At 43.0% G+C, this 138353-nt stretch overlaps 14 protein-coding genes across 37 annotated transcripts in view; 7 read left to right on the forward strand and 7 right to left on the reverse strand.

Moving 5' to 3' along the window:
- Positions 1-11854: 11854 nt before the first annotated feature.
- On the forward strand, positions 11855-14961 carry LOC119209485 (cilia- and flagella-associated protein 251). Of its 5 annotated transcripts, XM_062557715.1 has the most exons (7): positions 11855-11909; positions 12400-12501; positions 12946-13048; positions 13531-13559; positions 13652-13727; positions 13803-14116; positions 14249-14961. In XM_062557715.1, exons 2-6 carry the CDS (start codon positions 12490-12492, stop codon positions 13973-13975), a joined length of 393 nt encoding a protein of 130 aa, XP_062413699.1. In that variant the 5' UTR covers positions 11855-11909; positions 12400-12489; the 3' UTR covers positions 13976-14116; positions 14249-14961. The 5 variants fall into 5 exon arrangements, 4 of the variants coding, with proteins under 4 accessions (XP_062413699.1, XP_062413700.1, XP_062413697.1 ...); XM_062557716.1 differs by lacking the exon at positions 11855-11909 and having other exon boundaries at positions 12179-12501; positions 13806-14116; XR_009942462.1 differs by lacking the exon at positions 11855-11909 and having other exon boundaries at positions 12185-12501; positions 12953-13048.
- A 221-nt stretch (positions 14962-15182) lies between these two features.
- On the reverse strand, positions 15183-18302 carry sf3a2 (splicing factor 3a, subunit 2). Its single transcript, XM_037458878.2, has 8 exons — positions 18150-18302; positions 17107-17399; positions 16954-17000; positions 16624-16733; positions 16479-16528; positions 15898-16038; positions 15751-15819; positions 15183-15639 (listed from the first exon to the last, which is right to left on the reverse strand). The coding sequence occupies exons 2-8, from the start codon at positions 17302-17304 to the stop codon at positions 15382-15384; spliced, it is 873 nt and encodes a 290-aa protein (XP_037314775.1). The 5' UTR covers positions 17305-17399; positions 18150-18302; the 3' UTR covers positions 15183-15381.
- A 510-nt stretch (positions 18303-18812) lies between these two features.
- On the forward strand, positions 18813-22047 carry plekhj1 (pleckstrin homology domain containing, family J member 1). The gene is made up of 6 exons (XM_037458886.2): positions 18813-19208; positions 19374-19441; positions 19559-19625; positions 19808-19898; positions 20777-20840; positions 20989-22047. Exons 1-6 carry the CDS (start codon positions 19115-19117, stop codon positions 21079-21081), a joined length of 477 nt encoding a protein of 158 aa, XP_037314783.1. The 5' UTR covers positions 18813-19114; the 3' UTR covers positions 21082-22047.
- Positions 22048-22386: 339 nt separating this feature from the next.
- On the forward strand, positions 22387-28793 carry LOC119209643 (fizzy-related protein homolog). 2 transcript variants are annotated; one of them, XM_037459089.2, is made up of 14 exons: positions 22387-22574; positions 23615-23687; positions 24163-24291; positions 24460-24523; positions 24938-25068; positions 25154-25239; positions 25321-25504; positions 25673-25738; positions 26011-26113; positions 26250-26434; positions 26537-26770; positions 26885-26989; positions 27221-27313; positions 27451-28793. In XM_037459089.2, the coding sequence occupies exons 2-14, from the start codon at positions 23619-23621 to the stop codon at positions 27490-27492; spliced, it is 1491 nt and encodes a 496-aa protein (XP_037314986.1). In that variant the 5' UTR covers positions 22387-22574; positions 23615-23618; the 3' UTR covers positions 27493-28793. The 2 variants fall into 2 exon arrangements, with proteins under 2 accessions (XP_037314986.1, XP_037314987.1); XM_037459090.2 differs by lacking the exon at positions 22387-22574 and adding an exon at positions 22581-22964.
- Positions 28794-37998: 9205 nt separating this feature from the next.
- LOC119209602 (spindlin-Z-like) lies at positions 37999-42449 on the reverse strand. 2 transcript variants are annotated; one of them, XM_037459026.2, is made up of 5 exons: positions 42325-42449; positions 41668-41709; positions 40906-41165; positions 40377-40610; positions 37999-39668 (listed from the first exon to the last, which is right to left on the reverse strand). In XM_037459026.2, exons 2-5 carry the CDS (start codon positions 41685-41687, stop codon positions 39463-39465), a joined length of 720 nt encoding a protein of 239 aa, XP_037314923.2. In that variant the 5' UTR covers positions 41688-41709; positions 42325-42449; the 3' UTR covers positions 37999-39462. The 2 variants fall into 2 exon arrangements, with proteins under 2 accessions (XP_037314923.2, XP_037314924.2); XM_037459027.2 differs by lacking the exon at positions 42325-42449 and adding an exon at positions 41996-42258.
- A 15241-nt stretch (positions 42450-57690) lies between these two features.
- On the reverse strand, positions 57691-80258 carry LOC119209220 (potassium/sodium hyperpolarization-activated cyclic nucleotide-gated channel 2-like). Its single transcript, XM_037458366.2, has 8 exons — positions 78257-80258; positions 75845-76268; positions 73727-73888; positions 67614-67832; positions 61586-61732; positions 61179-61419; positions 60901-61065; positions 57691-60430 (listed from the first exon to the last, which is right to left on the reverse strand). Exons 1-8 carry the CDS (start codon positions 79447-79449, stop codon positions 59481-59483), a joined length of 3501 nt encoding a protein of 1166 aa, XP_037314263.2. The 5' UTR covers positions 79450-80258; the 3' UTR covers positions 57691-59480.
- A 1316-nt stretch (positions 80259-81574) lies between these two features.
- On the reverse strand, positions 81575-86862 carry LOC119209222 (E3 ubiquitin-protein ligase RNF126-like). The gene is made up of 9 exons (XM_037458367.2): positions 86714-86862; positions 85748-85806; positions 85568-85628; positions 85248-85486; positions 85005-85073; positions 84846-84915; positions 84427-84520; positions 83370-83485; positions 81575-82543 (listed from the first exon to the last, which is right to left on the reverse strand). Exons 1-9 carry the CDS (start codon positions 86786-86788, stop codon positions 82409-82411), a joined length of 918 nt encoding a protein of 305 aa, XP_037314264.2. The 5' UTR covers positions 86789-86862; the 3' UTR covers positions 81575-82408.
- A 1431-nt stretch (positions 86863-88293) lies between these two features.
- On the forward strand, positions 88294-94392 carry sugp1 (SURP and G patch domain containing 1). The gene is made up of 14 exons (XM_037459093.2): positions 88294-88442; positions 89109-89277; positions 89455-89546; positions 89791-90039; positions 90183-90306; positions 90401-90495; positions 91081-91204; positions 91317-91678; positions 91839-91945; positions 92071-92248; positions 92375-92481; positions 93240-93385; positions 93614-93743; positions 93879-94392. Exons 1-14 carry the CDS (start codon positions 88424-88426, stop codon positions 93903-93905), a joined length of 1929 nt encoding a protein of 642 aa, XP_037314990.2. The 5' UTR covers positions 88294-88423; the 3' UTR covers positions 93906-94392.
- A 766-nt stretch (positions 94393-95158) lies between these two features.
- stk11 (serine/threonine kinase 11) lies at positions 95159-105853 on the forward strand. 3 transcript variants are annotated; one of them, XM_037458157.2, is made up of 11 exons: positions 95159-95359; positions 96095-96976; positions 99455-99538; positions 99710-99799; positions 99957-100089; positions 100359-100495; positions 101073-101200; positions 102257-102314; positions 102524-102717; positions 103640-103904; positions 104391-105853. In XM_037458157.2, the coding sequence occupies exons 2-10, from the start codon at positions 96693-96695 to the stop codon at positions 103846-103848; spliced, it is 1317 nt and encodes a 438-aa protein (XP_037314054.2). In that variant the 5' UTR covers positions 95159-95359; positions 96095-96692; the 3' UTR covers positions 103849-103904; positions 104391-105853. The 3 variants fall into 3 exon arrangements, with proteins under 3 accessions (XP_037314054.2, XP_037314056.2, XP_037314055.2); XM_037458159.2 differs by lacking the exon at positions 95159-95359 and adding an exon at positions 95383-95541; XM_037458158.2 differs by lacking the exon at positions 95159-95359 and adding an exon at positions 95567-95812.
- Positions 105853-115437, reverse strand: LOC119209120 (voltage-dependent calcium channel beta subunit-associated regulatory protein). Of its 2 annotated transcripts, none has more exons than XM_037458156.2 (10): positions 115304-115437; positions 113421-113492; positions 110859-110980; positions 110637-110698; positions 110386-110548; positions 110121-110301; positions 109891-110034; positions 109182-109380; positions 108890-109091; positions 105853-108817 (listed from the first exon to the last, which is right to left on the reverse strand). In XM_037458156.2, exons 2-10 carry the CDS (start codon positions 113466-113468, stop codon positions 107080-107082), a joined length of 2859 nt encoding a protein of 952 aa, XP_037314053.2. In that variant the 5' UTR covers positions 113469-113492; positions 115304-115437; the 3' UTR covers positions 105853-107079. The 2 variants fall into 2 exon arrangements, with proteins under 2 accessions (XP_037314053.2, XP_037314052.2); XM_037458155.2 differs by having other exon boundaries at positions 110859-111004.
- A 3757-nt stretch (positions 115438-119194) lies between these two features.
- Positions 119195-123845, forward strand: LOC119209895 (midnolin-like). Its single transcript, XM_037459513.2, has 7 exons — positions 119195-120081; positions 120164-120251; positions 120925-120987; positions 121333-121809; positions 121947-122052; positions 122444-122698; positions 123096-123845. Exons 1-7 carry the CDS (start codon positions 119867-119869, stop codon positions 123257-123259), a joined length of 1368 nt encoding a protein of 455 aa, XP_037315410.2. The 5' UTR covers positions 119195-119866; the 3' UTR covers positions 123260-123845.
- Positions 123846-124293: 448 nt separating this feature from the next.
- On the forward strand, positions 124294-128955 carry cirbpa (cold inducible RNA binding protein a). Of its 6 annotated transcripts, XR_005119579.2 has the most exons (8): positions 124659-124744; positions 125025-125131; positions 125262-125368; positions 125540-125678; positions 125774-125927; positions 126019-126077; positions 128506-128588; positions 128671-128955. XR_005119579.2 is itself a non-coding variant. In XM_037459346.2 (7 exons), the coding sequence occupies exons 1-7, from the start codon at positions 124674-124676 to the stop codon at positions 127232-127234; spliced, it is 645 nt and encodes a 214-aa protein (XP_037315243.2). In that variant the 5' UTR covers positions 124659-124673; the 3' UTR covers positions 127235-127508. The 6 variants fall into 6 exon arrangements, 5 of the variants coding, with proteins under 5 accessions (XP_037315245.1, XP_037315243.2, XP_037315242.2 ...); XM_037459346.2 differs by lacking the exons at positions 128506-128588; positions 128671-128955 and adding an exon at positions 127227-127508; XM_037459345.2 differs by lacking the exons at positions 128506-128588; positions 128671-128955 and adding an exon at positions 126587-127181.
- Positions 128956-129707: 752 nt separating this feature from the next.
- On the reverse strand, positions 129708-132051 carry ndufa13 (NADH:ubiquinone oxidoreductase subunit A13). The gene is made up of 5 exons (XM_037459349.2): positions 131886-132051; positions 130674-130752; positions 130492-130563; positions 130348-130417; positions 129708-129933 (listed from the first exon to the last, which is right to left on the reverse strand). The coding sequence occupies exons 1-5, from the start codon at positions 131977-131979 to the stop codon at positions 129814-129816; spliced, it is 435 nt and encodes a 144-aa protein (XP_037315246.1). The 5' UTR covers positions 131980-132051; the 3' UTR covers positions 129708-129813.
- Positions 132052-133527: 1476 nt separating this feature from the next.
- Positions 133528-138353, reverse strand: part of LOC119209778 (transcriptional repressor p66 alpha-like) — a 13616-nt gene continuing 8790 nt past the window's right edge. For 5 of the 10 annotated variants that reach the window (XM_037459334.2, XM_037459339.2, XM_037459336.2 and 2 more), the window contains 6 exons: positions 138305-138353; positions 137823-138014; positions 136311-136572; positions 135419-135831; positions 135087-135345; positions 133528-134667 (listed from right to left, as the gene is read on the reverse strand). The exon at positions 138305-138353 is cut by the window's right edge and continues 71 nt beyond it. In XM_037459334.2, coding sequence (XP_037315231.2) covers positions 134528-134667; positions 135087-135345; positions 135419-135831; positions 136311-136572; positions 137823-138014; positions 138305-138353 — 1315 coding nt within the window. In that variant the 3' untranslated portion in view covers positions 133528-134527. The remainder of the gene's footprint in view (positions 134668-135086; positions 135346-135418; positions 135832-136310; positions 136573-137822; positions 138015-138304) is intronic. The other 5 variants (XM_062557576.1, XM_037459337.2, XM_037459340.2 and 2 more) reach the window with 4 other exon arrangements.

Genomic DNA, 138353 nt, shown 5'->3' on the forward strand with positions numbered 1-138353 from the left:
TTCAAAACCGCTGCCTGGAGGCAGTGAGTGGAGGTTCTGGGCACTATCCAGGTTTAAAGATTAAGCAGATGCCATATCAAAGCCTGGTAAGCCTTTCCATGTGTGCCAACACACACGTACTGATGGTCGTTGATATAACTACATCCAGCAGGCTGTTGGTGAAGGACAAGCCAATTATTAACCTTACACCCTCGCCATTCTGCTCCCTCTATCAGTCTCTCTCCCTACTCTAACCTTTTATTCTCTGCCCTCCTCCAAGTTTTGCAGCTCTCAACCCTGTAGTCACGAGCGGTGTGTGGTTATGCATGAAAAGAGAAGGGGAGGAGAGGGAGAATCTAAATGAATTTCCATGTCTATATCTCCCTCCATCCACCTGCTCTATAGTCCTAGCAAGCAGAATGTAACCTGGAGTCAAGCACAAGCCTCTATGACAGGAGAATTGCAATTATTTCTTCAACGCCCGTGTCACACCTCATAATCACTTTCATCCACCCACGTTCTGTCTTTAAAAGCCTTCCTTCTTAAATTGGGGGCAGAGTATAGATGCCCTTTTCCTTAAGCCCTTAAACTTACACAAGTAAACGCCAAAACGTCAACCAGTACTTTACAATTCTCTATTTACTACCACAAACAGTAGTGACAAATACAAACACCATACATGTTTTGGGTTTACTACTAAGGGTTATGACTTTTTTTCTCTGTCTGTATTATACAATTCTGCACATCACGATTTAGAGAACTCATCCGCAGACCCTGAATGAATACATTTTCTTACATATTGCATGAATGAGTGGAACCAGCAGTTGTTTGGAAGGAAGTATGTGAAGTTTGCACTTAGCAGACTAAACACATGCAAAATAACTGGTAATGACACTCAAGGACCTTGCTGAAGGACACTTTTGTAGAAATTGCAGCAAGTTTTATTTATTCAACTCCATCGCCCACTCGCTCCAGACAGTGGGAGGATTTTTTTTACCCTTACTCACCTTTACACCTCCACTATTGCCATGAATTAAATCCAAGAAGGAGAACCATTACTTTTACAAAAAAAGCTTATGAGTTTGTGTTTGTTCTCCACTGAAATACACTATAAACTATTTCACCGTCAATTAAGAGTAACTTACAGGCAGCAGGGACGCCAGTAGCTTAGTATGTTACCGTAGGATTTTTAGTGTGGCATTTTTACAGTACATGCCAGAATGTTGCCGTTTATTTACAAAAGTGTAATACAACCCAATACTTTTGTATTGAATTACCCACAAATAAAAGAAAGACAACTAAATTAATGTCTGACAATTAGCACCCACCCCACAAACTTACTATATTAACTCACATGAATAAATAGAGTACGAGAGAACGAAAACACCTTGAAACAACTTGGAGTTGCTAACAGGCGTTAGCTTGTGATTAGCATTAGCATTTGGCTGGTGGACTTTATGCCAATTCAGACAATACAGCACCCAAAGCGCATAACTATGTATCACCAGCACACACTTACTGGACGAACACATGTAAGTTATTGGCCTTGTCCTGCCTACCGACTCTCATGCACCTATTGCAGCAGCAACGCCAGGTTACAAGCATGCCCACAACAAGTTCAGTCCCAATAACAATATAATGAGCAATAATAAAGTCTTTCAATGCATTGCTGTTCATTTATATGCAAGGGATGAACATTTAACTGTATGTTGCAGTTACGATGAAATAATGTAAAATACCGTAAAATATACACTGTAAATTGACACCAATTTGTCACAATGTAAATAGAAACAATTTATTTAATTAACTTCCTCTTTTCTCGCATCCTGTCCTTGTGCTGTCTTTCCCTTCCTTGGATGTCCGATCTGCATGAGGGGAGATAAGACAGGGCATTAATCACCACTGGTACTACTCCCAACTCCCCAGACAATATCTGACTGACACACACACACACCACACACACACACACACACACACACACACACACACACACACACACACACACACACACACACACACACACACACACACACACACACACACACACACACACACACACACACACACACACACACACACACACACACACACACACACACACACACACACACACACACTCTCTAAAGATGATAAACCTTGCATTCTCAGGCTCTTTGAACCTTCACAAAACCGTTGTTTGAGCACTTGGGGCCTCTCAAAGGGTTTAGAGAAGCAAGGCTTAGAGCCAGGTTGGAGGAGAGAAGGACACAGAGGGATGGAGTTGAAAGACCCAGGAAAGGAGGAAAGTGAAAAATGTAGATTTGAGCAGCATGGTAAGAAATTAACCGACCTGAAAGAGGTTCTAAATAGAAATATATGAAGCGTGAATAAGAAGAGGATTGACAAGTGAGGGGGTAGAATTGAAGAGAAAATAGAGTCTTTGACAGAAAAACTGTACGAAATTGTTTGCAGAGATAGAGTGCATTTGGAGACATGCTGCCGGAGAGACCAGAAAGTGGGAGGATTGTGCAAAGAGGATAAGGGAGAAGGAAAGTGGGAGACTCTTGAAGCCTCTGGGGGTTACTTGTATTCACCTCAGACTGAAAATAAATATCTTCTGCTATAGGCAAAATGACACCCACATGTATGGGCTCACTCTCTCTTTCTCACTTAAATGCACACAAGATAGGATGCTGATCCTTGGACTCATGAGTCCACCGTTGATGTCGTGCCACCAAGCTTTTTCTCTGTCTTAATCTCTCAGTCCCTCCATGGCCATGGCTGAAATCGGCCCTGAAATAAATCAAGATTATTCCAGCACACTGCCGTTAATTACACCAGACCTAGGCTCTGCTGCAGATGCATTTGTTAATTCACAGTAACTCTAAATTGCTCACAGGTGTGTGAATGGTTGTTTGACTCTAAGTTAGTCCTGTGACTGCGTACTGTGACTCTAGGGATTGACTCCAGCAATGCTGTATGAAGGATATTATTTTGAGATGGATGGGTATACAGTGTCAATAAAAATCTTTAACTCAATTTTACTCAAAAGAGAGTTGATTTGTTATCACAGAAGAGTAAAATTACAACACTAATGAGAGTTATATTTACACTCTCCAGAGTTATTTAACCTATATTGTTAAATTTGATTACCACTATATTGTTAAATTTGATTACCACTATACAGTGTTAAGTAGTGTTACATTTTTACAGTGTTACATTACACTTGGGCAAGAGTTAATTTAACACCAATTCTGATTGGGACCAAATACACGTGGCAATAGTGTTAAATTCAACTATTTAAGTGTTACTTTAACATGCAAAATTTACTGTGCACATTAACATAAGGCCAGCAAACAGAGACCAGGCAGTGACTTTCCATGGCTGGCACACTGGCACATTGTAATGTTATCCAGTGTGATGCACTGCGGCATTATAGTTGTTATGTACTTAAAATAGCCGCTGCAGGCTTGCAATGCACAGGACTATGGCTCCATAAGAACATGCATGGAGATATTTATCCCTCAAAGCAATGAATAGGCAGCGCTCAGTGTTGCATGTGCATACTACTTGGGCCTCATGAGACACAAACTAAACAGTAGAAAAAAGCACAAACTTCTCCTTCCCCACAATGCAACTCAACATAATCTGTTGATGAGGTGTTTTGTAATGCAGGATTCCTGTTATAAACCTCTTAGTCGAAGCCGAGGAAAGCCCAATGACGTCACCATGACTTCCTCAGGGTTATGACAAAAGCTGCTCCCAGACCCACAGAGGCTCACTTCTACCAAGCGCTACTAAGAAACTGAATATGACATTTAAAATGGTGGAGTCCCTCTAACATAATATTTACCATCGACACAGCTTCTGTAACTATGACTACGAGCGCGTGTGCACAAGCGTGTAGTCACGTTTAAGTGTTTGCTTAATACCTGTGTCGCATCAGTAGATCGCCACTGACAGAGATCAAAAGAAAATCCTGTTATCCTTTTAGATTCCTTGATGTGTGCATTGGCGATGCCACTGTGTGTTTTCATTCGTTTTGATGTGTGCAGTAGTGCGCAGCCACTCTTCGCCTGTGCAGGACATTTGATAATAAGCCAATCAACCGGGCTGATGGCGAGGGCTGAGAGATGCGAGACCTATCTCCCAGCGGAGAAGGAGACTGAGGGAAATGCACGATGTGTTCTGATGCAGTCTGGGCTGCTTTCGATCTTTCATGACCACCTAACACCTGAGACCAGTGCCATGGCAACACAGTAAGCCACATCTGACACAGCTCTCTGTCATTGTTATAGAGAGCACACACGCAGCCAATTATTGTCTCAGCAGAAGCACTGCCAAAGTAACGACAGAAAAACACTGTTTTTTTCATAATGCATTGAATCTTCAGAGGGCATTGATTCTAGTCTCAGCTCTGTTTACTTTCACACTGGTCCTTACATTGTGATATATTAACAAGCATCACGCATACAGAAGAAAATAAATTGATAAATGAGGCTAAAGTATGCATTCATCACTGCACTCTACTGCCCTAAGAAAGTAAATGGTAATCTTACTTCATTTTGCCACTTTGCGCGGGACTGTGCACACATGCAATTGACTGTTACTACCAGGTATACATTGATCACCTTCTTATCACCAGCTGCAGAGCCACAGAAAAAGAAATGCACAATCAAGCCGGCTTTTCATTTTCCATACTAATCTACCAGCAGTCTGTTACACAACTTTCTCCTGAATAGATCACATATTGATTGTTATTTTTCGCTGCAGCTCCATGATAAACTAGGATGTATACAACTGGCTACCTGGATTACTTTAAATGCCAAATAGGTATCTATAGGAGCAAAGAAAGACCATCAACATTAATAGCTGATCTGTGCAAAGGTAAGGGGCAGCAAAATCCCTCTCATACATGCAAGAATATATTTACGGGGCATCCTTTTTGTCCAAATATTCATAAATGATTACTTCACCTTGTGTTTTCACCAGGACACATAAATAAGCACAGGCATGTACAGTGTGGTCAACAGACAGGCAATAACACATCTACCGCCAGGTGCCAGATGACACTCAGTGGAAATAACAATCGCATATGTGAGCTTGCAGGGTAAATCAGAGGGCCTGCAGAGGCAAGATAAACAGAAAAGCAAGGCCAGCCCCTTTCATTCTGTGTATGTGTGTGTGTGTGTGTGTGTGTGTGTGTGTGTGTGTGTGCGTCTCGGCTCTACCTTTCTGGACAATATAAGCCCTAAAAGAGACCAGTAGGACAGCTAACTTCAATTATCGTGTACTTACTGCCATTTTTCTAGGTATTCTGCCTCACTTCCCAGCCCATGAGCACAAACAGAAAACAGAAAAGAAGCTGCTTATGAGCAGCCACAAAACAACGCAAAAATGTGGCTCAGCTTTCGATTTGTTTTAGGATGGCCTAAAGCAGAAATCCTCAACCTTTTGTAAGCTGGGACCAACTTCATACCATTTTTGTGGACAAACTTTCCCAATAAATATTTCAAGAATTGAGTGACACAAAAGCAGAAAAGAGACTAAACGGGCAGTAAATATGTATTAAACCAGTTGTTTATAATGCCCAAAAATATATATTCTGCTTACCCTCAGGTATCACTGCCTGGAATCATGAATCATTTAAATGAGCTTCATGTGACATTAGGAACCTTTCTGTTACCTCTACATGTTGACAGCTAAGCAAGTTAACAGTGCTAATAGTGCAAACACATGATTAATAGGAACTACGCTTCTGTGATATTCCGTTGGTCGGGGTCATCAGTTTACACCAACATACGACAGCAGAGCCGCATCTGAGAGCTAACAGCAACTCATTTCCAATTTTGGTCACCCTGCATCTCCTTTCATCATGAGTAATGTACTCATGAAACATGAAAAAAGGTAATGCTTTGAACTTTTGGGTCCCTTTTGAAAGTAATTGTCCTCATGCATGTCAAGTGAGAGTCAAAGAGAAGGAGTGAGGGATGCACAAAGATGAACATAGAGAAATTTATTTCTGCTTTGATCTCACTTGCTATATACAGTTTGGCCTGTGGTCGAGTGTGCAGCTGTCATGGCTCCCCATGAAACCAGGAGGCAGACAGAAAGGGGCGTCCCTGCTGAGTGATGGCTGTGATGGGTCCTCAAGTCTCCGCTGTCACCGCACACCACGCAGCTTATGTAAGCAGGTGGCAACGGAGGGAGGAAAAGACGCAGTAGACAATGAGGGAAGGCAGAACAGCGTCAGGCGAGCAGCAAGCGAAAGAGAAGAAGATAAAGGAGAGGAGGGCTGTCATCATAAAGAGTCTGACTCATTCCTACTGTTCTGGATATAGCACTGAGCTGAGAGGCATGTACGACAGCTCCAGAACAATTACATTCCTTCTAATCAGGATTAGCTTCATAATATATGAGAGAACAGACCAGTCTCTGCAAAACCACACAGAAAAAGAACTCAATTTTCCACTGAGGCCGCCACCAAATAATGACAGCTGACATTTATTCAGTGTGCAGATATTAAAAAAGTGCTTGACAAAAGGGAATTATCTTTCTATGGAACTAAGTTGCAGCCCATACTGTCAGGGGGGGACGCGGTCGAGGGCAAGGAGGGAGGACTCAAACGCAGAGTTGATGAGAAATAAAAGGACTTTAATAGTCATAAACTCAAAATCGCTCCAACCAAAAAGGGGAGGAAGGAGGAGAAAACAAAACCGACAAAAAACAAGGACCTGGACTTGGAAACACAAGAGACTTACTTTGACACATGGACGATCGACATGTAATGACGCCACACCAGACAAGGGACTCACAGGGCTTAAATACACAAGGGAGGTGCAGGTGATTGAACACAGGTGGAAACGATCAGGCACGGCAGACAATCACAAGGGAAGACAGGACAAGGCAGGAAGTGAAGTTACCCAGGAACACAAGAGACATGAAAACTACAAAATAAGACAGAGCAGACCCAAACCGTGACACATACTGTTTTGGAAAATATATTAAGATTGCATCCTTGCTAATGCAAGCTTGAGTTAGTGATTGAGGTTTTACAGATAGCAGCATGGTTAGATCTAGGATTTAGATTCTGACCCATTGTGTCTGTAGTTATCTGCCGAGGCAGTGAAGGGGCCTGCTTGGCATGCTCTCACTCTGTAAGTGCCTCCAGAAAGGACTGGCTGTGAAAGCTGCAGTCAAATAGCTGTAATTATCTGCAATCAGTGGACTACCATGGGCTGGCTGAAAGGCTGCGAGCACACAAACACAACGGAGGAAAAGAGGCATTGAGGGGGCAGAGGCTATAATATTTCTAGGAAATTAAAGAAAATGGTAGCAATGTTAGTTTCAAAATCATTCTAGAACTGATTCTTGTCTCCAAAGACTTCTGTCGTTGAAAAAAAAACCTTATGGTTCTCTATATGAATCAAATCTTCATCAGAGGATAATGTTTTGAAGGACACCTATTTTACAGAAACCTACTTGTCACATGTACATAATTTTACACCCACTTAATTAACAATTTAAACTCACAAGACCGCCCCTAGTGCAGGATGTTTTGGGGCACTTTCACTCCTTCAATGTCAACTTCTAGCATTGCCCATAAGGCCTGGGAGTATAACCTTCCTACGGCACAGTTTACAACTGATAGCTCAGCCGGTCAAAGAGAAACTAAGTGCATGTAGGCAGAGAATGAGTTATTGGCTCTGCAGTCCTACGTGCTAACAACCAATATGAAAGAGGGACTGAAGACCTCAATGAAGACACAAAGCATTTCATAATCTGTGACATCATGTGATGAAAAGCTTTCCAGACAATCGTGGTCACTGTCAAACATCCATAAGACAGCAGTGACTCGTCTCCCACAGACACATGCGCATCTGCCGGAGCATTAAGGGCTGCAGCAGAAGCCGTGAAGCTTTGGCCTGTATCCGCTGAAAGGCTGAACAGCGGCAGATGAATAGAGGGTAATTAATACACATAGCACACAGGGGACCGCAATACAGTCTCAGGGCAAATTACCCTATCAATAAAATGGCCTGTAGACACAATGAGAGATAGAGAGTGGAGGAGGCAGAGGGTGAAAGCCACATATAAGGGCCAAGCAGCTCTCAGGTGTAAAAGGGAAGTGGTTCAGTTCTTAATAAAGAGACACTCAATCATGCCTCCCTGGAGAAATAGTCACAAAATACATGTTAAATGAGTTTTAAAGGGGAAATGGAAGGTAAGACAATGAGTGGTAGGCGAACAAGACGAAGAATCATAACACCCTAAATATACAAAAGGCTTTATAAAGTTGGACTTAATATTGACAAGGAAAGACTATAATTTGGATTCCCCCTGTATTTTAAGTGAGACAATGTCTCTTAACTTTTCTTCTTTAACACTTTTCCTTTTCTTCTCATATTCCCTCTATTGCCTGCATGATAATCCCATGATGAAAATCCTTCTTTTTCTCAGATCATCACTCTGCAAGAGTCTCCCCCGATGATTCCTCTCTCAGGACGTTACGACGGGCCGGCAAATCCCCTCCGGCTCCGTGGCTGTCTGAACCGGTGCGTGCTGAGAAAGCCACTATGCGAGCATCAGAAAGGAAATGGCGTAAATATGAACTGCTTCTCTCCTCTTTTGCTGCTTCTATCTCTGCTGCCAAAAGCTCTTTCTACCAATCTAGAATTGGGTCCTCATTTCCTAACCCCCAAAACTATTTTCTATCTTCTCCAACCTCCTTGAACCTCCCCCGGTCCTTCTCCCCCCCTCCAACCGCTGCTTCCGCTCTGACGATGGGGTAATGAGGGGCAGTTTATCACATTGTTTGCACATTTGAACATTCATCTGCCTGAGAACACAGTGCGGGCAGCAGCAGAGCGCTCCCCTCGGTGAACTCAGCAAGGCTCACACTCATGGTCAGTTACATGTTGGTCTCCCAAAGATCAAAAGGATGACCAAGCTGCCTGAGGAGATACAGAGAAGCACACGGGTCCCTGAGTGACACCCGGACAGCATGAAGACGTTCGTTTGAGATTCCGAGTGAAAGGCAAAGTGCAGTGAGACATACAAGGGAATCTTTGTGGATCCAGTGTCGGTCCTCTTCAAAGAGAGGTTTTACACTATCTGAGATGGAGGGTGTTCAACACGGGCAGATATCTGGAAGGCAGGTTGTGAGGCTGTCTGGTAGCTAAGTGCTGCTCCTTAATGCTTGCTACTGCTAACAGTGCTGCTTGGACAGTTCAAGCAATACAACTGCCAAAATAGAATATAATACCAATTGAAATAAGAGAAACCTAAAGTCATGTGAGAAATCAAAATTACAGATGGGTTATGTTACATTATGAAGTTGATATAAATATTTACCTCTGTATTGGCAACCTTTGCCGCTCCAAAAAGGTTGATTTGCTGAAGCGAACCGTTATCTGATTCTGTTAGCAGCCTCGTCTTCATCCCAAAGGTGTCTTTATCCACATCGCCAATCCAATTAGAATTTATCCCCACTTCATCTCTACCGTTAATGATCACATAGCGTTTTATTAAATCCAAGTCAAGAAGTGTCAGAACTCAAATAGGACAAGTTCAAGTTAGTAAGTCTCTTTCAAATAGAAAGACAAGATGTGTCTGAATGCTGAAATATTAACGATAATATAATGTCAAAATACTTATATATACATATCAAAAATGAAATATTAACTAACAACGATCTGTTGATGTGGCCATGGGCATCTGAAAAAGGCTTTGTAGACCTTACATCTTGATTTTATGCAACCTTGCAAGTTCAAGACAGTGCATATCTTTATTACTTAGTTATGTAGTTCAAAAAAGTTTATTTTGTTATTTTGTGACCTGGGGTGTGAACTAAGAACACGCTTTCATGGTCTTGAACTCGCCGTACACATTAAAAAAGGCAGAATATTTGAGTGAAGAATACAAAAAGTGAGTTTGAGAGGGAAGCGTAGATACCTGTCCCACTAACAATGGAAAGGTGTACGGTGAGGTTTGGTTCCTTTGCTTATACTGTTATGGGGTTTGAACCCTACCGAGGCATTAAGTCTGTTTACACCTCTAGAAACATCATCTGTAAGGGCTTTACGTTTATAAAGACGTCAGCTCTTCCCTCACAATGACTTCAAAACACAAAGGAGCCATGTGTGAAGCACAGAGCATCAACAGAGGAGCAAACACCTGCTCTATGGAACGATAAAGTGGAGTAATGTCTACCTGAACACAGACCAAGCTGCTCATCCTCAGTGTGTCGAGAGACGCTCAGAGGCACACAGAATGCACCCAATCTGATATAAAGTGCATTTCAATCCAACGGACGTCCTCCACGAGTTTGAAACAGGCTACACAGTTAATGTTGTTTCACGCTCCACTGTACTCCTCAGTGTGCGAGGACATGGGGCAGCTCCCACTGAGTGTTGGATGGTCAATGTGTCCTTGGAGGACACAAAGGGAGCCAAAAGCTGTACCCAGTTGTGTCTCTCCTCTGACATAATTGGGAATGTCGATGTCCGCAAGCAATGTTTGCTCTCATTATCGCGCAGGGCTTATGTTGCCCTCGAAACCTTCTTCAATGCTTCCTTGGTCTAGACTTGGAAGTTTCACTTTTTTTCAACACATGCTGAGACTCAGAGAGAAGGAACCTTAGATCACTTATTGACATTACATGTCATTGACATTAAGGAGGAAATCCGTAGGCTCCGTATACTGTTGGAAGACCTAATTATTTCATACGAATCAAATGCAGAACTGTTCCCTCAGATGATGCACTATGACTAGTAATGACGCTGTGTCCTTGGAATTTCAATGTAAGCAGCGACAAATCAGTGGGGTGAGAGTGTGCATTTGGTCAATTAAGTCGGCAGACAAGCTCATTATAGGCGAGAATAACACTAAATGAATCCATCACGCCGCTAACATTTTCAGTGTGTGTTTCTGTATGCTGTAATTTAGGAGCCCACAACATATTGTACTTTTTGTTTTAAACAAACAAAATTACCAGATTAAATTCAGCTGATGGTTGCACAGCACATTTTTTGCTGCCTACAAATAGGAATCTACAGGAAAAATATGAATTTAAAGGTGGCACATTTCAAAATTCACAGTTTAGGGATTGCCTACACAGCTTTCTGCTATTGGTCTTGACAGCGCTGTCAGCGATAAACAAGTTACACGTAAAATTACGTTAAAAAGTCTATCTTTGGGAGCTGGTTGTATAATGGGAATTTATCCATGTTTATCCATTCACAGTAAATATCAAACAACACAAAGGATCTACAGCTTCGCCAGCTGCTGTCAGAATAAACGCCTACACGTCACAGCACTGTTTGGACTAAATGCTCACTCTGCGTACACGCTGATTACCTCCACCTTCGCCATTTTAGGTTGTTTTGTTAGCAAGCTAATCAGCACTGAACACAAAGCACAGCTTTTGCTCGTCACTGGAACATAAACCGAAGCATTTGACAAATTAAAATCTTTACTTGATTGATCAATATTGAGAGAATCACCAGTTGTCACCATTAGTTATCAATCAATACATGTTTCAGGGGAACTCGGCCTGAACAAAACCTCATGGCAATGTATTTAATAGTTGCTGAGATATTGAGCCGCCCAATTTAGATTTATTTAAAAGCACCACAACTGAGAGAGATTGGTTGTGTCAGTTTTGGGACATAACATCCTGAGATGCTGCTCTGGGTACAATTTGAGACTATTTTCTTGGACAGTCTACCCACGGCGAAAGGTTACACAGCTTAAATCCACTTCAAAGTGATTACTGATGGGTAGATCACTGCGTGATTCAGCTGGAATGTATCCCAGCGAAGGTATGAGTCATCAACGTTAACACAAGTGTGTTTATCAACACTTCCTCTCTCCTCCTACATGAAACTGGCCTGTAACCACCTCACCCTGATAGAACCTCGTCATCTCTACATCTGTTTGCTGCGTGTCCTGTGAGTGGCCTCCATCTCTTTCTCTCTCTCTCACACACACACACACACACACGATGAGAATAATGCACTTCTGCACTACTCTCCAAAGGAAACATAGAAATTATAATGAGATTAAAATTTGACTGACAGATGGCCACATGTTTGGTGAGCTCATTAGAAGCGTGTCAGTCGTGCTGCTAATCTGAGTGTCCCTCTGACGTTCCACAGACTTCATTTGAGGAGCAAAGCCGCTTGAAACCAAAGTACAGGGCCGCCATCTGCTGGCGATTTCATGAGAAAAGGTCTCTCTTATTGGTTGTTGCTATAAATCTTAAAACCGTGTAGGATTTACATAGGAGTCTTCCCAAATTTGGGGCACGGTTTGGCTTTTCTCTGCATTTCTCGGCCCTCTTTTGGGATTCGAAAGCCGCATGCCGCACGTTAATGTCGACCGACTGACCGACAATTCTTTTTGTTTTTTCATTCTCCCACACCTGTTCTTGGTTGTCAGACAGTACAGAGCCTGACTGCTGCCACCTCTACTGAGAAACAACAGGCTCTGTGACAAAGGTTGGACGACGCCGCTCGGGGGGGACCCCAAATGTCGAGACAGGTAGGTGCTTATTTCAATCAGGGCCAAAGGTTAGACTTCATCAGAGGGTCATGCTAACCACTAGAATAATAGTAACATCAGCCCGTGTGTTCTTTTTGAATCACGTTGTCCCTCCAGCGGCCTGTCTTCATCTATTTACAGGCCTGCTAGGACTTTAGCTCAATGTCCGGGTACAAATGTCTTTGAGCCGATTCTAAACGCTGATGAGAAAACAGAAAATCTTCAAAGTGAAGAATATACATCTCCATCTAGTTTTTGGGATGTAAGAGCAGGCACAAATAGAGCATTTATAAAAAATAACAGAAATCGGTAGGATGAGCTGACCTCTGACTCATTAGCATATAACACGAGCTTTGAGTAAAGTGCACATGTCTTAATCTTCAGAGTCATTTCTAAAAAAACTCCGTTTTGAGCCACATCCATCTTCTTCCCTCTTTTTCTCAGAGGGAAGGGATGGAAGAGAGCTATGAGACATTTGAAGAGGAGTTAAGGCCACCAAGAGCAGTACCTCCTCCACAGAAGCCTGTTCGACAGATCGTCAGAACAGGTGCCGACGAACACACAAACACACACACAAACACACACACACAGACACACACATATATACACAGTATCTGTAATGCCTGCAGATAAAAGCCTTGGTGCATATATTGTACGACTCTATAAATACTTGGAAACAGCAGCGCAGGCAGCCACTGAAATTGGACCCCTTGTCAGAGGCAACACAGGGATAATTCTGTATGGGGGGGGGGGGGGGTGTAAGCCTCGCTCTCTGCAAATAAAGACAAAGTCCTGCTTGTGAGGCTCCTAAAAGTCTAAAAACACCATTTGGTCTGTTTTTTTGCTTTGGCCCAGACTGAAATGAGTTTGTATAGTCTCTCAAGGTCTCCAGGCGAGGAATACTACACCGCTATTTCAGCTGACAGTAAACAATGATAAGAATTTAAATTAATATGCATGAATAAATGTGAAGGAATGGTAGTTTGTTGTTGTTTATCCCCTCCGTAAATCTCCATCTGTCTGTTTCAGAAATGAACACTACAAGAAAATTCAAAGAGGTTAGTTGGAACAAACCAAACCGGACTTTTCTTCTAAATGTTTGCATCCCAAATACATATTTTGTCTGAGAGAAATGTGTTGTTTTCAACAGGAAATTCTTACATTTTCACAGCCAGCTAGAGCAGAACCCAAGATTTTACCCAGGGAGCCCAGCTTCCCCAGAACAAGTAGGTAATCCCCCCCCCCCCGGTGTACTTTACTGGATCACAATGACAGCGTCTCCTCCTCTCTCCTTCCTTCAGCAGCCTTACGTAAAGCTTCGTCCTTCCAAAACTTGACCCAGATTGAAACGCCTTGGGAGAACGTCACCCTCAACCGCTGTCTGTTTGTGGCCATTACCATCCTAGTGCTGACCTCAGGCTTCCAGAAGCTTCATGGGAAGTCAAATAAAAGGAGAACCACAGTTATAAAATGACATGCCTACTTTGACTAAATGGACTCTTTTCAAAATCAAAAAACAGAAAGCCTGCGTGGTCAGAAGGCAGCGGAGGAGGAAGACGTTGGACTGACAGTGAGACGGACAGGCAGACTACGACACAGCAGACCACCACCTGAGGTAAAGACCGTAGCAAATGACCTGCATTCACCTATTTGACACATTAATTTACTGACATGAAGACAAACTGGTGTACAGTACATGTACCACCGATTCTATCGTGTCAGCCACGTCATGTGTTCTCCCCCTCAGCCAGAGACCACACTGTGGGAGGTCATGTTACAGTGGCTACCAGACCTTGATGATGAAGAGGACGAGGAGGATGAGGAGGACGATGACGCCAATGAAAATGATTTGGGAAGAGTCCAAATAAAAAAGTCAAAGAGAGGAGCGGCAGCACGAGCATCAAGAGGTCTCAGAAATAAGCCGCCCCCGGACCGAAAATCCATCAAACGAAGAGAAGGACGGTTTAAGGAAGGGAGAGCCAAAAAAGCCAAAGACAAGACGGACAGAAACAAGAAGGAGGAACCTGAAGCAGGGCCAGATGAGGAAGATGAGCATGACGGAGAGCAGGAGGAAGAGTCGGAGAGTCAAAAGCTGGAGGAAAAGAAAGAAGAAAAAGACTCAAAAGGCATGAGCTGATTCTTCGTACTCTGCAATGTTGCAATACATTGTCGAAACCACTTTCACAGAATTGATTTGATAACATTTATGAAGGTGGTAATATTCAATTTAATAATAAATAACCACCAGTGAGACTCAAAATAATGTTGCTGCTTAACAGATGTGCTTCCATGTAATGAAACACCTGTAAAGACATTTGCATTTTCATTTAACCTGCCGGCGGCTTCCTCTCAACTCTGAAATCGCTCGGTTCTCGTTAGCTTTGAAGAACCCAAATCGGTCTGTAGTTTGTAATTAGAAGGTATTGTATACGGCAAATAAAAGAACGTTTGTTTTGGTTATGACTAGTTTAACCCTGCCTGCTCAAGTTAAATGTTAAGCGTCTTCTCCGTTTATTCTATTCCAATCCTAACAGATATTTGCGCAACCTCTGCAATGCTGCTCTTCTTATGCTACAACACATTCACAAAGACAGGATCTATTCAGGTTTCTGTGTGTGACGTCTTGTAAAAAAAATACAGAATAAAAGAGGCAAATACTTTTTTCAACAGAATTTTATTACAAAAAGAGAATCCTAAATGATTAGCCATTTTCAAATCATAGCTCCAATCCAGAAACAAAGCATTCATATAAACAGTGTGGTCGTACAGGCTGCCCTACACACTCACATAAACCAAAATGAATGTATAAAAATTCTACTAGACTTTAGACATCATTAAAAACACTGGGACAGAAAGCAATCATTGTTCACTGGGAGGGGATCAATTATTAGACATAAGGCCCTCAGGAGGAGGGGGCCTCATTGGCATGGGAGGCATGGCCATCTGAGGAGGCATATGGGGGGTTCCCGGAGCGCCAGGTGGGAGAGGGGGCATCCCTCCTGGCGGGGGAGGGGGCATTGACTCATTTGGCCGATGTCCACTCATGAGAGGAGGGGGGCGCTTCACACCTACAGGAGGTGGGGGTCCACTGGACTGGGGAACAGCTTTCTCCATTTTGAAGTGGAACTGCAGGAAAAACTGGGGGGGAAACAACATAGAAGATTAACACGGTTAAACCACAGGTTTTCACATTTCTCACATGAAATGCCCGGGTGGGCTTGGTGGTGACAAATAGGAATCGGCTTGTACCTGTTTGGTTTCCCTGTTCCAGTGGGTCCAGAAGCGGTTTTCTGCTTTATCAATTTCTCTACTCGGGACCTAAAAAAGTAAAGACGTTATGTCACGGCAGGAATAACAATGTTATTGGAGAACAGTACAAGTGTGGCTTCCGCTCACCTTAAAGGCAATAGTCTCATAAGGTTCAGCAGCCAGAAGCAGGTACTGCCAGCGGCGATCAGGGGGCTCAATGCGCTGTTCGTAAGCGGACATGAAGCGGTGCCGGGGTCCTATTCCTTCAGCGATCTCTGGATAGTCGATCTGAGGAAAGGAGAAGGTGAGTTTTGGATGCTCGATCAAATAGAGCCAACAGATTAAAACATTTAAAAATGAAATGTCGCAAGATGTTTGTCCTCTAATAAACCATAAAAAGATTCTCACAACAACGGATAACTGAATGGATAACTCGAGGCAGTTTCAACTTTATACTTTACATTCACAACTTATTAATGTCAGTACTGCCATGCGTAGAAAGATAACAGAATTATTTTTAGAACATTTAGAAGCTGGAGAATATATATTTACAGTTGCTTAAGAAATCAGTGGTGAAAAAACACTACACTGAAGCCCGAAAAGATTGACTACTATATTTGACCAAGTTAAGCATGCATCTTAAAAAACAGTTTTAATGTCGATATACTCGGTTTAGGATTTTAGAAGAAAATCACAGGATAACAACAAGATTTTACAAACACACTAACCTGGAAAAGTAAGGACTGCTGCCCCGTCTCTGGATCCCTCTGTTTAGTTACTGTTAGGAAGAAAAAGACAAGGACCATGTGTTAAAATGCAATACATTTGGAGTGAAACCTCAATCAGCATGAAGTAAATAAAGAGTGCACGTACCTTTGTATCCAGGTCGGCCAATTTTAACAAACTTCTTGACTTCAACTTTCACTTTTGCTGGAGCCGGCTGGGCAGGTGCTTCTTTTGCCTCTTTGGCTGCTCTCCGCGCTCTGAAAAAAACAAAACATTTATATTTTATTAGGTGATCAATTCACTGCATAAAATGTGTGTTGCATTGTCAATTCCCAGCAACCGTGAAAACGCTAATGACCCTATACAAGCCCACAATGTGATTGGCACCTGGGATGTGAGAAGTTTATCAGTCTTGGTAAGCTGAAGTGGAAAGAATCAGTCCAAGAGGACAACATATAAAAATAACATTTCACTTACAAGTTGGTCTGATGTTTCTTTCCTTGTGTGTGAGCCAAGTAGCTGCCCTGTAATGCAGAGGAGAGAAGTTTGTCAAACAGGATACTCAATTCAAGAATTAACACCAGGTTCAGATATCATAAGATGGGCAGGTATCAGTGTGTGCCTCCAAACCTCATTATTATGAAGTGTCAAGCAAAGTTTGCACTCGTATGATCCTAAATGATTTTTCATAAAGTAGGGGTCTTTGTTGATGTCAATTGTCTCCAGCGCCAGCTGACGTAACCGCTCTCGCCGATCACGGTTACTCTCAGAGGCGGAAGCCACTCCACCGCTCCCCGTCTTTCCTCCAGCTCGATGCTGGAAATCCATCTTTGCAAAAGGTTGAGCTCAATCACCCAGACACACACACGGGTGTTGCCCAGTCAGTACTGGACAGGTGTCCCAAGAAAATCCTTCCTTTTTATCTGAAAAAATAAAGCACACATTGTTGCCAAGAATGTAACTAGATAATAACATTTAAAGCTACTATCGTACAAAATTGTTGCCAAACAGTACCATATGTGGAGTTACAACACCTCTTAGGGGTAAACTTAATGCGGCTGCTGACATAACTCTTTGCCCCTATTGGTAATCTACTTTACTGCTCAACAATGACAATACTATGATTTGTATGCAAGTTTATATTGTATGTGTCCGCACACCGTTTGAGAAGCCACATAAATACATTAAGTGCACCATTCATGCAGACAACCGGTCACATTTTTCACGTTTTACAATTCAATGACTCTTCAGATCCGTCTTGACTGCGTTTATTTAATTTAACCGTACATAAACTTCCCCTTTAATGGATCCGTCTAACACCTGGGAATTAAATAGATAAGTTAACATCATAGTCGTGTAGAAAGCGATTTCATTTTCAATTAGATAGAATGTATTTACACGAGGTAAGGGGGAGGGGGTTATCTTTACAAACCTTAGTGAGCTATACAGTATGTTTAAGTACGCTGGCTCCTCAATACAACCCGACACGGCTTAGGCTAAGCTAACGGTGTTAGCTGCTAATTGTGGATGTTTAAAAAGAAATTTGAATTGCCAAACAACAAAATAAAGATATATAGCAACGTGCATATTCTAATACAAGTGTCATTTACATGACTGAACGATAACTATAAATGAAAGAATGAAGAAAAGTTAAATTAGATGAAAACACTCACCGACACAACAACGTTAGGATCGTGCCACCGTAGGTTTGTACTGCGCATGTCCAAGAAGTTTCTTCTCAGCCACTTGGCGGTTGGAAAAACACTTCCGGTGCGTCACCGCCACCTTCTGGACCGGAGCGAGGACCGCCTGGACTCACTAACAGCTCCTCATTCATATGAGGCCGCATAAAGGCTCTTGATGCATTTAAGAAATTTGTTTAACCAATACATACTTTTTTTTAAATCCATGGTTCTCAGATAAACTATTAAAGTACTAAAATAATCTACAAATTAAATAGTAAGGAGTTCTGATTAGCCTCATATGTTCTACTCTTCACTAATTCTTATTCGCTCTCCATTCTTATCTTTTTCTCATAATTGTCTCTCCAACTTTCACTTTTGTAAACCACATACATAAATATCGTGCATAAGAAGCTTTTCCTAACACAATTCTGTCTTTTATATCTGACGTTTTTATTTCTCTGTTGCTTAAATTCACAGCTAAGATTCTACAGTCAGTCCACACTCAATTAATAATACATACAAACATATATACATTGTCATGACAGCAAGCATGACATTTAATTATTATTTTATATTATGGCAACCAGTGGCTTCGTGCATGCGCGCTGCTGTTTGTGAAGGCGCAGTTCGCATAGTTTGACCCTCTCTGCCTGCCGTAAGTTAGCATTATAGAGGAGTGCCACTATCACCCGTGAGGAGGGCGTGTGTGTCCGGTGTGTGGCATGAAGTCCGTCACCGCTGTTTTCGCTTGACACGTAAATGACTAAACTCATCCAGTCAAATTTCGCGGACATGGAAAGCGAAACAGTGACGTTCAACCGACGTAACTGACACGTTGTCACCGCTCGCCGTTGTTATCGCACTCCATTGTCGTGCTGTCGGTGGGAATGGCTTCGCCGTAAAGAATACCCTTCAACACTCTCCGTGTTTCAACGCGTCCAGCGGCCCGCGGGATGCGTTTCAACGAGAAGGAGCTGGCGTCCCTGAGCCGCCAGCCCTCGGAGATGGCAGCCGAGCTCGGGATGCGAGGACCCAAGAAAGGAGACGGTAACGCGCTTTAACCCTGAACCATTACGACCCGGCTGTCTTCGCATCCACTTCCGTCTCGTGCGGAGTCAACAGCAGACCGCTGACCTGCTGGTGCCATCAGCGAGCATCACGCATGCCACGAGTTCCTCTTAACTTAATTCATTCCCCTGTGTTATTGTACAGTTATAAAGAGGAGGCTGGTGAAACTCGTCGTTAACTTCCTATTCTATTTCAGAACTGATGAGGAAGAGGTCAGTTGTATTCATTCTACCATATTTAATTAAAAACCACATCATATATTGCCTTACCTGAAAGTGATACCATGTCTTGTTATGGTCAATTACGTCAAGTCACTTTTTATTCTTCAGCCAATTGGAGCGTTGCTGCTGGAGCAGTGTCGGGTGGAGAGGGAGGACAGTCAGTCCTTCTCCATTGGTGAGTGAACTTACATTCACAGGACTCACCTTCACTTTCTCCCTTGTTGACTGGATTTAAATTCTCTAGGTTATTGTAAATGACTGGATTCACGTTTGAGCTGATGCTATTTAAAATGCATTGTTGATATGTCCCTGAACAGCATTGTCTGCTGTTGTATTTCTGTGTGTTATTTTTTGTAGCATTTCTGGATGAAGCAGAGAGGAAGTATCTATTTGAATGTGACTCAGAAGAGCAGTGTGGGGAGTGGGTGGACTCCATTATCAAGGCCAGGTAGGACTGACACCGGACACCACAATCATGTGCACATGTTTTGGTCAAATCTAGAAATTAAATATTAATTTTATTTCCTGATTCCCTTTAAAATGTTGACGCTAAAAGTTATTGATGTGGCATATGGCTCATTGAGTAATCTAGTATACTGTCATTTGTATACTGTCATTTGTTTAGTTTTGTAGATGGATAAATACAGACATATATGGATAAATACAGACATATATGTCTGTATTTATCCATCTACAAAACTATGGTTATTTGGAGGAACTTCAGTGTTACCCCCTACCACTATATAGATAGGCAGTTATGTGATATCAGTACTATTATCATTACTGTGTGATACTAGAACTATCATCAATATTGTGTAACACCAGCACTATCATCATTTATAACAACTGGTCACATATCTGCATACAACCAGCCAAGCAGCATGAAATGTGTGTTTACACTAGTGTCGAGTGATTATCACTTGACACTAGTGTAAAATCATGAAACAGGGAGTTTGTCAAGTAATGTTTGCTAACAGGAGACAGAATTGACACATAAAAGACATGCATCAAGACTATTCAAAGGTCTTCTGCTGACTAGGACATGATATTATTGCATTTTTTCCAACAAAGATATTTGAAACATGGGGTAGAACACCTTAAACCAAATTGTGTTTTAGCCTCCATTAATAAACTCATATGGGGGAAACCGACAAAAGGAAAATTATGTAGAAGTTTCCACAGACTTATTGTCCAAAATCAGACAACCTGAACAGTTTTCAAAGGATACATCAACACTTTACAATTTATTTATTTTTTGTTTCACTCTGAAGGTGATAGGGATAGTTTCCCCCCCACCAAACTAATTTGTCTTCTCATCTCTTGCAGTTACGAGTTTATGAGGAAGAACCTGATATTTTATCGCACTGAAATCCACAGGCTCACTGGCAAGGTACGGTTCATCAAAGAGTGTTGTACTAGAAAGGCGTTAGGCGTGGAAAGGTTTTTTGTGCCGTAATTAACAATATCCTCCGCACAAACATAAGATCAATGGATCGGTCAACAGATCAAACTTGACTCATCTTCATCTTTCCTCTCAGGACCCCTTGGAGCAGTACGGTATATCAGATGAAACTCGTTTCCAGGTCAACAACGGCCTGCAACTTCTGTCTAGGGATACGTCCTCCCTGTAGACCAGCAACCTGTGTTCAGATTTTCTTTCATTTTTGTTTGCCCTGGCATTCCAACCCTCTCTTCTCACTGGTTTTAAAAACCATGGCATTACTATTAGCACACAATATTTCTTCATTGGTCTGAATGTATTTTGTGTCGAAAATGTTATTGAACAGTATCTGCAGCCATGCAAAGTACTAAGGTGATGATTGTCAGTCATTACAGGGAACACGGGACCGTTGAACTTGACACTTTTATTATTTTTGGTTTTAGAGGATTCTTTTCTTGCCATTTACTGTTTTCTGACCTTGTCTTGGTTACTTACTTTACACTGTAGTCTCAGACAATGTGATTTGTGAGCGTTTGATTGTAAATATGCTGTAGAGATGCAGCTGTGACTTTCTTTTAGGACTCTTTGTAATATAAGCACGACTGAGTTTAAAAGAATCATTTCAGGAAATGTTAATAATATTCATCAAGCATGTATTTGCTGTTCAAAGAAGCTTATCGTTATTGCCCAATTCATAAAAACCTTAAGCAGTATTTGAACTGCATGGGCTATTGAGCCATACATCTAACTCCAGTTTTACTTATGAAAGAGTTAATTTTTTGGTTATCCCAATGTATATTCATCATCTAGCCCATTTTCAGCTATTTAGTTTTCAAAACTTTACTTTTGCACATAATCCTGGGTGGCGGTCAAAAATGTACTTGAACGTACTGCGTCTTTTCTTTGGCACTTTGAATCAGTTTTCTTTAGGCAAGCTATTGCACCATGCTCTCACTAACTGTCTTTTCAGGATAGCAGCATGTAGTGTTGATGAAATTGTGCTCACAGCCTAAGTTAACTAGCAGAATGTGATATTGAATGTGCGTTTATTTTTAAGCTTTTGCACACTAAATGAGTTTCGTCTGTTTTTACTTCATGTGAGATTGTATATGTTTCACTTCCCTTTTTTTAAACAAATAAAGCCATTTAAAATTGACTTTAAATGTGGTTTGTCATCTGTTAACTAGAACTCAAATAATCATTGGTAACATGTTACTTCATACATTTGTGAATAATAGTCAGTATACCAATTCTGTTCAACGGTTTGCAATGGTGCCTTAACCTGTGTCCAACATCGTTGGAAAGATAGTCACCTTCAATGCGGAAGTTCCACAACGGCCCCTAAAGGCTTTTTGTTTTGTCAAATGAATTATACAATGTTTTTACTGTATCATGTCGGACAAAAAGACAGGACGTAACGTTAACTGCCGAAGATAAATGAGTCATCGTGACATTGACACGTTTCCTTAGCAACGCAAAATGTGTGATTCAAAAAACCACGACGTCACATCCTTCCCGTGATGCTTAGCGGACCCAAATTGATCAGCAAAAGAAAACAATTGTATCTTGCATGCTCTGTTTTACAGAGTAAAAAATAAATAAAACAAGATATTTCCACTAGAATTAATACCGCAAATAAGAACACGTAAAATTTGCGTGACAGGAAGATTTAATCCGGGCACGGTAGGTGTTAATAAAAGAGTAGATTGTGAACAAACAATGTGGCTAATGTATTAGCCAGCTAGCTTATTTTACGTTAACGTTAGGTCAACCAGCTGAGCTAGCGTTAGCATAGCTAACTTAGCTTGGATGCTGGATGACTGAATCATTTGGTTTTTGAATAATTTTACAATGACCACCGCACCCAACGTTGATGTTTCATGGAACGATCTAGCAAAAACCTTCACTCAAGCTATCGTCGTTAGCTAATGCTTATAGCAAAAGGCAGCTAATGGTTGTAGCAAAAGGCAGCCTAGCAGCAGCTGATCCCTTGAAACTACTGTAACTACTGTCATTGCTGTTTACGAACGGATTTGCTTCTAGTCAGCTAGTGTAAGTAAGATTTAAATGAAGGTACGTGGGTCTAACAGTTGTTTATAATGTCATCTCTAGGAAAGGCTCCTTGAAGAATACATTTACATTACCATGCAGTTAAATGTACTCTAACCTATAATACGTTGATGCCGGAGGAAGCGTTGGCCAGAGTAATCCACGGTCTCCAGTGGTCAATTTAATAAAGTCGTTTCTTTTTCCAGGTCCAAAGACATAGGTTTGTCCATCATAGCATTTTATTGTTGAGTTTATTAACCAATGCGTGGATCTATAGAAATCTAATAACAAAACTATTGATGAACCATCCAAGGTTGTCTCTATACTTGATGCTAAAACAATTAAATTACATTACATTAAATGTCATTTAGCTGATGCTTTTATCCAAAGCGACTGGATATGAATGCTTCTTATAAAAGGAACATAATCCTTTCTTGGTTTCACATTTTTTTAAATGGAGAAAAAAAAAATATATGATCATTTGTGATGATAAAAACCCTTCATGGTAAGGTATATTTGACTCAAGAGTCACTTAAGAGTTGAATCGATTGTGCTGTCAGCACCGGACCGGAGAGTACCAGTGTCCATGTCATAACCTGTCATCTGATACGTGCATTTAGGACACTTGTGTATGATTTTACAAATGTGTTGATCAGCTTTAACCTGTTTTCAAGAACCATGGATCAGGACTATGAATGCAGGCTACTCAGGCAGATCAACATTCAAAATGAGAATGCAAGCCCTATAGTAAGTAAACCATACACACATTTGTTCATAAAGGAGCTGTGTTTCCTTTTAAGAAAAAAAAGGAAACGCAAATAGCCTTTTTGAAGTCTCTACTGGTATCACTACAGTTAGTAGGTCATTACCTTCACCATTGCACGATGGTGGCGCCTCCCAAAGAGGATTATTAACTAGCCACGGACTTAGATGGCTGAAGATGGTGTTACTCGCCATGCATTGAAAGTATGACATTTTAAAGGGACAGTCTCTTTTTTTCTTTTTGACGATATCACTAGTGTTGAGTGAAAACAAGACCTCACCAGCAAAATGCCTGGGTTTTGTGAATGATGCCTCCTGTTGTTGACACCTCGGATTAATGCACCATCTGCCACCCAATTGATCTTCCTACTTTGACCAGGTTTTCACACCACAGTCCAAGGCCTGTTTGCATTTGGCCTCAAGTCAGAAAATGTTTGCTCCTTTCACCCAACTTGTGTAGAAAGCAGTAGGAGCTGTGCGGGCTCTGACACCCACCAGCTCCCCCCTGTCCTCGCCGAGCAAGCATGGTGATCGCTTCATTCCCTCCCGGGCTGGAGCCAACTGGAGTGTCAACTTCCACCGCATCAATGTGAGCCCGTCGTAATACACCCAATACTTCACTGTGTTTCCTACCAAAAGATCAAAGTGTTTATTATTGCTTACAAAAGAAAAAGCCTATCCCCTTGCCATTTATTTTATTGTTGCGTGTCTGTATTTGCTTTCAATGATTTCTTAATTATTCCATTTTCTGATGTAGGAAATTGAAAAGTCGCACAATCAAAACAGAAAAACAAAAGATGGCACAACGGACAGTAACAAAGGTAATCAGTCTACCTTCATGTTTCTCTCTTCAGTATCATTGGACATTTTCATTACCCATTACTTGTTTGCTCTTTAAAATGTCAGGATTTATTATATATATTTCCAATCATAGAATAATACAATTATTTTGTAAGCAATTACTATTTGCTTGAAGAAATACTTGAATTAGATGAATTGTCAGTCTGCCTTTCATAATATCATGTGAAATGATTATGATAGTCCTGCCCGTTTCTTGGTTCATTTCTACGTGCCTCAGTTTGCCTCGTCAAAGTTGATCATTTGAACATCTTTTTTTTACTAAGCTTGGACAGGCTCATAGAAAGGGCCCTAAAATTGCAGAGGGAGCAGTGTTTGAACTTAATCGTTCCGACAGCCTGGTTAGATTTCCCCTCTGTCCCCTCCTTTGCCTACAGCGGATGGTCTGGCTTACTCCGCTCTGCTGAAGAACGAGCTGTTGGGAGCGGGCATCGAGAAGGTCCAGGACCCTCAGTCAGAAGATCGCCGTCTGCAGCCATCTACTCCAGCCAAGAGAAGCCTTTTTAGTGTAAAACTAGTTGACATGGCTACACCTTTTGATGCACCAGTTTAATGGGGATTCATTTCAGTAACCATCTGTTTGTACATTGCAGTATTCTGTAAGTGCAAAGAGGGCTCTGCCAGAAGAAGATGGAAACACAGTCTCTCCATATTCTCTCTCACCTGTCAGTAGCAACAGGTAATATGTTTCCCCTGTCATTTCTTTCATTTTTGGAAAAACAGCATCATATTCCTTACTTACTTTAGTTGTGCATTGTAGCCAGAAACTGCTGCGGTCGCCAAGGAAACCTACGCGAAAAATATCAAAGATACCTTTTAAAGTCTTGGACGCGCCAGAGCTTCAGGACGACTTTTACCTCAACCTAGTGGACTGGTCCTCTCTGAATGTACTCAGTGTGGGACTGGGTACCTGTGTCTACCTGTGGAGTGCCTGTACCAGCCAGGTAGGTGTGTGTGTGTGTGTGTGTGTGTATCCTCTCAAATAGTGTTTTCAATCACAGGTTTCGCAGATTGTGTCACACATTAACAAAAAGATTCTTAGGATATAATTGGGCTGCCTCTTGATGTCATTTGGATCAGAATTTTTTTCTTTTTCCTCACCATCTTTTTAGGTGACACGTCTATGCGATCTTTCTGTAGAAGGAGATTCTGTAACGTCAGTGGGCTGGTCAGAGAGGGTAAGCTTGTCATCTATTGTCATCTTCTACTCTTTTGTCAGGCAATTTAATTTTTAAAGTAAATTTTGCTTGTAGTAACACCTGCACGCTTTTCACATTTCTAATAATCAAAAACTGAGTTGATGACTACGGTACTCAGATTCAGGTGACAAACATAAACCATGGAAAAGGGTAGTAGTTCACCCAACACTTTGTAAAAATGCAAATATCTAGCTCTTGAAGTCATTATCAACTCTTGATTAGTCTGATATAAGTGCGCTGTCTATTTTCAGGGTAACTTGGTGGCAGTGGGAACTCATAAAGGATATGTTCAAATTTGGGATGCAGCAGCAGGAAAAAAACTCTCTGTGCTGGAAGGACACACAGCCAGAGTGGGTGAGTTAAGTGGCTGGAGCGGAGACAGCCATCAGAGTAGATATTACAGCCTTCGTTCATGTTGCAGTTGTTTGGCAACGCCGCTCATTCACGGTCGGTGAACCATCTTCCCCTCGATTTCATTCTCGCCTGCCAGGTGCGTTGGCATGGAATGCAGACCAGCTGTCGTCTGGGAGCCGTGATCGGGTGATCCTCCAACGGGACATCAGGGCCCCGCCTCTCCAGTCGGAGCGCCGTCTCCAAGGACACCGGCAGGAAGTCTGCGGACTCAAGTGGAGCACAGACCACCAGCTGCTAGCCTCAGGTGGAAATGACAACAAGGTATGCAGACGGAGAATCTCACCTGTCTCCGGACCAGCTTTAAAAAAATAAATAAAATAAAAACTAAATCTTGCCCCTTTCGTCTCAACCTGCTGTCCCTAGTTACTAGTGTGGAACCACTCGAGCGTCCTCCCCGTGCAGCAGTACACGGAGCACTTGGCGGCGGTGAAAGCCATCGCCTGGTCTCCCCACCAGCACGGCCTGCTGGCCTCCGGCGGCGGCACCGCCGACCGCTGCATCCGCTTCTGGAACACTCTGACCGGCCAGCCGCTACAGTGCACTGACACCGGCTCTCAGGTCTGCAACCTGGCCTGGTCCAAGCACACCAATGAACTGGTGAGTCGCCTGAGGTTTGGCTGCCCAGTATTTACAGTAGCGCTCAACTAAATTGAGGTGACCCCTGAATGTGTTTTGTAAATAGGTGAAAACACTACTTTTTTTTTTCTGTAGGTGAGCACACATGGTTATTCCCAGAACCAGATCCTCGTGTGGAAGTATCCCTCTCTCACTCAAGTGGCCAAACTTACTGGACATTCCTACAGGGTTCTCTACCTGGTCAGTATGTTCTCTGTTTATTAGTGAGCATGAACGGCATACTCATTTCACATGACTATTATATATTTGTATCTCAGAGAAAATACTAGAAAGACTTGGTAAAAGTTCTCCTTTATCACAAACTCCTCAAACGAGTCAAAATGTGTGGAAGTGAAATCATCCAGCTACTTTTGATGTTGTTCTGGGTAACACCGTATATTGAGTGTATAATGAAACCTTTTAATTTCTCAGGCCATGTCCCCTGATGGAGAGGCCATTGTGACGGGAGCAGGAGATGAAACACTTCGGTTTTGGAACGTCTTCAGCAAGATGAGATCCACCAAGGTATTCCTCCTCTTCATCTCACGTTGACGACGTCTTCCTCCGCTCTGTACCTTCATCCGTCTGTAATGTTTTATTCCCCCGTGGTCTTTGTCTTACGACTAACATAAACATACGTCTTATGTTTCTCCCTCTTCTAGGAATCCGTGTCAGTGCTTAACCTCTTCACCAGGATCCGGTAGCTGGCCACTGTTACTACGAGGGGACAATGCCGGGAAGGAAATTTCACTTTGCATGCATCAAACTGTAAACGGGCTCGTACCTTTTGAGTGTTTACCTCAGCAGTCTGCAGAAGCCCCCCCACCCCCCCCCATCCCCCACCTCGAACGCTCTTAGTGATTTGGCCAAGTTGTAGCTGGAGGCGGGAGGGAGCTGAAGAGATGTCCGAGTGTCGAGGGCAGAGCAGATGTGCATGTACAGTGTTCCACTTCCTCCTTAATAATAGAGCCACTGACTCACCCAACAGACCAGGGATCTGTGATGACAAGGAGAATGTGGGCGGGCGTTTCTCTCCCCATATCATTATGCTTTGTTTACAGACTGACATTGTGCTTTCCTGCCAAATATTGAGTTCATCCTTTCGTTTGTCTTATTTATTTTAATTTTTTTCCCCCTCCTATTTTAAAAACATTTAAAAAATGTATCCCCGCTAGTTGTTTGTTCTGGAGGCCGGGGTGTTTTAGTTTGTGTGAAACTGCAGTTTCTTTGGTCTGGTCTGTGGAGCATGTTTGCAGAACAATTCCAGGCTCTTTTTGTATTTTACCGGGTGACAATAATGTTTCATGGACACTGTTAAACAATTACATCACCCTGTGCCGCTTCGACAACTGTAAATGCTTACCTAGGTTTTGACTGTAACTTTTTCTCATTATTCAACAAGCTCATTGTTTTAAAGGCGAATGGAAAATCTTTATTTGGTAACAACACACATAAGAGTTTATTATTATTAAGGAAAATCTGGCATTAAAATGTTAAAATGAAAATATTTTGTCTTATATAGTTTTTAACATTGACTATATCACACAGTAAAAACATTTGGGAATAAATCTGAGTGAAAAGGCTGCAGAGCAGCTGCTTTGTGCTCTGTCTACAAGATTCAAGCACAAGGCACCTGTCTTTCGCTACTTCACATCGTCATCGTCTGTGTCGAGCAGTCATGTAATTCTACTTTTGTTATAAATTTCATACCTGCAATGTTTCCATCTCATTTTCAACTTTTTCCTATTTGAGTCAACTATGTGCCACATTTAAACGAATGCTATTTATTTGTATTGTGAAAAAAGATTATTGTACAGAAATGGCATGTTTGTTTACCAATACCTGGGGGATGTTTATGGGCAGTTTCACTGCTAGACGTTATGGAAATTTATTTTAATGCCACTTCAAAATCAAGACAATACTGCAAACTCGAATTATAGAAAGAATGTTAAAAAAATATTTCTCTACTGACAGATAATCAACAATTAAACGATCATATCATGAACCATTTGTTGTCGCTATTTTAATAACTTTGAAGTGAAATCAGTTTGCGCTGTGAAGTTAAATAGGATATCGCATCATTCTACCGCGCCCATGAATGATCAATGAATCGATTTGAGAAACATTTGGTGCGTAACCAAACTGTTGAGCTTTATAACTGTGAAAGATCCACATAAACAATCTATAGTGCTGCACTGCATGGCATGCTCTTTTATTACCATGAACAAGGACACAGTAGCTTCTCCTAATTCTGTAGATTTTCTACAGAGAACCAAATCTACATTTCCTTGAAACATTTAAAAAACATTACTGGTCCGAAACGGTTTTGTTTAGCTTTATGGAGGATTTCTTTTTCGGGGACCAATAGTATCACAGCATTGGTATCACTTGGCAGGTGTTGCTGTCAGGGATCAATTTGCCAGTTGTTTTGGACTAAATTGATCACTGAATTTGTGCATCTTCACTTCGGTTCCGATCCTCTGCCAGGCCTGGTCTTCCCCCTGGTGATATTTCCTGTGTCGTCTAATTTCTTAAATGATTGACAACCCCTGGATACAGCACATGTAGCGTGGGTAAAGGTGCACACTCCTCGATACATTGTTACCGCTTTGCTGTGAAAGGAAAGCGGCGGTCTGACGGAGGTGGAGTTTAACATCTCGTGGTTGATTGTTGTCAATGGCACCTTCAAAAGTTTGCAAAAAAATGCAGTGCCCAGCTGTTTTATGAAATTAGTTTATTTGTCCCCAATCTGAATTATGGCCTTCCTTTTTTCTGTTCAAGACCGGGTAAAAAAAACATCACACATTGTATTTGTTGAGTTGTAGTGTTTGTGAAAGAAAACTTGTTTTAGACATTGTGCAGAATAATCAGTTTGAACACCAGAGGGAGCCATACAATGAGCACACTGCTGCTGCCACACCCTTTACCATCCACATTAACCATGTCACCTTGAGGGCGAGAAGCAGCTTTAGCTCTCACTAGTATTGGAGTGTCTTTATAACATGCCATGCAGAAAGTTAAACAGCAACTTGACATCTATTTTCATTGCCTCTTCAGTTGGGCATCTTTTTCTTTGTTTCTTTATTTCAACGGCAGCAAAGACATCCTGTGACCTGCTAATCTGTTCATATCAACAGTCACCCGAAGCTCCTTTGCCTCTGCTTGTGCCCTGTTTAACTAAACTCCTGCTTGTTGGTTTATTAAACAACTTCATGAGCTATTGTTCAATGCTGTCAACCGGCCAGGGACTACCGATGAAATCTAGTCTGTTTGGCTAAATCTGGCGCATTGACATGATCGTTATGTTAATTAATCTGTATTGTCACTTCTACAATTTGTTTTACCGGATTACTGGATTACTACATCATTCTAAATAACAGGTCTAACGGGTCTAAACACATGAAGAAAAATAAGTCTTAAATGCCTCTGTTCCTATCGTTTTGCCATAATTTACAGATGTTGCTTGTATGGAACACTGGCTGGCTTTTAAATAAGACAGACTGAAGAAAACAAAAGGTCTCTTTTATACAGTATTTTTCAGTGTGATGAAGATGCAGTTCTCTGTGACTCAGCTCTTCGCAACGTCACAGAGCCTAAGCTTCTCTCCCTTTCGGACTCCATTATAATGTCATCTAAATAACATGCATAGTCCATTATAGTGTTCAGATAAATCATCTGAATGGAAGACATTCAACACAGTATTCCAGCTCATCTGTGGCTCTCGGTGGGCAGATGTTAACATTAAGCCCTGAAAGCAGAGGATAGGACAGAGGGGGATTGATAATATGCGTAATCCTACCGCCTGATGTTTCTATCAAGAGGCACGGGGTGTGATGTTCGTAACTAAAGCCTCACAACACAAAGAGCAGGATCTTCCCCCGGGTTCCTCCATAAGCCAGACTCTTGAGTTGTATTGATAAATCTGCCTAGTGAGGTATCAAAGGAACAAGGCTTTTGTGAAACTAATGGCTGCAGACACCCAGGCTTTTTTTGTCATGTTTTCAGTGCGCCGGGATGTCAATCATGCGCCGTATTCATTAATAGACACTAAAGTCCTTCTCCCCAACAGCCCCTCTGCACTCATAAACTTGGGGGGGGATTTTACTCTAAATTGAATACTGAGAAAACAATTTCCAAACACTCCAAATGACTTTGTTAAGTTGTAGAGAGAACTTAATGTTGCAAGTCAAAGTGGAAACAGTTGATGGAGCTTTAACATGTACTTGGGAAAACCTAATCTTAAGACTCCCATGGAATTAAAAGCAGATTTCTTTTGTATTGTTTTCCATGTCAATATCTCCATGGTACGCGCTTTTTATTTTCTCGACAGGAAAGATGTGTCATACATTCATAGGACAGGTGTCATCTAAGTGTCTAAATGCTTGTTGACAATTATTATAAGTGTGAATTCTTACTCACAAGTAGATAATACGATCCTTGCATACACCAAAACAGTTTAAATGTAATCAGCAATTCCTTGTAAAGGTCATTGTTGGGCAGTTTCCCTCTGATTGAGAAGAGCAAAGAACGCTGAAGCCCAGAAGGATCTCAGACACCTCGGCTCCCTGTGAAAAGGCTGCTCAGTCATTGCAGTACTAGATAAAAATCTAATACCGAAAATTAGTTAAAGTACAACAATGCCCTTTTAATCACTCACAATACAAGCCTACAAAGCAACAAAAAAAACAGTCTAAATTAACATCACACAGAGGTGTGCTGTTATTGTCCATAAGATATAAATCCTTTGTGATGCTGATCCTTTTGATGGGAAGCTTGTTTTACCATCGATCATTATTCTATGCATGAGGGTTTTGTTGACTGATCGGTTAAAGTTGTTCCACTTGTCTTATGTCTTGGTGCTGTGTGTGGTGTTTGTGTTTTATGAAATCTTAAAGCAAACAGCTGGGATAAACAAACATTGTATTGAATCTGAAAGCAATTGGGCTCAAAATCAACATGTACACTTCAATGTGTGAATGTAACCTCACATTAAATTGTATTTATTAAATTGTATTTAGCCCAGACGTTTTTCCAAAGCAATTCATTTTACCAATTAAAATTCCCAGTGCCCTTAAGGTATGCATATTCTTGATCCGCAAAATTCAGGTTTAATTCAATTACATCTGAGCTCACCCCATCGTGCTCTGTATTTTGCACATTTGGGACCCATTTCAATTTAATTTGTATTTCTTTGTATGTGTGTGGTGACACAAAGTTAGAAAACGGAATAGATTTCACCACGAGTCCGTCAAAAGAGGGGTATGTTGCATCGAAATACATCTCCGCACATGTTGTATCCATTTAATCTTCATATAATAGAATTTTCCGGCTGCTTTGGGCCGCACCCTTAACAAGGTCTGGAGAGAAAAGAAATCCTCGTCAATTGGCTTCCCTGCGCAGTCGTCACGCCGCCTAGTCCCGCCTCCCCCTTCCTTCTCCGGGCAGCGGACGTATATATAAACACGCTGATCCATCTTCCCCCAGCTTACCCAGTAACATCTCGACAACCAGTACGTGGAGCCCGGATGGGAGGGCGCAACAGACCCCGATCGTGGCTGATTGCAACAGACCCCCCCCCCCCCTCCCCCCACCGATGCCCGCTCATCCAGCCCGGCCGGCGGTACGCTGTGTCGACGTCACCTGTTGTGTTCATCGATGCCCGGTGAGTCCCCACGTACACAGCCGTTGTCCCGCTGCTTTTATTAAGCGATGCAACGTTAGGATATTATATGTGTTCATATGTATCTTGCTCCAAAACCCTTGTTTTTTTGCACTTCAGGTTTGAAAAACAGAAATATGTTGAAGGAAAAAAAAGAGCCTCCAAGACAAAAAAAAATGAAAAGACGAATAGCTGTTTAAATCCCGACGGCATCTCCTGGAAATGAAATGACAATCGTTTTGCTATCTTCCTGCCTCGCCTGGGAGGAGGAGGAATGTTTATCATGCCAGCCGTCATGTTTCCGTAATTTGAGAGAGAGCGAGAGAAAAAATATATATCTGACCTTAGATGAGGAACCGGGTCGCTGCACATTAAATTGTGTCACGTACCGGAGGTCTTTTGGCTTTGCCAACCTCCTGAGACAAAACTTCGCTGCAGCAACAGGTGGCATGTTTTTTTTCTTTTTTTCCGGGCCGGAGTCGAGGCGAGAGGCTGAGGAGGAGAGATGGACGTGGAGGAGGAAGTAGGGCGTCATTCAGCACCGAGACACTGGACAGCTCCCACGTCGAGGGATCGTTTCTGTTGAGCCGCAATCGGGACGGAATATCTGTTTATTTGTCGCTTTTACATAGTTAACATTTTAAACCAGGCTGAACAGGCTAAACCATGTCCTGTGAATATTTAAACAATCTAATAGTCAGCATGTAGATGTCTCTGCTGCTTGGAAACTAAATTGACGATTTTTGAGAGGCAGATGCCTGCAAAAGCAACCGCAATAAGAGTAATTTGTAATCAACGTTATATTAAAACGACTCTTGTAAATAGTATTGATTATATCCTCTTGGGTTTCTTCTTGCTCTAAGGTCTCAGCACTCCTCTTTTCTCTAGTTTGTTCTAACAAACCCCCCAGCCCCCACTTCCCTCCTTCCTTGTTTCCTTCCTCCCTTCCCACCTCTCACTGAACTGTCCCCATCTTCCCATCCCCCTCTTCCACTGACTCCCAGTCCTGTTGCATAGCTACCAGCTCAGAAACATACTGGAGATGCAGGACAATCTGTCTGTCTCCTTTCTCTCCCTCTTTCTCGTTCAGTCCAAATGAGACTTATTGGAAAGCAAACACATCTCACTGAGTTGACGGCTGGCGTTCACATTTCCATTTTTTTCATTCTAAATGGGGAGTAATTGCAAACTGTGCACAGCTTGGGGTTTGTGTTCGCTGCATATGGTGAACAACGTTTATTCTAAGTGCTGTGCTGTGATTCTCTCTGTTCCTCCTCCCCTCCTCCTCCTCTCGTCTCCCTCTTTTGAGAGGAGCTGAAAGGTTGGCATTATGACAACAAAGGAGGGATGGAATGTCAACAGGCTTCAGAGAGAAATGGGTTCAGGAAAACACAGAGATGGGAATTGCATGTCGTGTTTCCATCTCCGACATTTGAAGTTCACCACCTGTCAACACACTTCTAGCCGCTGTGTTCTCAGCGACACCTTTGACACATGCATATCCTGAAAATGCCCTGTGACTCCAGGGGACAATGTACAATCAATATATCATGATTTAACCGGGGCGGAAATATACCAACTCCGGTATTTCTTTGCCCTGGTGTGTTACAGCTGTTTTTCTTTTAATACAGATTGAAGCGGGGGATCTGAACCTCAAAACAAAAAGGAGAGGATGCTTTAGATAATTGTTGGTGCTGAGTGGAAGACTAGTGATTTTGTTGTGAAGCTGATCAAAGAACAACAAGTCCCAGTCTACCTCTCAGCACAAGCAGTGCTCGTCCGTCCAACTTGAACCTGCAAGGCTCTTCAATTCAGAATGTGTTCACATTTCAATGTAGGCATTGTGACTGAGGTTTCCATTTGATCAGCTTCAACAACATGCCTGTATTATTTTAAACAAATACGATTCAGTTGTAAAATTGAAATCAAACGCATCATATAAGCATAGACAAAATTTGATTCACCACCAATGAAAACAGCTTCAAAGCCGCAAAGCTCAGAAACAAAAATGATGACATACGGCAGGACACATTGTATACAACGGGCTTAGAATAATGTCATTGTTTATTAATTAGTATGCATTTGACTTTACATCTAGCCTTTTAAATAAAACCTGGATGTAAAACTTTCTTGTGCCTTTCTGAATTTCCTCACATCGGCATGAACATCACAGCATCATGAGAACACGCGCACTGCATAAGTCATGCACACGCCTGCTGAGAAAATCACCAAAAAGAAGAAAAAAAAAAACCCCACCTGTCTCTCCCGATGTTGTGTCTTACTAACTACTTCCCATTCATCACTCAAATGTATTTCCCCTGTTGGTCGAGATGGTCTGCTCCAGAAAGCTTTACTTAACGCTCTACTATGTCCAACACTTTGAGCACTTAGAGGAAGAACTACATGTCAACCCTCAGTAAGAGTGGTCTAAACCCCTCAGTGCACCTCAGCGGCGGCCTCGGCCTCCGTAATGGACAGTGCATGGCACTTCCTTCCCATAGTAGGTAGTGAGTTTTGAGTGACCAGGTGATAAAAGTGCATCTAGCAGGAGGGGTCCTGTGCTGAAGATATCACAGAGAGAAACATCCTCATTATTAAAAGGCATGTTGGGAGGGTGGCCTGGCTTCCTGCTCGGGGATTAACACGTTGCTCTGAAGGAAGCATTTAGTGTGAAACATAGTGGCAGTGCTAAGGGCCTATTAGCATCCAAAGCCATTTGAGAATGAATCTCGTATGCACAGTGCCCACCATTTCTTCTTCTTATTACACGTTTACAGTTTTTGGTCTGCTATCAAGGGTGGATGAAGAGCTAGGCCTTTTTCAGAGCCTTGATTAATATCAGTGAACCGACCTGAGAAAATATATAGACATCCACACTCATTGCTCAGAAGTCTGAGAGATATGCTCACACCACCTGCTCTCTGCTCTGATGCCGCTTTCACATATAGGAGCAAATTTAGCTCAATTAAAAAAATACATGAAAAGAATGAAATGAGCAACTAAGGAATTAACATCACGATGCTTCTGCATCATATAGAATTCTTTCAGTTATGCGTAAACATACACAAACCAGTGCAGGTGAGCACAATTCATTCTTAGAAAATGTGAATCTATAAAGATATTAGATATACTGCCCCCCTCCCTGCTCCCCGCACAGGATACCTGCACGAGTGACTCGACAGGATCCCCATTTCTGTGACGAATGACACACTGTGCCCACGACAGAAAGTCAAGCAATGTCAAATGGAATAACTGTATTTACATGAAAAGTTACCTGACAAATGCTCAGTAAATACTGTTTACATCGTTGAACCCTCTCAGGTACATTTTAAACGACGAATCATCTTCATCTCCGCTTACACTAAATGTACAAATCATGTCATTATCTCCTGTTAAAAACAGATGACGCTTACAGCCTTTTTCATTCAGAAAAGGTTGCAACGTTTAATTAAATATGCATCGTGGCTGGTCTCCTTCACGCTGCACCCTGTAGGTCTCTAGATTGGCGGCATGCTGGTTTTTCATATATAAAAACTCGGAACTGGCCTGCGTTGCTAAGCAACACAAAAGAGTCAAGTGCATTTGCTCATCGGCCAATAAGAACGCATACAAAGTTTCAAGGATTTTGCGGAAGGTCCTGTAATAACCTAACAGGAAAAAATTGTGCTACAACCTTTCATAAATGTATTTTTCATACGAGTGTATGATTAGCGTCATCCTGTAAATGTTTCTGTCTTGCATCCTTTACAGAGATAATGGCTCTCAGCCTTTTTGGTAATGCGTTTTAAAGGTGGTGTATACTGTATATTGTTTGTTCTAGCACCACAGAACATAAAAACCACTGAGATGGTCAGCAGCACTTTTTGCCATTTCAGATTATATACTATAGCCTATTGTTTTAGCAATAAAGAAAGAGATACAAGGAACAAAATACACTCAGTTACATCGTTGTCCAGACGTTTGGGCCTCAAATAACAGATTTATCACAGCCATAACCAGGGACATACGTATATATTTGGGTATTTATCCTGTTTTAACGTTTATCAAAGCTACTAGGGCTTGTGAGAAGAGATGGTTTCACATTCAAAGACGTGCCTTTTCAATGGAAGCGGTTGCCATGAGTCCAGGCTGATGGTTTCCCTAAGAAAGAAAATGCTAGAAAATAGTAACCGACGTGTTGAAGGAAATGCACAACAGGTGACAAACGCATCAGACACATTCTCAAGAGCACAGACCTCGTGTAACGCATGTCCTCCCTCCCCGTTGTCATTACTATCCGGGCACCGAGCCTGGCGTGATGGCATGCCAACTGTTCCCCCGCTGTCTGTACTGGCACCTGGCACCAGCACCCCGGCACCCCGGAGGGGCCGTGGGGGAGGGAGAGGCAGCGCGTAGTCAGCATGCGGCGACACGTGCGGCCCGGTGAAGCGGAAGGCAGGGGAGAGCCCGTCTGCTCGTCATCAAAGCGGGACTGACATTTGACGAGCAGACACCCGTCAACCCTCTTATGATACATAAGCTCCTTCGCATGGCAGATTGTGCTTGGGCGTTGAATAAGTACAGATGTCTAAACGGGGTCATCTCTGATGCATTTTCTGTTGATAAAACAAATTAACAGTCCCCCAACACACATAACTGCGGCTTTCATAGAAATGGGTAAAAGCTGTTCACTTCAAAATAGTGACCTTTGACACAGCCAATGTGTGCCGCATCTTTTCAGTAATAGCTCGCTTTATTACAGAGGAATCTATAAGGGTTATGTCTATATTTAGCTTAATGTATACTACTATATAGTTTAACAGATATTCACTTGATTCTAAGACTAAATAATCAACTAGTTACAAGTTAATACCCCCCCCTGATTGTATTGGCATTTCATTAAGGAAGCTATTAGGAATGTAATTAAAACAAGTTGCACAAGATGCTGAGCGAGAGAGAAAACGTTTACTCAAAACTATATCTGGTTACTGAAATTTTAAACCCATCATTTTTTTTTCTTCTTGTCACACTTATTTTATGTGTAATCACACGTTTAAACCAATATTATCTGAGCTCCTCAGAACATGCAAAAGCTTTTGTCACACTGGCAACATTGACGTCAATGTTAGAATCAAGGTGTTAAGGTATATCAAAATATAAATATATATTATAGTATACATCAAGCTGCGCTGCAACGTGGAACTGTGTCTTCATTAATGCAAGAGTCTGTCTGAGCTGTAGAAATGAACAGGCATAAGTTAGTGATCTAACTGCTATAGTTGTTAAATCTGTTTTAAAATGTGATATAAGATCTTTTGTGCTGTATTGCGTTTAGCGTTCATAACACAATTCGGTGTTTTGGGAAGTCGGCAAAAAAACATTACATTTTAAAGAGCAAGATGGTAGTTTTGGAAATGAAACGTTTTGCATTTAAGCAATATTTTTTTACAGTTATTATCAAAAAGGGGAATTTCATTCAGTCAAGATCAACACGTAGATACGTACTACATTTAATTCAAATAAAAATCACTTTATCACCGATATGTAGATTGAATTGCAGGTCATATGATGATCAGCTTTGATGAACTTTATTTATGTGTCGCATGCCATTAAATAATTTCTGTAACAAATATTCTAATCTGATCCACGTGATTGCTATTTGAATTAATGTGTTGTACTTTCAAGCATGATGAAACTAACTCACGCAATAACAAAACAGAAAAACATTTTTCAAGCAGCTTTGTTTGAAGTTCATAAAATATCGCCAATAATACAGAACAAAACAATCAGGTTCACGATCAACAATATTGTGAGGCTTCAATATTTTTTATCACAATAATTGTTTTGGCAAATAATGACTTCAGTTCAAGGTTCTAAACAATGTTAGGCGCCAATAATGACTACATAAATATTGTGTAGCACAAACAACTCAACATCAACATTTTATCATATATTATCATAATGTAGAAAACTTGCAATTTACATGATGAAGATGAAATTACTTTTTATTATAATCTGTGTTAGATAACCATGATGTTAGACATCAACGCATCAACACTGACATCGTAGTCCACTGTGGGGGTGAAATAAGCACACCGGTGAAATGAATATTACTTTTATATTCAACAAACTGAGGCCCACCAGGCAAGTTTCGTCAAAACGTTACCAGCAGCCCAGAGGGAAATAAATAGCACAAACAAAGAAAAGTAAATTGAAAGTAAAACAGAGAGCTATAAACAGATAAGAAAGCAGAATTCTTCTTAGTTTGATGTCTTGCTTACAAAAAGATGATTTGGGGCATTGAAAGTTGCACTATACAAGTTGGCTCTAACCAAAAGTGTGGGCTACACAATCGGTCTCAGGCCTGCTTTATTGACATTGAAGACGACCCAAGTCGTACATTAAGATCAACTTAAAAAAGGCACAATGAGTAGGGTATTCTTAAAACATAATGTATGGACTCAAGCCAAAACAATCCCTATCATCACCCATGACCCCATTAGGAGTGTGTGTGTGTGTGTGTGTGTGTGTGTGTGTCTGCGTCCCCACAGGCCCCCGCATTCTCTTCCTTATTTTCATTTTGCTACGTTTGTGACCTTTCTGGGAATCAACCTCTATAAGAAGGCAGCGACCAGGTAACAGATTGTAAGAACGCAACTTAGAGGAAGCTACAAGAAGCGGCCGACACGCCGCCAAAAAACAGCGATGCAGACGCCATGCGTTCAAGGGCGGGTCAAACGTGGGTTTGATTCGCCCGCTGGCAAGCACCGTAACCCTCGAGCCAGGAAGGAGGGGCCCTTTTTGAATGTTGTTTACAAACCGCTCATACTCATTGTGCCTCGAACGCTACGGTTTAAAAAAAACAAAATGTCTGGTGATGTGAGAATGGAATAAAAAAAATTTAAAAAACGAGGCTTCTGATCTTCGGCACATGCCTCCTGCTAGGAGAAAACCGAAATCCGTAACACTTTCACAGGTAACGACGGGTCGGGTCACAGATGAGATGTCGGCTGCAGGTGATTCGGGACAGTCGGCACTAAGTGGTCTTCACCAGATCGTAGACGTGGATGTGAACGTCATCGTCATATTTGATGTAATATACCGTGGGCTTAGCTGGGACCTGGTAGATGACCAAGCCAGTCCTCTTTAGGCCGTTATCTGTGACGTACTCCACCTGTTTACCCACAAGGCTCTCGGGCTCTTCACCTGGCTTCCTGTCTGCGGGCAGCAGGTGTTTGTTCTCTGGGTGATAAGACAGATGGACAGTCAGAGGAGTCAACGAAATTCAAAATAAGAACAATGTAAAAGGACAAAGAAAATTCTCTTTTTTTCCAATGCTTCATCAATTCATCTTTGTGAATACATTTTAAAGCTTTAAAAACTATCATGATGGCCACAATTGAGGAAACTGAACATTCTCCCGGTGTATGAAATAGATATTTGTTAGATATGTTTGTTCACGTATATATACATGGTCTGGCCTTTTCTTCTACCATCAGTCTTTAGCAACTCCTTCACATTGCATTAGCTAAAAGTGTAAATTAAAAAAGCACTCCAATTAAAATGTTTAAAAGAAAACAGGTTTTAAGATGGTTAAGTATCAGCACTTAAAAACTGAACCAGGTCCTCTATCAAACATGCCTGTCCCAGTTTGTTTATTCACTTGTCATTGTCTCTTATACTACTGTTTCTATGTGATGTACTAGTGTCCATAACAGAACATACTCAACTATCGAGGCAAGCAGAAACATAACAAAAATGATGGTCATAATAATTTATTTTTTATAAACATAGGAAAGAAGGCGGCAAACAGATTGGAGTACAGTACAGTATTGTATTGCTGACTATGCAAATGTGTCCTGACCTCTTCCTCCCACCTCTCCGAGAGAACCTGAAATACTAAACATTCACTGATTGATGCATACAAACACTAATGTCTTTCTACGTTACCCGATTCAGGCAGAACACGTAGATCTCCGTCCTTATAGTCGTCCCACAGCTGGTACATGTACAGCACCGGGTCCTTCTCGTAAGTGATGTAGTACCAGTGGGTCATGATGGGGGCTCGGGACAGCACCATGCCTCGCCACTCGTTCTTCTCACCGCCCTCCTTCTCAAACAGATGCTCCACGGCGCGGCCCACCAGCTCCTCCGCCCCGGGAGGCACCTTGATCTTATTGTTTACTGCAGGAAGAAGAAACTTCTCAATGCCTGTTATCTGAAAGACTGTATAGAGTCCAGTATAGTAGACTATTAAATGAATAAATACTATGTTACAATGCTGTCAAAGCACTGATAAAATCCGCAAAAAGGTGTTGCATACTGAAGATAAGAAATGTTTTGAAATGACCAGACAAAATGTGTTTTAACTCATCGCTTAATTATTTGGCTGCTCTCCTACATTTCTGATGAGTTTCATGAATTAGTAAGCCACAATAACAATATATCCACCATTAGAGACGGACGTCGTCACACTCACCGACTTTCTCCGTCAACAACTGCAGGTTGGACACCCGGTTGTCTTTGAAGAGCTCAATGCCATACACACAGTCAAAGCCATCGTATTTGACCATGTAGAGGGAGCTGTTCATAGTTAGGCGCTCCAGAACGGTGCCTTTCCACTTGGTCACATTACCCTTCTCCCTCCAGGTGTGCTGAATCCGTCGGCCCAGCAGGTTGTCGGGGTCCGGGCTCAGGGTCGACGCCGAGCTCTCGCTCAGCTCTCCGCTGCTGCGCTTCCTACGCACACGGAGGCAGCGTCCACGTTAGTCGCATTGCAACTGTGGCAGACATGAAGGCCCTTTTCCCTACTTCCAGGGTGTCATATGTTTTAATATTTAAGTTCAGTCGTCTTTCCACTGATGAAACCAAGCATTAGTGTTTTAACACATGGCATCACTAACATGAACATGATGGGGTAACTTGAACATATTTGTAGTCGTTAAGATGGAACACCTTAAATGGCACATAGATGAAACATCTTAGAATATATTTTATGTATTACGGAAACCTATTGATTGGACTCAATCTGCATTTGATGTGGTCTTCAAGAGGTGAAATATGAAAGCACAATGAAATGTAATGATGATAGTTTGAGATTTGAATTTATAGGCTAGAAACACTGGGATTAAAGTTATTTTTCAAGGTGACACAGACCAGAGATGTGTTGTTCTAACTAAGTACTCCTTCATGAAACACATCTGGGTCAAAACATTCAATCGCACTTGCTGTGTGATCCTACCTGCCCCGTTTCTTTGACATGTTTCCATAAATTCACTCAAGCCTGCAAGACACAAGACAGCTCAGTTAGCCAATACAGGACCGGACCAGCTAAAGACAGACTGTCCCTCTTCACCCTTCATACAAATCAATTCAAATAGTGTCACGTCGTTTTACTGTCATTCAGCTCACTGAACCAGCGGCGCGCAAAGGAGCCGAAAGAGTCGCATTGCCGGATGTAAACAACCTATTTGCGACGAGCTAACGTAGCTCGATGCTAACGCGGACCCGCGGTGCAGTTTATACATTTACGCAGCTAACCGGGAGGTATTTAAAATGTGTAACTTAACCACTGTTGGCTGAGTGGATGTCGACGTGTCGCTGGGATTGTGTGTCTGCGGGGAGTCCAAAAAAAACGGGTCACAGCCAGGAAGCCGACGCCACTGAGTCACTTCACCAGATTGTTTATTTTTAAACGAGGAACATTCCTGAGAATTTCACTCGGACATTTCTACACATCAGCTAGCGGAACAAAAGGAAATGCATCGCCATGTAGGCGCTGGTTTCTCTCCCTGGTTGTAGATCAACGGGCTAAATCAGGACTCGACATTATATACCAACGTTAACTGACATTTTAATCTGATCGGCGAGGAGACGGCAGATAAAACGTTTGCCCTACCTGATCAATAATTTCACATGTGGGTGTCTTTGTAGAGCAGATTCCACCTCACACCAACGTAAGGTACATATACACGGAAACAATCCGGATATGTGGCCTACAACTACCAGCAGCCACTACGGCAGCCCTCAAAGCATTCTGGGATATGAAGTTCGTTTATACAGACATTCCCATTAGTTCCTTTTGAATTGGGCCGATCGTAAATAACTAGAGTAAAGGGTAATCCCCTTCTCGCAGATCTAGTGTTTGTTGTTTTCTCCACCAGTTTGACATTCCCACTAATACTTTGTTCTCTTTTCGATGTTTACGAAATGGTGAAGCCTACAAAGCCTTGAAACTACATTTCCCAACATTCCCAACAGAGCATACCCACATTTATTTCCATCGTTGAACGCTGCGCATTAATATATTCAAGCCCTTTTAATGCTAAGAAAGATCTGGAATATTTAACTGTATGTTAAGTTTTTCATTTTAAAATTGTATCTGAAATGCTAATTTTCACCACAAGATGTCCTACTCAACACGAGAAGTGTGCTATACAAGCTCTGTTAACAGACTCTGGATGATGGACTCACCCGTGTGGGGAGTGAATAATGCAGTACCCTCGGGTGCCTGTCTGACAGCTTCTTCAGGGTGAAAGTGTTTGGTTTTATCTTGTGCCAAACCACTTGTGTGTGCCTGTATGACTCATCTGTGATGTGAACACACTGCGTAAGCCTGAACCTTTATGCATTGTAGCTCAATTTCAACAATGTTATGCCATTTGCCTTACAAGACCCTTTACTCCATAACTTCTCTGTGTGAACTCTTTTTTTTTAAACTTAATTTTAAAAAAAGATAAAAGATGACAAAATTGAAGCTGTTGAATCCAATCTGCTACACAATCTTCTACATAGGATTTAAGTTCAGTGTTGAAGGTTATCAGGCTGCCCGATCATCGTTGTACTGCATACAAATGTTAATCAAAAGGTCATACCAACAAAATGATACTATATGAAATGAATAATTTCTCCCAATAAAGCATCTCCCTTGCTGCTTACGTTAAATTTTAGTAGAAAGCTAGTTCTTTGAGTTTGATGATGAACACCAACAACATAGACGGAAAGATCTTTAGATCCTCATCGATATTGTTTCAGACGTACAGAAAGTCCTTGTTAACAAGGGGCGCAAAAACAATGCTGCACATTTCCTCTTGCAAATGAATACAGTAGATACCAATATATCCAATGTAACCAGTGAGGGACCAATCAATGACTGACAAGAAACAGCTGCTAGTCCTCTGATATTTATACATTTTGTTGCTGTAACAGCAGTCTCCATTGTTGTCACATGTATGTGCCATCCTACACGTGTAATCTTAATAAACACATCTGCTCAAAATGCTGTTGGCCCAAATCGTATGTGTTTTATTGGCATATTTGTTTTGGCTGAGTACATGAGTGCGCTGAGTCCATGCTGTTGTGTATGCGGCAAGTTTGGGTGGATATTTTAAAGCTGATTTCAATATTTTTAAACTCATAGCTTTTCAACTGTAAAGCCTTTGAACTAAAATGTAATTTATTCAGTACCCCAAATATTACTCCGGGCACTGTGAAAGCATTTAAACGCCATTTAGACCTTCATGTCAGGGAAAAACAACTTACTGAAACTGAACAGTCAACAGAATAAATAGACATTTGCTAAACAATTACACCTCATTAGTGTCAGGTCCAGATTAGGAATGATAATGGGAGGGATGTTAGGGGGGCTCAGTATTTTTTAGGTGGACAAAAACACAGGACAAGGTATTGTTTTACCCACAAAGTGACATACCAGCTGGTTAGTCAACCATTAGCTTTTCCTGATAATCACATTCTGGATAAAACCATTCAGGCCACAGGTAGGTGGATTAGTTGACTACGGATACAACTGATGTGCGGTGTGAGTCAGAGCTGGTGCTTTGTAAAGCTGACAGCCTTCAAGAGAAAGACAGTGTTGTATCGACACAAAGCTGACGGGCGCCTAAGGTTGCCTCTGTTTGGCCACGTTGTTGTCACAGCAACAGAAAGGCCCGGAGGCCGGAGAAGTGGACCTGATTAGTTTCCTTACACTTAGGAACATTATCCTCTCAGTTGGCGTTCAGTAAATCAGAGGAGGTCACTCAGTTTTCAGCAATAATAGTTAATAAAAAGTGAGACTGCACAACTCAGCACATCTTGGTTGTTACACCTCGGACAATTGAATTTGTTCAATATGTGTTGACTGATGATATAAACCCTTATGTTTACTCTGACTGACACCTCTTATGAAGGAAAGACCAGAGCGGCCTTCTCTCATTGGACACCTCACGCCAAAAATAGAGGCGCCTTCCTCTCCTTCCAACTCTTCAACTCATGCAGGTGTCATTTCCATCAGTTTCATTACCGGCTGAAAGCAAATATCACCAATCGTTCACTCCAGCAATGAATTGCATCCTGCAGACAAATCCTGTTGATATTTGTTGTCAAGTATTACAGGGAGATTGCGTCGCACTCTAAAGTCAACCCAAGATTTATTTATGTGTGTATGTGTGTGTGTGTGTGTGTGTGTGTGTGTGTGTGTGTGTATCGATTAGATATCATGTTAGCTACATCCCCTTGCAACCTGAACTATGCCTTTGAAAATATGGCATTATATGGCGTTATCATAGATGACTGGAATAGAACTTGACTGGGATGTGTGTGTGTGCGTGTGGGTGTGTGTGTGCGTGTGAAGTCGGGTGTTGGAGCTAAAAAAGAAGTGTCTTGCTGATGACGTTGTGTTTCCGTCTGGATCAGAGATCCTCTCTGAAGACCCACCGACAAATATGAACATCTATTCATCAAAACCTTGTGGAGCCGAGCCAAAGCCAAACCAAGCAGTGTCTTGAGTTTTGTGATGTTGATAATGAGTGTTCGGATGGCAGCTGGCTGTTTTCTCTCCTCTATGATCCCCATGTAGATGAAAGTCACGTCCCTTGATTGTTTTTCAAACCCTCTTTTGATGTCATGGCTGTAAATACATTTTTTTATAGACTTTACTCAAAGACGCACCCGCATTTGGCTTCCGACAGCTCCTCTTTTTACGAGAGAATGATTTATATTTGAATTGCACATGTGTCATTGAGCCCCCTGGTACATGTGACTGTTTCGTCAAGTTGACAGTTGGGTCTCGCTGAGGTGTTTTGCGCATCTATTCTTCAACACATCCACGGCCAAGTGTGAATGTACAAGCTTACAAGATGTATTCTGCCCTGTGTACTATATGGAGGTCGGTGTTTGCATCCTATACCTTTTGATTACACATGCTGGGGATTTTTGCGGTCCGATTGTTAGCTGGTGAGCAGGGAGACAAGAACCACTAAGACTGAGGCAAGAGTTTAACCGTCTAATAACGTCTAGAGTATTTCAGAAGCACAAAATATACAAGGAGGCAGTCTGAAATAAAAATAGCTGATTCCACAAAGTACGATTGAAATTCCACAGACGTAACCACACGATTAACATCGGTCCCTTCTGAGGTAGCCATAGCACTGGCCGCCCAGCACTCAACCGTAACACACAATGTTTCACTATAATTATATCCAGTTGGTGTGATAATGAGTAAATCCTCTCATTAATTGAGTCTTAGGATTGTGTAACTCTCGCTGTCACAGCTAATTGACCCCAAGAATGAGGTGGAGTACATCTGCCTTCATTCATGCACCACTCTAATTAACACCACCACCAGAACAGGAGAGAGGTGCACTTGTGTGTGCACACAGCACATCTCAGTGTGTGTGTGTGTGTGTGTGGCATGAGATCTATCAGGCTGGTCTCATCCAGCATTTCTTAGATCAAGTGATCCTGATCAACAGAGTCTGACCAATGTGGAAACAGAAGAGAGAGAGAAGTGAAACTAGCATTTGTTTGGATTAGTGTCCCACCAGGGGAAAGTCCAACATTAAAATAAAACAATAGCTGACGAGACGTTAAATTAACTTTGAAATTTCCAAAGTCAATAGCAGGTCATATCGGGGTTTTTTGCAAACAAAATTAGCTTTTTAAATTTAACGGTTTCTTCTTGCCAATCTAATCACAACCGACTGAAGTAAACAGGAGCGGTTCAACTCAAGGACACTTTTACAGGACATTGCTTGACGGAGTCGCTGTGCTGGAGATCCCATCTGACACGTCCTTCTCTACAGGACGGCTTCATTCACCTCAGAGGACACAGGCCTTCATCCGATTACTCCTCACACTCTAAGAAATGAGCTCAGGTTTATGTTTCCCAGCTGAGATAATTAACAGCCCTGGATGTATTGATCGCTGTACCGTCCAGAGGTGTTATTGCATATAATGTTGATTACAGTTTTGGTGAGTAACAGTGCTGTGGTACTCTACTTAGTGGAATCTGTATCTCTCTGCCCACGCGTTCTCTAACTTTCTTCAATCCTTTAATCTCTGCACAAACCCACTCTGACTCCACAGCCCCAAGTCCTTCTGTGTCACATAAGACCCTCCTCTCCTCTCCTCTACCCTCTCCTCTCTCCTCCCTTCCTTTCCTATCCCCTCTTCCCTTATTCTCCTCCTCTCATCTCTCTGATGAATGCGTCTCAATGTGTGTTCTTTCCGTCACTGTGTCCCAAACAGCAGGGGGTGCTGCTTTGTCGATGCATTGCTAATGCTGCATGCTTATTCCTTAGGAACTAATCTCATGACTGTACTATATAGTATTGGACTCTGTGTGTGTGTGTGTGTGTGTTTGTATGTATGTATTATTGCTTGATAAGTGTTATTTTCTTTACTATTGCAAAAATAGCAAGCAGCAATACTGGTGGACCAGCAATCAGCCTGCTCTGCTCTGATGCCCGTTTTGAGCCTGCACCGCACTATTAAATAAAGTAGAAATACTCAAGTATGTACGACAAGTACTGAAGTCCATTACTTGCCCATACATGCCCATGGTTACATTTCAATTGTAAAAACATCACTTATAAATGCACCAAATCAGAGCCCTAGTTAGCTGACATCCTTCTGGTTCATGAGAATATAAATCCTAGCTCTTTGGCAATAATTTGAACTGCAGTATTTCTTCCCGACACACTGCTGTTGTTATATATTCACTGTTTGCAAGCACTAATATGAATCTAATCCATCCTGACCGATCAAATAAATGCTTCCCGCCCACTGAGCACTGTAATATTTAGGATTATCAAGCTTTGCCGATCACCGTTTTGCTCACACAAATTTCTGATCCGGAGGGCAGAAAGCTTTACAGTGAGCGGAGCATAGTTGCATGAGTTTGAATTTCATACCGAGTCAAGAGGTTGTTAGAGCCACAGTACAACGTTACATCATGTTGCAGAAACAAAATAAACAGCGGTATGGTCAGATCAACATGATGCTTTGACCACAGGCTGACCATTAAAATAGCACAAAAATCCACCCTTTTGTTCTGTTGAATACTGGAACCTGAAACAATGTGAAACCTCTGTGTGATCTGAGGAACATATCAGCATGTGATGTCAAACAAACGTCATCTGATTGCAAGTTCTCCAATTTGCTGCATAAGTTTTTAATACATATTTTGTTTTTCATGTCCGTGTTTGCTTGTGACAGTTTGTACGACGTAAGAAAAGACGTCATTATACCACATGATTGCTGTGGAGTAACAAAACAGCTCATCCTGGGTTGTGATTGTGCCTGGGTGTGTAGTTGGTGGTGACGGTGGCAGTCGGGTGGGGACAAGCTGTCTGTCTTGGTCTGAAGCTTGTGGGTGAGGAAGAGACAGAAGGAAAGTGGTCTGCAGCTTATAGCCTTCCAGTGACTCAGCAATTTCTGGGATGAGCTTTTTGTAAATAATCCCACTTTTTTTTTTATTTCTGCTTCCTTCACTCCTTATCCCTTTTGCCCTTTTCCCACTCACACATCCCCACCTCGGCCCTCCTCGCTTCCAATAATCATTTATGTCTCATTACCTAATGGTTTTGTATATAAAAATAACATCTCATCACTGTAATGACTCTTAATTAGAGAAAGGGGGGACATCACATGTACACATAAATTGTCTTTTATAGAAGAGGAGATTGAAGCAATATTTAATATGGGGAAATAATAAAAAAAAGGGGAAAAAAAGGAAGTTATTATTCAAATCCTGTTGGTTTGCGGCAGAATCGTGATCTGAACACCCATCACTGACAGCTCTCATCTGTTTAGTGCAGAGAGAGGGAGATGTCAGTTGCACTTCGCTGAAAGCAGAGAGACGCAGAGACAGAAATAGACCATACTGGGATATCAGAGGAGGGAAGAAGAGGGGAGAGGCCCTGGGTATTCTGCCATCCTAGATAACACCGACTCTCCAGCGTGGTGGGGTGGAGAATGAATGCCAACAGAGACAATGAGGAGCATGAGCAGTCATGCACTGAACCTGTGTCTGCCTGGGTGAGCTTTGGGGTGGTCGCAGCAGCGGCGGTCTGAGGGACGACAGAAAGGAAGGAAAAGGGAAATGAGCTTCCTATTTGATTAGGAGAAGACGAGAGAACCATGAGGACATTTGCATTGCAATAAAGCACACGTGCCATGGATGTAGAATGTGAACTGAGCACAAGACATTCCTCGTTTGCCTTATTCAGTCCAATAATTGGCACATTTTGGTTTGAGTACTTACTTGATGTCAGTTTGTGCTTCTGAAATTATTTTTTACACCATTATCCAGTCCAACATCTCGTTCTTGTTTTCCGGTTTGTGTTCAGGAGCCCAGTGATTACAGTGACTAAGACATCCGCCCACTTACGTTCAGTCATCAGGCTTTCTAAAGGACATTTAACTGAATTTTATAATGTCAGCTGAGTAATTATGTCAATTGAAGAGTTGTTATTTCTATGTGTTGACTTTCATGACCGAATATGCTGTATGTTCATATTGAGTGGTGCTTTTAACTGAAAGCTAAAGCCGCAATGCTAAGATAAACTAAGATAAATACGAGCAAGCTGTTTGGTGTTTGGTAGGATTCAATGATTTAAACCAGCATTTTACTAACTAAAGATGCAAGAAATGTGCATGTAACAAAGGAAAAGTCAACGGATAAAATGCATCATCTAAGAAACAAAAATAGTTGTACATAATTTCCTGAAGATCCATCCAATAGTTGTTAAGATACTTGGCTAACATGCACTGTTAACAACCTGTACAGCCATTGTCAAGATTTCTCAGGTTCGTGGCCATTGATTTTCTGGCTTTGGCCCATGAAGATGACAAAAGTTTCACGCCTTGGAGATAGACAACAAAGAGCACAAAAAGGAAACATTTTGATTAGTGCACAGCAGCTCTGGAGTCTGTAATGCAGGAACTCCTCGAGATAACAGCCGTGACGCATCACCACAAAACCAGCAAGCGACACACCGTCCTCAGACTGTAAATCAATTCAGTCTAAAGTCAGTGGCTTCCTCACATTAGCCTCGCCAGATTGAATTATGGGTAAGCATGACGGGTTTGACTTTTCCTCAATGCTCCACTATGTCCTGTGCTCACTCCCACTCATTCCCATTACTCACCACTTATTTATGCGTATCATATGAAAGCCAGATAGCATGTAGTTGGCCATGCAAGCCTCAATTGCTTTGGCCCGGATGACATGGGTTACAGAACAATAAGTGGAAATGTCTTTTGTTCATCATAGCTGCAAATACATCTGCTTAAAATAAAGGATAGAGAGAGCCATCACTCTCTTGTTGAAAGGCGCGACCAATTTAACTGTTAATTACATCGAACCATGATAAATAGTTTGACTTTATTCTGTGCCCTCACAGTACTTTCTGCTATAAAGCCGATAGTTTGACAGACACTGTCATTTGCTGAGTGGTGTAATTGGCACGTTGTCTTGCATGCATATTTTCATATTAAAATTCCTTTTTCAATCAACTTCGTCCCACAATGTTTAGCACACTATTCTAATCAGTGGTGGCATTCAAAGGCTGACAGGACCTTATTGCCCCTCCCTCTCCCCCTCACTTCTTCTTCCTGACACAGAATGTAATTAGTTTGGATCATATTTGTTCAGCAGTAAGTTATTCTGCTCACATTTTCAGAGGAAACAGGTCACAGGTAAACATGAATACTGTTATTATTATAATTACAAATGCAGTAATATCATGCAGGAAAATCAAATGAGTAAATGTTCATGGCGTAACAACTCGCACATGAGTCTGATTAGTGAACATTTGTTGTGTTTTACACAACACCTTTTACATAAACAGGTAGGAAGTTATGTTGGGTCATTGGGATAAATGCTTTATCAGGCATTAGATTTTGCTATTATTACTCTTAATAAAAAATGGCTTCATATCTAAGCCACAGATTGAAAACAACAACTAAATTATCTATAATTTAAATCAGTTAGGTCCAGTAAGTATTTTCAAATTTCATTTGAATTGTCTCTGCAAAGCAATATTTTAATGTCTTGGTAGTTTGTGCATCCACCTTAGCAAAACACTTTCTTCTCCATGTCTAAACTTGTTGGGTTAATAGACACAAGAGAGTAAGAGTTCCTTTAAACCAGACATATGTCACGGTGACACAGAAATTAATGGCTCGTGTCATATGCTGAGAATAGAGCCTTTTTGTACATTTCTATTGCATTCGTTTATCTTAATTTGACTTACCCGAGGTGCGTTTGTTCTCAGGTGAGAGCGAGTGCTTTCAGGACCTAGAGGCGCTCCGTGTGAGTGTGATGGATGCTGTGTGCTTCCTCTATCCTGCAGACAATTAGACCGTCACTGCTTTCCCCCTTCACACCCGGAAACATTAACCTGCTTGAGACTCCTCAGCACACTGTCATCAATCTTTACTGGGGCCACTTTAAATCACTACAAGAGATGACACTGTGTCAGCAGTAAATGTACATTAGACCAAGCAGGAATATTTGCACACAAAACAAAAAGAACACTTAGAGTCAATACCTTTTAGTAGACATATCACTCTGTCGTTAAAGCCTCTCATAGAACTCCAGCTCCTTTTGTTAGCCAGCAAGTTGGCTCAGAAATCGATGGACACATCGAGAGGGATGATTTCTGCATTAACTTTCACTCAGACAAGAAACAAGTTTTGGAAAAGATTTACTTGAGTAGTCTTACAATAGTCAGGAGGTTTTGATACCGCATGAAATAATGAAAGACTTAAGTGCGTGTGTGTGTTCTGCATATAATCCTTAATGAGAGCTCTGTAATGACAGTCCCAGCGCAACAGTGAATATTTTCTCTTTCACCGTGTGCATGTGTGCGCATGAGAGACACAGTGTGTAAATGTGTGGGTGTGCGTCCCCCCCTGATGAATAGCCAAAGTGTCACTGAGTACAGACCTTGACAGAGCAGAACAGATGAGACGATTCAGATGCCAAAGCATTGTCCTGGCTCTCACCACCGCAGTTGGCGGCCCAGAGCAAATATTATCGGTGCGAGTGGATGATGGAGTGAATTCATTGAGAGTGTATTTGTGGGCAGGCGGGTGGGAGGGGGGGGGGACTTGGTTTCCTGTCTAAAAACAATCACAGATGAAACAGCCCAAAGACCTGGTTGAGATTAAATGTTTTGCAGACAAAACAAAGTGCTTGGAGGGGGAAAAGGGGAACTATACATATGACTGGAGCCCATGAATCATAATTCCCATTGCTCGCATATTGCCCGCATAGCCGTGCTTTATTTTTATTCTTCACTTCATCCTTTTTCCACCCTTCTTCTTTAAGCCAGAAGGCTCATGGACGTTTCTGGGTCGGCTGTAATGGGAAGTGTTTAGCGGGGCAGATGCATGGAGTGCTGCTCAGACCAGCTGCTCGTAGAGAGCCCAGCATCCACCTTTCAGCGCCTTCTCTTTCCTCTGCTGAACCTCTCATTTTATTTTCTATAGAAAAAACGAGCAAAGAAAAATAGCTGTATGCCTGTTAAGTTCACAGGAAATAGTTATTGAAATTTCAGGCGGTATTGAGAGACTTTCTCAGGAAAGTTTCTCAGCCACTTTTAAACATCTCACAATTTACATAAAACGTATTTTTAGACAGAATACTTCATGCAGGATGCGCCCTTGTTACTGCTGTTGCCTTCTAACTCCTCCTCCTCCTCCTCCTCCTCCTCCTCCTCCTCCTCCTCTTCCTCCTCTACCCCAAGAGACACACTGCTCATTACGTAATTTGTTGCTTTAAGCCCATGTTTGAAATATTTTATTCTCAACTTTGGCTGCCAATGTACTGATTGTGAATACACATCACACTATTCATTTTGATGATGGTTGTGTAAAATGAAATGTGTTTCGATTTAAAATCATTTTAATATATATTTATTTTCATGCCTTGAAAAATGCAGTATAGTGAGAAAGTAGCTCAAATCATACATAATAATGAATAAGGATGGAGCTCGGCCACATTATAATGGTTGGTAAATGGTAAATAGCATTTTCAAAATACAAAACAAGTCACATGATTTAAAGTGTCCTTGAACCAAGGCTGCATTGATCCCGTTGAGGAACATCTCTCTTTTTGTTCAAAGGGCCAAAAAAGGATCAGGGACAAAAGATGAGGGGACATACGGATATAAATTCAAACAACATGGCATATCTTGTTGAAGACCATGTGACCCTTCCTTATTGTCTCGTTCTGTATGTTCTTCAGCTTGACGCACTTCTCACTTCCTTCCCGGCCCACTGTCCTGCAGCTGGGATGCTGCTCAGGCTGCCTGCGGCCGTAAGATGATTTACTGTATCGCTCTGTGTCTGTCTGTCTCTCTCTCTGTGTCTTGCTCACTGACTCATTCCTGGACTCAAAGCTTGGACCAAATGCTAATTCTGACATTCAGATTTGAGCCGTGTTCTCCAGATGCTCCCCGCTCGAAAGAGACATGGCCGGAGCAGCTTCAGCAGAGCGGAAATGTTACGGGGCAAACGTTTACATCTTCTTGCCCTATACGCACTCATAAAGTTTCCATAAGTTACCTCAGCAAACAGCACCTGAATGGCAGTTGCTCCTAAACCCGGGGGACTATAATGTTTGAACCCAGTAAAGGAGACGTTAGAGGGAACAGAAGGAAGATGGATGGGAGAGGCACGAGAATACCAGTAGGCAGCTAAATAAACAAATTGCCCTCTGGAGGTAAACGGCCTAGGGGGTAGGGAGGGAGATGCAATATGATTAATTGAAGTAGGACATCCAGGGACACAGTAGAGGACCAGCACTGCAGAGGAAACTAGGTAGAGGACAATCCTTGACCATATACAAATTGAAACTATATATTCAGACTGCATATAGATTCACAACTTGTTGTGGTATCTGCCTGCAGCCGTTATCAGCACATTGCTTTCTCATTGAAATTCAATGAAATGGATAGAAACAAAAAGAAACAGTAGGTGTGGGTGTGTCAATAGAGCAGAATAGAGAGAGGACATTATGTCACGTCAAGGTAAAACTACACACACGCACTGCGGATGGCCTCACCCATTTTTGCAGCAGCCACACGCGGCTCCGAGGAGGCAACATGAATAAAGCTCTGTGTCAAAACCTCACCTTGCATGTGATTTTAATCTTTCTGTCTCAGTGTACCATGCATAATCACTGAGAATCCAGACAGTGTGTGCGTGTGTGCGTGTGTGTGAGTGTGTGTAAAGGAAATAGACTGAAAATGAAGGGGTGGGTGCTGCTCCCAGGCTGCCAGAGGAGTTTGTCCTTGGACTGCCCTCATCTGTGACGCACACACACCATTTCAAACACACACATGAACTGCTACTGGTTCATTTGCTCTCTCTGATCAGAAACAGTGTGTGCACGCACATGCTCAGGAATAAATACACTTGCTGCTGTGGTGTTTGTTATCACTCACACACACACACACACACACACACACACAGTGGAAAGCTCTTAGACTGGGCTCAGACATCTCATCAGGGATGCAGCAGAGCCCTTCTCTGCAGAGAGAGAGAGATCTCATTTGATGTGGGGCAGAATGATGGTGGAGGGGTTGGTGACTGATTTACAAGGTTGAGGGGTATAGGTGTGTGTGTGTGTGTGTGTGTGTGGTGTGTGTGTGTGTGTGTGTGTGTGTGTGTGTGTGTGTGTGCGCGCGTTTGCAGCTGTTAAATATTCACATGCACTTCATCTAACTCAGAGGGACAACCAACAGAGACACACCAGTGAATAAAAGTCCACACACAGAGGTAAGTATGCCAATGCGCTCATCTTTTTATTGCACAACAATGTATTGTCTTTTTACGAACGCTTAAACGACATTGCCACTGACTGACAGACCAGCTTATTGAGAGAGACCAGGGTGTGGTTCTGTGTTCTCGTCCAACAGAGGTGGTGGACAGGACAGCCTTTTGGACGCAGGCTCAAATCAGCCCCCCCAACCAGCTGTGCATCACAGTCAGAAAAGACTGGACGGCCAAAAATATTAACCGGCATCCCCTGCAGACCCCCCTGATCCTTTGAGATCGATTTGGAAGCGCTGCGGCTCGGCCGGGGAGCTGATTTGCACCTGGATGGTAGACATCAACTTAGACAGAGCTGGAGTTCTGAAATACTTGAACCTTTTTGTTAAGCAGAGCACAGCCTGAGATGGTTGGCCTCCAGAGAGAACGAGAGAGAGGACACATGCTGTGTCAGTTATCTGTGCTGTCGTCTACATGGTGCTGGTAAAGTGTGTCTGGATGCCCACACCGAGCTGCTCTTGTAGGCTGTGGAATGCTACTAAGTCTATAGATGTGCTAGAGTCTTTTTTTTTGGAGCATTAAAGTGTTGTTTTTTGTTGTTGTTGTTTTTTTTTAGAACAAGTTGAGTCGTGACCGTGTAACACTTTCCAGCTTCTGCTGGCGTCTCTCTCAGCCTCACATGGGTTTCAAACGCCTAAACGGCATCATATTCTCAAGTGGGACCAACATTATAGAAGGAAAGGCACAGGAACACACACACGCACACACACACAAACTCAAGCACACAATACACAAAGTCCTGAAGCAGAGAGAAGGCTTAGGGACGCTAAGCAGGCTACAGTAGCTACGACACAAAGGTTTTAACTGCTAAATGAAATCATTGTACAGTAGTTGGTTCACAACAATGTCTAGATTTGAAGGTCCCACTAAGAATCGTATACAGAACTCTGCTTTGATAAGAAAAATACAAGCATGCACTCTGCTATTATCTGACAAGGTAACTAACTCAACCAGGGAGTAAAGCTTGTGACTGCTGAGGCCCGTGAGCCAAATTCAGCCACAGAGAGATCTTTTTTTGTCTTTTGATGGTAAACCAGATCAGTGTGCAACCAGCATCGGTTTAAAGACCTGTGCAACAGTATGATTTAAGATTTAGCTTTGTTCTTGTATTTATAATGATCTCTACAGTTTTGGGTCATATTTTCTTTGTCATTTTTGGCTGTGTGCAGCAAGCAGGTCATCTAAGCTCACGTCAAGACTGCCGATATCCACCTGTCAGAGCTCTCCCTCTCACTGTAGAAAATGTGTCTTATACAGGAGGTTGTGGAAAAACACAACAAAGTGCCCCACATCTCTGTGTATACCATATGTACAGGACATGAAAGTACAGAGTACAGCGCGTATGGTGTTGGAAGGCTCAAACCAACAAAAATGTGCAATTTTGTGTTTCCCAAATCAGGGAAAATTATATATATATATATATATACTGACATTGTCATTTTAATTCAGCAAACTAGCAAACTAGTCTTCATCTAATGTTTTTTACATATATTGCAAGTTGAAAATAAAAACACATATTTGCATTTTTACAGGCACATACATACCACAAAAATAGACTGTGGAAACTAGATATACTAGGCACAAGGTATATACAGTCCGTGTGCATGGGGCACATAAAAAATCAATAAACAAATCAAATGTACTGGTAAATCAAAGACACTTTTACAGACAAAAAGAATACCCTGATTTGCTAACATATCAACACCAAGGCATTCAGTACCCTTTAATATCTGGTACAGCGAGAATGAGAGGTTTGGAACTTAGATTCTCTCAATAGTTGTCAGTCAGTGTCAAACATGTATGAGGGATTCAAATCCCACTTCACAGCGAGGTCCAGAAGAAGAACCATTAGACAATCGCACTTTGAGCCCCCTGTCATCAGGCAAATACGCCGCTGCGACGCGCACACAATTCCACAGTGGCTGCAAGCCGAGTAACTACACACTTGTGACACAGACACAAAACAGATAACCGACAGAAGTGCGTGCTCGGCCAGGGCTGTGTCCGCTTCATGGCAGAGGGTTGAAACAGAGTGGTACTGATCAAAGTGTCGGGTATGCCATCCTTTGAGTGGGAGTGAATTACACACTACAGTATCTTACTGGATGGACGCAATGAAACAGAGACGTGCCTGATATTGCCTGAAACATTAGCTCTTTAACTCTCCTTCCATCTTGCTCTCACTGACTGTGGACTCATTCAAATAATATCAGCACAGTCCTGATAGCAGCTTTAATAGGGCAAACTCTGGTATTAGCACAAAGGAATAGGAATAGGGAAAAGGACCAACTAGTTGCACCGGAACGGTATTGAAGCGCACAACAACTATCGACTCGGATGGACTGGATTCATTCACAATCGTATTGGCATTTTGGCATCAACCTTTCCCGTAGGAAAAAAGCAATACAACGTCCCCGTGCTGCCGAAGGAGAGAGTCGCAGCAGGTACGACAACGAACAAGGTTTAGTGCATGTTACGGCTCTAATGGAATGTGGAAATGTAGTCGCTCTGCAGGGGAAAGGAGCAAGGGTTTCTAAACCATACAATGAAGCCCTTGGATAAAACAATCACTTACACATTGTTTCAGGACTCAAGCGACCCTCAAAGTGATCAAAACGACAGCAAGCTGTGTTAATACCAATTTCAGCGTTTGTGTTTCCACTCGATTGATCATTGTTGTTCTTGGCCAAATAAAAAATCAAGGGGAACCTTTCAGCATGGTTAAATAAACTCGTTGATTATGGGAGGACGGAAAGGACTACATAAATCAATGAGCAGCAGCGCTGCGGCAATCAATGGATCTCTCTGAAAAGGTATCAAACCTGAGTGAAATGTCCATTCCATCGATTTTAGAGTTTGGCACTGGATCGATGCTGAGAGCTGAAAAAGTTAAACGCTGTTTGTTAAACTTATTCATCGGTTACCTGTTTTCTTTCCCAATTGGATTTTTTTTTTTGTCGTTCATAGTTTAACCAGATAATGGGTCCAGAAGAGGTACTGCACTTGGTTTAAGAGAATAGAGCATCAATTTTCGGTTTGATTACAAGGGTGAAGTGCAACACAAGGGGGCCAGCTGGAATAAATGAACTATAAAAGGGATGCGGGGATGTGGGGATAGGATGTGTGGGGAGAAGGTAACACACAGTTTCAACACAGCAACGTTCTACCCAGAAAAGGATCGTCAAACTGAAAAAGATCACACAGACACGCAGCAACACGTACAGCAATGCCTCGCCTTGCTCCTTGCATCATAAAAGCCTCTTTAAATCTCTGTCCCTTTATTTACATGGCAGTTTATATCTGATTAGCTGTCTTCCTTCTCATATGGCATACATTCAGCAAGAGAAGGCTTTTAGGTTCAACAGGATCAGAATATTTTGAACAAATATAACCAAAGCCAAAAACCCAATGCCGGAATTTTAAAAATGGGTTTGTTGTGGATCAAACTATTGAGACATTCGTGGGAGTTTTGGGTTCATGTGGGGCATTAGTGCCCCATACATCCCACCCCCATTCATCTTACAATTTAATATCTTCAAATGGTGTTTAAAGTGACGTTTTCGAGGATCTGACTTGCTGAACTCAAAGTGAGAATTCTTCCTGGGACCAGTTTTGAGCAGTTTGTCCCTTATGTTTTAATAAAAATGACATGTCCTCTCATTCCCTCCCAACATTTTTGGTTAACGTAACAACATGGTCACTGGATTACAATACTTCAAGTGAAGCCACAATAGCTGCTGGATTCTTTAAGAGTTCACATTAAAAAGAAATGAAAGGAAAAATTTCCTGTACAGCATATGTAAAGATATTTATATTCATATATATTTATATATATAGGCGGGGTAGAGTATTGCAGAATTATATTGCATGTGTTAATCAATAAACCTAGACAAAAACAAGCAAGTATACAGTGTGGATTGTTCACAAATGTTTCCTTTCAATAAAGCTCAGATTATTTAACCACCTTTGCCTTCAGGGTTACAATCAGTGCGCCGACTAAACAGCTGACCGCCTGCCAGATGTTTCATGAAAACAGGTCAGCGTTGCCGTTAGCGTGTGAAACCAATTGCGCTTCTGTGTGTGAGTCCATTCTTTGAAAATGTAACCAAAATGACCCAACAAACTCATGCACACAAACTTACACCCACATATATACATACACACAAACCAAATATATGGCTTCTAACGTTGAATCAAGGCAGTTAAATAAATGGCATTTTCTTCTATGTTTCTTTTTTAGTTGATACAGACACAACCAGACTTTGTGTTCAAGCTCAACTTTGGTTTGGGTAGATACAATGAATATAATATCCCTCTGTATTTTTTCATCAACTATTTACAAATCGATGTAAGATCGACCAGCGGTCTAAAACACTATTTTCACTACTATTTTAAACAATATGAAGAGCAATGTGTTCTTTTGCTACGACAGCTTATACAGAAAAAGTACACTCAAAACACTTTTTAAACGCTTAAAATGTCATTGTCATTTGACCTCAAGTCCCTGATTTTCATTTTTAAGTCCAGCTCCTGCTAGATTGCATTGCATGGATTCTACACAGTATGCAATAGTTACATAAATCATACTTTTCTTCATATCTTTACAGTAAAGACAGCGATATACAGTAGGTGTTTGGAAGCAGTGTAAGGGGTGATACTAAGACTAAAGTTGCTGGCACAGTAGACTAGACCAGTTCCACCTTAAGTTATACTAGTTTAATTGTATAGACTCCTCCTAACCAAAGTGTCTAGACTCAAAAGACTTGATCTTTTCCTTCTCCTGACACCAGCGAGCCGTGCATCCAGGTGCACCGACTGGTGCCGCTGGCGGCTGCTGATCGGTCATTTAGCAGGCTGATGAATCAGCTGGTCTGACCTAAAACAAACAGATTCTCCTACAAAAAAAGGCCTCTTTCCTGAACTCTACCAGGGTCACAAGTTGGAAGACAGCCGGGATCTGGCAGAGTCTAGCTCTGGAAGGCTGACAATTGAATCTTTCTTGGGAACTCCGGAGTCTGGAGGTCCTGATCCAGCAGCTGCTGCTACTGCCCCTTTTCCAGCAGGTCCACCGGGAGAGGGAGTGGAGGCAAAGGCCACCCTTTGTTGAGCTCCTGCTGATCTCCCCACCCCCGAGGGCCCTGGCAGGTTGGGGTGAGGGGGCTGCGGGGGACCAATGGAGTTGTTGGAGGTGCGGGTGGATGGTGGAGGGCTGGGGGCTGCAGAGGCCGCTTGTTGTGTTCCTTCCTGGGGAAGTGAAAGCTGGGAGGCAGATATGGCCCGGGTATCCTGGCTCAAGCTGCCTGCGTGGAGGGAGTGGGTGCTCTTGTGAGAGGCAGGCCTCTGCTGGGTCTGTGTTGGGCTGGGGGCATGGTGGTGTACTAGAGACAATTGGGAACCAGAGGGTCCTGCGCTTGCCATGTACTGGAAAGTCCGACCTGAAGCTGCGAGCGGGCTCTGAACAGGCGGGCTGGAGATCGCTGAACCAAACGCCCCTCCGAACGTTTGAGGAGGTTGAGACTGAAGAGGAGACATGGCGACCGGGCTGGCCAGGCTCTGCATCACATGGAACCGTCGCACCATACGAGGAGACTGCAGAGTCCCTGGACCCACCAGCGGACTCGCCATCTGAGGACAAAAGCTCATAGCCACGGCCTGCTGGAGCGTGGCGATAGCAGAGCCCGACTGCGACTGACCGGGGGGAGCAAAGATGCCGCCAATGGACGGGGTCATTGACATGGCGCGTGGGCGCTGCAGGTCCACCAACTTCACCATCTCACGGTCGTACTTGACAATCTCCTGGATCAGCTCGTTCTCCTGATTGTTGAAGACACCAGAGTTGAGGTCATGCTGAACCTTGTGCATCAGGGTGGAGTTCTTTTTACCTGCAGAAAGCAAAAAATGGATTCAATATCAAGGACAGTTTGAAGTTAGAAATGGCTTATGGCCCTGAGGAAACTGGATGTGTCATCATGTACTTTTATCTTCTGTTGTCCTGTGTCATTCTGATGGAACAGCTCGGCTCATTGTGCTCCCTATTTTAACATACATTCTAGACAGATTTCCAATGAATAATATAACTTACTAACTATAGTATATGGTGTTCATTTTAGAGTGTTTTGGTATGAAAGGAAAAGTGACTAAACAAAAGACAATACACACTGCTAGTCAGTAGTCGGACTGCATCAGTGGTTGAAACCTTCGATTGTGTGGACAAGAACTTCCTCCAGAAAACCAAAGAAGGTTTTGCACAGTCCCTTTGAACCAGATTATTTTTGTAAAGATTGACAATTTAATAGAAAATCAAATCAGCCTCTCATCTCTCATGTGAGCATTCACTTAGGGAATCTTTTACCTATGCGGTCTAGACGGTCGATGGCAACGGTCTCGAAGGCGCGCCTCATCATGGGATATTCTTCGAGCACCTCATTGAAGTGGTCAACGGACAACGAGTAGAGTCGACAGTAAGTCTCGGCTCGCACGCTGGCCGTTCGCCGACCCCTCGTTAATAAGCAGATCTCTGAAAAGAGGAAGGATGAAGTGCATCAGCAAAAGAAAGTAAAAAAGGCTAAAAATCTCAACAAGGAGAGAAACGAGGGAGCGGGGGAGTGAAAGCCACAGACGGTGTCCTACCTCCAAAATAAGAGCCGTCAGAGAGTTTCATTGCCAGAGTTCCCTTAGTGATGACGCTGCAGACTCCGTGCTGAATGAAGTACATTTTCTTCCCAATGGTTCCTTCCCTTATGATGTAATCATGCGGCTGGAATACCTCAAAACGCAGCTTGGTCAACATGGCCGTCACAAAGTACGGCTCCGCGTTGGCAAACAGCGGCATGGAGGCCACCAGCTTGCGACAGTTGAAGTTCACAATTTCCTAACAAAAGACATGGTTTTGTTAGAAGCAACTGAAACTTGTTTAACTGCAGAACTACAACCAAGTATGAATACTGAGATCAGGATATTTTAGAATAAATGTTAAAAACCAAACAAGTACCTAAAACACAAAAACAATCAGACTCTATACTTTATATGTGTCTTACCTCTCTGAGAGGCTCACTGAGTTCGTCCAAAATGCTCTCTTCATCAAACATCTTGCCCTGGTATCTGTGCTCATAGTAGTCATGGATTTTCTGCCGGAAGTCGGAAGGCAGCTTGTGGAAGGACATGTATTGCTCCACTTGTTTGTACTAAAAGGGAGGCAGACAGACAGAGATGATGTTCTGTTAATGCCGTGCACATCAATATTCTGACAACAGTTGTTCAGCTGTAACAATGTTGACTTGTTTTACTCATATATTGTTTTTATATATATATATATAAAAACAATATGTGTTTACTCTATATTGTTCTCATTGACAGAACAATCTCATGAAGAGGACACAAAATCAACAACGCATCAACCCCACAAACAAGTGGTGTGTGTGTAGTGAACACCTTACAAAGCTGACTAGTCTGAGCCAAAGGGCACCACTGTTGACCAAAAGATATCAAAAACACATCATTGAGCCACAGTGTTGCTTGACATTATGATGAGGATGGGCTCTGTAGTCCATCTTAAATGAATAACCACAAACAACACTCACCACAGAAGCAAATATGTATTGTGTATGTGTATTTCACAGCAGAAAATGGCCACATGATGTGATCATGGATGCGTCCATATTGTTACACACTGATGTTAAAATACACAACAGGAACTACAACTCACACACAACAAGTATGCAACGGGTCTTTGAATGTGTGTAGACACCTCAAAGCAGAGCAAAATGTGATATTTGATATGACATTTGACTAAGCAGTTACAAGTGGGGTTTTTTAAACCATATTGATACCGACACTCAGTTGGCACACTAATGCAACACAACACGAACAATCACCTCCTGTTGTAGGGATTTGCTAATCACAATCAATCAAGAGAAACCAAAAACGAAGGGGCCGGCCTGTGGAAATCGGGGCGATGGGTGACGTGGTGAATCGAGCAAAGGAGTACAGCTCAGACCAGGAATCGACTGTTAGGAGAGAAAGATTTTCTTCATACTTTGCTGCATATACAAAGCTGTCAAAAAAGCAATTTTGAGAGGCTCAGCGGGCCCAACACCTGCTGCTGTGAGCGCACAACTTTCAGGGACTGAGAAAAGCACAGGACACTGCAACCAGATCACAGCTAAAAAACACCCACTATTATCTCAATCCAGCTGATATTCGCTTTACAATTTGAGGACCTCTTTATATATCTAGGGTTTGATTTGATATGAAACTAAACCCGTGTGTTTGATTGGCTTAAATCAGTAAATTCATATTAAATTAATGTAGGAGGAAGAAAGTAACAGATTAACATAACCTTGAATAAAGTCTCCTTATTTCTTATTTGTGTGCAGATTTTTCAATAGCTGGCTGGACTCTATGACCCGAAAGACATCGGCAGACACTTGGCCTCCTCCCCGGAGAGGCTTTGCCAGGTTTGTACTCTTCCCTTCTTGCTTATTCAGACATTTTCAAAGTTCAGTCTGGTCTTCAGTAAAACAAACTCATACTATTTGTTTGAGAATATTGTGCAAATTCTAAATCGCCCACAAAACCACAATAAACACCTCCCCTCTTTTGTGATTGTTTGCCAAAAATTAAATTAATCAACCGCAGTACTTTTGTCCATTAGACCGTTGCAATGACTTTGGACAAAATGTTCAGGGATAACTTTTATGCTCATAAGGTAAAGATATGCCTAAATGGAAAGGTAAAGGTTTTTAGACACTGTGATTGTCCGCATTATTTCTAATAACTTTGTGATGACTTTGCAGAACCTAAATCCCCCCTTTGACTATTCCATTGTCAGTACTTTGGTCCATAACCAAATACCCACCAAACTAATGACATTTCCATCAGCCTTAGCAGTACTTTGGCCTCTACTATCAAAATGTTAGCATGCTAACATGCCTCAGTGTGTTTACGCCTCTCTACTGAAAAAGTCTAATCCAGAAAAGGTTTCCATAAAACTGGCAATTTTCTAACGTTCTCTCAAGGGGAAAAGTTGGTGGTGAATTCTTAGTCACAGCGTGTCTGTTTTATTTCAAACCCAAATTATTAGATCACAGTCAAAACAGGGAAAACAAATACTTTCTGACCTGTACATTGTATTAATGCTACCAATTAATGTTTCTGCAGAGAGGATGTTGATATACAATGACACCACATTGCTAGATTGCAATATGTGCTTCTGACTGATACCGTCCCTGCATGCTCCCTTCTGCCATATCACATAAACAAAAATAAACCAAACATGCCTCGTTAAAATGATTCATCTTCGTAAAGCAAAGTGTCTTGCACAGCAGGGCAGCTGCACAGCTCCTGTGATCTTCGAGAGTTACGCAACACACAATGTCTCACCTGCATGACTGACTCTGCTTCATGACATCTGCAGATGAAAATGGCCTGAAGAAATGACCGCGCGTCACAACTTCTTTACCCGACGTGACAAAGGTAACACTGCAGCTGGTGAACCTCTCACAGAATAGAACTGCTGATCATGAGCAAAACGAGGTGATGGGTGGTCCGGCACCGAGGGAAAACCTCACGCTCCCCGCGGAGATGCAGCGGGCAAGCAGCCGTGGCTGCATTGTGACTCGGCGCAGTGTGAACGAATGAGGCAGCAAAAGCCTATCTGATTAAACTTAGATGGTGCCGGTTCAATGGCTTGACTTTGAGAGCCGTGTCTCACTGCGGCGTATCGATCGTCACCAGGACAACCGGAAGTCACTCAAGTGTCATAGAGGAGAGAGAGCAAGCTTTTGGCGGAGGCGTCACAGCACCCAAAGGAGGCTGATAAATCCCCAAATGAGAGTGAAAATGACATATATTTTCTGTGTCCCATTGATGACATTGTATGCGACAGCAAAACACTCTAACATTTTGTCCTGTAAACTTCTGCCTTGGGGATTTATTATTCAGACAAAAGCATATAGGGAGTTTTGTCTTTGATTGTACGTTTTACACTTTTTAACCATTAACTACTGACTGACGTAGGTATTAGTTTTCTATGATTTCCCTCTCCTTTTTTTATTTTCCTTTTGTTTCCTTGTGTTTTGTTTCCTCTTCTCTCCTGTGCTCCTGCTCATTCGTTCCACAACTTCTGTCCATTGTAAATGCTAATTCTGGCTCAACAGCCATGTGGATGTATAATTCATTCACGAAATTCCTTGCTAAATAGCCTCATTATACTGTATTATGCAGCACATTCACCAAAACAATGGAAGAAAAAAATCAGATAGTGTTACTCAGAGCTTGTCTCGTCTTTCTTCAGATGAGAGATGTGTATACAGGGAGGACCACAATGTGGAGTCTCACACAGTACAAAGTCTCGTTCATTTAAATGAGACTTCTATGGAAATAACAATATTCCTACAATTCAGTCAAAGGGAGGGACAAGCAAAGGAAACTGGGCCGATAAGGGTTTGTTCATCAGACACGTTTTATAATACTTTGGGTAATATTATTTATGAAATGACGCTCTTTTTGTTGTGAACTAGGAGTACGAATTTCTCCGTTTCTCACACAAAAGCTGGGCTGTAAGAAAATAGTATGGGTCCTGCCATAAACATTAAGTTAGCCCACACAACAACCACATATTCATCAACACACTACAAGCAGCATATCTGACTGTGAAACCATCATCCCTGGGCGTGCATCAAAATAAAATCCAAAACCAACTAAAGGGATTCAGCTGTTTATAATTAGTTCATCTGTATATGGTTTCACTTATTGAATACACAAAATAAGTCTTCTCCTGTGTAAACTCCCATGTTAATCATGCTGTTCTTATTATGCTGGCAGTTCATGAACGAACAGGCAAAATGAGTGAGTGTGTTTATGCACCCTGAAGTGTGAGCAGCCTTTCATGCTGCATCATCTAGTGACCTTACAATGCATTACATAAAACAGGGTAATGTCAGAATCACAAAGTAAAAATCAAAGAATATAAAGCACCAACAAAGTCCTTCTACTGGACAAAAATGCAAGTTTGAAGGTCAGATATCAACAAACATTTATTCCTATGTGTAACTTTCCAAAATCCGTCCACACAATGCTAGCTGGAGCCTCACTGGGGCTGTAACAGACTGCCAGCAGACTTGTTTTGTTAACACCCTCCCAATGATAATAATGTCACTTACAGTCCAATATGGAGGTGTGGTGAATTTACCCTGCATGCATCGGCATCAGCCTCACTGGCATGGCTGGCCCTTTTCTGCCATACACTTTTTTTTAAATAATCACTTCAGCTCACTAATCCTCACCGAGCAGCAGAAAAAAGTTATAGAAATAGGAAAATCTGACAGCTGGTCAAAAAAAGACTTATATACATAAAAATATATATATATATTCTGACCATGCATTAGCAAATATCTAAATATAAGCAAGTACTCGAAAACAGCATTTTAAACACATTTCTGATGTGAAAACAAGTTCCCTTTCCTATGCTTAAATTGAGAAAAACAGGCCACTTAAACTTGTACAACTCATCATCACAGATCATAAATGCATAAGACACAGCTGCTTGTGGAGCAAATTTAACTGGATATTGAAGCTGACATGAAAACGTTTAACCTTCAGTAATCAGGAAAGGGGCGCAGAGCAATTGTATTATTCTCGGACAGGAGAGTGGGCCCCTCTCACAAAAACGCAATGGATCAATCTCAAAACTTTTTACCATCATCCAGGATTTACAGTTAAGACATGAGCAACAGTAAGCACTTAAAGCATTTATTGGGAAATGATTTATACACAAGCGTCCAGTCGCATGGACAAAAAATGGAAGGGGAGTTGCAAACGATGCCAGCTAGATAAAACACGGACAAAACCACTCCAAACAACGTGAGACCGACAATGTTAAAATATCTCACAACGCACCAGGAGTTGACAACGAGCCGCCACCGTCTCCCACAGGTTTCCCCTCCCCCTCGCTGTGCTCCCTGTAGCAGACAGCTAGCAGTAGCACTGCACCTCTAAAGGACACCACCCACAGAGAGGATGGAGAGGGAGGAGGAAACGAAGGAAAGAGAAAGAAATGGAAACAACGGGGTAGAGAGATGGGAGACACAGCTGAAGATCAGGTCAAAGTATGTAAGGTATATTTAAGCTATAAGTAAGGTGGATGAAGTTAGAGAAAAAGAGGGATGGTTCAGATGCAAACCAATGACACAGAGAGCAGGTAGCGAGCGAGTCAGTGAAGGAGAAGTAGAGGCGGCCATGGTTGCTCACGTCACCTTCAGGATGACATTGGCAGGACACACAGGTTTGCTGCCTCATCAATTCTACTGAGCCCAAGGGGACATTATATCACACATACATATAAACTCTCTCTCTCTCTCTCTCTCTCTCCCCCCTGACGACGTGGCTCTACCTGGCCGAAACACACCCGCAGCCTCTGATTGGCTGCTGAGAGCCAGCAACACCCCCCCACCCCCCCCCCCCCCCCCCCCCTCCCTCCCCTGCACCCCCTGCTCCCCAGCCAGCGAGACTCTGCTTGGAAACAGAGATGCTGGTGCTGTTACCGCTACAGGCCACTGCTGCAGCACTGTTGAGCTGTGATACCCGTCCCCGTTTCTGATTCGCAAAAACAAAGGCCGGACAATAACTCATGGGGGTGGTTGAATAGTATCTGCTATTGTGTCCTTTAGTTGCCATTCAATTGCACCGGCCCACCAGTGGGTCAATCAGCCCAAAACTACCACTGTGCAGTCAAGTCGTGAGTGAGATCTAAACCAAAGCCCTCAGCCCGTGCTGACAGAGTACCAACCCAATAACAGTGATCTTCTTTTCTGCAAGTACACGTCAGCTCTCAAAGAGATGGCAGGCTAATTAGAGAGCTCTGCAGGTGCTGGAAGGTGGATTTTTCAACTATATGCTAATTTAGCTGCTTTGATGGTTGCTTCAGATTTACTGTGGAGACATGATAGTTGTACTGATCTTTCAGATCCAGGTCTTGGCAAGTCAGCGAATATTGGATCAAAAGAGGGGGAAACTGAATGGTGAGAGGTTAACAACAAAAGGTTTGGGAACATGGAGGCTCCTCACCTTTTCCTGATACTGCCGTCTGGAGGAGTCCAAGGACTGGATAAGGGCCGTTGCATGGCCAATGAAAACAGCGTAGCAAGTTGCTCCTACAATCATGCTCAGCATGGTGAGCCAGATGTCTGAAAGACTCTCCGGGGCCTGCCGGCCGTAACCGATGCAAAGCATGTGACTCATTGCCTTGAACACAGCAAAGGAGTACAGCTCAGACCAGGTATCGTTCTGTGGAGAGAGACAGAGGAAAGGGAGATAAGCAAATCGTTAAAGACATCAATGTTACACAAAAAGGCGTTTTGAGGGAGAGTGGTGGCAGGGAGTCAGAGGAAAAGCTTTGGGGGCAGCGGGGTCGTGGGGTAGCACTTATACAAATGAGAGCTCCTGGGACGGAGTTGCATTAGAAGGATGGAGGGAGGAAGAGGGAACGACATCAGGGGAATCCTTCGAGGCCTAATCAGTAAAGTAGAGACAGTTCGGAAATGATTTCCTCAGAGAGGATATGATAATTAGAGGTCATTAAATATGCCCTTTTAGAGATGTGTGAATAGGAATCCACCAGCGGCAGCGACAGTCAGCTTGTTATGAGATGCAAGGAAGGGGGATACCTCAAGTACCAAGTTTGAAAATGCATCAGCGGCATTTCTTATGTTGTTTTATTACTATAAAAACAATAATAACATCTGCGCTCTGCTCAGCACTTTCCTAAATGTGAATAGTGCCTCTGATATTCCCCTGCAGCTGGAAGCCCAAACTCCTTTTGTCACAAAGGAGAGGAGTGAATGAAAAAGCTCAACAAGCTCCATTGATCTGATACTTTTGTCCACTGACTCCCTTTGTTTCTCTTTTTGCTTTGATTAGCTCCACTGCGGTGACCTTGACCTAAACACACGGCTGATGCCGATTAATATAATGGTAAAAAAAAGACATGTAATGTAATGGTAAAGGAGAAAGCAGAGGATTTTGAGGTTTGATTTAAATCTTTCTACCAGGGGAACAACAATAATGAAACTTTTTTATTGAGGCCGATTCTGTTGGTGGAAAAATCCTAATGTGTCTCTTCGGATGTAAGAGACACGACATTAAAGGGCCACACGGTGACGCAAGGAAAATGAAGACTCCTAAAAATAAATACAGCTCCACCAAGTGGGCTTTGGCTAACTGGTGTATGTGAAAACAGAAAGAGAAACAGTGGAGTGAAACAGATTGAATAATAGATGAACGATGAGCACTTTGATTCTGAAATAGCATAGACAAGACAGAGGGAGAAAGAGACTCCACAGCCTCCGATGTTTCAACATCCCTCCCCAGAGATTTCAGTGTGGGAACTATCCGTTGCTTTGTTAGTAATCAGCCTCTCCATTAGCTGCACACAGTATGTTTGAAGTTGGCCGATAACGCAAAGGGCTTTAAATGTATCTCCCACCGTCCTAAAATGCCTCTTTTTTTAGGCCGTGGTGGCCTCGCTATGCAGCAGGCCTCATGTATCTTACATATGTCCTCGCACTTAGGTCTCAACTGGCAAACAGAGCGACCAGAGGTTAGTCATGTGACTCCAACAAGTAACAGCACAGCGCAGAGTGTGTGATAATTCAAGGGAGGTTAAAGCCACGCTTGGAGCCCTGTGAGGCTCTAATGCAACAGAAAACAAATGATGTAGATAGAAGTTAACATATAACAAGGGTTCATCTGGGCTTTGTCATGAGAAGTAAAGCGTTGAGAAATGTGCAAATTACAAAGTTCCCTTGTGTGAGGATGGTGTAAAGGTGAGATGGTTCAAACGCAAATGTCACTCCCATGGTCGCTGTAGAGAAAAATCAAGAGGATTCAGCCTTAGGGAAAAATTAATGTCCGTTCAAATTTCTATAGCAATCCTTCCAGTTGTTTTATTTCAGTCTGGATCCAAGTGGTGGACCAACCCACCGAGGGGGGGGGGGGGGGGGGGGGGAGTCATTTAAAGGCCAAAAGACGTCTCAACATATTCTGTCCTTTAACATGAACACTGTGTGATGGCTTCCTGGTTTAGATTCATGTTTATGTATCATGGGAGCATTGATTCTGCCATCGTTGTGCAGTCAAACTAGAGATGGGCAGCTTGCTGAGCTTAGCAAGACTGGAATCAGAGAGAAACCAAACTTTATACTGATTCAACAAACAAAATATAACTTGCTAATCAGTGAGCCTCAGAGGTGGTTGGACAGAGCCGGGCAAGCTGTTTCCTCCTGCTTTCAGTATTTAAACAAAGCTATCCAAACTTCGGCTCCAGCTCAGTATCTCAAACACAGAGGAACGAGAGTGTTTGCGTTCCAAAAGTGACAAATTATTATTTTATAAGCTGTTGTATTCCTTTAACTAATGCATGTCTAATGACACAAGCAAGCATTTCTAAGTTCAGTATGCTCAAAAGTAGTCTTAGTAATTATGATATAAATTATTATTTATAGAATACAATACGACATATAGGAGTATTTATAGTCTTTAGAGTCTTTTCATTTTTGGTGAATGTGGTATGATAAGAAATTTGAATTTAATGTTTGAATATAAATTGAATCAGAGGGTGATTTTCTTCAAGCTCTAAAAACGTAGGATCCCACATTTCCCACAATGCAGCTTGATAGCCTAATTGCTTGGTAACGGCCGATGTCTATCAAGCTCCACTATCTCAGTTCATAACACAGGCTTTTAGTTATTAATATGTAGTCCCCACAGTGACACAAAAACTACACAACTGTTAACAAAAGCAGATTAGGAATGATTATTGGGAAACTAATCTTCAAGTATGAAATCAGTTATTTATATTTGTTAATGTTGTTGAATATTTCCTTAGTGTCTGAAAATGCTCAATCTACTATTAAGCTTCCTGTTCTGTTGTTGTGGGACAGTTTGGGATAAAGACCTCTAAGTTGGATTTTTAAATTAATTTAGCTCATTATTAGTTTTAGTTTGAGTGAGATGCCTTGATAACTGCTGTATCATTTAACTAGTGAGTGGCTGATTGGCAACATTCAATCATTTTGAAATGATCCCTGTCTGGTGCCAAGTTCATAGTGACCATATGTAACAAATTAATGTACCCAACAAAGCAGCATTTGCACTTCAACGCAACATGTAACTTAACTTCTTGCTTGAGTCGAATGCTGAGAAACGACTGGAACAGGAACCAATGTTACTAAACCTCCTTCAGGAAAAAACCCATCTGAGCTCCTCTGGGATTGACATCATTTCATTATTTCTCTTCTCGTCACTCAGGAAGCAAACACAAAGTAAATTCCAGTCTATAGAGGTTAGAAAGCAGCTTTCCCTTCTCCTGTTTACAGTACATCCCTTACCAGGCCTCGTTAGTTTATATTCAATCTGCAATGTCCAGCAGTGGGCTTGTGGTATCGTTTTGGTCGAACTAAGTGCGGTTAGTAAATAAAAGTTATTTGACATCATACAAAGTAATTGCCGGCTTATCTTCTCTCAGGGAGCAAACCAGTGTACTGCAAAGCCCCCTCCTGCTGATGCAGCAGGGGATAATAAGAAGGAGGCGCCCCTGTGATGTGGATACAGTAATGGACTGGTGCACACAAACCGTTGTAATAACAGCGTAGAAGCCACACACCCGGGGTCTGTCGGTTCGGGCCACTGTCACCATCACTACCTCGTCGCCTCCACTGATGCAGCGAGGAGCTGCCACCAAAACGCACTCTATCATGGACCTTTACTGTGGATTACCACGCTAAACATAAACCAAATCAAATGGATGGACTGAATTGGGGTGCTGAAATAACAAACCATGTTCCCTGAGGCATTAAAAGTTTTACTGAATCCAATTACTGCTTGTTGGACGTCAACCACAGTTCCAGTGTTCTCGACGCCCTCCATGGGTCCTGCCTTCAGGCCCTTCAGGCCCCTCACCAGCAGGGCCCCTGCAGGGTGCGAGCTGTGATAGATGGCCAGGCTGCAACACAATGGCTAATGTTGCAAGTTGTCAGCCACTCAACAGGCCGCCGGTCTCAGGCGGCTGTAGCCGGAGCGGCCCTTTGGTTTGAGAGTGACGGCTCCCGAGAGACGGGCTGTCTGTGATTATACAGATATAGAGTGCAACGGAGGAGTCAGTGGCCTGTCACCGCCAAACTTCATCATCCTAGACTTCAAACCCTGCACACAGCAACGACAACGTTGTCCTTTTGTGGGGTTTATATATGGAAGATATACAGTTTAGGTTGCTTGGCTTTAAGTGCTTTACAGGCAGGGTCAGCATGGTTTATGTATTTTATATACGCCCTACATGAAATAAAAGAAACACCACATTAATAGTTAAGCGTATAGCTGCATTTGAGTACATCAATAGTTATTATATGTCCAATATATTTTCAATTAATTGTTTGTAATTTGTCAAAGCTCTAGATGACATCTCAAATAACGAAAAACAGAGAAAATACCCACAATAGAAGAGCAGGAACTGGTAAATGTTTGGAAAATGACGGAAAGATGTATCGGTTATTCATTAGTTGCTCATTATTCTTCTATTAATCAACTTATCAATTCATCGAGCAACTACATGAACGTATCAATATCCATGGATACAATTTTCTTTCTTTTGTTATGTACATATTTGTATAAATGTATACTTTAGGAATAGCGGACACAACTGCTCTGCATAAAGTGTCTCAATGTCTGCATTCTAGAGTTTGTAACATTTTGCCAGACACAGCTGGAATTCTTTAAATAGTATTTCAGAGGTTAAACTCTCTGAGCTTAAATGGCTTTTTCCTGGCTGAGTGATAGCAGACGCCTGCACCCGTTTGGCCATCATTGTGCATATTCTGTCTGAGATTGTTTAAACATCAGTTCAGATTTTGATCAATGAAAAAATTCATCAAACCCAAAATAATGCCAGATTTGTGACACAGATACTTATTTTCACCAACCTGAAAGAGAGGACATTGATTCATGGCCACATTAACTTGCGAACACGATTTCCTTCTTTAAAGCAACAAAAACACAAGCCTCTGCTGTCATCCAGGAAATACTTTAAACCTTAAATTTACAAGTTGTCATGGGCACGTAAATTTGTTTTTAGCCCCATTTAGACCTGTGCCTCATGTCTGGGTTGGTGTGGTCTCGCCTCACTCAGAAAAAGGCTCACCGACAGGACGTATAAACAACCAGCTTTTATCTCTGCGAGAGAAACATGGCAACAAAGAGCCCAGCTGCCAGGCTGTACTCCCTCCCCACCCCTCCATCTCTCCCTTTTATCTTTCCTGTCATCATCCCAACGTGCTGAAGAAGAGGAGCGAGCGGATCTACAAGTGTGCTTAAATCCCTCCGGTTTTGTTTTTCACAGGTTCTTCATTGGTTCATTGATCCCAAAATTGTTTTGCTGGTCACCAGCTGAATGCTTCTGCAAAAGCCAGTGATTTGAATAATTGTTTTGATTTGTTGGAAATAAATACTGACCTTTCCCCCTGCTTCAGTAATAGCCTAATTGCAGCGATCATCATTTGAAATAAAAAGAGATACCTAAATGGTGCGGTGCACTGGTAAAGTGCGAAATAACAGTATGACAATCGCAGTGACCTAGAAGATCACTACATTTTAGCGCATTAGTAGCATGGCTCTAAGGGTGGAAATGTTGGCAGGTCACTTTGGTTCAGAATAAAATGAATTAATGAATACATTAACTGTTGCGTGACATTTTGTGGAGGCATTCATGGTGTACGAGCTTGAAACCAACTGAGATTGATGATCCTCTGACTTGTCAAGTTGCAATTCACTAATATTTTGATTTAAGTGTACTTATAAAACTAATGAAGTTTAGAGGAAACATGTTGTGGTCTTGAAATTAAAATGAAGCTCTTTCACGTGTAAAAGGTTCATAGATTCACCAGATTGAGCCTTTCCGCTACCCTTTTAGAGCATGAGGGTTTCTGTCATAGTGAAGACAGAAAAGAGTTCATCATTACTGTAAATATGAATAGACATTTAGTTAATATTTCTGGATGGTGGTCAGAATGAATCCATATCCTGTGACCCATCACAGTTCTTTCCCAATGAACACAGAATAAAAATGCAAATCCTGTTCCGTGGTGTTATGTGCAACTTGGTAAGCACCGACAGGAATCCCTGTCACTTACCTCCATCTTGTTTAGGGACACCCAACAGTCTGAGGGGAAGTCCTGCAGCATGGGAACCAGGAACTGTAGGCAGCCGTCCCAGTGACACAGCAGCAGCATCATACCAATCAGGTTAAATATCCGCATCACGGCACTGGCCAGGTCATAAGTCATATGGAAGATCTGGAGGGAGACAATAAGACAGGGAGGGCAGACTAGGCTGAGACACGTACAGAGAGAGAATATCTTGGATTTTTAAACATGAACTCTGTGATCCCTTCCTATATTTGTCACTTTAGACATTGACTTAATATCTCAGTAACAGCTTGGACCGTCTTCCCGCTCAGCTCCACAGTGTCTTTGGATTCTACCGAGTTTGATTAATAAGTAGGAGAGACAGATTCCCGTCAGTCCCACATCAAACACAGCAGGATCAGCAAGACATTTGTTACACAGAGACACATGACATCAATCAGAGGCTCAAACATGCACACAGAGTCCAGTCGCACACAAAAAACCCTCATGCAAGCCTGCAGGCAAACTGATATACCAACACCACATGCAGGCAGACGTGCCAACACTTACACACACACATAAATTCAAACACACAGTGTGATGGACGGGGACCATCATGATCCTTAACAACTGATCGTCTATGTCTTCCCACACATCAATCATTCTGAGTCACTGGACAGTCACTTAAGCCAATCATCTACGACCTGACTGACTGATCGAGAAAACACTCTTTGTTGGTGCCAAATTGCTCAAAAGTTAAATACAGTCTATATTTGTAGAAAACTAGAAACATTTTATATTGAGTCATGTAGAAATTTCTGATAAATGAGTCATCTCTTGCACGGCAAGCTTGGGTAGAAGACAGACTCTGTGATGGGAGTGAAGAGGAGTGAGACTGGACATGATGCACATTTCCTGCTCTTTATAAACTCAGTTTTAACCTTTGGAGTTATCATTGTCCAATTTATCAATCAGCAACTGACAAAACAACTGAATCATCTGTCATACTGCTACTGAAAACAGTGTTCTGGTGGCTGATGGAAACTTTCAGCACCATGGACAGCTGCACAAAAGTTACTAGAACTTTAGGGTGGAGATTCTTGGATTTTCCAAATAAGCTATGACGGATAATGTAAATAGAGTGGGCTTTTGGTAACTGAGCACTTCCTGTGTCACTCACTCTCTGCCACATCTCCATTGTGATTCGTCATGCATGCCAAGTATCACTTCCCACCATGCACCACTGTGGGTGTACGTGTGCACGTATCACATCATATCTTCAGAAATCCAATTATCCAAAGGTCAAGTTAGCAGTCGAGCCCCACTGCGCCGCTCACTACTGCAAAATGCCAACACCCGGCCGCCAATACTGGCACGGAAAAAAGTCAAGTGATCTTGTGACATTATTGGACCTCCTGTTCTCCTTATTTTGAGGAAGGAGTCCGACAGAGAGGCGGAAGCAGGGTCCAGACACAGTGTATGCCTCTCTGAGTAAATAACAGCCCATGAGGGTGGGACTGGGTCGTAGAGTTCAGTCCTAAGGGGACTACCTAGCAACAGCACCCATCTTTACATCGAAAGTCGAAGTTTTGAGGAAATGCCATCTTACCAGACCCCTCCAATCCCTTTAAATAAACAATTAGTAATGTATATAATCTGAGTCTACACCCCTCTAGTGCTGGATATCATGATCACCTTCTACCACCTCTGGCACCGTAATTGATTAACTATGTTTGCCCTGGTAATAGGCTGTTTATTAGACCGCCTGACGGCACCTGTGGGATTATCAGGTCAGACAGGGAGACAGGGGGCAGGGGGCCTTGTGTGACAATAACAGTAATTAGAATGCAAAGTTTGTTAAAGCTCAACATCCTGCTGACATTCTACATTTCTCACCAGGTGGCAGGTGAGAACATTAATATTGAGCCTCCAGGCGGAAGAGAGCAGGCCGCTCGGAGCAGACAGATTGTTGGTTTGGTCACAAGCCAACAATCTGCATATTGGAGGCTGATCAGTGACCTTTTATCACAGACTAAATTGGGTGTTTCTTCCTCTGTGGCTCAGAGCTGTGTGATCAGAGTTATATTTAAAGAGGGACAGTCATGAAACGTATGCTATTCTTACCTCTTCCCATTGGTGTATGTAGCGTATTAATCTGGAGAGCCTCAACAGCCTCAGAAGACTTAGGATCTTGGTAAAGCGGACTATCCGCAGGGCCCGAGCAGTCTTGTACACCTCCGAGTCAATCCCTTTCTCCACTATGAGGAATATGTAATCCACTGGGATGGAGGACACAAAGTCCACAATGAACCATGTTTTTAAGTACTTCCTCTTTATGGTTTTAGGGTCCAAAATGATGTCTGAGTTGTCCTCAATGATGATTCCAGTGCGAAAGTTGAGCACCAGGTCCATGAGGAAGAAGGTGTCAGAGACCACATTGAAGATGATCCAGGGCGTAGTTGTCTCGTCCTTGAAGAAGGTGATGCCTACAGGGATGATGATCAGGTTGCCCACCATAAACAGCAGCATTGTGAAATCCCAGTAGAACCTAGCAGGCATGGGTGTAGTTGTGTTGTGTTCATGACAGTGTGTGTGTGTGTGTGTGTGTGTGTGTGTGTGTGTGTGTGTGTGTGTGTGTGTGTGTGTGTGTGTGTGTGTGTGTGTGTGTGTGTGTGTGTGTGTGTACAATACAGAAGGGAGAAAAAAGACAGAAATAGAGTCAAGGAAAGGGAGCTCCTGTGGAAAGCCAAAGACTAACTCAAGATGGAAAAAGTGCAAAGCAGGAGCTACAATGAGATGCAAACATTCATTTTTCCATGATTAACTTTTGTCATAAGAACTGTCTTTATACATACACAATTATTAAAATCCAACAGAAATTATCTCTGCCCTTTTTTTTGTTTATTGCTGTGGTGGACCTAAACGTGCACTTCAGGTTTTAAATAATTTCCACCTTCTTTCTCCTGTTTTGTTGTCATTGGCTTGACCTACAGTCAATTCAGTAGGGACTTATAATTGTAAAATGTTAACCGACTTAATATTACCTTTTTCTTATCAATCCAATAAGCAGAAAAATGTAAACGTGATCATTCTTTAATTGATCCTTTAATTGATTGACATGCTTAAGTATTAACCCAAATGAGCGCATTTGATTTAGGCAGGGGACCCTTGACGGACTGAGACCCCCGAAACAAGCATTTTTCTGTCCCAGAAAAAACATTATGTATGTTGTGTTTCTCTATCTGTTAAACAGGGCGTCACAGCCTCAGACAGAACATGGGGATCAGAGAGCACTTTGTGCATTTATCGACCTTGCAGTACACAAGGAAGCATCTTGTCTCGCTAATGCGAACTAACTAATGTTTGTTGAATGGAACAGAGAGTAAATCAGTGAGGATCGAACCCGTCAGAGGAGGCTCTGCAGGACAGGTGCGGCGCTGAGTCATTACACTGCGACTTATGCAACAGGCTTTGACTCCTTCAATTCACAATATCCACCCAGATGATCATGTTTGGAGGAACTTTGCTTGCATTGATTAGCATAAGAGGAGAGGGTGGCTATGAACTAAGACCGTCTAACCAGAGTCTAAAAAACGCATCTCTCGTTTTGGGGAGCACACGTTTCAAGTTGATGCTGATTTGGCTTTATGTGATAAGAGTGGGTCAAACATGAATGGCGCTGGAGCTGTCCAGTCCTCGTGGTGCTGAAACAGGCCAAGAGGACAATCCACTGGTTTCAATGCAATTCCGGGGCTGAGAGAAAAAAGGCTTACATGCTAATTCGTCAAGCCCGGGTCACGAGGAGCCTTCTGGGCTCGTAAATGTCTCCAAATATTTGGATGGCAAATTAGCCGCTGAATGCTCCAGCTGGGTCATCGGTATTAGAGCCGTGATAAACAGAGCGCATCATTTCATGGGAGTCGTACGGGCGGACATGTCTCCAGTGAGCGTGCTTGAGGTTTTTTCGCACACTTGGCTCAAGGTGACATTCCATTACTGAGTGCATCACATATACGCGGACACACGCGCGCGCGTGCACACGCACACACACGCACATAGCCTACATTCTGTAAAGCGCGGCTCTTTTCACAGAGCATTCAACGAATATTAACACGTTCTTGGAGAAATAAATGATGGCATTGTTAATTAGCCCAAATTATCGTCCTCTTTGTTGAATATGAGCGTGCTGCACGGGTAAAGTGTTAGCAGGCCGGGCTTGTTGAGCACCCCAGACATGCTACTGTGTAGACTTGGGATTTATTTTCAACCTTGAGAGGACACTCTTTGTTGAATTTGCCTGACAACAGGTTGTTTGGTGGGATAAATGGCAGCACATTGCAGTGCATCGATTCAAATCTCTTGGCTACAGATTCGATTACAATGGAGGGGACTAAAAAATAAGCTGCCCGTAGCCTTGGACAATAACCATGTGTGTGTTGGAGTCACATTGGTTACTCACTATGAAGTTAGTTTGAAGATGGCAATGGGGCCCCTCTTGACTTTCAACGTGCGGCCAATGGCAGACCCATCTCTTACCTGAAATCGCTGTAAGGGTGGATAATCCAATTCCCAGCTGATTTGACCCTCTCCTGCTCTCTCTCCACTGCTTTTTGACTACCATACATGCGCAGAGAGAATTTGTTAACTCCAGGCTGAAGCATACTACTAAACTGCCGCTGCATGAAGCTGACTTGGCTGCCTTGAGGCTCCGCGTCCTCGGCGGGCACAATGGGCGGTCCATCCTCCGGCTTCAGGAAAGTCACCGAGTTCCGAGGCTGCTGGGTCTGAGTCTGAGTTGGGCCGTGCAGCGAGGACGACGCTTTCCGACTTGGTGCGTTTGAAAAGGACACCTTGGAGTCCCTTTTCTCGGGGGCACCGCCGGACACGGGGGTGGTGCCGGGGTTCACGCTCTCTCCTCCGTGCCCACCGGTCAGGGACCCGCCTGGCGTGATCGAACCGTCCATGCTGGCGGTGGTCGAGTTACGGGCTCCTCGCTTGGCGCCCCCTCCTTCCTCGGCCCTCCCCGACCCTCCCGTCTGCCTCTCCTGCTTGGAGATGATCGAGCGCAGGCTCCCGGTACCCGAGTCCCTCCTGCATTCTCCGTTTTTGTTGCATTTCATACTGGAAATTGGAGCGACGCTTTTGCAACCATCACCGGCTGTCGCGTTTAAAACCTCTGACGCGACCGCTGATCCCGACGCCTCGGCCCCGGATGCTCTGCTGGTCTCGCCGCGCTGGGCAGCATCGCCCGGACAGGGTGTCTGGGTCTTCGTAGCTCTGGAGGCAGCAGTGGGCCGTGGAGCGGCAGCAGCGTCCTCTGGGTGCGTATGGCAAAGCTCCTTGTTGGAGTTTCTCCTGGAACCCGAGGACGCGGCTCCCCCTCCTGGCGTAAAGTTCTTCATCCTGATACTGCCTCCTCCTCCTCCGCCTCCTCCTCCTCCTCCTCCGCCGCTGCCGCTCCCCCCGGCACGGCGCAACCGCGGATGCTGAAACTTGGACTCCCCTTCTCCGTCCTCCGTCTCGTCCATCACGACGTTGCTGGCGGCACCGCGCAGCTCACCGCTCGCTGCTCCGGGGGAACCGGGGTCCAGACCGTTCTGACTGCTGTCGCTTCTCGTGCATTTGGAGACGGCAGCCTTTGGTGCGCTGATGTGGCTGCATCCCTCGGCGCCCACCGCCTTCTTTTTCATGGTGGCAGCAGATGCCGGCGAAGCCTCATTCCTGTCCATGACATTGAGGATGTCACATTTTGCCTCCAATTATGTTTGGAGAAAACCAATCAGAGGCAGAGGGGAGATGGAGAGAAGAAAAAAAGAGGGTGGGGGAGAAAAGACAGAGGGAGGGGTGGACGTGACTTCTTTGCAAACTAACGCGCTTTTCGTCATTGTGTCAAAGATGATAAAGCACCAAACTAATCGAGCTCTCTGACGGCTTGTTTAATATCCTTATATGAAATTACCGTGCGCGGCTGCTAATTCCACTCAGGTTGGGTCATTTAAGGTTTCAGTCCCGACCTAGAGCTGAATTTACCTCAAGAAGCTCTTTCCAAATACTAAAAAGATGCCCGCTAGGTTGCCTGTCAGGGTATAATGACATCGAAAGTTTAATTACCGCCTGCTAATGAAAAGTCAAATGATGTCATAGGTTTTAGAAGGTGCTTTCAATGACAACCTCTCTGGAGTGCGCATCGGCGGTGTTTAGTGCGCCCTAGCGGCCACTTGAGGGCATCACAGGTGTTGGAAGACTAATGCTCATCGTTATGTGATTCTAACACAGTGGACGTGACACATGGTTTGGTAAGACACAGGAAAAAAGTAGGAAGCTGAATTCCATTACTCAACGGCAAACATGTCTCCTCAATGGTTCCCGATCGTTTGGGTGCTTGTGGCTGGGGCCATGCACCTGAGGGGACTTTTTAAATATCAGCCGCTCGGAGCCTGGTCTTTTTTAGTTTAGGGACACAGATGGCATTGCAGTAAAAGTGTTGTTTATGTGCATTAAAAATACACATCCAAGACCACAACATGTTCTTTTGTTTTGCAATACTGTTCTTGGCGAGTGTGCGTGTGCGTGTGTGCGTGTGTGTGTGAAATACCAAAAGGAGCAATGAGTAATCAATTGTGTATTCAAGTCATCTCTATCAGCTACTGCGTAGTCCATGCAGGTACTACCTGTAGCAAAGGTTAACAGAAGTACTCATGTAGTGCACACTGACCGATGCAGGTCAGATTACTGACAGACAATTTGGAGTTCTGGTTTGAACTGCGGGTTGTATGGAGTAAAAGAGCAGTAATTACATTACATATTACTAGCATTATATATATATATATAGTCTTGAAGCCATGTTTACTGCAGAGCATGATCCAGCACATTTGTTATAAACACAATGGTAATAGAGTGCATTGACCCTTAAAAGGAGATAGATTAGTCAGCCTATTTTCTTTTTTCATTCTTAATATAGAAATTCAATGTATTCGTACCTTTTGGACACCAGTGCTAGAAAGCCATTAGCACCCCTCCTCTCCCTCCCTCTGCCGTCCTTGCTCCACTTTATTAGACCAACCGCTGCACCAAGGTTCAATCTCCCTGAGGAGTGACGCAGCGGTGTGACGCTCACTTAACAGTTTTCAGTAAATCGGCCGAGACCAAAAAGAGGCCGTGGCCCATTGAAATGACGACAAAAGTAAAAAGGGGTTTTCAACAATTGCCAGGCCAAATGTCAAGTGGTTCTGGTAGAAACAAAAAGGGGCCCAATGTGTTTAACTGTGTTAGCCGTTTACCTTAGAGGAACAATAGACACAAATGTTCTTGAGAGGAGGATTGAGATTCTCATTTCAAGTGGACATTTCTCAAAACAACCTCCGTTTTGTCAAGGTCACATAAATATGCCATTAAACCAATTATTATTATATTATATATACCATTATTTAGGAACTTTTAAAGGGTGCACTCACTTTGTAAATTGTACAGTTGAATATGAAAAAGTCTTGTCTGTTGACTCAGTCACTTGATTGTTAATTCATGTTGAAAAGATATTCCTGCCACCGTAAGTACGTTTTTTGTTAATTGTCAACATCCTCTAAAAAGTATTCACCCCTTATGGAAGTTTTTGTTTTTCGTGACTTAGAAATGTTAAGACATGTTCAGCTCTGTAAAATGGAAATCACATTAATAGAACTTTAAGGTATTTATGCCTAAGGACCAGATGGATCATTTTAAGCGTTTGTAGCAAAATGCTAAATTAGCTCTGCACAGGATTACAAAAACCAAAATAACATTTTCCAGACGGTCTAAATATTTTTCTATTTTCTGTAATTTTGACAACAGAAATACTCAGAGGGAACTTCAAAAACAAATGTTTGAGCACTTTATTGCCACAGTAAGAAAAGAGGTAAGATATTGCAATGCAGTTTTATGTGTCGTTTTCTTTTACAATCCTCAATGGTTTAGTATTTTCTTTTTCAATTATGGAATGAAAATGGGTCCTTTGTTGAGCTGTGAAGATCTTTACCTTTTCAAGATGCAAATTTACTGGATCAATCTTTTTATTAAAAAAAGAGTCATAAAATAGATTCTTAAAAGGACTTGTACAATGCAAAAGATAGTAACTATTTTTCCTTTTTTCAGTAGTTCACCCAAATTCACATTCCTACCAGACAGAATTTCATCCAAAATAAGAAAGAAAAAAAGCTGCAAATAAATACGAATCAGATGAAAACACAGTTTTAGTTTGATCCACTAGCTGTAAAGTGGCTGAAGATTCAAAATCAATCTACACATCTATGGACTCTGTACAACCACAGGCTTTGTAAAAAAAAAAGGATTTAAATAGAAAATGTTCCCCAGCCTTGTTGCAAACACATGTCTCCATCAAAAAGCACTCCACTCTGACTCAAACTCTTCACCTGTCAGTTCTGGTCAAGTTATCTGTTTTCCTTTCTCATTCCGTTATTCCTCGCAGCCTTTCTGGAGGCTCTTCTGATACTGACCAGTCCCACCTCCTAATACTCTGCAGCAATGGCGGCAGGAGCAGCTGCACCTGCTTTCTGTCCAGCACAGAGGATGGAATGATGAGTGAACTGGTCTCACATCGTCCCCTTGAAGGAGGCAGACTACTCTCCTGATTTCTGCGTCAGTCCTCTTATGTTTGGAGGTTTTTCAGGTGTGAGGTGACGCGGCGGTGAACATTTAAGAGTTCCTTGCAGCATTCTCGTTGCTAGGTGAGTTGGGAGAGGAAGAGAAGTTCATTCCTGATAGGCCTGGTGGGTCTGTGGCTGTGTTCTGTCCACTTAGACTCTTCCTGCATACAGGACATGTATCGTGCTGTAGGAAACGAGGACAAATGGGAATCCGGTTTATTTCAAATTTCCATGACTATAAAAAGATTTGTCAAATTCTGCAGACATAAACAAAGAGGAAAATACATTCTGCCTTGAAGCTTCATGTTACCGGGTGTAATGTTTTAATAGTGCCATACAGTGAAACGTTTATAAGCTTTCAGTTGTACTTTGTTACTATACTTAACATGAGCATGAGGTATGAGGAATGTCTAAAAGAACGCAGGCAAAACATCAGTTTAATTCATGCACCCCGAGGCTGTTTTTTGACCTCTGCTCCGAAAATGGGGTACCATAATAAAAGGTGTAATAACTCTGTTAATAACCGGAAATGTGGAAGTGGACTTCCTGTCAAGCGTCAACACATCAGGAGAAAATAACAAAATAAATAAAGGTGTCGCATAATCAGGGTCCAGTTTTAAAGTTCTTTGCTATTTAGTTCATCTCGACTCCTACAGATGTCAACAGCTGCCGTTTTTGGCACCACTCAAACACAGGCTCCCTTTTTCCTTTAGGGGTGAAATCGCTCCCAGGAAAGGGGCTACGGACGGATTGTCTGATTCTAATGGATCTAAACAAACCCACGTCAAAATGAGCCACAGCCTCCTTAGCCACTCAGAAGCCAAAATGGATAGAGCATAAAATGACAAGCGAGAGTGGCAATTGGCTGAAGCCCAAATAGGTGACGCTCGAGTGCGTTAGTCAAAAGCCTCTGTCGCAATGTGTTGAAAAAATAAACGATAAATGATCAGACAAAGCTGACTTTTTCTAGACACACGTGTTGCTATAATTGAGATATGAGCTATACATACCTGTTCCAGCCACGGCACTACACAGTCATTGTGAAACAAGTGGTTGCATGGCAGCTGTCTGACATTCTCCTCGACGCAGTAATCTTCTTTGCACACAGGACACTCTAAACCAGCACCTGCACAAACACAAAAACAACACACTGTCCGTCTGGCTGTGTGCTAGAGAACCTCTGTCACATGCATCAGCTGTAGTGAAAAGAGATATCACACCAGATCACAATATCCGAGTTTAGGCAGAACGCATGATATTCAAGCCCTTCGTTGTTATTGCTGGCAAAGCAGCTTGTAGAGCAATGCATCGCCGTATAAACAGTCCAAAGAACACTGATCAGAAGTAGGACTCTAATCTCACAGGTAGTCTCAACAAAGCTGCGTCCCATGCAGAGTTGGCGAGGAACAATGAGAGTTCTCGTTCACATCAACTAAGACACACCGCCTTAAAGGCAGATGTGAATGCACCCTAGAAGCCTGATTGCTGTGTCCACATGGGGGGCGGCGGGGTTGTCTGTAATGCACATAGCGCCATTCTTTTAGCAGCATCTAAGCCAGTGTATCCTGAGTCACTGGGCCCAGTGTGAAGGGCTTAAGATCTGATCTCTCAGACGACGTTTGGAAGTGGCCACATTATTTGATGTGTCCTGAGGCCTCAGCAAAGGACTTTCTACTCTGCGTTAGCAGAAGTATACACTTATTTGCGTGAGGGAGGCCCTATTTGAATTGAAATGTACCACAACAAGCAAACTGAATGGATGATGGATAGAGAATATTGCAAGTAATGTGATCTGGTGATTTTCCTGGAACCATACCGAAGAACAAACCCAGTCTGTATTGTTTTAGTGCAGCCATAGCGTGGCTGCCTGCCGAAAAAGAAAAACCCTGCATGTGTTGATTTCGTTACGAAGGGAAAGTGAGATCCGATCACAAGTGGGGACAACCGACACATTCTGATGGCCAGTGTGACCTGACGGACTAGCAGCGGTCCACTTGTGATCACGTCACCCAAGAAGCATGTGAATGCCAGATCTGAATAAGGCCCGAGAGAGAGACATGGACTTACCCACATGTTCTTCTGTAATAGTAACCGTGGGTAAACTCTTAATCCTTTCTCTGTCTGCAGGAGGCGGACCCGTGTTTTCAAACTGGTTCAATAACTACAAGTGAAAGAGAACAGAATCCCTGTAAATATCTGCGGACAAAGCTGTTCTGTAAATTACAAATTTTAGACATACTTACTATGGGTCTCATTTAAAAGGAATGATTCAATGCTATTTGTTTAGTTCCGACAGGGCATCATTCACGTATACTCAATTTATTAATTTCTTTAAAATGCAGAAAAAAACTACATCAGGTCCTGGAATAATTATTTCTTTCAAATAAATGATATCATACAAATATACAATAAATCATTTGATATTAAAATTGCACAATTCCTGTGGAACAATATAGCCGTCAAATTGATCTACACCTCTTATGTACCTGTGTAATTATAGCATCAAGGCCATTGGCCCCCCAGGCGTAGTCCATTGGATTGGAATGTAGCATTCCCCTGCAAAAATAAAAATTATAATTTTACATCGTGCCATGAAACAAGTACACAAACTTATTTCTTATAAGTTTCTTGTTTCTTATACTTACCATGGTCCTATCCCGATATTTGGCATCGCTGTAGGTGCTACGATTCCATTTACTAGCTGCTGGATAATTCTGTATTCAGAAACAAACAAGAAAACAAAACAAATCAAACCAATGGGAGATCTCCGTAAAGAGGAACAGTTGAAGTGTTTTGTATCATAACATTTGAAGCATGTATAACTTATAAAAAGGAATGACATTTTTAACCCTCTTCTCTTTAACACACCGTAGCTGAAAATGCCTCACCCCTCTAGCGTGGGCACTCCTTCGTGGCGCGCACCCTGCCGTCGAGGAACATGCCGACCCCGCGGTTGCCGCGCGCCGTATCGTTGCCGCGATGCCATTTCTCTTTCCCTCCTGTTTTCTGTCTCGCGGTTGTCTTCCGTCGGTAGCCGCGTCCGAAGGTCAAAGTTCTCATCAAAAATCCCAAGGGCAAACGGTCCGTAGCCGGAGGGGAACGTGAACAAGTGTTGGTGATCCATGTTCTAGTAGAAAAGACAGAGCCAACGTCAAATCATGGTCCAAAGTGTATACTGGACCAACTGATTGTACAAAATCACACTGACCTCAAAGGCTGGGCGGTTATGATCGCTGTTGGAGGACGTGGATACGGAACCGTCTTCAGCACTGCACAAAAATAATGGTTTAGAACGTGAAACGTTAAGGCTTAGAATTACAATTTAATATCAAACTAATAAAATTCATGAAGGAGAAAAAAAAGAAAAAAACAGAAAAATCCTCCGTACCTTCGTTCCTCGGCGAGTTCCTCAATAAAACCAGAGTCACAGCGTGGACAGGTGTAGTCCTACAGGGAAAATAGAAATGAGAGTTTCTAGTACACACCAGAACATACACACAGATGTCTGTTTATTATGTACACGTCGCTGAGGGAAAGATGCTCCCCTTGTGAGCATTACGCAGGCGGTTCACCATGTTGGAATAGTCCTTTTGAGGGTTGCATGCTGCTTTTGATCGGTTTCATCCGGTAGTTTTATGAAACCTTTATATTTAATAAACTTCACTGATATAAACTGGGTGTACAAAGTAGAATAAATGCATTTCATTATAACACACTACAATGCAACAGCGTCAATGTCACGTCTGAAAATCTCAAATGTAGACGCCTTCCAATGAGCAGTGATGTGCAGACAGATGTTTCTCCCGGGTCACGTTAAGCTGCAACCGTCACTGTAACATTCAAGAAGCTTCCCATGAATGGCCCCCAGCAGACTGCTGTGGCAGGCAGGTGCACACTGTCAAAGCAACGGGGGGGTTATTGTGAAAGGTGTCCTGCTCTTTGAGGTCTTACCAAGATAAGCTAACAACAAAATTAAGATACAAGTTACATCGAGCTTGACTGGACATCTTTAACGCTAAATCAAAACGTTATCTTGTTGGCCAAGTTAGCCTCACCGAGGAACCTGAGCGGCGCGACGATGAAGCTGACATTATACGCCTATACAACAAGAGCATAAAAGTTACATTCCGCTAATCACCGACTATCATTAAATTTCTGCCATTTGACCGTCAGCCTGGACCGCTGCTGCCTACACGGCTAACCGTTAGCTCATTAGCGGCACGTTAGCTCAACGGCAGGGATGGGTCGACGTGACTGGGTGTGTGAGCCACAAACACACATCGAAACACACAAGCCCAAACACATTACTCGTTCCCATTCTTCAAGTAGGCAGACGTGTCTCTTGGGTCCTTACCGGTATACGCGGACTAATCTCTGCCGAACACCTGTGACAAAAAAACCGGCAGGGCCGTGGGGGAGCTTCAGCCATTTCTAAGCAGCAGACCTGTACGGACGGCTCGGACGGGTAGCAACGAGGGACAATAAAAACGGACTTTTGCGAATTGAGAGACAAACGCCAACATGAAGGAAGTTGGAAAAAGCTATCAAGAAGAGGACTTCCTGTTCAAATGTACTTTCAAAATAAAGTCGTAAAGTAAAGCAGAATGCAAATACTTTTTAGAACACAGGATTGCATAAAAAATGAAAGTTGTGGTCCCACCGTCCTACACACACGTAGTATACACAAGTATATAAAAACAATTTGGAATTACTATATTAATATTATGTGACATAAGATGAGTCACTTAGATAAAAGACATTTTCAAAATATTATAAAATAATATAATACTGTATATAACTATAATATAATATATGGGCCACGTCCCTCATTTCAGATATTCATGCTGAGATTTTCAGAATACAGTTCCAAATATCATTATTTTGAGAAAGTACAATAATGAAGAGTATAAGATACTCTGTCTTATACTTATCATTGTATTTTTAGTTTTGAAAAGGAAAATGTCATTCTGAGTATGTTTTACCCAGCCCTGTTCACAGCCTCCATGATGGAGACAGAACATTTAAACGTCCGTCTATATTCTTGAATTTGATACTATCGCCAAAAATGTTAACATAGACTGATTATTATATTCCTTACTACCGGTAAGTTCATTCCCAGGAATCAGGAATAAGGAATCAGGAAACATTTATTACCAAAATATGCCAGAGATACAAGGAATTCAGTGATCTACTTGCAGGTGGAGTCGGGCACGTTCAGCTGAGTGAGTTTGTCCTGCAGCAGAGACGGGATGATGGTGTTGAAGGCAGAGCTGAAGTCCACAAACAGCATCCTGGCGAAGGTTCCTGGGGAGTCCAGATGCTGGAGAATGAAGTGGAGGGCCATGTTGATAGCATCGTCTACAGACCTGTTGGCTCTGTAGGCGAACTGCAGGGGGTCCAGGAGGGGGTCGGTGAGGGACTTTAGGTGGGACAGGACTAGCTGTTGAAACGACTTCATGACTACAAAGGTCAGGGCGACGGGCCTGTAGTCATTCAGTCCTTTGATCCTCGGCTTCTTGGGAACAGGGATGATGGCATGTCTCCAGGGAGGTGTTGGAGATGTTTGTGAACACCGGAGACAGCTGGTCAGCACAATGCTTCAGGGTGTGAGGGGAGACGGACTGGCTGCTCAGAAAGGGTTTTGTCTTTTAAAGAGCCTGTTAACGTCTCTCTTGTGTCTGGCCAGGTTGGTGGAGCTGTGGGGGATGGAGCTATTTACTAGTTTGAATAACTACCTTGTATAGTTTGCGGGCAGCTTTGAGACAAAAACTACTCTTCCATATTACATAGTGGATCTACAATCCCGAGACATCGATCCTGATTTACTGAATAATTGTCGTTTATGACCTATAGCCCGTGTGTTCTTACTTCTGATCAGGTATTCTGACACTGCGACGATAGTAACGATAATGCTTTTATTCTGGACAAACAACGACCGGAAGTCTTGTTGTTGTGTTTGCTAGTAGACTTAACTCACCAAATCAGCTATTTTCGGTAGCTGCGATTGGCCTTATTGTGGACCGTGAGCGTCGTTTTTTAAATAGATATTCCTCCTGCTGCGGCCATGGAGCACAGCGATGCGGGTAAGTTCTTACTGTGACTTTGTTGGGACGCTAGTGCCAAACACGTAGCAGATCTTTAAGTTATCTTAATCGCGTAAGCTAGCCGGGTTAGCCTTTAGCTGTTCATTTAACTATCGTTAGCGCATGTAGCCGTAGGAGCACCTACTCGCTCCATAGCACCTCGTTAGCAAGCTTTTAGACAGATGTACAAGGTTACTTGAATAAATAAGACAATAATTACGTGGCTTAACAGATGATGTTACGCGAGTTTCTTTACTTGTAACTGTAACATCCAAAATGAATGACCTAACTTAACGCCAAGTTAAATGACGCTCAACCCCACAGCTCTTATTAGCTTTTAAAAGTTAAGCTTTCCAATAGCTAGTGTGTTCTCTAAAGTTAGAATAGCGTGTGTGTGTGTGTGTGTGTGTCTGTGTGTGTGTGTGTGTGTGTGTGTGTGTGTGTGTGTGTGTGTCTGTGTGTGTGTGTGTGTGTGTGTGCGCGCGCACACACCCCTGTGTTGTAAAACGTGACAAAAATGAAGGCTTCTAACCTGATCTGGACACGTTTAAAAGCCACACATCATGAACTGTCATTTTACTTTTGCTAACTCAACTGCAAGCTCCTTAGCTGCGTAACGTGCATGTTGTGTTGCTATATGGCCCTTTCCCTCTAATCATGTTGCAGGGCGAGGAGGATGGAAGTCCAAGCCCATCTTGCCACAGAAAAACAAGATGAACATGAATATTCTCCGGCAAGAGAAGCTGATCGCTCAGAAGAAGAAGGAGATTGAGGCCAAAATGGCTGAGCAAGCAAAAATGAATGTACAGACCCCGATCAAACCCCTGCCTCAAAGGTAAATGATATACTCATGGAAAGGATAACATACGTTAGATACAACATATAAAGATCATTTTAGTTTTTACTGCTGTTAAGTGTTGTTATTGGGGAATGTTTTTTTATCTGACTCAAACGTCGGTGTGTAAATATAACCGTGAGTATTTAATCCTTTCATTCATTCTGATCCCTATAGCACCCCCAGTTTTTTAGGAGCTTCTTCAAACAAGTTTGTAAATGATGGAAGCTTCTTACAACAGTTCATCAGGATGCAGAAGGACAAACCCGGTTAGTACTTTGATCTGATAACGAAAAGGTTACAGTAATGTTTCAGTCTTTTCCTTATCACAAGTAGAGCATTACTGGGGTGTTTTATAGTCCGATTCAGCACAGCAAGATTTTTGCATTTTGACGTCACCTTACATCTTCTCTTGGGTATCTGCCAAGTGTATTGGTTGAAAAACAACCCAATACACCTAGGAAAGAAAGAACAATACCCCTTAAGGGTCATTCTGTTTCACACCCTTTCTAGGTTCCACCACAGATGCCAAAACTCCCCCAGCTTCGACTTCACCACCAGCAGGAAATGCCCCGCAGAAAAAGAGCATTCTTGTTGGCAAGCGGCCTGGCCTTGGTGTCAGCAGCATGCTCAGCCAGTTCAAGAACTACTCTCATTCCAAGAAGAATCCGGTTCTCGGCCAGAGGCCGAGTGTGTTCTGTTCTCCAGATGAGGAAGATGAGGACGAAGAGGATGATTACTCCAAATTCTTAGAGATGAAAGGTAATTCAGGGCCTCTGTTTTCCAGTGTATTTCTGGACAACTCCATGGCTTGGACATTTCATCTTCTGCATACTCCAATGCCTTGTGATTGGCATTTTGTCGTAGGTGCCCTTAGAGTAAATGTACTCATAGCCTGCTTAAAGTCTCTCCCCCAGTGGATTCAGACACCAGACTCATTATCGACAAGATGGCCTCTTTTGTGGCGGAGGGAGGAGCTGAGCTGGAGAGAAAAGCCAAGGAGGACTACAAAGACAATCCCATTTTCGCGTAGGTTTAAAGGGAAATGAGGCTCATCCAGATGTTTTTACTTTCAAGGTACATTCAAACTAACTTCATGTCCAATGTTGTCCATGCCTTTCAGATTTTTGTACGATAGGAGCACCATGGAGTATCTCTACTTCAAAAACAGGGTTGCTGTTTTGAGAAAGGATTTGCTAAGACATGAGAATAATCATGGTAAGACCGCCTTTTCTTCCACTCTCTCTTTTGTTTCCTCTTGGAAATACAACAATTGAATTGCAAAACGGGTGGACAGTAATTTGGATATTGTCATCATCACTGCATTGTCCACTTCGTTACCAGTTTTCACAAAACACAGTAATATCCACAAGTATGATGTGTTGTACTAGCCTATACTTATGTTCATGCATCCACTGCCGAGTCAATGCACTTTGCTTCAAGTCCTTTCCTCACAGATGCATTACAATGTTTGACTGTAAAGTATTTCCTCTATAAATCTCTGATGCAATGAGAAACCTATTTGAGAAGAGTACATTTTCTAGTCCATAAGTGCGTAAAACCACGTACGATAGAAGTTTCACAGTGTACGCCTAGTATTTCTAGGTGGATCCTGAATTTGTTACAGTATAAGTCTCGAATCCATACAGTTCCCCGTTCACCACTCGTGTCCCCCTTGCTCCTCCTCCCTCCTTCCTCTTCTTATCCCCTATTAGCTCTAGACTGGTGGTGTGTGAGGGCCAGTTGAGTACGGTACAGTAGTAGAGTTTGAAATGAGTCCCAGTACTGATAGGCTGCTTAAAGTCTCCCCCCCAGTGGACGCGGAAACCCAGCAGATGGCTGAGAAGCTGGCCAGGTTTGTGGCAGAAAGTGGCCCTGAGGTGGAGGCCATTGCTGCTGAGCGTAACCGAGACAACCCTGCCTTCAGGTCAGTCACGGTGTATGTGACTCTCTGTTTATTTACACTATATAGGCCTAGTTTAACCGAACATAAAATATCTGCCACCCACCCCCCCCCCCCCCCCACCTCCTCCTCTCAGTTTTTTATATGACCACCAAAGTCCAGCCCACCGCTTCTACAAAGAGAAAGTCCAGGAGTATCGGGCTGCGGCCTCCCAGAGCTCCTCGCCTCCTACAGCCAAACCCTGGATTGACTTTCAGCGACCAGCTGCTCTACCACCACCATCATCGTCATCATCGTCGTCGTCATCATCATCAATAAAGCCTCCAGCACCGAACCCCGCTCCCCTACTCCACGTTCAAGAGACGAACGCTCCGCCCGTCAAACGGAAGAGAAAGAGTAGATGGGGGTCTGAGGATGACAAAGTGGAGTTGCACATTCCTCCCATCATCATTCCTCCGGAGATCAATGTTCCAGACCCCAACGCACCCTTTCTCTCTGGTACTTTTTTACCTGCTGTAAATGTGTTTATTATTATTATTGTGATTTATTATGCATATTTATAAAATTGTAGTAAGTTTAGTTTTTTATGATAATGATACACTTTTTTGGGCAACAACCGATCCAATGACTAATCCATGAATATATGTGTTTCCTTCAGCCCAGGATCTGCGAGGTCTTGGTTATAAGAAGGGGAAGCCTCTCGGTCTGGTGGGAGTGACGGAGCTATCTGAGGATCAGAAGAAACAAATAAAGGAACAACAAGAGGTATAAAAAGAGCCAACTAGACATCTTTAGTATGTGAAAATTGAATTGTTGTTTTCCAAGTCCATACATCTGAAAAATATTTTATCTGCTCTCTATCTACTTTTGTTTTCTAACACGCTCTGTAGATGCAGGAGATGTACGACATGATCATGAAGCACAAGCGTGCGATGGCGGAGATGCAGGTGATGTGGGAGAAGGCCATCAGAGACCATCAACATGAATATGACAGCGACGAAGAGGTGGACCAGCAGGCAGGCACATGGGAGCATCGTCTCCGACACATGGAAATGGAGAAGACCCGTGGTAAGGTTCCCCATCACTATGGAAACTTGTTCTTGCTTTTGCAGCACAGGCAGCCGCCGGCTTTTCTAATCCGTTCTTCTAAGGTTTAAGTGATAAGCGTTTGCTGTCTTGTCTGCACTTTTCCAGAGTGGGCCGAATCTCTGACAGATATGGGTAAAGGGAAACATTTTATCGGGGACTTCCTGCCCCCAGAGGAGCTGGATAAGTTCATGGAGACCTTCAAAGCGCTCAAGGTCAGATTCCCTCTCAATTCACTTGGGAGGCACCTAAGATTTTCCTTCATTAATCTCAATTTTATAATTGAATTAGGAGGACTATTCAGCCAGGAGCTAATGTCTAATTGTTGTTGTTTCAGACAGCCCTCATTATACGTATTGAATGCAGGATTTTACGAGATGTGCTGTGTACAGATGAAATAGAAAATCCACGTGTTCTCTGCATGTCTGCAGATTATTGTAAACCTGCGCAATTAGTGAGCGCTGTTTGCAGTTAAATGTCTGCGTCGCCACAAGAAGTCCACACATCGTTTAGTAGGGCCAGGGTCAGTTGGAAAGGTCTGTAAACAGGATTGTATTCATCCATCCATGCAAATATTTTCAAGCTGCTTATCCAGGTCAGGGTCGCTGTGGCAACAGCCAGCAGAGCCACCAAGCGTCCCTTCCAACTGCAAATCCCTTTAGATTCTCCTCAGGGTCCCCAAGGGGAGAAGGCAGTTGCCACAAGTCTCCTTTTGTTCTCTAAACCCAACTATTTTTTTACCTTTGTTTTTGTAAAGCCAGCAGTCGGATAATAACATTTTAAATGCTGAACAGCACACCATTCAGTGTAGTGGCAAATGAAAAAGAAAAGACTGACAATAATTTTTGCGGGTTGAGACTGATTCAGATTACAATTCTCTTGCAGTTAAACCAACTTTAAATAATCTCCTCTGACAGGGTGCCACACTCCAATGCGTTACGGCATGAACGCTTCTGTTCTTGTTCACTTGCAGGAGGGCCGGGACCCAGACTACACAGAATACAAAGAGTTTAAGTTGACGGTGGAGAATCTTGGTTTCCGGATGCTCATGAAGATGGGCTGGAAGGAAGGTGAAGGCCTGGGCAGTGACGGACAGGGCATCAAGGCTCCCGTCAACAAGTGAGCGTCCGCCTGCAGTACATTTTCCTTCCATTCGATTCCTTTAAATCAGTTATTATTACTTACACTGTTGTTTTTTTGGGGACTGAAATATTTTTATTCTGCTTGTGCAACATACACATTTCTTAATGTAATCATATTTGAATAGTTTTGCTTTATCCTAATGGACTGAAACGTGCACGCAAACAGACGCTAATTTTGAGTGTTTTTTGCTCTGTGGCCTTCTAGAGGAACTACCGCCATGAACGGGGCCGGGTTTGGAGTTGACCGCCCAGCAGAGCTCACAAAAAATGATGACGAGTATGATGCTTTTAGAAAGAGGATGATGCTTGCTTACCGCTTCAGGCCCAACCCACTGGTAACTTCTGTTTCCTATTGTTTGTTGTATCAATATTAATAATTATTTTGCAAATTTTTGAATACATTTTTTAAACTGCTGATGCATTCATTTGAATTTGTTTTTAATTTTCTTTCTTTTTGTATGCTTCCACAGAATAATCCACGGAGACCATATTACTGAAGTAGAGGACTGTTTTTGTTCGTACTTGTTCTAGTTTATCATAAATTAAAAACGTTTTTCTTCCACTGGCACATCCCTGCTCGGTTGTGAAATGGACTAAGCTGCAGAACATTTTTAATTTGTGTGACATGTATAAATATTACACCATTCATTTCATTTGAGTGAGAGCGAAAGAAAAATGTTTCTTTAAATACTTGATCAGCTGTTTTATACTGTTTTAATGTGATATCGTAACAACTTAAAACATATAGGCTCAGATTGCGTGACTCCCAGAATGCTTTGCCTCTGCAGTATCCGTTAGCATTTTGTTCTTTTCAGAGCTTGACTTTGCGTTTTTAACTATACAAGACACTAAAACAGTTCTGTCTTAGTGCACATTATTCTGTATAGTTAGTAAGTATTTTGTTCTCACTGTGTTGTAATTGATTTGGATTCTGGTCATTATGTCCTTCAGTGATCACAATAAATGTCAAATTACTGAAATGTGGACTCATCTCAGATCCGTCTGTATAACTTCTGTACTTGTTTATTTGCTGCTTATTGGGAAGTAAGAAGGCGCTAGTGGTGAATGTGGAAGGGCAGTTATCTATCTGATCAGGTGGATAACTTCCATCACTATTGCTTTGCGAGTGGCCCTGGACTGTAGTGTCCTTTGAGTGACCAGGCTCACGCAGCCAGTGGTGAAAAGGCAGGTGACAGGTCAGTGAAATCAGATCTTCACATTGCTATTCCCAAAGGGGTTTTCACAGGATAAATATAACCCTGAAATCCCAGCTAAGCAAGCGCAACTCTGGTTTGGGCCAAAGCATCAATCACAGGCAACTTAAGCCATAGAAGAGGGCAAAGCATAGGTGGTGTAAAGGTGTAGGAAGGGTGCAGATCATTTATTTTTGTTTTCTATTAGTCATTAATAAAAGTCAAATTTCTATAGGATAAAGATATGAAACATAAAAGCAAATCTTTACTTTATTGCTAACATGTATCATTTTTCCGGCAATTTGTTATTTGAATAAGAACTTCTTGGGAGCAAATGAGTAGAGTTCAAAGTGGGTGGAATTTATAAAAGAAGCTCAAACAAATGCATGTTTGTCTCTTCATACAAATAATAAATATACATCTTGTCAAGCGCTTAGGTGTGTATCTTCCTGGTGTCATCCGTTGTAAATTACCAAACAATTTAAAATTGCATTGCTTATTATCAAAACTATTTATTGTCATCGCTGAGTGACATCGTTCTCGTTCCTCAGCGTGTGGGAGAAAAAACTTTCATTTGACGCATTAACGTAGGGGCTGTCAGTGCGAGTCGGAGGGGGAGGTAAACAAGATGGCGACAACCTGAGACGCAAGAGTAACGCGAAGAGTCAGACATTTAACTGATAGACCCAAGTGGGACGTTTGCTTTAACGAGGCCGGAATAAAACCTGCATAGATAACACGAGTCATATTGATAAAAGGTGAGACCCGGAATCCCAGTAGCTGACGAGTTAGCTTTCTAGCTAGCTAACGATTTACCTTGGAATCTGAACGGCTTGCAAGACAACGCAACTTCGCTCGCGTTAGCTGGGTGTATTTGGATTGTTTCTGCGGTGAAGGGGCTGACTTGGCTGTTGGAGCCGACGTTACTTTTTGCACTAGGGTGAGCGTAACGCCAATGCAGAAAACCCAGAGAACAGTCTCCTGTCCCTTATTGCCGCTGCTCCATCGCAAAATGAGGCTAACGCTAATCTTGGCGAAGTTGGCTACTGCCAGCTAGCTAGTGCAGCATAACCACCAGCCGTTAGCCACAGTTGTGTGACGACGTTTCGCTGATCCTTCCCGGTTGTCCGTCGTGGGTCATCGTCCGCGTGGAGATAATTGCCACTCTTTAGGAGGCGACGTTGGCGTTTAAACCTGCAAAGTTAACCAAGGTGTTTTGAATTGATGATAATCATTGTGTGTCCGTTGTTGAGCTATTCATTCAGGCAGACATGCTGTTAGCCCACCGGCTAGCTAACGTTAACAGTAATTAAGCTAACGTTAAAGCAGGGCTCTGAATCTGTAGCTAGTCGCCTAAATAATATCCTCGTGTCTTATTTGATCCACACAGCACATTGGAAACCCAATAAGGTTGTCGGGTACAGGTTTTTTTATAGTTCAACAGCGAGTGAAAGCTATGTTTTCAATCATGTTTAAATGCCCCTTGTTTTCAGGCACCAGGCAGTAGAAACCGTGGTGGCATGGAGGACACCTGAGGACGGGTGGACACGTTCAGTCGACTTCCAGGAGTCGGGCTGATACCCCTGCATGCAGTAGATCTGTGATTGGATCCAGTCCAGCTGTCCACACTTATGTACCCTAAAGCAACCAGTACTTTTGAAGCATGGACCCGTGACAGAAATGCTTTGCCGCACGGCCTTGAAGCAGGACTTTTTGCCTCTACCATAGGCCGTATGGTATTCAATTCACAGTTAAGCAGAGTGACATTTTAGGATCAGTTATTCGTTCAACTGCACTGGTCAAAGAAATGCACTGAGACTTGCACTGGACACAAAACGTTGCTCACCTCCTTGAGAGAAAAGCACCCTAATGTTTACAATTTTGGCTTTGATCTCCCACCGCCCGGTCATCACTCAGGCCTGATTATTATCTCTCCCATGTTAAGTATTTCGTAAGTATTTTGTCTTGGGGAATTAAAACACTCTGCTCAGTACTGAACGGTGACCAGTGGATTACACCGCAGCAGCAATCATAGCTATTTGTGAACTATTTGCACAGGTGGCTTAAGTTTTGGCTGCCAAACTACCAGTCATGAGTGCCGGCGAGCTGCAACATCTTGACTATCTAAATGAAAATGAGCTAATGGAGATGGATACTTTCATTCATCGCATTGACTCTACAGAGGTGATCTACCAGCCAAGGAGGAAGAGGGCAAAGCTGATAGGAAAGTACTTGATGGGAGATCTGCTAGGTGAGGGCTCTTATGGCAAAGTGAAAGAGATGCTGGACTCGGATACACTTTGTCGCAGGGCTGTCAAAATATTGAAGAAGAAGAAACTGAGGAGGATTCCCAACGGAGAAGCCAATGTGAAAAAGTGAGTTTTTTTTGGTGTTTGTCAACCTACTTTCCTTCACCCTTTTTATTACTGTCTTTGCTGACAACAGTCTCTATAATGTAATTGAAGTGCCTTTTCAGTTATGCACAGTCCTTCATTCTGAGAGACCGTACTATTGACTCAAGCATAAATCCTTCTGTCCAACTCCTGTGCAAATTAAACATTTTTCTTAATCTCCACTAACTTTTATTATAGATATAAATATAGCTTCATTTCCAAAGAAATATGTTTCACTCATTTAGCCAAATATGCCAAATAGTCTATGCATAACTTTCTTCTTGGTTTTGTCTTTTGCACCTCTGACAAAGATCATTGTAGAGTTTGGTCAGAGGAGTGCTCAACTGTCCACACATCAAGAGTGATGTAGAGTTGCATTCCCCCCACCCCCACTCTGAACACTTTTTCATCAATGTATGCCTCAAATGCGAGGTATTCAACCAACGGAACAACCTAGAGTCTTAGCCTTTAATAAGGAATCTAGTAATCAATGCAACTCCAGAAACTAAAAGATGAAAACAATTTTGGTTACCAATAAAAACAGGGATATTTGTTGCTAGTGTTTATGAGACAAATACATTAAATACATTCTTTTTCTTTTCATCCTTTTGTTCCAGACTGTCTCTCTTCTGTCCTAATGCCTCTGCCATTTCCCTGAATCAGAAGTTTTAATCACTGAGTAGTTCATTAAATATTACTCCAGCTCTTACTGCTGCCCTGTGCTAATTATAGAGGAAGCTTTAGAAAACGTGTCAAAATGAGTTCAGACACAGGGTAAGAAGAGCTGCAAGATGGCGCGTTTATGGGCTGCAGTCAACAATGAGAATGATTAGAAAGCAGATCAGTAAGAATCCTTCATGTAGGAATGGAGTAGCTTGGTAACGGACTGACTCTTTCACAGAATACTGTCTAAACCAAGACAGGCAGGTATTGTGTGTGTGTGTGTGTACGCCCATCGAGCCCCCATCCCTCCCTCTCTAAATACTGGTTGGGTAAACACTCCTGTTAGTAAGACCAAAGCAGAGTTCTTTGGTGCGTGAAAGCACTTTTTCCTGTGAGATTTTTTTTCTTGTACGTCTGTCTCGTTTGGTAGAGGCCTTTAGGAAGCTGGATCCTCGGGTCTGTAAAGTCTCGCCTGTTTGTGGCGCCGTGGTGGCTCCCGGCCTCACATTTAGCCTCCGCTTAGCATTCCTGTCTGCTTAACACCTCCTGCTTTAACAGGGTTTCTGGGATTGGGCAAGCCCATACCAGCATCGGTTGAGTAATGCCACTCCTGTTTCTACGGCAACCCCCTAAAATAATCTTGCCTCATGGAAATCCGTAGCGATGAGGCATAGATTGATGGTTTTCAGTCATGTCATCCGTTCTCGCTGTTGAGCTGAACAGCAGAACTCTGCTCGGAGCGCACGTGTCCATCGTGATGTCGGACAAAGGGAGGTGGTGCGTCCTCGTGTTGATCCTGTAAAGTGCCCTTCCTTATGTTGGATAAATCAAAGGCAGCGGCCCAGGTCCTAGTCTTATGCTGCATGCCACGCCCACCGCCCCCATCCCTCTTTCCTGTCCTTTTCCAGCGCCATGGATAAAGGTGGGAAAAAAAACCCCATAAAATCTTTAAAATGATTCTATGGAAGGAAAATGACCTGTACTTGATTGCAAGCCTAATTGTTAAGAAAAAAGTCTGTGTGGGGCTGGGTGTTTGCAGTCTTCCTCTCCAGACCCACATTCATTAGCGTCCTTTCTCACAGGTCTCCGGTGAATGTTGAGTCTCCAGAATGTACCGCTGGTGATTCAAACCTCGTCTCCGAGGGAAGCAAAGGGAATCGTTGGGTTATCTGTATTCGTAAGACTGGTTTATCAGGCTCAGACAATATCATTCATGCAATTGTGCTTTCAATGATTCACCTTCTAGGAGACGCTTATATTTTACTCTTATTAAATTGCAGTTGGTTCGAATTTGCAAAGTATAACAACAACTGCGTTGTGAAATGATACAATTTGCCGTTGATTCTTGTCCCTGCTTAATATACTGCAAAGATATCATGCAGATGTTGACTCAAATAGCTGCACTGGATCAGTTACCATGTGGCCAATCTCTTCAGTTCACTTCCATGTTTATATCATAAAGACATTAATATGCTGAAATAAGTTCTGACAAAGTTTTTAGGTTGCATTAGAAAGGTTAACGCTTAGTTTTCTTTGAGTAAGCTACACTGAGGTACCTACGCGTATGTAAAAACGGTCACTTCCACACAGATAGCCAAAGCCCAGGCATCGGTCCGTATTCGGAATTGAAATCTGATGTGTTCGTTCCAGAGGTGTGGCTGTGCTGATGTACGACTCCTGGCCTTAATCCTACGTGATCAGCAGACAAGTCCAGTATTGGGCTTTATAACACTTCCCTGATTATTGCCTCATTGATCTTCTTTGGTTTGTTGTCTTTGTTCTTCTGTATGTTTCTAGGGAGATTCAGCTACTAAGGAGACTCCAACACAAGAATGTGATTCAGTTGGTGGACGTGCTCTACAACGAAGAGAAGCAGAAAATATATCCTTCTGTGGAAATCGCTGCGTATTTAAGTGGATTTGTGATATTTTGGATAAAGGTTATTTAAATGCCAGAACATGTCCATTTGTTAACTATTGTCTTGATAATGGACTCAATATATTAAAGGATCTGTTTGTTTGCTTTGGCAAATCCCCTTGACTCCTGACGTACGTATATGGTGATGGAGTATTGCGTTTGTGGGATGCAAGAAATGCTGGACAGCGTCCCAGAAAAAAGGTTTCCAATATTTCAAGCTCACGGGTAAGTCTTATTTTTCCTCAATCCCCCCTTGTCTTAGTTTCTCTGCTATACTTAAAATAAGCCTTTCTGCAGCCATTTCCCTAGGAAGTTTAGATCAACACTGCAGGAACTGTGCTTTTACAAAAACTGACCATGGATTATGTGAATTGTTTTGCAGGTACTTTAGCCAACTCTTGGATGGCCTTGAATATTTGCACAGCCAGGGAATAGTTCACAAAGACATTAAACCAGGAAATCTGCTACTGACCACAGACGGAGCACTTAAAATCTCCGACCTGGGAGTAGCAGAGGTAAGCTCGGGCTGCGCCATTGTGTTGTTCACTATCCAGGGGGAGGGTCATTTTCTAATTCGACACCTTTTTCATCTCTGCATCGGGGCAACAGGTGGATTACCTCTGTCTAGATTTTGATCCTAGCATTTAGTCTCACTTCGGGTTCTGTTGTAGATAGTGTTGTTTTAAAAAAAGGAAATGTCAACAAATGATTCAGTTATTTTATAAATCATATGTTTGGTCATGGATGTAGAGAAACGCTAATCATACTGATGCCCATCTTTCAGGCCCTTCACCCATTTGCAGAGGACGATACGTGTCGCACCAGTCAGGGCTCGCCGGCCTTCCAGCCTCCAGAGATCGCAAATGGACTGGACACCTTTTCAGGGTTTAAAGTGGACATTTGGTCCGCTGGAGTAACACTGTGAGTAGTCCGTTCTCAAAGAATGCCTGAAATTTCATGGCATTCTAAATCCCAAATATAGGCAGAATATTTAAGTTGTCTTAATGTCTTCAGATAGTCATGGAAAAATGCTCCTGCGTGTTCTTTTCATTGGGAAGTCAAAGGGCCGAGCAGCAGCCCTGAAGTTAATAGAGAAACACTTAAGAGATGTCCTTATGTATCTCTGTACTCGACACATTGGCATGCCCTGGTCATCCACCTCTAAGCTCTACTAATAAAGATTCTCTCCTGCTACTGATCATTCTGTGTACATTTTAAAGTGTAGGATTGTAGGGATTGAATAGTCGTGCTGTCGACAAGCTGCCGAAAGGACTATCAAGGTCTATAAAAGCATTTTATACTGTAGAAAACGCTGGGATTCCAATGTGCTTCAGTATTGATCGCCCAGATTTTAACAATAGTCAAAAATAACTGCAGAAATATGACTATCACATAACTGTTGATGATATTGCATGTTTAAATGATAAAATGGGTTGAATGAAATGTTCAATGGCAAAATAAAGAGAAAAACCAAGCTGAATGATTTTGATCCATTCAGATACAACATCACAACGAGTTTGTATCCGTTTGAGGGAGACAACATCTATAAGCTATTTGAGAACATTGGAAAAGGAGACTACACTATTCCCGAGGAGTGTGGACCGCTTCTGTCGGACCTGCTGCAAGGTGAGTGCTTTCTAAGCGCTTATGTTTTTACCTGCTTGTTCCTCAGCGTTGATGTTGTGGATGAGTCGTAGTTTGAAGGTGAAGGAGTGAATCCATTGTCTTGTATTTTTGGTCATCCCAGTGCCAATAGCGTGCATTGATGTCCACAAAGTAGAGGAGTTGGTTGTCGATGTTTACAAACAGTCCAGTAGGTGGTGCTGTGACACTGAAAGTCTTAATGACTTCGCTGCATGCCAGGCTCACTCCAAATGGTACAAAACCCTTCAGCTGTGGACATATTTTCCATTGAATTAGAGCCAGCAGCAGAAAACGAAACATTTCATAGTCTGGTATCTCTTTCCCTGACTGGAATGCTGCGATGCTTTTGCCTCATGTAAAAACAACATAGTTAATTATTTTTTAGGGAAATTAGGAATTGCCTGAATGGGTGTGAATCCCAATAGAATGTTGAAGATTATATTAACAACCAATAAAGCTGAATTCCTAGTATTTTACTGTACTTGGCGTCATGAGGAAAAATAAGAACTGCCCCATTCTGGTGCTGCTATAACGATATAACAGGACTTGCATCCCCCATTTTGTGTGAGCGTGTGACGTCTGTGTGATGACGCAGCACCTGGGAGATAGTCCCTTCATAATTACATGGTCTAAAATAAGCCCAGTGCCACAAAAGGTGTCCTTCAGCAGGCGCAGAACTACTATCAGCGCTCTGCATGCTGCTGCCTGCTGACAATTACATTATTAGGTCCGTCTAAGCACTGCGTCACTGCTGCCTTATCACACTGAGCTTCTGCTTCTCCCACAGATTCAGCCCACATTATGATAATTAAGGAACAAAATCTTTGTTACGTTGGTACAGCTGTAATACTACTTCCTTACTGTACCTCATTGACCTCTTAAGCTTTGCAAGATGTCTTGACAGTGATGAATGAGTATTATGTGCATTAATGAATGTTCCTTGTATGCGTCTCCTGTTAGCTCGCCCCTCATTGCCGTGGCCTCCCATTAGTTTGTTTAACACTGAATCATTGACCTTTCTAATGTTTTGTTTTTCAGGAATGCTTGAGTATGACCCCGCAAAAAGGTTTTCCATACAGAACATAAGGAAACATAAGTGAGTGATGACGTATCTAACATTTTTCTTTTTTTTTCTTTTTTTTCTCCTGATTGCACTTTACCCCTCGCTCCTAAAAATCTAGAGAATTTCCCCACTGGGAGATATCTTATCCTATGTCAAATAAATAAAACTCAAACAAAAAACGTTTTGAAGTGATTAGAAAGCATAGCTAAAGTCAGCTTGTTCATGTATCTTTTCTCTTCTAGCTGGGTGCGTAAGAAACACCCTCCGTCTGAGCTCCCTGTGCCCATCCCTGCCAACGCGGAGAGCAGGGATCCCTGGCGGAGTATGACGGTGGTGCCCTACCTGGAGGATCTCCACGGCTACACAGAGGAGGATGATGATGACCTCTACGATGGAGAGGATGAGATCATATACACTCAGGACTTCACAGTGCCAGGTAAAAGGCAGCTCAGACACTTCTCATTATTTTTTTATTAACTGTTCTTTTTCTTTTTTTTCCTCAAATGAATTTGGTATAGATTAAAATATATATAAATTACCTACAGGTTAAGACTTTCCTCAACTTCTAACATTAAACCCATGAAAACCATGCGTAATGTGCTTCACTGTAATGGGGAAAGGATTCAGTCCTTTTAATGTTGTCCTGTTTTAATTTATTTTCAGAAAATATTTTCTTTAGATTAATTGTGTACTAACTCTCGGTGTTTGCTGACTTTGGGGTGAATATAGAACAGATTTTTTAGAATTAGATTTAAATTGTTTTCCCTGCTTTTTTCTTTTTCTTTTATATTCTCTCAGAATTCAGAGCCTTTATCAGTTGCTAGGCAACAGGCGGTAATAATAAATGCAGTAGTCGGGCAGGGTTATCTAGAAGTGGTGCTCCACATAAAAAAAACAAGCAGACCGCACATTGTGAATGAAGTGATCTAATAATAGTGCAGTTGGTGTGGGAGTACGAACAGTGTTTTGGGGTTCACTCCCACACACAGACAGGACACTTTGAATAAAAATACAAGTATCTGGTAAATTTAAGCAATGGTACGAGCTGATGTGTCTCCTCAGCAGTAACTTCATCTTATTGCTTTTATTATTTTTCCAGCTCTCATAGTACGGTAAAGTCATTGAAGAGTTTCTTATCCCCCCTCAAAACTAGCTAGCTGTCAGCTGATTGGCCTTTAGTCTCACCAGCGAGCGTTGGATTTACACATTGTGTAATGTGTGCACAGCGTACAGAATAGGTAAATGTTTGTGTGCTGTTACAGCAGCAGCTCTCCTACTTTCTACCTACGTAGACTTTCGAGACTACATTTGTGTGAAGCTGTGACCGATTAGTTTTAAGCATGCTGTGTCTTTTTTAGGACAAGTGGCCGAAGAAGATCTGGATCAGGGGCACGAAGACCACAGTCCAGCTCTAACCAAGCCGTTTTGTGTAAACGGGACGGAGGGGGGGTCTTTGAATAGCAAGGCCAAAGCCGAACGCCGATCCTCCTCTTCATCCAACCCCTCACGTAAAGGGGTCTCCACAGCCAGCAAGATCCGCAAGCTCTCCACCTGCAAACAGCAATGACCCCCCGCCCCCCCCCCCAACCAACCGCCTCTCCTCCCTCGGCAGCAACCCGCCTGGTGAGTGTGTAGAAAGACCAGCCACTCGTCCCCAGGAGGGTTGCTATGCAGTCACTATAACTGGACCTGTCCATTTTGCCTTTGCTTTTTGTATTATTCATCAGGATTACTCTAGACTGTAACCTTCTGGGCCTCATTCAGGCCAAGAAGTGGGACAGATTTATGCTGCGCGCGTACACATCTATTTAATAGGTTGCGCTTGTCTCTTTCCAGGTACCGCCCACAGCTTGATCTTTCAATCTGAAGCACATACGAGTCAGTCTCTGTGTGCGGCACTTTGTCATGAGCGCAGTGCAGAGGAGAGGCTGTGTGTTAATTTGTTCAGGCGATGACTCACCCTGTATGAGATAAAGTGGGGTGTTTGTCTCCCTCTCTCTCACCCTGTGGATGGGTCTTTCCCTGTTATCAAACAATATCTGACCCTGTAACTGCACTGATAATAATATTTGATGTGATGAACTTAAAATAGTTATGTTCTGTCCTCAGGCTGGTCCGACCCCGTCCTTCTGTGCCCGGAGTCCTCACAGTTGTGAGAATAACCCGCTGACGTTAATACCCCCCTTACCTCCTTGGACCACTAGCCTGCAAATTTTGAAGATGCGGTATGAGTGATGGGGAGGAGGACAGCATGAAATGTTCTTTTTGCTCCGAGACTGAGGCACTGGCTGTGATTTTTTTTTTTCTTCATATTTTTGCTCCTTTTAACTCTTGTCATCTATTATCTAGTCATTTCCCCTCTCCATCCTCTCAGGAGGGCCAAGTGTTGCACCGGACGTTTTAAACACCATCAACCCTGTACCCACACCCTCTGCCCCACCTTCTGTTTCTGTTACCACGTTTGTTTTTCCAAAATCCTTTTGGCATTTTTTAAAGACTCATTGTGAAGTGTAAAAAATTAAAGAGAAAAAAAATAAGTTATGAATAATTCTATATGTAAATCTATAATGATGTCCCTGGAAATCATAATAGTACTCTACTACCACAAACATAAATATAAAAACCTGCATGCTGTACAGGGCTGAGAGAAAGGGACGGTGCTTTTGGGAAGGTTTGTGGACAGATTGAAGCTTTGAGATCCAACTGTTAGGGATTTTTCATTTCCATTTAGGTTCTTTTTTTTTAATGGATATTTTTTAATTATTATTTATATAAAATATGTCCCAAACAGGCTATTTTGTTGGATGATCCTTTTGTCTTTTTAACCTGCCTTCTACAAAGTTATTATTTGATAGGACTACTACTCTCATCTCACTCCATCAGCAGCTAGTTTTTAGTCAGCTTCCGCTTCTAGGATCTGACACAATCCCCCAGTGGCCTGTTTCCCAGCGATGCCGCTCTTTACTGCGCCAATCACATCAGCGGGAGCCCCGCCCCTCTCGTACGCAGCCAGGCCCACCGTCATCCCCTCGCTACGAATAGATCAGAGAGCAGGTGAGTCATTGCTCTGAGGGAGGGAGAGAGCAGCAGCTTCCCACGTCAGCAACGTCCACCGAGCGAGTCTCTGTTCAACCAAACACACACGAGGGAGGCTGAGGAGACGTTTCCGGACACCTTTTTTTTTTTTTTTTTCACCACACGTCACATCGGATTACATGTGTAATGGTACAGTGGCGCAAAACCACCAGTTGCTTGGTTCTTTTTCTTCATGTTTTTATTGAAACCATCTTCAGTCCAAAATGAATATGGGCCATGCTACCTGCCATCATAAGTGTCCAAGGTGACATCACACATAACATGCAGCAATGTTCTTATGTTGAAGAAATACAATTTGACATAAACGGCTCATTTTAAAGCCACACTGGCACAGAGATTGGGAATAAGGCCGTTCAGCTTGTGAGTTAAACTTGTATGCGCAGGATACCTGCAAGGTATTATTTTTTTAAAGATTGGGCTAGCAGTACTTCATCTTGTTCTACCCCAATGACAACAAATAAACCAATATGGTGCTAGTTTGTCTCATAATACTTTCTGACTTCATGGGAGATAGGTATTAGGAAATGTGACATTTTTGTTTTATAGTACATGATACACCAAAACTGCTGTGCACTTGATTTTCGAAAACTAGTGTGCTCCAAATGTGCCCATTTGTAGTAATGATTGACTCGTCTGCTCCAGCCATGTGGCTCACTATTTAATTTGTCTTTAATAGTATGGAAGTGCAATAAACTACGTCAGGCTTTAACCATGCATGTAATGCTTCATTTTAAGATGAACAAGTAGTTATTCTCATTGCATTGACAATAAGGAAAATAATCACCAGATCTTTTATTCAGGAGTACTGAATGAGCTTATCCACGGCCACTGCTATTTGCCTCGTCTCTGTCCCGGGACCATCTGTCTCAAAGCCAGCGAGGCTCCTGTCAGTCACTTAAAGTGTCAGCTGCCTGTCTCCCCCTCAACAAAGTCACAGCACTGATGCAACACTTCGCTAGGAGCCATAGTTCCTAGATTCCCCCTCCTTAATTGTAAGGAATAGTAAGGACAAACGATTAACAAAAATCTAATGAAAAATAGATGAAATATGAGTATAAAAATCCATGATGCGCAATAGTCCATTGACAGTTGGCTGTTTGGATATGTTTTTACCTGCTAACCCCTCTGAGATCTCATGATCACGGAGATAGTTTTTTGTCAATTAGGTGGTCAGTGTACTACTTTTCGCCAAATCCGTAAACCTCAAGCGTTCCCAAAGACATTAACACTTGTGATTGAGAGAAGGACACTTGGGGAGGATATTGTTTTAAAATGAGAGAAATTGGTGACAGAAACTCCATCGCTTTCTTTTTCCTATCAAAGTGCTTTTTGTTTCAAAGTCAAAACCGTTAAGTATTCACATACACATTGTTTGAACGTACAGTAGCATGCTGGAAATTCACAGTTAAGTCTGAAAATGTTCATTTCTTCTAATGATGGGTTAAGCTGTGTAATAAATGCATTTGATTTTTTTTGAACGATTACCAATACAAAAGGGGCTCAGTGGAAATCAAGGTGTGAATGGAAATACCACGAGACACTGTTCTTCTGTCCTGCAGGACATATCTGTGTGAATCACATTCATTTAAATGCAAGGGACACGAGTATCTAACACACGGAACTGCTATGGACACTGAATTCAAGTCTGCCGTCTATACGTATTGGATGTGAGATGAAGCCGATGGGAGAAGAGATCCACAGGTTACATCGGGCTGAAGCCGGGTGAGGCCGACACAGCGAGCGCCCGCTCCGCCCCGCCCTGGCCCAGCTTCTCTGCGCTGCGCAGGCCGCCGTAGAGCCGCTCTTCAACCGCCGCCGCCGCCTTGTCCGCCAGGCTGCGCTCCGGCCCACCGGCTCGGCTGCTGTTGTTGTTTCTGTTGGCGACCGTGGGATCCGCGCGGCTCCCCCCTGTGCCGCCCAAAGACGGGCCGGCTCTGCTCTCCTGGCGGCCGTCGCCCTCGCCGGTCGACTCGGCGCTCTTAACGGCTCCCCCCCCTGCGCAGCCGCCGCCTCCACTTGACGGCTCGGTGCCGTCTGAGCTCTCTTTGGTGGGTTCCTCCCCAGGCGTGACCTCGCAGGCCTCCTCGTCGGCAGCGCTGGCGATGCGCGACAGGGTGCTGTGATACCTGGTGTCCAGAGGGTACCCGGCACTGTCGCCTCTCCTCAGCGGCGTGAACCGCTGCCTCTCCAAAGACGGGGAGTACCTGCCTCCAGCACCTGACCCCGGGTCGCTGTATTGCTTGTGTCGCTGCCACTGCTTTCGGAGGTGAACTCTGGATCGATGCCTGGTGCGCAGCGGCGGATCCTGCTGGTCGAACCGTGGATCGTGACGGAGGAACTCGTTGAAGAGGGCGTCTGTCTTCTCGTCGATGCTGTAGTCGCGGCGGCGGAGGCGAGGTTTGAGAGGAGTAGAGGCCTGTGGGATTGGCTTAATCAGCTGAGACAGCAACTGGGATTCCGGAGGTTTCGGAGGTTGAAGGGTCTTCAGAAGCTCATGCGGTTCTTGAAAGGTAAGAGACTGGCCTGCAGTTTGAGTTCTGTTCTTTAGTTTCTCCTCGGCGCCGTGTGCCATCTCTTCTTCCAGTTCCTCCTGTAACAGCCGGGCCTCGATGCTCTCGCACACTGAACCTTTTCTCCCGGAGCTGGTGAAGAACGACCTTCTCTCAGACGCCGTCTTCCCTCTTGGAGCTCCAGGAGTCCCAAAAAGCCGCATTTCGTCCGGAGGTCTGGATGGTGCTTCAATGGAGGTGTAGCCGCTGTCCATCTGGAGGAGTTTGCGGTTCCCTGCCTCGCCCTCTCCCCCAGCTCCACCTCCCACCTCACTGTCCCCACCCGACGCCCCTCTGGTTCCTCCCTCTCCCTCGCCTTCTCCTTCAGGCTCATCGTCCAGGTCTTGGGACAAGCAGCTGTCCAGGCCAAAGCGAGCTCCTGCACCGCCGTGGGACGAGCCGCTGTCGCCATCGCTGCGGATGGACTCCCGATCGGTGCTGCTCTGGTCCGAGGAGGCGTACTGCTCGAGAGACGCTCGCAAGCTCCAAATGTCTCTGTACAGGGAGTGAGGAGCCTCTGAGCTCTCCTGGCGATTCGTGAAGGAAGGCGAAGTGCCCGATAGGGCCCTGAGACCGTCCTCAGCCCCCAACGCCAGCTCATCTCTTTCATCCGCCTCATTTGTTTTCCTCACATTCGTTATCTTGTCTTCAAAACTCTCTTGTACAGCAGCTCCTTGTTGCACGACAAACAAGTCGTCATCTTCCACCGATTCTAGCTCGGCTATCCCTGCTTCCGATCCAGTACCTGCAACGAACTCTTCTTCTACTCGAGTGCCATTGGCTTTAGCCTCCTCTTTCCTCTGGGCGCAGCAATCGTTTGTTGGCAAACAGAGATCTTCTCCTCTGGGGCCGCTGCTGCCATTAAACTCCCCCATGGCCTCTGGTTTTAACCTGTAAATACCATTTATCGTTAGTTTTGGGCATTTCATGGTGCAAGCCGCTGGATTATGGAAGGATGTATACCTGCTGAGGAAGACTGAGGATGTGAGTGCCGTGTCTGGTTGAGAAAGAGACTCTGCAGAGAGCGACTGGAGGCCACTGGTCGGGACGGGGGACTGTAGGACCGACTCAATAACCTCATCTTGGAGGGACAAAGAGTCGTCGGTGTGATCAGTGGTTTCACTTGCTGCTCTCTGTCTCTGGAAGGGTCTTCTCTTGGGGGATCCTGGTAGAAATGGCCAACAATGTTTATCACCAAGTTTTATATCATCACCTTTTCTATGCTGACTCAATCATTTAGGACATTTTTCCAAACCTTTGGCATCAAGGCTGGCGGCCCGATGACTGCTGTCAAACTTCCACTTCCTGAAGTAAGGCCCCGCCCCCTCCAGACTAGCATGACGCCGCAGTTTAGTGAAGAAGTGTAGAACTGAAGTCTGGCCCGGGGCTTGAGTCGACTCTCCTCTGAGCACCCGTTCGCTCTGAGCCTCTCCTGTGTCTCCGATAGCCTCCATCTGACAGAAGGGATGATGGAGGTGATGAGACATTAAGGGTTGAGGAAGACTAGCTGAGATGAATCGCGGCAGGCAGAAGCAAAGCCCCTTGGGGGACAGCAGTTTGTCATATTGTCACTCAGCTGCAGTGATGACTGATGTCACGGTACATTGACTGAGCCTGTGGCAGCTGCTTTTCACAGCTGTTTAGGTTGATACAAGTGGATCTGCAAATGCATTTCTGTTCTTAGTTTGTAACATAAATGCAGTTAATTGGTTCTATTTATCCATTTGTGAATAAAATCTGGCCCTGAAATGTGTCATTGAAGACAAGACTCAAGACTGAATAAATAAAAACCCATTAGCTTGTTATGCCGTGATGAAGAAGAGAGTGCAGCGTGAGGTTGTACTTGCAGGCATTCCTGGATCACCGACCAATCAACGGACCAATACTTGCCTCCAATGGGGCTGTAACAAAACGCCTATTGATCTGTAATATGCAGTCAGAATGTTATAACTGGTGAAACTCACTGTCTGGGACCATGCCTGCTGGGTGTTGACGGCGCATGAAGCTTGTCCGTGGCGCTGGTCCAGGATGGCACAGTGGTGCTGGTCTCCGGGCAGACCTCTGCTGAGGCTCAGTCCCACCCAGTCAGGGACTCTTCTCTCACTGGGCTGGAGAGAGAATAACAACAACAACAAAGAAATGAGGAAACATTGGGGACATCTGTTGAGATCAATTTGAGCCAATGCAAATCTACCTGGTAGATGGTGAGGGGCCGATTGGGAGCGGCCGTCTCGTGGATGTTTACGGTGCTGCTCTCCGTTGAGTCACACTCCATGATGGTGAGAATTTTCAGGTCACAAGGGGCCGGGGGCAAGGCAAGGTGAGTCAGCCGGGCCTTTTTCAGATGGTGGAAGTCTCCCTCGGTCAGAGTGTACCTGGAAAAAGAAGACAAATCCTTCCGTCTGATTCCACCAACGGCTCATCGAAATAACAATGTGAAATCCACCATTTAACTGCACCTGCGTGCTTTGTCCTGAGTCGTCTTCTCCAGTTCATACAGTGCAGATTCATTGAAGGAGACTCTGCGGCCGGTAGACCCAGTGGAGACAAACCGCTCCGACTCCCCATCGTGACAGCTGCCAGCTGAGAATGCGTCTGATTCATCCAGGTGAATGGTGATCTCTGAGCGACAGAGAAGAAATAGCGGGGGTGACGACAGTGGACCAGTAAGACGTGTATGTAAGAACCTTAGAAAACGTACAGCTCTGACCTTGGGTGGGCTGAGAATCCTCAACATATGTGGTGTTTGTCTTCTCGGGGTCATCGCTCGCTCTGAAAAGTGACACAACTTGTCACCTGTTTGTCCTTCTTTCACAGAAATCACAAATGTCACGACACAGTTTTTTAATCCGCTGCCGCGTTGCCTCCTGTAATCCCGGGTGTGTTTGCAGACAAACCTAGCAGTGTGTCACCTGCAGCTGGGCTCACCCACCTGGAGTAGCGGCGTCCGCCCATGCAGCAGCGGTGGCAGAAGAGCAGCAGCAGGGAGAGCAGGACCAGCGTCCCCCCGGCAAAAACACTCAGCAGCACCAACAGCAGCACATAGTTCTCCACCTGGTCCGCCGCCACAGGCACATCCTGATCAGAGGTTAGGTACATACATACCATACAATCATGAGGCACTTCAGCATTGACGTTCAGAATACACATTTTTTACTTTTGCAGCTTAAACGATGTCACCGACTAGTTTTCCAATTTCACTTGATATTACATTTTGATCAAAGAGTACAGAAAATGTCCTGATATTTGAATTTGCTACATTTTATATTGATCTTAAAAGAAAAAAAACAATTGAACTCATCCTATTTTTGCTGCATTAAAAACACAATCGACAGACAATATCATGAAGCAACACATCGGCCTTCAAAACCGGTATCAGCCCAACCCTGGTCCCCTCCGTCCTCTCCCTGCTTCACTTAATTACTGTCTTCGTTCCTTAAAAGCCCAAAGACATATCTCTGCTGTCACGTCTGGTTGTGAGCTCGCTGGCTGCGTTGATCCCACAAGAGCAGTAATTGATAGTTCTCCCTTTGAGCCTCACTGCTACGTGGAATCGCTTCGTCGCATTAGGCTGCCGGCAAAGCTTCGTAAGATTGAATAAGGAGAGAATTAACACTGAGAGGCTTTCTTAAGTCCATTCCCCCTCACAGGGCCGCTCATCCACACACACTCATGTGCATCCCGCCTGCTTTAACACACACACACACACACACACATGCACAAAACAACTTTAGCCCCTCTGATTAATACTCTGAGCCTGAATGAGCTTGGGGATGCTAATCGAAACGTCAGCGGGACCCTTAATTCAATCTCCCGGCTCTTCTCCATGAAGGGGAAATGAAAGCTCTGTGGGCTAAAAATGGAAATTGGAGGAGGTTTCAGACACACGAGCCCTCCCCACGCCACGCTTTCCTGGCTCTTCTTCCAATGTCAGTTTCACAAGAGAGAAAATAATTGGGCTCTTTTCACCATCACAAAGGCAATATTGAGTTTTACATAATATAGGAAAAATGGTCAAGGTGTTGAAGTCATAGTGGACAGATTTAAAGAAAAATGAGTGGAGAAGCTCCGCACAGGAGTAGGCCGACCTTTAGATGACGATGCCCTTAGGAGGAGCAGCATTGAGGTCATTAAAGCTCATTTGAAAGCGGGTTTGTCCTCCTTATACAGCAGCAGGATGAAACACTGTCAAATGTTTCATTGTGAGGCCATTTTGAACCAACTGCCTCCTTATCCAAGTTCTCTACTGACTCCTAACTCTGACTCTCAGCTGCAACCTACGCCATGTGGGCCCATTACATACGGCATTCCTCCAAGCTGGCCTGTTCTAGGTGAAAGCACTTTTAAAGTTTCTTTGTCTACAGAGAGTTCAAAAAGGATTAAGTACTTTTATTACACTGTAGAGTTTTAAAAAGCCTAGTGCTGCTGGATGTACAGAGACTAAAGGGCTGCAGCTAATGATTTTTATTTTCATCATATCCTAATCTGCTCATTACTTTCTCTTGACATTTTACCTACAAAAATAAATTATATTATAGGAGAATAGTGTTTTTATTAGTAGTTTGCTTCTTCCAAATGTCTTATTGTTTCTGACAATCAGCACAAAACCACCCAAATATTCAGGAGCAAACCCACAAATCTTGAGAAATAGTAAGTAGAGAATGTTTCACGTTTTGATTGAAAATGACTAAAATAATGAATGTTCTGTGAGTCAACGTGTCTTTGTGATAAAGCGCGAGTATCGAGTTAACTGTGCATTCAGTGTAGATAGTAAAGGGTCTTCTTCCGCAAACTCAATCCAACATGGAGGACTTTCTTCTCATGAAACCTGACACGGTTGAGGAGTATTTGCATCAGAGCAAACAAAAAATACCCTTTTCTCTTTTTTTATTCAAGCAGAAACCGGCTTCTGGTCTCAACATGTCACACGAACACACACACACACACATTCCTTAGATGCTATAGCGGCCTACATTCTGCTCAAGCCTACGGGGAGATTATGAAGTTGTTTGTGTGGGTTACATGCATACCTCCATACACACACACACACACAGGCCAGCACAGCTCATCAGAGCATCAGTAGCTTAATTAAGTCTGCTGTTTTCACGAGCTCAGCCAAACGGGAAGAACAACACTATCAATCAGCTGGAGCAGCACAGCCTCACGCCTTCAGCGCACACACTTCAGGGAAACTACAGTCCACTCTCCCTCCGCGACCACTAATCACCCATAATCACCTCTGCTGGTTTAGACATCCGCTTCAGCCTACTGGAGCCATATGGCAAAAACCAACAAAAAAAAAAGCCACCATTAAAATCACACCCTGTTTTTGAGTCAAATCTTCTTTGGTTGCAGATGTGACTTTCCTCCCCTACTGGGATAGAATACCTGCTACTGGGACAGTGTGGGGCCTACTAGTCTGAGGTGAGCTCTGCAAAGGGAAGAGTTGTGACAGACACAGGGTGTGTTTGTGGACACGTTGGACGGTACTCACCGTGGAGCTCTCAGACAGACTGGTGAGAACAGGCGACTCATTGCTCATGGTCCAGGTCGGCGTGTGTGAACCCTGCAGCGGACGGAGGAAGTGACGTCAAAACAGAGCTGCTGTTTGCTCCTCAACAATAATAGATTATTTTATTTCACGGGAAAGAAAGCAGGAGAAACAAATCTTGTGACCAAGACCAACAGTGGAATGTTGCCTCTATATCTTATGTTACAGACCTCCATTGTTTAAAAAAACACAACAATGGTCCACACAGCAGCACCAGGTGACGTGTTCCGTCATGGGATTGAATGTGGCCTCTGTAGCTTATTTTGAACACCACACAAACTGCCATAAATCAGCATGAACGGCTGTAAACAATCCAACTGGAACAAAAATGTAAGTGTGTGTGGATTTATTGTGTAATAATGGCATGGGCAATAGGTCCTACAGGTTTTTAAATGCACTAATGGCCACGTGTACGGTTATTTCCTTCCTCCCTTCATGGCATTGACACAGAAAACGAGCTTGGACCGAGCAGCAGAAAACATTCGACTGTTTCTGCTGAGTGTGCAGCGCAATGAACCTCATGACAAGTTACCCATTTGTCTGAAGATGTACTGAGATCTCCTGAATATGGATCGTTACAAACACACACACACACACAAAGTATCACACAATAACCGAGTATCTCTCCTCTCAGTCATTGGAGGACGGATCACTGTCTGGAAAATAAGTGTTAGAGAGGGTAGAGAGCGACCGAGGTTTTACACACAGTGCAGCTCGCAATTGCGTTCCTTAGGCACTCTCTGTGTGTGCGAGTCATATTGATGTAATTGGCTATCTCATACCAACGGCTTAAGGTATCACTGCATACCAACCACACACACACACACAGATCATGTTTAGGTTTGCATAACCACCCTTATTACGGCTGTTATAACAAGAACATATAGTGTATAGGTGACACTAGGGGAACTTTAAAGTAAGACTGAAAGCCAAATAAAATCGCTTTATTGAAGGACAGAAAACATTAATGTTTTGTTATTTTGACATTATTTGAAGACAGATGTGGTGAAGCCTCTCCTCTCTTTGCACACTGAATAACAAGCAGTTCCAGCTGTTAAAAGGCTACCTTGAACAATTATTGAACGTCTATTTTGTTTTGTTGTCCAAGGTTTAAAAAATGTCCTTGATGGTGTTCTTACATGTTCCTCTTCTTTCCTATTAGTAAAATCAGCAACTTGACGTGCATGTGGAATAAGATGATCTAAAGCTGTTCTGGGGAATAATTTATTTTTGTCTCAATGTTAATACGATCCAAATCAAAATAAGTTTATATTTAAATGTATATATTATCTAAAGTATTCATTAATTCATAATAATGTTTTTACATTATCTTTTTTACTATTTGCTTACTTTTTAGCAGACACAGTATGATTTTTGATTTATATTTGAATCATTGTATTTTTATTACATTCAATGATCACAGTAATCACAATGCATTTTAAAACACTGACTCCGACTGAGAAAAAAAATAATCCAAAGTGTGTGTGCTCCCACGCGCGTGGAAATGAGCGAGCGCAACTTCCAATGGTTTCACGCCATGTACCATCCCTCTCATCCCCAGCATCCCTCACTTTAACCATGTGCGCCAGGCACGCGGACAGATGGACGGTGCGGCTCGGAAGGACGGACATTCACATACTTCCATTCCATCAGCAGATTATAAAGACGCCTGTGGTGTTTACACCCTTATAAGCACCATCAGCGGCGGGTGAGAGAGAAAGAGAGAGAGAGAGAGGGGGGGGGGGGGGACGGGAAAGGGGGTCACCGCATATCTCCCTGATCTGTGACCGGATAAGGAAAGTCTCCAGATGTGTCGTATATCTTACGGTCTATGCAGGCGGTGTTGAAGCAGACTGACTACAGCGACCCGCTGCAGCCCGCGGCGCTCAGCAGCAGCAGCAGCAGCCTTCGCAGCCCCAGAAGCAGCAGCATCTTCCCGTCTCCTCTGAAAACCCGCCGATCGGGGCCGTCCCGCATCTCTGAACTCAGCCTGCGAGAAGAAGGAAAAAAAAGAATAGGAAATCAAGGCTGCTCACTCGGCGTGCCGCGGAGGACACGAGGGGCTCCGCCGTGCTCCTCCTGTGTCAAACATCTGTCAGTGAAGCGCTCTGATTTAGGTACCTGGAGCCGGCTGTTGTCACCTGTCAAACATCCCACATGAGGAAATAGTTGCACATTACAGCGAGGGTATGCGCCCGTGGGTCCGTCGGCTGGTCCCGGTGCGCGCGGGACACACTCACCCGGCCGTAGACTCCGTTTGAAGTGGCGGTCCACGGGCAGCTCGCCCCGTCTGCATACTTTAAATTTGGGCTTCAAAGGAGGATTGTAGTTATGAATGAAACCACACGCGATTGGACACACCCACCGCCCGCTCCCCACTCACCACGTGACCAGCGCTGACGGTGATGGTGGTCGTGATGTGAGATGGAGGAGAGAACCTCACGAGCTCATGAATGACATGTCCTGTGAGAGCATTGTGAGCACTCATTGGTCGACTGAGGAATTTCATTTTTTTTCTTTTTTTTTTCTATCGATCGAGACACGATTGATATTGTAATATATTTTTAATTTGCTATGTTTGTGTCTGCCTCCGTTTCTTCGTTGCAGACAGATGGGTGCTGTGGACGTCTGTGTAATCTCACGTTCCACCACCTGGTGGCAGCGTTGCGCTGTTTTCAGGATGAACACTTTAAGGCGGAAGTCCTTCAGTTCTTTATGCAGCTTTTTCCCAAATCAGGTCGAGGAAGACTCCGTGCTAACTAAACAATAGCTTGAATTCTTTCTAATTAATTGTTCCCATTCAGATGAGAGAATTCACACCATAACATTGGTTTGAACCCTTTGATCATCAAGTGCACACCAAAGACAAGTTATTCAATCTACATCATCAACCAGAACTAAATGAGGAACTGCAGCGTTGTTGTGTGTTATTTACTTAAAATAATGTGATTAAGTTCTAATACATGCAAAAAAGAAATACACTCTGTTACTTTAAGTTAAATAACCATAATCCAACTTTGTATCGCAGTTGTTTTTTGTCTGGCCCACAGGATTATCTTTCATGTCTTTTGTAGATGTTGGTCAAACCCCAGATTCAACTGTGGTGTAGCAGACATGATGTTAGAACACCAGTACAATAATGTAACAGGGGAACTGAGTTTAGTTATTTAACTTGAAGGTAAAGGCCTCATGACCAACACAACCCTCCAAGAGCGTTTGTAATATGATATGTTGTGTGTTTACTGCTCCCTGTGACTTTTGCTCCACAAAAAATGTCTATTTGGATTATATTTAATCCAAAAATGCTTCCTGCAACCATCTTGATGGAAGGACTTGCACACATTGGAAAACTCCAAAGGGGATGGATGTCTAATCTGGGAATGTGTGATTACAGAAAGCTGCAGCGCGATGTCTGAACTAGAACCAGTTCATGTTCAAGACTTTCTCCCATCGACTTCAGAAAACTTGCCTAAAAGTGGAGCAGCTGGTCAAGTGACAGAAATAACAGCACAGACGCATGACTTCTCTCAGTGGAATCAGTTCAGAGCAAAACTAAATGTATTTGCTCACTGGAGTCAACCGACAGAGGGAAGTCTGTTGGGGGAGTGAGGCGTCACATTTTTTAAGTAGATGAGGAAGAAATCCTGTTTTCAGGAATGTGACCACATACCCTCACGTGTCTGTGAACTTTAAAGTCTCCTCCGTTTAAGAATACCACAACTGCATTTTGGCTTATATTATTTCTCCTCTTTTCCGCATGAACATCTGAAGCAAACAGCCCAGCATATGTTTTCAAGGACTTCAGACTTGTTAATTGAAGAAGATTATTTAACACTTGTAGTTTATAGAGAAAGACTATTTTGTAAAACATGCAACTGTTTCTGGGTTGATTGTCTACAAAACTGCTCTTTAAAATATACTGTATATCAGGATGTTGTCATTTTTGTATTTTTAATCATTTGTAATTACTTGCCTCGTGTTACAACCTTTTTGGCCCGGTCTTCACTTCACAAAATTGGACATATAGAAGAAAAGTTTAGCTTTCTTCACAAAACTCAAACTCTCTTACCAAACTCAGGTGCTAAAGCAATTTAATGACTTGAATTACATACTAAATGAAATACAAGAAACACAGACTTTTCACTGATAACCGACTCTGAAGGGGCTCAGTGACACAGTGGTACCCCTCAAGGATTTTGGATTTTGGATAAATATATAGTGTTTGAGCCCTGTTGTGCTTTACAGCAAATTAGTAAAGAGATGGTAGAGCTCAAGACTAGAACATAATTTTAAGCCATAGATAAAGATTCACATGAATATATACTCCTTTAGACAACACAAAGCCACCCTGCTTTTTTTCCCCTCAGTCCATCACTGAGATTATTGCTGAAATAAGAGTGATTCCACACAAATAGATGTCTTTATCTCTGAAATTCCATCAACTCCCAAGGTGTGCCTTGTACCAGAGGATCCAAACGTCTGGGGAATGATGCCAGCAGAGGCCATGTAGGGGAGTGTGTGTGAGTGGGGGTGGGTGGGTGTGTGGGTGTGTGTGTTTGCTGGTCGGTTGACGTCAGAGCAACGTCTCTGCGTGCTGTGGAGAGCAGGACATCCTGTGGAATTGTTCTCAGCGAGGCCCCGACGAATGTGAAGCAGCGACCTCTCCCTTCTCTCCTGTCACTGTGAAAACGTTGGATTGGCCCGTTGCCATGGAGACGGCGGGGAGGAATGAGGGCGGAGAAGAGGGGGGAGGGGGGTGTCTCCATCAGAATCCCACTGGGGCATTGGGTTCATGAAGTCACAGTAAAGAGTGTGAGATACCGTTGATAGAGGGTGCCCATCATGTCCTTAATGTGAATGGAAACACTGTGGTGAACACCTCTGCATAGCAAAGCTCCACAATGTGGATAGCTGCAGGGTTTTTTTCCCTCCCTCATGCTGCACAGACAGAAAACGACGTGGCCCAGCAGGGGGGGAGGGGGGGGGGGTGTGACGCAGGCTGTACATAGCAGGGGTGTCTGGGGTGTCGCTATTTTTAGCCATCGTGTGGAAACGCGTATTGGCTGCATTTCTCTGCCCTATCCCGGATCCCTACGTCACGGTACTCCAAGCCGGTCTTCTCTCGATCGTGAGTCACGTGACAGGTGCAGGCCGGAGGACCTGCTGTGGACCAGCAATGGGACACGAATACTAAACAGCCGAGGGGGAACAAAAAAAAAAAGGAGACTGCAGAGAACAAAGGGTGGATGCTGTCTATGAGCGCCTCCTCCTGAGATTCTACTGCACCCACAGATGTACATGTAGGGTGTTTCCCTGCCTACAGCCCAGTGCAGGCTGGGACAGGATTCAGCACCCATCATTGTAAAGGAATGGAGAGAGAAATTATTATCTTTGTGATAGAATACTGAATTTCAGATACGCAGTATGGAACGCTTATCATTATTGTATTTTCTACACTGATTTGTTGCTACACTAATGTGTCTTGCAGTTGATAGGTGCGAAATGAAGAATCAGTTCCATTTTATCCAAATCTGTATCTGAGGGCTTTTAAATCCATTCCACTATGACCTTTTATAGTGAATAAAGAAATGCATAAAAAGGACAGAAAAATATAATATATATTTTTGCTTGAGAAGCTGATTCACTATGGGATAATTTACAGGTGGATTTATAGTTTTATGGTCATTGAGTTAATTTTTTCGACATAAAGTTGACGTCACTCTGTTTGTAGGTCAAACATGATGAGTTGGGGATGTAATGATTTCAGAAAGCCTGAGGATCTTTAATACATTGATGAATGTGATGAAGGAAAACCCATATTATGTATTGATAGGGTTTTTATGATTAGTAGAAAATAGAGGTTAGCAGAGAGGACTATGTGTGCTTTTAGAAGTAGCACAGAACCAACGTCGTGAATAATCATTTAAAATATTACAATTGCCTGCCGTTAGTCTTCCTACTCCAAATAAAACATTTGAACATGATGAAGTACTGCACAGCATATTGTGGTTCTTCGCAGATTGCATCATTTATGAATGGTGAATGGTAAAACATAACAGTGTGGAACCACAACAGAAACAGACGAATATGATTGGACGGTACAGGCGGAGAGGTCTCCACGCTCCCGCTGATTCGCTGTGCCTCCGCGTGGGCGGGGCTCACACTGACAGGGTTTGGGTGTTTTACGCTCGGTGGAGTAGTGCAGCGTCCGTCCCGACCAAGAAAGAGCCACTGCCTCAGTCTGCTGTGCTCCGACAGGTCTCTAATAGTAAAGCTGCTTCACACTGACCTCTGAGGAATGAGGAGAAAGACCAAAAAACAAAATACTGTCGCGTGAATTCGTTCGAGCGACCAGAATCTGGTTTGAAATTTGGACCCTCCACAGCTGAATGGAGCAGCAGCGGGGTCTCTGTAGCGTCACCCCAGGGTGCCAGACTGGGGTCTCCACCGGTCAGCCCACCATGCGTTTGTCCATCACCTCGACCGCGGGCAGCCCGGTGGAGCTCACTGTCCCCCGGGGAGAGAGCGTGGAGGGACTGAGGGCGCACATCTCCCACAAACTCAGGCTGCACACAGACAGGATCATCCTCCTGCACAGAGACAAGTGAGTTGTGCTTCACGAGACACGTGTTGCTTCATCGTTATATTACTACGTCAAGGCTAACGTGCTCACGTGCATTCGGCAGGCGGCTAACTGCGGGGCAGCTGTTGGACCTGGGGGTAACAGATGGAAGCAAGCTGACCCTGGTCCCTGCCATAGAGGCTGGTTCAGTGGTGAGTAAGCCCATGCAACCGGCCCCCACGCGGAGTTGTTCATTACTTCATGATTACCTGTGCTTTATTAGTTCTGCGCCCCCTTTAATGTCAAGTGTTGCGTCATACTGGGGGAAGCAAATGAATGAGTGATTCCTTTTTGTCCCTTGCTGCCTAGTCCAGTTAATGGAATTGTGACAATGTCTTATGAATGATTATCAAATTAAGTGTGAAGTATTGATGGATAACTCGTACAAATGTGTCTATAAAGCGTATGGATAAATATTGATGTCTATTACTGTAGGAGCTATCCATGAGTGTGTGGATGCACAACTTTTTCCAGGTCAACTGGAACTAATAATGACGTAATGATTTGTTTTTGGTAAAGTATTATTTGTTATTGTTATTCAGAACGAAACAAGAATGATAAGTTAATGACCATTTTAAGGACTCACAGACACATGTTAGTTTATTAAAATAATATTGCTTTGTCATTTCCTAATTAAGTTATCAGTCACTAAAATTGGACCAAGAACTCCCTGTTTACTGATACTTTACTAGCATTTAGTTCATCATGACATCTTCATTTGTTGCCTGGTAATACTCAAACTTTTATATAATATTGTAAAGTGTAGCCGATCAATGTACTTATGTAATAAACCTTAATTATGTTGTGATATTTCTACTGCCACAGTGCTCTGCTGCCAGAGGTGAGAGAACTATGATGGACGTCTTGGAAAGTTTAACAGAAGTCCAGGTACGTTCAAAGTGTCTAATGAATAGACACCTGTTCAATGAATTCAAACCTGGTCTAAAGTTTATTTAAAGTAATATTCAAGTTTTTTATGAAATCAGTCCTATTTTGGATTTTTTTTAGCTCTAGCCATTTACCGTATTCACACTCATTAATTATCACTCTGTATAGAAATGTTCATGGCTACTGGATGGGTACGGAACAGTAAATATTTCATGCACAATATCAAATACAACCGTGATAATATTTCTCGGAAAAAAAATTGTAAATCAAACTCTCTGTTGCCATGAAAACCGCAGGTGTCAAAAAGTTGAGCTCTAATGTATGCCTTCCCTGACGATCCTGCAGATCAGCGACTTCCTGTCTGGGCGCTCCCCTCTGACCATTAACCTGGGAATCGGTGCCCACATGATGTACGTGCAGCTCCAACTGTCTGCACAGAACGTGGAGGAGCTGCAGCACCACCAGGAACTGAGAGCTGGCAGCAGCGGCGACCGTCAGACTGGCCTGCCCACTGCTGCCAGGATGAGCCAACCCGACTTCTCCAACACAAGCACAGGATCCACCTCCCAAACCTCTTCCCGAGTCCCGGACTCTTCTGACTCTACATCCTTGAACAAATTGAGAGCTGAAAGACCCAGAACTTCTGCCCTTCCTGATTGGTCGTGTCCTGCTCAATCTACGCGTGCATCCTCTCCCGTTCTTTCCACCCCTCCTTTGCCTTCTGGTTGTCCACAACCAGCAGCCACACCAGACCATTCGCATGCTCCCACCGGCTCTATTTCTGCCCCCCGGTGCCCAGCGTCAATTTCAACCCTCAGAGAGGTTAGCCTGTCATTCTACTTGAAGAGTGTTTCCAAATCGCAGCGCTGTCATATATCAGGCCTAATTCAGTAGTTCACAACATTTGGTTCTTCCTCATAGTAGGTGGTTAAAACATATTTTTCCTTCTGGTTTTACAGGGTAGTATTCTTGCCTCATCCACTGCAGAGCGGAGCAAGCAGCCAGGAGCCGTCATAGAGAGTTTTGTGAGCCCCTCACCAGGCGCCGTGTCCGGGACTTTTACTGGTAAATGTGTCAGCAGCAGAAGCCTGAAAACAACACAATCAGAAAACAATAGTTTGGGATTTGCTCAAACCAGATAGCTACACAGACACAGTTCTTTATCAATCCCAAAGAACAATTGTAGTGTTGCAGCAGCCGAGTCACAGAAGTCTTGAAAAATCCCAATCATAAGGAGGAACTAAAACACACTAAATAGAATAACTACACTGTACTATGATGTGGAATTCTAGCTTGGAAACTGACAAAAACAGTGAATGTACAATTGTTTGTTGGAGTAGTTTTACTTTACTTAGAGCTAATGGTTGTCTTCTATTATTGCCCTTATGTCTACTATCTCCGGTTGCATCAGTCACCTCTCCCTCTCTCATGTCCTGCACTCTCCTTGTCACATCAGGCACATTGGCGCCATGCGGTCAGAGAGGCTTCAGCCATCCCCGGCGTGGCATCGGCATCATACTCCAGATCTTCAACGACCTAATCAGAGCGGCCTACAACCACCAGGGGTCTCAACCTGCCCCTCCTCATCATCCTGTTTGTTCTGATTCAAACCCTCCAGCCGGCCTGCTGCTCCCGGCAGAGGAGGGGACGAGAAAAGCAGAGGGCCAAACCCTGGCAACCCAGAAGGCAAAGCCCCTCGGTCAAACTCAAGGTGAACACTTGATATTACGCAGATGAACACTCGAGAAGGTCCTTCAGATTACATAGGGAATGTGTAATAATGTAAATACTCTGTGTATTAGAGGAACAAAGACTGTGCAATACATTTAAAACATGGAGGCATTGGCTCTTCATCCTAAAATGGTAAACGGCCCCATTTAATCCCACATAATTGCATTTATAAGCTCTGGCATGTGTGCCGATTTCTAATTATGAACAGTATATGATGTCTTTTTTGGTTTCCTCCTCTTTCCCCTAAAAAATGTATAATTTGCGTGAATATCTATATTTAGATATTTTAAACACAGCATATCAAAACAACACCTGGATATTCAATAATGTTATCAGTGTTTAGCCTACTTGACAAGTTGTTATTCTTTCTCATTTAGGTGAGGAGAGTCACCTGACCTGCTCACCAACGCAGGAAAATCAAACATTACACTGTAAGCTAGAGCGCCTGCAGCTTTTGATGAATCAGAGGCGTCTTCGTAGGCAAACCAGGAGGTACTTGAAAACGTCTCGGCGGTACCGGCACGATCAACATCGTCTCTAGTCTCCTTCATGGGAGAGATCCACTCACTGTGAAAGAAGGGGCTGCTTTCTGGTGACTAGAAGGAACCCGCTTAGCAACCAAAGCTCACCTCTGAACTCATGGAACAGGTGAAAGACAAGCAGAGTAAACTCAAATGTGTTGGTGCTATTTCCACGTGAAAGAATTTCTGAAGAATGTAAACCGAAAAGTCCCAAAGAGTCTGATTCCCGTGGCTCTCGCTGTGCTGAGCATGTTATTTCATTTGAGTATTTTAGTTACAATGACTCACATTGTTATGTAGCATATGCCACAAAATGTTCCAATGTGCATTTTCCTGTTACACTGTACGTCTTGGTGTTTTTTCGATGAACTTTTACTGTTTGTTTGTTTAAGTACTTTAATGCCTTAAATGTACATGTCTTGAATGTAAACTATGTATTTGTCTGTGCTTAGCATGTCACTATGACAGGTTACAATGTTACTAATATATTCACATGGAGGGCAAATAAAGAATAAAGGAAAACATTATAAAACCATGGGATTTTCCCTTTCCCTTGTTCAGTCCTGTTACACCAGCATTGTTGCCTTCATCTGTCTCTTAATATATACTTTTTTTTCATTCAGACATTCCCACATTAATTTCCCTACATTTTAGCATGACATGTAACATGTAATCTTGTGGATGAATTAGTATGGATTAGTGAGGTAAAGCAGAAGTTATGAGCTTGTTTTCCACTAATTGGAACGTTGTCTTATTGCAGCTAAACAGATGAACTCAGAGAAATATAATAATATATATAATAATAATAAGGAGGCTGTTGGAATCCTGAACATTCAGTCAGAAACATATCGACATAGGAGATCAGAGTAACTAAGAGAAATAACATTGAAAAGCCTATATATAAACACACACACGCACGGTATATATACTGTATATAGGGGGCGGTAGGCACTAAACCAACGAGGCTACCGCCAATGAAGAAGCAGAAGAAGAGGAGCGTGCGCTGCTCGCTGAAGAGCCCCGCCCCTCCCCTCCCTCCCCTCCCTCATTCCACCCGCAGCCTCGCTCTACGTCGGTTGGACTCCAGCTAGTTGAACGTAAGTCCATTTTTTTTTTACTGTGCATTTTCACTTTAGGCGCGTTGAGAATTGTGAAGGTATACGCAAATCTGCATTCCCGTGTCCACAATTTGCTCGGCTTAAAAGTATTTATTCCTTAGAATGGTTATTTAACCATTTTAAAACTACGTGTAATTAACGTTACATTGTTGATGAGGCGAGGGGGTTTAAAACCGCAAAATTATCGTGTCGTCTTCTCCTATTCGTTCAAAACGATTATGTAACCCCACTGGCACCTACCCGACAGTGGAGATGCATAGAACGACAAAAATAGGGTGCAGGAGCTCGGTGTCACAAAATGGCGCCGATGGAATAAATGCAGCTGCCTAATGCGCTGCATAACGGCCCCGCGTCTTTAGGCCCGAGGCCTAGCGCTCCGCTCCACGGGTTAGTCGATGCACGCGGTTGATTTTAAGTTCATAAATACATTTTAGAATGTTTTTGAGTTATTTTTGGTGTATTTTACTGACCCCACACGAAGGCTGGGAAAACATTTGTTTTAAGCGAATGCAGCTGTCACGCAGGTTATTAACGACGATGACCTACTTTCGTTCTTCGCGGTGCTGACGAAATTTGCCGATGTCGAACGAAAGAGCCGGTCGAGTTTGTTCTCTACGCGTTGACATTTTACTTACCCGGAGTGGGGCGTATATTTCATTTTACCCAGCTACAACATGGCGGACGACGGTAAATTGTTCATCGGAGGACTGAGCTTTGAGACCAACGAGGATTCTCTTGGTGAGGCCTTCGGCAAATATGGAAGCATCGAAAAAGGTAAATCCATCGCTGCGTTTTATTTCTAGATGTAATGCTGTGATCTACACAGCATTACTATATTTACACGCACAATTTTTTTATGCATTTAAAAAAAATCAATACCCTTTCCCCCCCCTTGCTGCTTTAGTGGATGTGATCAGAGATAAAGAAACGGGGAAATCTCGCGGTTTTGGTTTTGTAAAATTCGACAACAGCGAAGATGCTAAAGATGCTCTGGAAGCCATGAACGGCAAGGTAAAACCACACTATCTACATTACACTGTGTTGCCCACAGCTATAATTTCCCCACATAATTTTTCATTTGCCAGTCAACGCAGAGCAATGTGAATAAGTCCATGGCGTATGAATTGCTCCTATAACTGAGCGTGTAGGCATTCCTAAATGTTTCACATTATTTGTTTGCAGACGCTGGATGGTCGGTCAATTCGTGTGGATGAAGCAGGGAAGGGTGGTCGTCCCAGGGGAGGTTTCGGATCCGGCGGCCCAAGAGGACAGCGAGGAGGATTTGGCGGGCGTGGGAGAGGTGGACGTGGTTTCTCCAGAGGTGGACACTAGCTGTCTGCGTTTTTAATTGTCATGTGTTGTTTTTGCAACACGCTTCTCGCCATGTTGGTCAATCTTGTCCTTGTGCAACCCTAGGTGGTGGATACAATGGCGACCGGAGCTACGGCGACCGGAGTTATGGTGAGAGAAGCTTCCATTCTGATGGGAGGTTTAGTGGCAACCAGTACAGGAATAGCAGCAGTAGCGGAGGTGGTGGCGGCGGCGGATACTCCAGTTACAGAGACAACAGGTATAGAAATATTCTGAAACTCAAATGAGACTTCCTGATGGCGTTACTTGCTGTGCTTTTTTTAATTAAACATTGTTTACTGTATATTCAGGGCTCACGGCGGATATGGTGACCGCGGTACATCCTACCGTGATGGATACGACAGCTATGGTAAGCAAATGATATGCATGGGCACTGTATGTAGACTTATGTTGGGGCTGTAGTTTTAAAAATTCAGTTTAAGACATTAAACTTGAGTTGAAATTTTAACAAATATTCTATGCCAAAATTGTACACAAACACTCAATTAAACATTAAATTAAACTAATTAAAATAAATTCTCAGTACAAACCCATATCAAACCTTTGCAGCCCCAACATATGAAGACTTGTATAATGTGTGTCCCTCAGTTTTGTACCTGATCCCAACTTGATGCCTCTCTGCGGTTGCCAAATTTCGCTAGCCCCCCTCCTTCCTCCTTCCAGTCCCACTCTGATACAGGCGCTGGCAGAAAATTTGATTCACTTGGCAAATGTTACTACTTCTGACATGGCTCAGTGACTGGAGCTGAAAACCTGAGGGAGGGATTAAGGACTGTCTGGTGGGGGGAGGGGGTGATGTGAAACTCGAGTGTTCGAACTTTCAGTGTCTTTACCTGTGTGCCCACTTCTTATCCTCAGCTGCAAACGAGTAAACAACTCCCTGATTCAAGATCATCACTTGGCTGGCTGTATTTCAAAGATGCGCTCCTCAAGAAAAATGTCCACGTGTTATTGCTGACCTTAGTTTTGTAGTTCTGTTGTAGTAGCTCAAGCATCTTAAAAAAAAAAAAGAAAATAAGAAATGTAGCCATGAGTTTTGGTCATTCCTTAAAAAAAAACTGTTACAAATTACAGTTCCAGTCTCTTACCTTGCTTGACTGGCCATATTTTTTCCTTAAAGGTCGTTTGTTAACTCAAAAGCACCTGTGTAATCTAATTTAGTACTTAAACTCCCAATTTGAGGACCGGTAAGCTGCTCTCCACATGTCCACTACCACCGCTGTAGGCTTTGTCCAGCACGCACGGTGTTTCCTGATTTTGATTCCTTCGTTATTTTTCTTTTTATATATCAATGGAATTTTTTCCTTTACTTCTTTTCCCGCTCAGTCTCAGTGGCTGAACTACCTCTTGCCAGGTTTTAAAGGGAGGAAAGGAATCTGAATTACTCACTGACTTTTGGGGGATTTTATGCTAAATTCCCTTACTAGTAAAAAAAAAAAAAAAAAAAAAAAAATAGTCTAGCTGAGGCTCCTGTGTTCAAAGAGTGAATTCCTTTCAGACTGGTGAACTACACACCCGAAGTGGCCGGCTGTCATGAAGTTGCAAATTGCAGCATGCTACAGTCTGTCCCAGGTATCTTTTGTGCTCTGCTCAACATCTGCATTTTAAATGTGCTGTAAAATGGACTAATCTTGTTTAAGTGATCGAAAAAATGTAACTCCGTTTCCCCAAAGTAATATCTAAAGCGGGAAGTTTTGTACTTTATGTTCTTTGTATGATCAACATTTTTTTTCTGTCAGTTTGGCTTCATGGAGCCTATTAAACAGACTGTGGAAAATAATCTTGATTCTTTTGCCTTTAAAAACTACCGCATGGGGGTAACTTAGTGTAATGCTCTAGGCCCATGTACTGTAAGGCTGCGTGAAAAATGTAAAAGCCCGTTGCACTAAAAGTTCTTTGGAGAGCAACTAAAAAAAAAAATTGTCACCGATCTAAATTATCTTGACTGAACAGCGGATTAAGCTCTAATTGTGTGCAATCCTGAAGCAGCCGCTGTCCCCTAAAAAGCATAATGAATTTTGGCCCGATGCAGTCTGTTCTTTCAGTAGAAACTCAATCTGCCGATTGTGCCAGGCAACCTTATAGTGCATTGAGATCAAACCTCTAGTGAGGCTTGACCAACAAAAGCCTAAAGTGGGGAAAACATCAGCTGGTCATGTTAACGCTTCATTACGTTCAAGAGGTCAGCCACATCAAAAACCTACAAGTCCTTGGAGAGTGAAGTTTTGCGCCTTCCAACAAGTGCTCATCAGAGAGGAAAGCTGCTCTCTTGCCTAGGTCAAATGTGGAGAAAGTAGGCCAATGCACGTGAGGTAAAAAAATCTACTTTTGCTTTGCTCACATCCTTCCAACTCAGTTCTCATTGTTTCCATGAATACCTTCAAGTTAGTCGTTGTTTTAAGTCCTCTGCTTCAGATGTCGCCCACAACATGCCATGGCCTCTTGCCCGATTGGAAAAGTTCATTGAGAAATGTTTCTGAGAAGCGCCTCTGGATTGTAGTGCACATCCACCCGAGTCCACTAAAAAGCATTGGCCTCTAAGTCATGGGTAGTATTGTGCTCAGTCCACCTCAGTTCACTGCACTAGTCCTCACATTTGCTCCAGTAACGCCCCGCAGCAGTCCTAATTGATGTCTATGGTGTAGACTGTACTCAGTTTTTGTTTGTACTATAACATAAGTGGTGAGTTTCAGCCTCGAATAGGGTTGCATGCATTCTGTCATTTGACTTGTCATGTGTTAATTGCCAGGCTTAATTCATCTCTTGATCTCTCCTAGAGTGAACTGGATGTCAGTGGAACCCCTCACAGCGGAAGTGTCTGGCTTTAGATGGCAGTGATCGATGCAGATTCACTTAACAGGTGAACTATTGTACAAGTCTATCCTTAATGTTGTTACTGCTTCGGTCAACCTGACTTGCCATGTCGTTCTGTCTTGTTTCAGGTACAGCGTGCAACAGTGGTGGAAGCTGTAAAGCAGCGGCTACATGGGAAGAGGCGGCGGCTAAAAGGTTGAGGCCTTTAATACCTTCCTGCCTTCCTGCTTGGAAGGTCCCAAGTCTAAACAGAAAAGACTGAGCAGGCGACATGACTGAGCTGCACACGCTCACTGTGCGTTCTTTGGTGCTAATATTCAATTTGCCAGATTTACTAGAGTGAATTTAGTACTACAGCATTTTGCCGTTTGAACCTTTTGGTACAATTACAAAATAAAATTGTAATAAAACTGCTTGTGTACTTATTTTAACATTTAGATTTTTGAATTGAGGAGATTAAATTACTGGTGAGTAGGCAATCTGCTCATGTAAACTCTGAGGACAAGGTAGAGCTTTAGTTTCTGTCTGTACCTGGTTGGTTAACTACACGTGTCACTTTGGGGGAAAAGCCATAAACATTCACCAGATTTTGGAATCAATATCCTGGGTGCATTTAAGCAACATCTTTTTTGTCCACATTACAAAGTACATTTTCAAATATGAGTGGCAGTGTATAGTTGGGTGTTACTTTCTCAGAGTGCATGCAGATACTCATTGCAGCCTACTAGTTGGGTGCAGGGTTACTACAAAATTTGAGGAAGTCCATAGATGGGTTTCCCTTAAGCTGTATATGTAAGTTTCTCTAGGGAAAGTCCCTCTATCCAATGTTTCACTCAATTTCCAGTATTAATCGTTCGTTCTGCATTGACTTGAACGCCAGACGTTTCTCTGGCCTTGAGTCATTACTCTATGTAATGATTTGTGGATTATATTGTGCTTTAAGAATGGCCAGTCTTATTTGTATCGTTGAGGTTTTCTAGCCTCATCAGTTTTAGGTGATGTTAAGACCTGCTTGTATAGCTGATCATTTGGCCTTTAATGGCTCCCATGTTGTAGATGCAGATATTTGAGTAGCATTAAAGTAAAGCAACATTTCTACTTGCATCATGACATAGCCTAAAACACTAGGTACATACTGTCAAATCAAAACACACGTAAACCACAATGAGATACAGAAAAAAAAACCTTTAATAGAACATTTACAACAAAAGGCTCGGGTCCACGAGGTGCTGGAGGTGGAAGGTGTAGAGCTCAGGACGCCGTACGTACGCTCACACGTACCACAGGAAGCCAAAACGCTTGTGCAAGAAGTCCTCACGAGGTCGGAGGTTGAACAGCTCTTCTGTCAAAGGGGTGACCCAGCGGTCCGTGTTAAAGACCTTCTCACCAACCTGCAACAGTTAACGGAATCAGGTTGTAGAAACTAATCTTACAAAAAAATAAGTATAAAATAAAGTGCTGAAAGTATTAACATAAGCACTAAGATGTTTAAGATAAGCTATATAGTTTATATCACTGATGGTCATATGAATGCAGTTAGCCACATCCCTGCATGCATTACCTTTGTCTTAATTAGCACAATTGTTGCAAATAGTCAACTCAAATAAATTGCAAGAGCGTATTTAACTAGCTAAAACAACACTTCAATAGGTGGGTCACAAATGCACTGTCTCCGAATCTTTATTATTAATGAATGCAATATGCATGTAACTTTGATAAATTATCTTAAATCCATACAAAGGTGAAGTTTTGTGTCTCAAAACGTCTGATACTGCTGGTGAAGCGAAATCCCATATTCTCTTTACCTTCCAACCAGGAACGTCCTTCATGATAATCGCCTCCTCTTCTAGGTTTTCCCTCAGCATCCGTAAGGACCTGAGCAGAGGTTACACAAAATAATAGCACCAGGGAAGTACTGCATTTAAAATGTTTTTTGAGGTTGCTGTCACCTTCGGTCATGCTCTGCCTGCAGCAGCGGCATCAGCGCTATCCTGGCTTCCATCTCCTCAATCTGCAGACGCCTGTATTGCACAAACACTCACAAGTCACTGCTAGTTCCAGCCATGTTGTAAATTATCATTAATAGTGACCAACATTTAAACCCAAAGTATAATTGCCAGAATAATCCCACCTTCTCTCTCGGTTCCATCTGAAAAGCCTCCAGTAACCAAAGACCATGATGCCGATCCCAATGCCAAACATGCTATATCCTGTTGCATAAAGAAAGGATGAGTCACTCCTTACAGCAACAATGTATTCAACTGATAAAGAATGCCAGTTATCCCAACCACATCATCTAGTTTCAATGAACCAACATCCATAACAGAGACAAAATAATTAAAAAAACGGAATAGAATAAAATGCTGTTAAGCTTTAAGCTGCAGCTTTCAGGACTTAAGTATCATAAGGCATCCAGATAGTAGCAACTGATTGAACTAGTTTAACACTTTTTATCTGTTTAACAACTGAGGCTTTGTAGAATAGCATAGATGTACTATTGCACTTTAAAGATTGAAGAATGTCTGAGTAAATGACTTGCTTAGAAGGATGTAAACAATGAGCAGCAAGCCTTATGACAATGGGTTTTTGTTGCAGAGGGGATTTTTTTCTTTTAACACAGTCTGGAAAATTAAAGGAAACCTCCTTAATGTTGTCAGACGCCAATAATAACAATCTGAGGAGCAGATTTAGAGAGGGGGGGGGGGGGGTAATAACTTCAGATTTTCGCCTGCGTGAGACAATGTTTTTTGCATTTCAAGACCCAAGGTCGACTAACCAAGAAATAAACACTTATTACTTTTATATGTAGCTTTTTTTAAAGATGGAGATCATTGAACGAGATTGAATGACAGGAGGAGGTTTGTCTGGATGCCTGCACAGAAACACGTTTAACACATATTTTAATATTTTACTAAATGCGCAGTTTTACAGCTGTAATATCTCGATAGTAATTTCGTGCGTTAAAGTTAATCTGGCCTTTAATGCTGCGGTCAACAGCGAATCATTTAAACACATAAAGCTGATCTTGTTTCCTTCCCTCAGAAGTTACTTCTTGCTTGCTTGGAATATTTTAACTTTGAGGAGGGCATTGTATAAATATGTAAAATTAGCACCATGGGATGGAAGCTGGAAAGGGAAGCCGGTATTGGTAGACGTATACCTCATTAAGCTGCCATTTCAGAAGCATTCAGGTTATAATAATAGTATCCCACTGTTAAAGAGACGGGATTAGCACAGGCCGCTTGTTGTGTGTCTTTACGGTGCTTTGGACGCACCGTGTCCCAACAAAACAGCTCGCGTGTCGACCTGTCCACTTCACTGACTGCATGAGTAATGTAAGTACCTGACAATCCTCGTTTCGGCAGATTTCTTTTATAGTCAAACGAAGCATAGCCTCCCGCAGGAGGCATGTCCTGCTTCACCTTGGAGCCCGCCATCTTCCTCCGTCTTCTCCGCGACACGCCGGTGACGTCACTGCCGGCCGGCTTCCTCGCTCGTGCTGGTCGAAGCTTCTGTGACGCTCTACCGCCCCCAACTGCCCGGATGACAGGGCCTTGTTATGGCTTGTTTTAGAGGAACCCAGCTCAGTGTGGCCAACTATTTTTACAGTGAAAGTAGGTAGCAGCAATAGCTCCAAAAGTCCAAAAGCACCAAGTAAGCAACGCCGACAGCCCTGTTCCTTCAGGCCCCCATCGGATAACACTCCCATGGTCCATAGATACGAAGGGAACATTTAAATGATGGCACGGCAGAAAAAGAGGCAGGCAGGCTATTCATTGCATTTGGCTAAAGGATTAACGTTCCTGTGACAGCCACAGATTCTTCTTTTTTTGACAGAGCAATTTGACTCATTGAATTAGTTTTGGGCATTTTAGGCTTTTTACCATCTTCGCCTGAGGGGGGGCTTCTGCATGTCTCTGCTTGTAACCAGTTTTAGCGATTGGGTTGGTTATCTCCACTTAAGTCACCTGGCTCCAGATCAGACAACGGCTAAATTCAATTGTAAATTGTATGTATATTTCAAACACTGCACAAAAATGTAAAGAATGCAAACTGAATCAAGAACCAACCCTACTAAATACTTTATTGTTTTTCAGTTGAAAAAAGGGAGTTTGTAGTCGCATTACTCTGTAAGATTAACCCATAGCCTTGAAAGTTGCTTGATATGTTTCATTTTGCTTTCATTTTATCAGAATAATAGTACAGTTGTGTCTGAATGCAGTGTAGACCTTTTGTCACAAACATGCAGAGCAAACATTTAGATGATGGTGACCTCGATGGTTTACATGAAACCAGTGTGCTGTTAGCACAATCTTTTAGTGGAATCACAACAGTATTCTATGCAAGTAAAAATGTACGCAAATGCCCCAGTTAGTTTCATTTATTGCATTTCACGTGAGCTTACTAGAGACGGTTGTTGGCCGGATCGAGCTCACCTGGGTCTCTCAGGCTTTAAGAGCTGGTCTGTGCTCATTTCTCTCTCCCTTAATGCAACAAACACCCACTCAGCCGGATTTTTGTTTGGATTTCCCCTTCAACACACCCATGGATGACTTTGGTCACACACTAACATGCTGATTTGCACACTCATTGTTCCCTTTCTGCCTGAACTTTAACTCATTTAACTGTTTGGTGAATAGATTGTGAAGCACAATATTTTTCTCTGAAATGTAATGGAGCAAACTGCCATTTTGCCTCTTGGCAGCTAAATGCCGTTGTATATGTTTGGTTTCTCTTTTAAGTGTCTGTGATCTCCCCAACCTGTGTTTCCTGTTTTCAGTCACTTCCTAACTGTTATCTGATCTGCTTTCATGATACCCCCCTTTTTCACTGACATTTCCATTATCCATTTTTTTTGCTTTTCTTCTCATTGTCTTTGACTTAATACTTGCTTTGGATGCAAACTGATCTCATGATCTCTCCACATATCATTTCAACATTTGTTATTAGATAAATTGTATCATCCACAAATAATCAATGAAAACTTGTTTACAATGTCATTTTTTATTTCTTGAGGAGCTAGGAAAAAAGTAAAACCAAATAACTTTTGACATAAGTTTGTACAATGTAGCTAAAATAGCGAAGCAGACAGAGTATGCCACATTGTGAGGGGTACAGAATAAAGATATCGTATGTTCTCCAGACTCTTGGTAACTGGGAGATAATCCCTTTAAACCGATTCAGGCCTTGACGTATGCCTTATGTTTGAATAAATCTGAGGCTCGATCTCCGGTTCGTGTGGAAAATTCAGCTTGCATTTCCACAGCAATCACAAAAACCCATACAAATATAGAGATATAAAATAAGCAAATTACAGTTGGTAATTAAAGGATGAATTAAGCAATGACACCATGCTTCTTAAGCTACGGTGCTTGAGGAAAGGCATGCTGTTCAACAGGAAAGAAAAGCTCCAACCAACTCTTCCATTTGTGGAAACAACTTGTATACTGAAATATGACAAAAAACAGAAATAACTTACAGTAAATACCAAATAAATTCAAACCTTTAACTATGGGGGTGATGTATTAAAATTTGTACAACTCAATTATTGTTTTTTTGCTTAAAATGAATATATTTTGGGTGTAACTTCAACAATTCAAGGGTGAAAAGAGTGGGTTGGTTTGACCAAAATCATGACGGATTAAGCACAGGTCAAATGACTTAAAAGTACTTAATGTACAAATAGCCTCTTATCAAACAATCATTTAACAACCCAATTTGGAGGACAGAGGAACCCAGTGGGAAGCCTATCAATGATTTATTTTTTTATTTGCTCCAATTAAATCAAAATAGTTTCTACACAATTACTAAAGAACAGCAAATCTCAAAACAAACAACAGAAAATAAGGATACTAAAACAACAATCATACAAAAGTAAGGAAGGAAGATTTCTTCCATTTGAGAGATTGTATTTGCTTAACAGTCCTCCGGGGTTTGCTGTTGACCATATTATTGGATATTGGATCAAAAAGAAAGTAGTTTGAATTATTTCCATGTGTTTGCAGTCTGCGAGATCGACGAGCGAGAGGGGATCATGTCCAGCAGGTACTCCCTCTGGCGAGCGTCGACCGCGGCTGATGTCTTGTGACCCGTCAGGCTGGGGTTCACGTAAGCCATCGTGACGCCTGTGAACATGCAAGAGAGCGGCAGGTCAAGGTGCGGAGAGAGCTGCGTGCCGGCCATTCAACGCTGTTTGAGTTGATGTTCAGACAGACATGTATAACAGAGGAAAATGTCTACTCTAGAGACACCCAGGAAAGAACAGCACACCACCACACCAAGGGACTAAAATAGGGAGATTGAGATCACTGGCAGGAGGAGAACTGGAGATTGGGATTGCCTTGTCCGAAAACATTTCCAACTTAACTGTATTTTGTTTTTTTTTCACTCTTTGAGATCATACGAGAAGTCAACTTTTGGATGAGCTTCCCTTTCAACTAGAGACATGTTTGCCGTGGGATTTTTGAAGGATTGCTTTTGGACCAGACAGGAATGTGAAAGACAGCCGATGTCAGCAGGCAGGCAGGTGTTACTGTGAGTCTACCTGTATTGCTGTGGCTCTGCTTCTTCCATGCAGTGGATGAGGCACTACCTCCGCTGATATTCCTGCCGCCGGCGATCCCGCTGCTGCTCACCTTTGAACTCTGGACAGAGCGGTGGGAAACGTGGGCATGCTTACCTGGCCGGCTGACCAAAGCTGCAGCTGCAACTGCGCTCTGCAGCTGGGAGGAGGAGGAGAAGGAGTGGGGGACGCCCCTCACCCCCAATGATGAGACACCATGGGACAGCTGGCCCTGGGAGCTCTGAGGGGAGTTGAGAAACGCTTTGCAGTTGCGTGGAGTGAAAAAATGCTTCTCCTTAAAAACCAATGCCAACCTGCTTGATGGAGTGGTGGTGAACCATGTTGGCCCCTCGACTGGCCTGTTGGAGGTGCTGGAAGGAAGACGCTCTCGCGTGAGCCTGCTTCAGCTGGTGAGACAAACTCCTCTCGGCTTTCATCGACGAAGAGGATGAGGAGCTGCTGTTGGAAACTGGCGACGACGTCTGCTGAAAAATACGTTGCTCTATTTCCTGCTCTTGTTGCAGGGCTTTGACAAACGCCGCTTTCAGCCTGTTGGTGTGCTCGGCTTTCAAAGCCTTTTTCTGACTGGACGACATGCAGTGTTCACAGAGCACAGCCCCGCCTTTTGTCTTGTCGTGCCTCCAGCGGCAGGTGAAGTCGGTTTTGCACTGGGTGCAGGTGAAGGGGTCTCTGGTAATGTTCTTTGACAATGCTGCACCCGTCTTTCCTGGATAGAGAGAGATGGGGAAACCCAGAGGCACTGATTGAAAACAGAAAGAGTTGCTTGTATGCCGTCAATGAAGTAATAAGAAAGACGGACGCAGGTAAGCAGCTATTTAGATCCTTGACAAAAGTGGGAATGTCCTCACTACATGTGGATCATATTTAAATTCCATAAAAATGGGACAATTGCTAAAGCTTATTTGAAAAGCTCCATCTTACTCTAACATCTAGTATGAAATATGAAATGAAATATGTATGAAATTGACTATTTTCATTAACGACGAATAATTATTATCTGTATTTGTTGTGTAAAATGACAGAAAACAGCTTTATTATATATAATACAAGAAAAAAGACAATTTATTACTTGAAGGATTATTTAAAATGATGTTTGTCTGTTGAACGACTGATTAATTCATTGACAAATGTCTTTACCTCTACAACGTATAAACAAAAAACATCACAAAAAGAAAAGTCACACACCTCTGTTGAGTGTATCCAGCAGATTCTGTACCACCTCTTCCAGTCCCACCAGGTAGATGAACTCATTATTGGCTGCAGACGGCAGGAAGTTAAACTCTGGGGCAGGAGGCTTGGGTGGGGGGATCTCCAGGAGGGTCTTCTCCAGTTGTTTCCGTAAAGCGAGTTTCGCTGCAGCTTGCCGGCTGGCTGGAGAGTCATTCACGCTAACCACAGACACACCGCTGCTTCCTGAGGAAGAGCTCTTCAGACTGGATGCCGAGGCCTTAAAAAAAGAGAAGCAAAAACAACAAGAAAAAGTACAAGATAAGAATAATTTGGAGCCGTCTGAGAAATACATCTGCAACCAAAGGGCTGCCGGTGTTGATTAACTGCAAGGTGTTTAGTGATCAAATAACACTGAACATTGCAAAAGAAAGTCAGTTCTAGACTGTAAACACAAGTGTAAAGCTCAACAATTAATACTATAATTATGAAAGCTTCTAAAAGATTAATACTTCTGGACCAAATGCTAACTGGTTAGAGAAAAGCAGTCATTTAACGTAACAATGCAGAGGCTGAAGAGGCTCTAACTTCCATTTCACTATGGCTTTAATGCACAGAAATGCCACTGCCTGAGACAGTATTCAGATACACCGTCTGCTGTTATTGTTACCATCAGGCCACTGAAATGTCTCTGAATTGTTGACCATTGGCATGTAGCAGTGGATGAACATTAGAAAATAAAAATGATTGCTTGTTGTGCTTAACCAAACGAGTAATATTACCTGACTTCTCTTATGTAGTTATCATAATGAAGTTCAAGTAATCTGTAAATTTAACAAGGACGTTACACCGAAGCAACTTCAATGATTTCTAACGTTAGCGACACGCAACTATGCTAACCTAGCTGTAGCTAGTTAAATGCGTACAAAAATAACGCTATTAGTTTTATTTAGGAGGAAAATGATGACGTGTGAAGTACATTTTTAGATACAGATTTAGCTTAGAATATAGACAGAAAATATCAGAAACACCATGAAAGAAACACTCAATGAGAGAATGCATGTATGAACAGCGCTAAGTCTAACAGAAGCTAATGTTGGCTTGAGAAGCCATGGGAAGTTGAACTAAACCAGATATATATTGAACTAGGTTTTACTATTTCATGAGAAATAAAATAGCATGAGGTGTTATGCATTTGTTCAAATCTAGATTTAAAGTGGAAATTGACTGTACTCATTTATTATTGTTTTACTACGTACACAGTGGGGCCTGAAATGCGCGTCATTTCCCACACATAATTTGGGATCCATGCATGAATCTAAGTGACTCTGACTCATCCATACTGACAGTTTGGAAACGGGGCAGCATGTGGTGAATTGAATCCAGGTTGTAGAAATGACATTTCAGTTTCAGTTTACTGATGCCATGATGTGGCAGCATTCAGGAGGTCCTGGCTTGCCTTTCTCCAATATAAACCATGACAATACCTTTTTAAAAATGATTTCTTGAAAGCACCTATAAAATACCGACCAGTGTGTTAGCAGTACTGCCGATTCTGATGAGGCCTGAGTTGACCGAGCCTCTCTGGCCGTGTATTGCAGGGCTCGAGTTCCTGGGGCCCAACAGCAGAGGAGGGGGTCCTGAGCCTCCCGAGGCAGCGAGCTGCTGCTGCTGCTGCTGCTGCCGGAGAGCCTGGATCTGCTGTGGAGATACAGAGATGGGCTAACCAGGACAATGAGAGGGGTGACACGGAAGGACGCCACAGACGGAGGTAGTGGAGGACAAGGAAGGGGGCATCAAAAGCACCGACGCAAAGGGCACACACAAAGGGAGAAAGGCGCAAAGAGAGATCATAAGTTCTCAGTATAAGTAGCATGTTTTCACTGCAAATTGTCTCAGAGTGACTAACAGCAATAAGATATTAGAACTCAAGACTACCATTGGCCCCATATAGACGACATTGGCCCTTTTAAATATGTTACTGTATGAATGATATTGGCAAAATGACTCACTTGTGCCCCTCTGACCAGAGGCGGCATTATAATCTGGGAGCCCTGTTTG

This window comes from Pungitius pungitius, chromosome 15, assembly GCF_949316345.1.
Source record: "Pungitius pungitius chromosome 15, fPunPun2.1, whole genome shotgun sequence".
NCBI classification, from domain to species: Eukaryota; Metazoa; Chordata; class Actinopteri; order Perciformes; family Gasterosteidae; genus Pungitius; species Pungitius pungitius.

Excerpts from the sequence above, each read along its gene's own strand:
- LOC119209220 (XM_037458366.2), bottom strand. The coding sequence starts at position 79,449 with ATGGACAGGAATGAGGCTTCGCCGGCATCTGCTGCCACCATGAAAAAG. Across the intron at positions 61,420-61,585 it reads TCAGTGAGCCTCTCAGAGAG|GAAATTGTGAACTTCAACTG; the intron begins GTAAGACACATA and ends GTCTTTTGTTAG. Across the intron at positions 61,066-61,178 it reads TGACGGCTCTTATTTTGGAG|AGATCTGCTTATTAACGAGG; the intron begins GTAGGACACCGT and ends TCCTCTTTTCAG.
- plekhj1 (XM_037458886.2), top strand. The coding sequence starts at position 19,115 with ATGCGTTTCAACGAGAAGGAGCTGGCGTCCCTGAGCCGCCAGCCCTCG. Across the intron at positions 19,626-19,807 it reads CAGTCAGTCCTTCTCCATTG|CATTTCTGGATGAAGCAGAG; the intron begins GTGAGTGAACTT and ends TATTTTTTGTAG. Across the intron at positions 20,841-20,988 it reads TCCACAGGCTCACTGGCAAG|GACCCCTTGGAGCAGTACGG; the intron begins GTACGGTTCATC and ends CTTTCCTCTCAG.
- LOC119209120 (XM_037458155.2), bottom strand. The coding sequence starts at position 113,468 with ATGAGCAATGAGTCGCCTGTTCTCACCAGTCTGTCTGAGAGCTCCACG. Across the intron at positions 110,302-110,385 it reads ACTCAGGACAAAGCACGCAG|GTACACTCTGACCGAGGGAG; the intron begins GTGCAGTTAAAT and ends TTCTTTTTCCAG. Across the intron at positions 109,381-109,890 it reads AGCAGGCATGGTCCCAGACA|ATGGAGGCTATCGGAGACAC; the intron begins GTGAGTTTCACC and ends CCCTTCTGTCAG.
- LOC119209895 (XM_037459513.2), top strand. The coding sequence starts at position 119,867 with ATGGAGCAGCAGCGGGGTCTCTGTAGCGTCACCCCAGGGTGCCAGACT. Across the intron at positions 120,082-120,163 it reads ATCCTCCTGCACAGAGACAA|GCGGCTAACTGCGGGGCAGC; the intron begins GTGAGTTGTGCT and ends TGCATTCGGCAG. Across the intron at positions 122,053-122,443 it reads CGTGTCCGGGACTTTTACTG|GCACATTGGCGCCATGCGGT; the intron begins GTAAATGTGTCA and ends TTGTCACATCAG.
- LOC119209643 (XM_037459089.2), top strand. The coding sequence starts at position 23,619 with ATGGATCAGGACTATGAATGCAGGCTACTCAGGCAGATCAACATTCAA. Across the intron at positions 24,292-24,459 it reads TCAACTTCCACCGCATCAAT|GAAATTGAAAAGTCGCACAA; the intron begins GTGAGCCCGTCG and ends TTTCTGATGTAG. Across the intron at positions 25,739-26,010 it reads CAGTGGGCTGGTCAGAGAGG|GGTAACTTGGTGGCAGTGGG; the intron begins GTAAGCTTGTCA and ends GTCTATTTTCAG.
- stk11 (XM_037458157.2), top strand. The coding sequence starts at position 96,693 with ATGAGTGCCGGCGAGCTGCAACATCTTGACTATCTAAATGAAAATGAG. Across the intron at positions 96,977-99,454 it reads GGAGAAGCCAATGTGAAAAA|GGAGATTCAGCTACTAAGGA; the intron begins GTGAGTTTTTTT and ends GTATGTTTCTAG. Across the intron at positions 99,800-99,956 it reads CCAATATTTCAAGCTCACGG|GTACTTTAGCCAACTCTTGG; the intron begins GTAAGTCTTATT and ends ATTGTTTTGCAG.
- LOC119209222 (XM_037458367.2), bottom strand. The coding sequence starts at position 86,788 with ATGGCTGAAGCTCCCCCACGGCCCTGCCGGTTTTTTTGTCACAGGTGT. Across the intron at positions 85,807-86,713 it reads AGATTAGTCCGCGTATACCG|GACTACACCTGTCCACGCTG; the intron begins GTAAGGACCCAA and ends TTTTCCCTGTAG. Across the intron at positions 85,487-85,567 it reads ATAACCGCCCAGCCTTTGAG|AACATGGATCACCAACACTT; the intron begins GTCAGTGTGATT and ends CTTTTCTACTAG.
- LOC119209485 (XM_062557713.1), top strand. The coding sequence starts at position 13,994 with ATGGACTCTTTTCAAAATCAAAAAACAGAAAGCCTGCGTGGTCAGAAG. Across the intron at positions 14,117-14,248 it reads ACAGCAGACCACCACCTGAG|CCAGAGACCACACTGTGGGA; the intron begins GTAAAGACCGTA and ends TCTCCCCCTCAG.
- sugp1 (XM_037459093.2), top strand. Across the intron at positions 91,679-91,838 it reads CAACGCACCCTTTCTCTCTG|CCCAGGATCTGCGAGGTCTT; the intron begins GTACTTTTTTAC and ends TGTTTCCTTCAG. Across the intron at positions 91,946-92,070 it reads AAATAAAGGAACAACAAGAG|ATGCAGGAGATGTACGACAT; the intron begins GTATAAAAAGAG and ends CACGCTCTGTAG.
- cirbpa (XM_037459343.2), top strand. The coding sequence starts at position 124,674 with ATGCAGCTGCCTAATGCGCTGCATAACGGCCCCGCGTCTTTAGGCCCG. Across the intron at positions 124,745-125,024 it reads CCTAGCGCTCCGCTCCACGG|CTACAACATGGCGGACGACG; the intron begins GTTAGTCGATGC and ends CATTTTACCCAG. Across the intron at positions 125,132-125,261 it reads ATATGGAAGCATCGAAAAAG|TGGATGTGATCAGAGATAAA; the intron begins GTAAATCCATCG and ends TTGCTGCTTTAG.
- sf3a2 (XM_037458878.2), bottom strand. The coding sequence starts at position 17,304 with ATGGATTTCCAGCATCGAGCTGGAGGAAAGACGGGGAGCGGTGGAGTG. Across the intron at positions 16,734-16,953 it reads AAGAAACATCAGACCAACTT|AGCGCGGAGAGCAGCCAAAG; the intron begins GTAAGTGAAATG and ends TGTTTTTTTCAG. Across the intron at positions 15,820-15,897 it reads ATGAGACTATTGCCTTTAAG|GTCCCGAGTAGAGAAATTGA; the intron begins GTGAGCGGAAGC and ends TTACTTTTTTAG.
- LOC119209602 (XM_037459026.2), bottom strand. The coding sequence starts at position 41,687 with ATGTCAAAGAAACGGGGCAG. Across the intron at positions 41,166-41,667 it reads ATGTCAAAGAAACGGGGCAG|GAAGCGCAGCAGCGGAGAGC; the intron begins GTAGGATCACAC and ends CCGTGTGCGTAG. Across the intron at positions 40,611-40,905 it reads GTTGTTGACGGAGAAAGTCG|TAAACAATAAGATCAAGGTG; the intron begins GTGAGTGTGACG and ends TTCTTCCTGCAG.
- ndufa13 (XM_037459349.2), bottom strand. The coding sequence starts at position 131,979 with ATGGCGGGCTCCAAGGTGAAGCAGGACATGCCTCCTGCGGGAGGCTAT. Across the intron at positions 130,564-130,673 it reads AGATGGAACCGAGAGAGAAG|GCGTCTGCAGATTGAGGAGA; the intron begins GTGGGATTATTC and ends TGTGCAATACAG. Across the intron at positions 129,934-130,347 it reads AGGACGTTCCTGGTTGGAAG|GTTGGTGAGAAGGTCTTTAA; the intron begins GTAAAGAGAATA and ends TAACTGTTGCAG.